The 144179-nt window shown below is 31.0% G+C and overlaps 1 protein-coding gene across 1 annotated transcript; it reads left to right on the top strand.

Annotated features, from left to right (window-relative positions):
• The first annotated feature begins 29562 nt into the window (after positions 1–29562).
• Positions 29563–138691, top strand: LOC140446105 (glutamate receptor ionotropic, kainate 2-like). Its single transcript, XM_072538640.1, has 16 exons — positions 29563–29646; positions 44435–44620; positions 62811–62972; positions 64405–64656; positions 74301–74476; positions 75648–75866; positions 94747–94899; positions 105477–105680; positions 110559–110762; positions 118209–118313; positions 118976–119233; positions 120932–121129; positions 123788–123989; positions 128429–128718; positions 131786–132028; positions 138538–138691. The coding sequence occupies exons 2-16, from the start codon at positions 44506–44508 to the stop codon at positions 138556–138558; spliced, it is 2802 nt and encodes a 933-aa protein (XP_072394741.1). The 5' UTR covers positions 29563–29646; positions 44435–44505; the 3' UTR covers positions 138559–138691.
• The last annotated feature ends 5488 nt before the right edge of the window (positions 138692–144179 follow it).

Genomic DNA, 144179 nt, shown 5'->3' with positions numbered 1-144179 from the left:
GCAATAATTAATACCAAAATGAATGAATATGTTCAACGTCAAGATGCTAATCACCCAATACAATGAATTGCTATACTACAAGCTCTTGGAAGAAGTAGGAGATGAAAAATTAAGAACACCTGGTTGCAGATGTTAATCAATTGTGAATGGAACAATATTGGTATCATCTAAAGGGATGCACCCACTCTTTAAAATTTAACAACAAAAATAATGGAAACGGAAAAACGGGACAGGTATGGAAAAATTGTTACAAATGATGATGCAAAAAAATGAATAAAAATCAGCAAGAAAATAACAGAAAAATGGATGCAAATCAGCGTCACACGAAACAGACAATAGAAGAAAATAACAGGAAAATGGAAAAGCGTCTGGACAAATATGAAAAGGAAGTAAAATTTTATTTAGAAAATGTTAGGAAAGAAATGGCAGAGCAAGATAAGAAATTAATGAAGGAATTAGAAAATTCAGAAAATAAATTAGAGACAAAATTTAAAAATTCTCTTCAAGAAGACAAGAAAGAGATAGAAGAAAAATGCCGAAATAATGAAAAACTAATTGATGGTATCAGAAAACAACGAGAGACGGGAGACAGAAGAGAAATACTCATCCAAAGTTCCGGTGATATAAAAATACAGTTTAAATATGGTACGGTTTAAATACAGTAAAAATGTTACACCCAGTAATATTCATAAACAATTTAAAAAACAAAATACAATACATCGGTAGCTTCGAAATAGCAAAAGAAACGATAAAGAACCATCTTAAAGATGAGGCGAATTTATGGTTTGACAGCAAAGAAGAAGAATTTGACAATTGGCATAAATTCGAACAAAAGTTTTTGAATTATTTCTGGGGGAAAATACAACAGCTAGAAATAAACAAAGAATTGCAAAATGGGAGATACCATGATAGAATGGGTATTTCAGAAAAAACATACGCCCTACAATTATACAACAATGCAAAACACCTACAATACAATTATTCTTCCAAACAACTAGTAGAACTGATAGCCAGACATTTTGAAGATACCCTAGAAGATCACATAACTTTACAAAACTACAAAGATATCGACAGTTTATGCCAATTCCTACAAATACGAGAAGCAAAAATGAGAGAATGAAAAAAAGAAGATCGCAAGAAAATTATAGACAACACGGAAATCAAGACAATAGAAATAGAGGACAAAACTTTAGGAGAGATTACACAAAAAGAGAATTTATTCCCAGAGGGGAAAACGAACATAGAGACAACGGAAGAGGAAATTATGAACAAAGAAATAGATATTGCGTAGTAAATTTAAAAGGTTTCTTTTTATACTATTCAGAATTTTTTTGTACAAAAACATATGAACAAAGATTCCAATATTTCAAAATTTTAATATTATTTCTTTTGATAATAAAAGATATTTGTATTATTTGTATTTTTGTTATTTCTATTTATTTCCTTTCCTATTTTATCCCGAGAAGAAACAATTAAGATATGCTGGAAGCCACGAGAAAATATAAATAGAACCTAAGCTGATTTTATTATTTTTATTATTATCTATTATGTTTTATTTTTATTATTATTTATTTATTATTATGATTATTTTTATAAAATGACACCCTGAGATTGTTTTTTTTTATGTATGATTTGCGACATTTAGATAATTAATTAAAGTAATTAAATAAATAAAAAGTTAATATAAAAGTAATAAAAAGCAGATCATAATAATACGTAACTATTAATCTGATTTAAAAAATATTGAATTCTCACAAATAAACAAATACTTATAAATAACTTGTTGCACCATTGAATTCATTTATTTCCAGTATAATAAATTAAAAACCTATCTAATATCTCCACCAGATTTATACTCTTACCTTTGCCCGTTGATAACAACCCGATAACAACGCCCGACGTGACACTGGATGCTGAAATAAAAAGAAATTTTGTTAGTAATTGATAAAATTTCCTTGTACTTGTAGTATTTAAAAAAACTAACTAAAGTTATTCTAACAAGATACGTCAAAGACAGACTACCTTAAAAAACGTAAATTCATAGTATACAATAATAAAATAAACAAGAAAAAATTTAATTACCGACGAGATAATTCGTATCTGGGATATAGATCAGGGAGGATTTCCTTTTATAGATCAGGACCATTTTCGTTGAAAATACGCCACAATTGGATTTCGACTGATAAACTTTGCAGCAGCACTAAATATGACAGTCGCTTGCACCTATTTTGAACACAAGAACATACACAAGGTAACATGGACCTCTCCAGATAGAAAAACAACGAGTCAGATTGATCAGATCTTAATAGATTCAAGGCATGGAACAGAAGTAATAAACTGCAGAAGTTATAGAGGCGCAAACATAGACTCAGATCAGTGCCTTGCCTAGTGATCTCAACATTGAGGGCTAAAATTTCAAACACCAGTAAAGAAAATGAAAAAAAAAGAGAGATGCGACAATTGCAGAACGGAACTCAGAAAACATTACCAACATACTAAGTATCCAAAATGTAAATGAAGAGGGTCAGACATATATAGACTCCTACTGGACCAAAATAAAGGAATGGAAGACATTGAATCAGCAGCGAATGATAAGATAGTAACAAAAATTTGTGCTCGTAAAAATTATTGGTTCGACGATGATGCAAGAATGCATTAACAGAAATAAATGAAGCCTACAGAAAGATGCTTACTCGCACTAAAACAACTGTAGAGAATTACCAGACAAAGAGAAGAGACGAAAAGAGGATACACAAAAGAAAAAAAGAAACCACCTAAATACGGAATGAGGAAAAAGAAGAAGAAAACCTGGAAGACGGAAGAGATGAGGCAAGGGAAACATACGAGAGGGAGGAGAAACCACAAACGATTCTTAAAGTTAAAGAATCAGTTAAAAAACTAGCCAAAAACAAATCATCCCGAATAGATAATCTCCTAGCTGAGCTATATAAAGGAAGTGGCCACAATACCATAAAGGTATTACAGCAGCTTATAAAAGATATATGTACACAGAAATCCCTTTCCAATGATAGAAATATTGAAATACTTTAAACCAATCTCACAAAAGGAGATATCTTTGCGGTAAAAGTGGTAAATCGACAATTCATCAGATTACAATCCTGAAACAAATTTTAGAAAAAAAAAACACTGGAATATGGCATTGATATTCATCACATATTTATAGACTACACAGCAGCCTACGACTCTGTGGATAGAAGAAAAATATGCAAAGCAATGAAAGAGCTAGGAATATTAAATTAGTTGGTAAATTTAACTCAACTAACTTTTGAAAAAGTTGAATGCAGAGTACGAATTCAGGGGGAACTGTCTGAACCTTTTAAAACAAATAATGGGCTGCGCCAGGGAGACCCTCTCTCCTGTAAACTGTTTAATCTGGCTCTGAAAAAAGTAATATGTATGTCACAAATTATAACCATTGGTTCAATATATAATAATTGGTGCTTGCCTATGCTGATGATATTAATATTATTGTTAGAACGGAAAACGCTGTAGAAAACGATAAAGGATAGACAATAACATTTAGCATGAAAAAGGAATATATATATATATATATATATATATATATATATATATATATATATATATATATATATATATATATATATATATATATATATATATATATATATATATATATATATATATATATATATATATATATATATATATATATATATAACACATTACCTTTCCTAGAAGTTTTAATCTCAAATAACGATACTGAATATGAGACTCAGGTGTATAGAAAACAAACACACACCAACAGATTATCTAAATTTCAAATCAAATCATAATATCAATATAAAAATGAAATCATTAAATACTTATACGAAAGAACCAAAATTACTTGTTTTAATAGAAATTTGTTCTTGACGAATAACCTAAAAAGTTTAAAAAAATCGACCGAAATAAATGGAACAACGAAATTCTACAACATACACAAGGAATAATACGAGGAAAATAACAATACCATACCTAAAAGGATTATCAGAAAAGCTTTTAGCAAAGTAATTACGACAAGTAAGAAAAAACTAAAAAATTAATAAATGCAATAAAAGAGGAAAAACAATTTGGACTATGGAAAAAAAATACAAAAATGTTCATGTTCAAAATAGTGTCAAAATTGACTTAAGTACCTGGGTGTAGTAAAATTAGATAAAAAGGAAAATAAGGAACGGAAATTAGAGGCTACAATGATAATAGGAAACAAATAGAATAAATTTAACATTGCTATCGTTAATAAAATCCAAATATGTCTAAAAAAATAAAAATTATAATTTACAAAACACTTATCACGCTTACAGCTATCTTTGGATGCGAAATATGGGTGCTTAATAAATCATAAATAGAGCTTTTAAAAGGACGGAGAAGGAAAATACAAAGAATAATATTTAATAGGTTTTAAAATAGATGATCTCTTTGTCAACCATTTTTCCATCCACTCCTAAATGTAGGTCTCTCCCAATTGCTTCCATCTTTCTCTAGCTTGCGCCAATCTAATCCAGTGTTTGCCTGCTACTGCAATTAAATGATCAATGGCGAAGAAGGAATAAGAAGGAACTTAGAGTTATATAACGAACCATACATAACGACTGCAATCAAAGCACAGAAAATACTATATTTAGAACATATTGAAAGAATGGGAAAGGAAAAAATGCTAAAAATGGTACTCTTACAATAACCAATACAAACAAATAGTATAGGTAGACCAAGAAATAAATGAAAGACAACGTATATGAAGACTTACAAAAATGTAATATTGAGAATTGAGGACAAAAAATATTGAACAGATATCAATAGAAGGAAGTGGTTAAGAAATGTATGAAAAGACTATAAGAAATATTAAATGAATTGTGTCTAATTAAAACAAAATGTTTATAGTAAAACTGTAATAAAATATGTCAATTTTTTAGCGTGCATCTTCTAGACTTGTTGAGCTGTAGAAATAATAAATAACTTAGTCTTTAGAAAAAACAATATCGGAAAAAGCAGAAGACGAACAATTTCAAATTTAATTAATTTCTTTCCGGCATTAAAAGAAAGCTATGTACCAAATTTCCACAATCTACGAATTTTAATTTAGGACATATCTTAAAAAAAAATTAACGGGATTGAAAATGGAAGAAAATATCTTGTTCATTCCAAAGAAATCAAATAGACTTCTTTTCTGCACTAAGAAAATGTTTTGTACTAAATTTGAGGACTCTTTGATATTTTCTTCAGGACTTATCTTTCAAGTAAAACAAAAGACATGAGAATAAAACATTTACAAGAAAAAGAAACCGATCTATTGACCCCAAATTCAATAAAATTTGTTTCTTGCATTAAGAAAAATCTATATATTAAATTAGATTTTAAAGACTGTATTACTTTCCCTTAAGACCCTTCCTCTAATAAAATTAAATTGTAAGATAATATAACAAGGAGAACAAGAAAAAGAAAATATCGATGTGTTCCTTATGCAATTGAGTCCCTTTCTACATTAAAAGTATATTTTGTAGAAAATTTTAAGATTTTATGGCATTCTTTAAGACTTATTTTTCAAGAAGAATAAATAACATATTAGCAGCAGAATAGCAGCGGGATATTAGCAGCAGAAGATGATACAAAGGACCTATAGAAGAACTTAAAATGTAACACAAGTATTTCCTAGAATAAAAGTCATGTACTAAATTTCAAGACCGGAATTTTTTTCGTTATGACAACCTTTAAGAAAAAGAAACTACATGAAAATATGAGAATGAAAAGACGAAGAAGAAGAGTTATTGATCCCAAATTTAATTGAGTACTTCCTTTCATTAAAATAAAGTTTTGAACCAAATCTAAAGATTCCAGAATATTTCTGTAAACGTTAACTTTCGAAGAAAAAATAAGATAAAGAAGAGAAGATTTCAAATTCAATACATTTATTTTCTAAATTAAAAGAAATGCAAAAAGACTGCAGGACTTTTATTTTAGAGCTTTAAGATACAAAAAACTGCAGAAGAATATAAGAATCATAATACTGAAAACACCACCTGTTGACCTTATAATTTATAATATAATATAGTAAAACTGACAATATTAAAAACATTACAGGTGATCCAATTTGAATATTAGCTTATAAAGATTTGTATAATATCTTATAATAAAATATATATGCAATATGTATAAATATCTATTTGTGGCACATTTTTAGTAGTAATCACTACATAATCAATAAAAACCTGCAAAATATCATAACTATAACAAGCAACTACATACTTAAATCACCAAACTAATCCAAAATGGACTCCAATGAAAATTCTATAATCAATAAAAATCTATAAATAATACAATTTCAAACATATTTACGTACTTTGATAATAAATATGATATATTAACACTAGTTAAAGACACCTAAACACCTCACTCACTTTCTTACAGCGTTATACAACCTACGCGTTTGTTCGTATACTAAAGACGAAAAACTTGCAAAAAACCTAGATGCCTTATGCATGGCATATGAGAGCCTCACAACATTTTTTTGGAAATAACGAGTGCGCGCGCATGATCTACCTTGAAGTAACTGAAGCAGACGTTAATTGTTCGATTTTAAACTGATTTTTATAATATTTAAGAACAGGGGCGTGACATAAATTATTTAATATTGATAGATACTTATTGGCGGCATTAAGTTATAGATAAAAAATAATATGAAATAAATATAATAATATATAGTGTTTAATTTTTAGCGTTACTGTCATTTGAAAATAGATTATTATTCAATATCTTTAGATGTGTATTTCGTTAATATAATATGATTTTGCATAGATTTTAGTGATAAAATTAAAAATAAGACTGATACATTACACATAATTTTAGTTTTAATTTCTAATTGACACATCAACCATAAAAGATTATGGTTAATGTTACATTAGAAAATCTCGAATTTGTTTTAAAGTTAGGTTTCAAATGTAACACCATAGTATGCGGTGATTTTAATACTGATACAAAATAATAAGTTTCTGATGTAAACAAACTAAAAAATGTCCTTCCTTCTTTTAATATAAAATTTTTAATCTGATAAGTGACCCACTATGGTCACGGATACGAGGTTTACGGCGATTTAATATTGTTTTGAAATGTTAAATTAAGTTTGATTTGGGACAGGTGAGTCAAAAGTTGTCTACAAAAAAAACTTTATTGGATACCAAAGAGGACAGGAATCAAATGTCTGGTGTTTTAGATACAAATATGACTTTTAACACTTTTTAAAATATTTTTTTTTCTTCTTACATGACGCATCAACCATGCAGGGTTATTAGCATGTGTGAATTGTGGTAAAGAGTTAGAACTTAACAATAGAATATTATCCATAGCAATACATATTTAGGAATAAACATAAATCCCTATAAAGTAAAATATTAGATTTTTGATAACAGCTTGCAGTATTTGAGAAAGGCGAAAATATTTTTAGTTTCACTGTCTTTTCCAAGAGCACTATTTAATGTTGATGATATTTTATATATTTTGCGTTGCATATCATACTCAAGGCACTGCTATAAACAATGTTTTACCGTTAAGAGACTTTTACACACGTCACACACAGGTTTATTAGCATGTTTTAGTAGGTAGTCGTGTGTCAACCGAGTATGACTAATCCGGAAGCGAGTGAAGGTTACTTGTTCTCTTCTATTGTTAAATTTTGGGAGTTTTTGATGATTAATATCAACTTCGTACAGCTTGATTAAGGAGTTCTTCCATGTATCCTGCCATACTGAAATAATGTTTTTTTAAAGAATGCTTTCATGTCGGTATGAAGAGATTTCGTATTCTCTTCTGCGTTTGGGTTAGTAGGTGCATTTTTTGCTATTTTGACTACAACCTCTTTTCCTTCTATTCCAGTATGTGACGGTACCTGTATAAAATTAACTTTAATGTTTATATTTTCTACATATTTTAGTTCCTATTTAATAAGAAAGAGTAGTGGATGATTACAGTAGAGTTGGTTTAATGCCATTATTGAGCTGAGAGAATCTGTAATAATGATATTTCTCTTTTTATTTTTGTTAACTATCAGAACTATTGCTTTTAGTATCGCATACAGTTCAGCAGAGAGCGTTGTTGTATATGAAGGTAATTTGTAAGCTTCTGTATAATATGATGAGTAGATTGCTGCCCCAGTTTCGTCTTCGTTTTTGGGAGCATCGATGTAAACTTTGAAACAGCTGCCATATTTGCTTAATATGTTAAGGAATTCTTGATTAATTTGACTTGCTAGCGTTTCTTATTTGTTTAGGTGCAATAAGCTGGTGTCAGTAGAGGGCAGCTGAATTTTCCAAGGAGAAGGGGTTTGAATTGATGAGATATCGTAGGTGTCTGGAAATTAGATACCTATTGTTAACAAGTAGGTATGTAGGCGGTAATAGAAAGGGTGACCAGTTCGATTTAAAGTTTGAAAACAACTTTTAAAGCAGTTAGCGAATATGTTGTGTATAACTGGATTATCTTGATTATACGATACTGCCGCGGCATACGAAAGACTTAGATATTGTCTTCTAAACGCGAGTGGAATCTTTCTAGTTTCCCTGTATAGGGTTTGTATTGTAGTTGTGTGTTGTGCTCCTAAGGAAATTCGAAGACCTGCACTTTGAATAACATCTATTGTTTTTAAGTACGTTTTTTTGAAGAAGTTGTAAACCATTGAGCCGCAGTCCAGTTTGGAACGTACTAAGACCTTGTAGATATGTAGTAATGTAGAAGAGTCGGCGCTCCATTTTTTGTTGGCGAGTGATCGTAACAAATTTATTCCAGACTGACATGTCTTTTTTAAATATTCTAAATGTATCTTCCAAGTTAATTTTTGGTCAAAGATCATACCAAGGAATCTAACTTCGTCTACATATTTAAGCTGTCCTCCATTTAAATATAAGTTCTTCGGTTGTATTGTATATTGTATATTGAAATTTTAAATAGGAACCCCCATTTTTTGTTACAGATTATCTTTCCTCATAAAAAAATAAGTAACTTCATACGAAAATTTTTTTCAAATCGTTGATAAACGGTGCTACAATCGGAAAAAAATGATTTATCCTGTTACCATAGGAAAAGTATGAATAGAGTTTAAAATCTGGAGAAATGCACTTCCCAATAAAAGAAAAAAAATACGTATTTAATATTGTTTAAAAGTCTATCGAATACCATTAAAAACTGTTCACCACCCCCAGCCCCTGGGTGTGAAATGGGGTGCAACTTTGAAATTTTAAATAGGAACCCCCATTTTTTGTTACAGATTATATTTCCTCATAAAAAAATAAGTAACTTCAAACGAAAATTTTTTTCAAGTCGTTGATAAATGGCGCTACAATCGGAAAAAAATGATTTATCACCTTTATGATTTATAGTTATTATATTACTGTTACATTAAAGGTTGTACTGTACCACAAAATTTAAACTTATGTAATCTATTAATTTGTAGCTAAGAGCCATTAGGTCGATGCGATTATCTAAATAAATAAAAAAATAAACATTATTACTTTTCAATATTTTGTATTACGTGTGTACACTATTTGGTAACTTAAATTTGTCTTGGAATAATTAGTAAGTAAGCTGGGATACATCCAATGATTAAAAAGAGAGAATTAAAATTTAATGGAAAAAATCCTGCAGCTGACATTTCATAGTTTTCCGCAAAGTTTATATTAATCATTAGTAACACTAACTCTTTAATTTCTGTTCTCTTCTTATCCTTAATAAAAATTAAATCGAATTGAAGCAAATCCAGAAGAACTTCCTTTATTTTTTTAATCTCTCTGTTTATGTTGTCAGCTGCTGATATAATAAGGGCACCCAAATACTGGAAAAGAGAAATAAAAAATTAATTTAATAAAATTTAAAAAATTTAATTTTTTTTTGTATTGCTTTTTTTTCAAGATTTTTTTGTAAATATTATCTTTATTGTCAAATCAATATCTATATATATAAAAGGCTATGATGGCAGGTCACACTGTAAGTCCAGTAAACTAACGGCGCCATCTAGGAAACAAATCTGAACTACCATATTTCGATCATATTTTGTTCTTGAAACGATACGTTTAATAAATATTATTGTATTAATTATATTTATTAGAAAATAATTTAAAGCTTTTTATGATTTTAAATTTAAAATCTAGCGCTATCTAAGAACGAAAAACTGAACTACTCACAACTGACATTTCATTCATATTTTGTTCTTGAAATGATGGGTTCAATTAAAAATACTAACAATAACAATTACATATATTAATCTATATATATATATATATATATATATATATATATATATATATATATTACATAAATAATTAATAATACCATTATTTTTTTTTGCAAAATTGACAATAATTGTGGTTGCTCTACTTTAAAGGTAAGATTTATTTTGCAAAATAATTTAAAGCATTATGTTGGTTTATATTTATTTGGTTTATATGCCAGAAGGTACGTAGTGGTTTTGTACCAGATGTAGATAGATTTCATAAAAGGTCATTTAATTTTTTTAAAACTTGTTTATACCAACTTGAGAAATACCGGTAATTTTCATTTTAAAATATTTATATAAATCTGACATTTCAATAATATTTTTTTTTTTTTTGAAACGATATAATTGATTTATTGCTAACGATTTTGATTAATGACGTATAATATATAATATACCTCATACGTCACTAGTTTATCAATTTATTTTATACAAAAAATTATATACAAACAATTTATTAAATATATTTATTTAATAAAGGAATAACATTTTTTTGTATTTTAACATATAATCCACATCAACCACGCAGGGTTATTAGTGGAGTAATGTACACAAGAGTTCATTTTATTTACATTAAATAAATGTATATAAACGTAAATCTTTTAAATAATTTATTACATGGTCAGTATTTATGGTTAAAGTGATGTCATCTGAGATTTCATATTTTCTTTTTGTTTCTTCGTGGTACTGGCAATCAATCAGAATATGCTTCACCGTCAATGGCAGAGAACAATTTCTGCAGGTTTGAAAATATTCTTTGTTGATTAAGAATTTATGGATCAGTGCAGTGTGTCCAATTCTTAGTCGGTTAATTATTATTTTGTCCCTTCTATTGGATGGATTATTCAAGATGGTCTTCACGAGGGGATAAATCTCATATAGTTTGGTTCCTGAATTTTTCCAGTAGTCTTGCCATATGTTCATACAGTGGTCTTTAATTAATCAATTAAAATCCTTTGTAAAAGGTATATATTTAAAAACCCAAACGAGCTGTGTTAGACAAAACGTTTTCGGAATTCATCATTCCATCATCGGTGTCTAGGAGTACATGAATGTAGCCACTAAATTTATGGGTAAAAACCCGTTAACAAATAATTAGTTACATTTGTTCGACATTATATCTCATAAATAATTACGATGTTAAAGTTACCGTTGGATTAGGTAACATGGCGACATATGACTCCACGTTGAAGTTGCAAGTCCTGAGACGGTGTGTCTACGAGGACTTTATGGAAGCAACTAAATTTAGTGGCTACATTCATGTACTCCTAGACACCGATGATGGAATGATGAATTCCGAAAACGTTTTGTCTAACACAGCCCGTTTGGGTTTTTAAATATATACCTTTTACAAAGGATTTTAATTGATTTTTTAATATATGGTATACAGCCAAATACAGGAACGTAGATTCCTTATGGGTCTTTAATTAGGTTTTTGAGATCGGAGTATGGGTAATTTCTTGACTTGATTGTGTATTGTGAGTTTATTCGACTTGTGTTTGCTAGGCTGTCCACTTTCTCATTTCCAGCGATTCCTACATGCAACGGTTCCCAGATAAATGCTACTTTAATAACATAAGAGAGATAACATTTTTTATAAAGAATCAAAGGCTTTAGAAAATTTATAAAATAATATATATTGCCTTTAATTGATTTAGAGCCTGTAATTACCTCTACATATTTCATAATGACTGCTTCGTTGTATCAAAGTGATTTGCTAATTTGCTAATAAATGAAAAAGTGCCTTCATTTGGTACTTTTTTATCCCAATTAGGTATGCGTTTACATGCATTTTCTTGTTATTTATATTATTAACCTAACGTGTTTCTTTACAAACAACTGTACGGAAAGAATAGCTGACACTATTTTCTGATAAAAAGTCGTATTGATGATTTAAATAGTTTTTTTAGTGTTTTGTGGTGGATGTATAATAGATCGTCGGATTGTGACATATGATACATAATTGGAAAATAGAGGGGGTAGCGAATATGTTAAGATAGAAAAAACACACATGGCGGCAATGCGAAAATGGTATTATATCATATCTCCGTTGTTATTGGTCTGATTGGAGCGTGTGATGTGTTAAATGAAAGATAAGGAAATATCAAATATATTAAGATATAAAAAACAAACAAGGCGACTATCAAAAGGGCGTTACACAGCATTTCGTTATTAATGATAGTAAAGCGATATACAAGATATCACATGACACTATGGATGATAATAGACATACTATAAGGTAAAATTTGCTTTATTGACCTGAAGAAGGACATGAGACATGTAGTAGATATAATGTATATAGCGTGCCATAAAAGAAATATATATACACAGTATATAGTAAAAAAATGATTAGCAGAGTCAGAAGAGTATCAGATCATACTTTAGATTTACTTGATTTACAGGAAAGAATTTTATTGTTTTAAAAATTTAACGGGTTACTGCAGATTGCCATTGATTGAACCTTTCAAACAGATATGATTTATATAGACTTAGATTTTACATTAGAAAAGCTCAAATAATGAGTGGAATATTATTATATAATAGAATGTGGCCCGATTCTAACGCATCGGGATTCTAGAACGTATAATGTTCTACTAAAATGCTTTTGTTTTGTCACACCAAAAATATTCTATGTATATTTATTTTGATATTAGGAATGAGTATAAAAAATGCAAAATAAGACTCACAAAACCGTACACTACAAATAAGCTATAGTATCGGGTTCGCCACTTAGTAACAAACACACTTCGGTCTAGTAGAAATCATCGTTTCCCCACGGGTGGTAACAACTAAAAACTGATTGATTTTTTACATTTTACAATACTCGTTTTTTCATCCCCTTTTATTTGCTATGTTGCATGTTAGGATTCCATTAGTTGTTTAGTTTGTTTTTAGTCAGAGGCCTCCTTTAGGTAGATCGGTGTCCTAGATAGGTGCCTTGTCATCAGTAACAAAATAAGTTTCAGTAGGTTTGTTTTCCAAAAGTTTATTTTTATTACGAAGAATTTTTCAAGTCTGGTGTTCAGTACTCATTATTATTTTTATCATGCGGCGATAACGTTTATTTTGATTTGGTTTACCCACTCTATAAAATATAACAGGACTTTCTTGACATCCAATAATGTCTAGGGTTAAATTTATTTTATTCTTATTATGATATGTGTTATTTTATGCGTCTCCTGTAGGTTCAGGGACGCCTCTAACCAAAAATTCTTTAAAACGAGATACGCGGTCAGCAGCTTCCTTGAAAAGGCTGTCTGTGAATTCTGTTGTTGTAATAGAGTCAAGTTGATTTAATTTATTACTGAATTCAGATGGTTTAATATCAAAGTATTTAATGTTCTTCTTAATGTCCGCTTTAAACTCCACTAGTAGACTCTTGATTTTAGTAATATTCCCAATGTTTAAACTGCATGCATTGCAAAGTATACATATCCCACGTACTTTTTCCCTCGTAATGGTCGTTACGGATCTGTCGGTCGTTCATCGACCGACATATCCGTAAAAGCGATGTGTATTGATTTCTTACAACCAACCACTGGAGCTTTTTCTCGGAGGTAAACTATGTTTTTTTTTAGAGGTATATACCTACCTGTAATTTTGTAACACTTTCTTAACTGTCGGCCATTTTGTTATTTGTCAAGTGATTTATGTTAAGTTTTATTTGGCATTTTACCATGAGATAAAATATTTTACCATAAGCTAAAAACGATGTATCAGGCATGATTGACTTGGTGCTAGTTTTAGAATGAATTATAATTATTGGATTAGTAACAAACGGTAAATTTATCATTATCACGTACTTAAATGTTTAAAAACGCAATCACAATAAATTATTTGTTGATTTTCTAAAACACATTTAAAATCAAATAAATTTTAATTTTGTCGAAGTGTAGCAAAATACGATCGCTTCGATCGAAGTCTGACTAATATGACGATTATTCAAAAAATTTTGTCTGTTTCTTACTAATTGGGTTTCCACAATTTAGCTTTTAGTCCTTTGATTGAGTTTTTAATTTTTTCCCCTCAGGATAAGAGGTACATTTATTAGATTCTCGTTTTATTTCTAGAGGCTCCGTTCATCTCGAATTCCCAAATGATCCCTTGTCTCTTGACGTGGATCCATTTTATAAAACGCTAAGATAAAATTACAAATTTCAATAGCTTCCTAACCAAATAATAATAATGTTTTAATGATACAAGTATACCTTAAGCCTACCCAAATATTAAACAAAAACATAAAAGTTTCTTTGAAATTACAACAGCGTGACTGCACACTTAGTGAGGAATACCCCTACATGAAGAGAAATGTCACTTAAAATATTACGAAACGTTATCATTTCCTTCCGACCATGCTAAACGCATTCCTTGGTGGTCAAGGTTGTCGTAGTAGCCAAAACAATATTATTGCTTATAAATATATATGATGAGGGATTCGCTTATAGCTCGTAGTATAAAGGGTGGCTTAATATTATTGACAACACAATGTATTAATTAACTTTTACTTACTAAAAACAAAGAAGCCAAACATAGACAACTGCCAATATGCCAAAAAAGTGGAGAGGCAACAGTTGAAAAACTTGTTTTTAATATTATATTAAACATATTAATGTTAACTACTATTATCTCACAGTATATAAAGAGGATATGGTATCCATATAGCTCATCTAATAATTTAAATATCTCAAAAAAATCCATGTAGACACCCAAATAAAATTGTATTTCTTCATATTTGCCTAGATCATCAGATATGATGATCCAAGTAAATGAGTGCTTTATATTCGTTTTAATATTTTTATTAAAGTGGTAAACAATTTCAGAAACTAGAATAAAATCCAAAACTACTTTGGAAGTAATTAAAGACATATACGTTGCATTGAGAACACCATAAATGCCAGGCATAACAGAGCTTATGGTTGATCCAAAAGAAAAATTGACCATCCAAAAAATGATGGTTGTCCAGTTTATTAACAAACATATGCCACACTTTAATAATAGTGAATTAGTTTTAATATTAGTTGAATATGATAAGCGGTTTTCAATATTCTTCTTTAATGTGCTTAAATGAAGAAAGCATTTCGTAAATTGTGTTCTCCTCAAAATCATAAGGTCAAAAGCCACAATAAAGTTAATAAATGACGGAGTTATAATTGTAAACTGATCTAAAATAATAACTGATATAGGTATATCGTATAACAACCATCTTTTTCTGTAATTTATAACAAAACCTCCACAGAAAGCAACCACAGTCCAAAATATTATCCATCGCAAGAAGTAGCTTCTTGGAATATTCTTTTTTCTAATTGGATATGAAACATACATGTGACTATACAGTAGTTCCATTAATAAAAGAATTTTTCTAAAACTAGCTATTGCCATTTTATTCACACGAGCACGATGGTTTTCGGTAACTCTAATGCTCAAAGAAAAAAATATTGATGAGTTAATTTATCAATTATATTAATATTTACATTCCAGACAGTTATCAAAAAAAGCCATAGCTTTAATTTGATTGTTGGAGATAATAACTGTTTATATATATACAGTGTGATTCACCACTAACAAGACGGAAGACTATAGCGAAAGAGTAAAAGATTGAAATTTTTTTTAATTAATAGCTTTTAACCCTGTATTGCCCCTTGTAACTCTTAAATTACTTATAGAATGAGAGTCATAAAATACTTTCAAAACCTGATATTTTCGTAAACGTCCATTGTTTCTATATGGTCACAGAGAGCTGTCTACCACAGAACATTTCAATCATACACAAGGTCATATTTTATGCATAGGTTCTAGTAGTTGTCGTGTGTTGTCTTTAGTAGTGAACTATTATTATAAATCTAATGTGTTATCTTTATTTATTATAAAATGTTGTAACACTTAGTTTAATTAAGTCTTTATTTAATTTATATACAAGATTACACTAATTTATTTTTCACTGACACTATTCTAATTTATATAACTTATTTACAACATTTATTTCCCGCGTTACAATTTAAACTCGAATCGATACAATTATTCTTTTCAGACTGCTGTTTACAATGAAAATTCCTCTATATATATAGATATCTGCAATGGTGGCGGCCTTCTGGTCTGGAAGTGCGTAAATCTCGACTCAGTGAAGTAATCCATTACTACCAACATGAACTTGCCTCCATTTTCACTTTCTGGAAATGGCCCAGCAATGTCCAAAGCTCTTCTTTCAAACCGGCTTCCAACATTATATTGTCTCATAGGACCTCTCCTTTTTCAGTAGGGCCCGTTACTCGTAGCACAAATAGTACATTACTTACACCAGTCCTTTACGTCATCGAAACTGTTCATCCAATAAAACCGTTCCCGAATTAGCTGAAGGGTTTTCTTTACACCGAAATGCCCTTCTGATGGACTGTCATGTAACTGACGAAGTACTTCGGCTATTCTGCTCTTTGGGATCACCAACTGTCTTCTCTTCTTTGAACCGTCATAATTTTCCAGTACTCATTTGAGCAAGCTATCTTCCATAATAAATGAGTCCCACTGGGCCCAATATGTCTTAACTACTAAGAATAGTTTTGATATTTCTTGCCAAGGTGGTCGACGGTTTTCCTCTTCCCATTTTCGAATTTTATGTATAACTGGATCTCTCTCTTCTTCCCTTATCTTAGTAGGCGTCCAATCGTCGTTGACTATCGTTGTTCTTAGCACTGCTGCTTCCTTGGATTCCGTTTTGTTACACTGGGAACACTCTGCTGGGCATGGCATTCTTTAAAGAGAATCAGCGTTTCTATGGCTAACTCCAGCCCAGTGCTCAATTTTGAAATCCTATTCTTGGAGTCGTTCGATCCATCTGGCTATCTGACCCTCTGGATTCTTAAACTGCATTAACCACTTAAGGGCGGCATGGTCGGTTCGGATTAAAAACTTCCTTCTATAGAGGTATTAATAGAAGTGCTCTACTGATTTCACTACTGCTAGAAGTTCTCTTCTCATGACACAATAACTCCGCTCAGGTTTTGAAAAAACTTTACTAAAATATATAAGGACTCATTCCTATCCTCCTTGAATCTGAGACAGCACTCCTCCAATTCCCACATTACTTGCATTTCTATCTAAGATGAACTCTCCTTCTGGCAGTGGATATCCTAAAATTAGTGCTGTGATTAAATGCTTTTTAAGGTCTCAAAGGCATTTTGGCAGTCTGGCATTAATGGCTTAGCGATATCTGCAAACTTCTTGATAAACCTACGGTAGTAAGTACATGGTCCAAGTAAAAACTTTTCACTTCATCATCATCCATCTCCTCTACGGTTATGGTCTGAAGCACATCTAAGGCATCTCCTCGAAGAGCGATAGTCAGGTTTACAGCCTTTTCTTTTTCAGACCATCCACTCGCTCTTGCAGTTGATTCGAACTGTTTCATATTGTTCGAGTTGTTCCATGACGATTTTCCGTCAAAAGTTGGGACTTTGACATTAACAGAACCTCCACTTCACTCAAATTTCGGCCGTGTTTTGAACTTACATTTCGTCTCGTCTTCTTTTGTCTCTACTGTAATTGAATTGTTTCTTCTCTCTGCTGTCCCTGTTTCCTCCATCTTCTTTTACAACTCTTTCATCTTTTCTTCGAAGGCCAACTTATCGGCAGCAACTTGGTTTTTTAACGAAGATATTCTATCGTCGAGGGCAAACATCTCAGAAGTCACTTTAGAGACGTTAGCAGAAACTTTGCTTTCCAGAGAAGAAATCCCGTTAGAAAATTTTTTTTAAAGAAGCGATGTCACCATAAACTTTCGAAATATCGCCAGAAACTTTGTTCTCTAATTTTGAAATCGACGAGATGACAGCAGCATGTTTGTCTTCAAATATATTAGTATCTGGGTCCAAACCTTTTTCTTACAAAGCGTTCTTTAGTCGTTGGACCAAATCAGCCTTTTTTTCCGGTAGAAGCTATTTCTCTGTCCTCGAAATGTCTTCTTAAATTCGTAACTGTAAGCTCATAATCGTCATCATTTTCATAATTTATTTTATATTTCACTCTGACACCAAATGTACTGTTTTTATAAGTCTAATTTATTAACTTTATTTCCCTTATTCTAATTCACTAAAACACAATAATTTATATCAATTTATTATACAACTTATTCGATAGAACAATTATTTTCGACTAACTTCTCTTTAAATGAAATGTCCCATATATATAAATAACCGTTAGTTCTGGAATCACGGCAAAGAATCGATGACCTTCCATCGAAGAAATTCCATCAAAAGCAAGTTTTTTTATCGGTGGGGGACCCATGTATCTAGAAATTTCTGTCGGCAGGTATATTTATAATTTAGAAAAGACTAAAGGGTTAGAAATAATATGTTTAAAGTTATGAGTCATAATATTTATCGTAACAATATGCTGAACGCAATACGAACGGCGTACGGCATTTATTGGCGACCACCGTCTTAATATTTGTCAGTTATAATAATTTGCTGATATTAAAATGGTACCAATATGTACATTGGTATTTAACCAATTGGTTAAAGTAGTGATTACTGCATACAACAAATATAAATTAAATGAAAAAGACAGTAAAGATTTCATTTCACGTACAAATCGTCTATGTATCTGTTTATACGTATTTCGCTTTAATAACGCCCATCAGAACAGTTACTCATAGGCGTTCTCAACGTGAAAAATAGATCTTTCCTGTCTTTAAGAAACAACAATAAAATGGCTTCGAAACGGACGCAATAGCGACATCTGATATTAAATCCGTAAAATAGTTTCGAAACACAATTCAGATAACTACCTTAATCTGAGCCTTCTAAAAATTGCAAGGCATAGCCAGACGGATTTAATATCAGATGTCGCTATTGCGTCCGTTTCGAAGACATTTTATTATTGCTTCTTAAAGACAGGAAAGATCTATTTCTCACGTTGAGAACGCCTATGAATAACTGTTCTGATGAGCTTTATTAAAGCGAAATACGTATAAACAGATTAAATATAAATTAGTTTATACCTACTAAGAACGATGAAGCCAAACATATACAACTTCCAATGTGCCAAAAAAATGGAGAAATTATAAACTCCATTTGAAAACTAAATTTCAGTGCTATATTAAACATATTAATATTAACCAGTATTATCTCACAAACCATAACTAAAATGTGATAACCATATAGTTCATTTAATAGGTTAATTATCTCAAGAAAATCCATGTAGACGCCCAAATAAAATTGTAGTTCTTCATACTTGGCTAAATCATCAGATATTATAATCCAAGTAAATGAGTGCTTTACATTATTTTTAATATTTTTATTAAAGTTGTATAGAGCACTAGAAACTAGGGTAAAATGTAAAACTATTTTTATTGCAATCAGTGACATATATGCTGCATTGAGTATTCCATACACGGCAGGAATAATAAACGATATTGTGGATCCAAAAGTAAAATTGACTACCCAAAAAATAATGGTTGAGCAATTTATTACCAAAACTATTATCCAACATAAAAAAAGTAGATTAGTTTTGATATTCGTCGAATACGATAATCGTTTTTCCATCCTTCTTTTTACAGTGGTTAAATAAAGAAAGCACTTTGTAAACTTTTTTCTTCTTAAAAACATAGCGTCAAAAGCCACAATAAAGTTAATAAATGATGGGGTTACAATTGTAAACTGATCTAAAATGATTATAGAAATGGCCGCACCAGAACCGAACATATATTTTCTCAAATATATAACATAGCCTAAGCAAGAAATAACCAAAGTCCAAAAAATTATCCATCTAAATAGATAGCTTTTAGGAATAATCTTTTTTCTAGTTGGATATGAAATATACATGCGGCTACACAGCGTTTCTATAAATAAAAACATTTGTTTAAAACCAACCGTTGCCATCATATTCATAAGCTTCTGCTCAACGATTTGTAGTAATACAAAAAGAATTATTAACATAATTACCAGATTTATCAGATATGTAAATATTTGTATTAAAGGCTGCTACAAAACAAGACATAACATAATTTGATTATTATGGGTATTGACATACATTTATAAAGCAGTGGTAGCGTATATTTGAATTTCATGTAGCAGTAAATATATTATTTTAAATAGATTACACATTTTTGTGTTCTACATCTACTACAATTTATGTCCTTCTTTTAATTATATTCTTCCCTAGCTATTCGTGAAAACAATATGAAGCCAATTTTAAAGCAAATAGAAGAAAAATGGATCTTCATGAAGCCAGTAAAAGTACCACTAAAAAAGACGTACAGTTGGTTTCTAAAAAAACTGATGACTCTTAAAGCGTATTTTGTATAAAATTGAGTAGTGTATTTTAAAGGAAAATTACTTATTATTTCCATACTGTCACTGTCACTGCCAAATCTTAAAATTTGTCAGATAACTTATTATGTTTAACCTCAAAAAATGGCTCCGCGTGATAGCAAAGAACTGAAAGCAAGAATTGTAACCAAATTAGAAGATGGTTAGTCTTCTAAAAAGGGCAAAATTGGGGAATATAGACCATATAATAATAGATTTAACCCTCTATATGTTGATAGATATCGAGCAGCTAGTCATTTTAGCACCAATGTATGGGGATGAATTTCATTTAGTGGAATGGGAATGGTATGGCGTATTGATGGCAGGTTTGTGTTGCAGACTTATCTGAATATTTTAGAAAATATCATGTTTTCCATTTTAGAACAGTTGTATCCAGAATATAATTTTATCGTCCTATTAAAAAGATAATTGTCCTGTTCACACTGCACATATAATAAACCAGTGGCTCCAGAATAAAAACATCGAAGCCTTACCATGGCAGAGCTATAGTCCAGATTTAAACGCAATCAAGAATGTGTGGGAGGTTATTATAAAACGGTTGTATTGGCATAATTTTATAATAGATTTTATATAAGACATTTTTTTATATTTTTAATTCTTAAAGCTGTTTCCCTCAATATACCCATATAGTTAGCTACTAATATTTGCATTTTTCCAGAAGCAAAAAATATTAATGTTAATATTTCAACCTTATAACTTTTAATAGTTCAAAATAACTATTGGACTAGTGTAATAACTTCTACCCTAAAAATATGTACTGATTAGTATTTTCTCTATATACATTAGAACATTAATGTTGGTTGGTTTAATTTTTTTATGACTTTTTCTCCACCAATGTTAATAAGATGACAAAATGTTATTATCTTAATGATATTACTTACTTCTTTGTTACGAAGTTTTATGAAAGGTTAGATCTGATGAAATAAAGACGTAACTGTATTTAACAATAAAACACTGAAAACTTTTGTTTTCAACACTTCCACAAAATTTATTTTAAATTGTTATTACCACAGCTGTTTCAGTGTGTCTGTATTTTTTAATTTGTGTAGATTACTCCTACTATTTACAATCTAAGTGCGTACGTAGAGTCTGTTTTTCTATTATTGAAAGCCCTTTTATGTTCTCTCATACAAATGATAAAAGTTCTACCGATCTTTGACCTATGTAAGTTTTTGGACAGTCACCACATTTAAGTTTGTAAACACCGCTAAGTAAGGAAGAGGCTAGTACAGCCTTTCTAGTAAATTCAAGATAACGTTAATATAAATCATAATATATTAATGAGTATCAACTCAAACAACGTCAAAGCCCTTGGTAAATTAAAAATGTACTCTGTAATCCCAAAAAAATACAGGTTATGCAGGAGTAACTAATTTTGTTTTGTTTAAAAATTTGGCCACTGTACCTAACTGGCCATTGTTCCAGCCTCTCCCCTAATTGCTTTTTCTTTTGGCTCTTGTTGTTACTAATATATTTGCCTAAGGTTTTGTTTGTTTTAAACGCTGGTGAAACTGGTAAGATGTAAAATTTCAGACGTAAGGATGATTCGATTTGTAATATATTATGGTCTAAAAGGTCTTTTACTAAACTCGGATGCACCAGTAGATTTCAGCGTTGGCTCTTACGGACAATGTTAATCAAATGGAAGAAAACGCTGCAGCGTTGCTAGTTCATCGTCGGCCTCGACGTGGCAGAGCCGACTTCGAACTTAACACTCCCTTATACACGGAGCACTTGCAATTTCGCACTAACATTCACTGATTTGCATTAATGACTGTTCCAGAAAATATTCGGACGTCGTCGTACTATAGTGCTTAACAATTGATAAGGATCATAATTACGATTTCCAATATTTTAAAAGTTTGTTGAGATCCTAGTATGATGACTTGAATAGAATAAATGAAAATAGACGACTTTAATATTCAACGTTTTGCTGACCCTAGTAAAAAATGGCCATAATGGCAAAATTTATTTTATTTCGTTTAAAATTGATAATTTTAAACAAAAATTTTTTCTTATAGAACATACCTCCCACAATCAAAGCTATCCTGGATGTCGTTAATTTACACGAACATTTGCCTAAATTTTCCAAAAGTGCTCTATATCGACTATTGCGAGAGATGTGGTTTGTTTATGAAAAAAGAGGAAATAAAGCAGTAATGATGGAACGTCCTGACATAATAAATTGGAGGCATAAGTTTCTTAGAAAAATACAGAATTATCGAAATCAAGGATACAATATTTTCTATTTGGATGAAATTTGGGTAGATATCGGACATACAGTAAATAAGGTACGGATGGATTCAACCATAACCAGTTATAAGGATGCGTTTTTAAAAGGCTTGACTTCTGGTGTAAATGATCCAAAACAAAGAGGTCCGACATTTGTCTTGTTACATGTTGGATCTGATGGAGGCTTTCTACCAAATTCAGAATGTGTATTTTTAGCAAAAAAAGATTTAGGCGACTACCATGACGAAATGAACGGAGAGTCTTTCGAAGACTGGTTTGAAAATAAACTAATAGCAAACCTCCCAAAAGGAGAAAAAAATGTGGTAGTAATGGATAATGCTCCATATCATTCATGCAAACAAAATTTCCCAAGAAGCTCTTGAAGCAAACAACAAATTCAAGAATGGTTACGAGAGAAGAATATATTTTATGAAGAAGATTATTTAAAGTCAGAACTATTGGATGTAGCAAACAGTTATGCAGATAATATATACGACAAGTATAACATCGAAACTTTGGTCGGGAAATATGGCGTAGAAATATTACGATTGCCTCCCTATCACTGTGAGCTTAATCCAATAGAGATGTTTTGGAGCCAAGTTAAACATTACGTTGCAGCCCGAAACACTGACTTTAAAAAAGATCGTGTGCAACAACTCATCCATGAAGCGTTTGCCAATGTCTTTGCTGAACAGTGGCAAGATTATAGCATGTCATCAGAATTGAAAAAGAAATATGGATAGCTGACAACCTACAAGAAGATACCCTACCGGTGATTATCACAGCCAACACCGGCAGTTCCAGTAAGGACGATTTTTCCGAAATGGAGTAGAGACCAGACACTGTTATTGTAAGTCTTATCTTTATTCATTAGGTAGTGAATGGTGATGTGTTGAAAACACATCACCATTCACTACCTAATGAATAGTGAACTACCTAATGAAATTTTGTGGTGAATGGTGATGTGTTGAAAACAAAAGTTTTCAGTGTTTTATTGTTAAATTAAATTAAGTGTTTTGCAAGGATAAACTGTACATGTATTGTTGGAATAAAAGGTTACTACTTTTATTGACATTTATACATGTATCTCTCAATTAGATGGGAAATTAGGTGTTGTTATTTGTATACATATATTGTGATAATTTTACGTTTCTTTATTTTAATATATTTAACTTTCAACTCTACCAATTCTACTTCTCCCATTTCGTAATAAAAATTTTTAAATAAGCTCTCCATAGTAGTTTTTTTTTTTTTTAATTTTCAAGACTCGTGTTTTACGATTTTTACTTCTCTTCGTGCATCTTTTTCACATCATTGCCAACTTGTAATCTAACGATAACTTTTATTTAATGGATACCATTTAAACTTTACCGAATTTTATTATTTTCCATTTTCCAAGTTATATTTAAGCTAATAATATATTCATTAATTTTATCCCTTGACAAAAGGTAAAAGCAAAAAATTAATTAAAATAATTTTTTGTTACGTTTCATGGCGAAAATGATAAAAACAATTTCTAGTTTAATTGCCATTTCGAAAGGACACTATATCATTTCCCAGGGCGAAATGACAATCCAATACTTGAAATATCTAAATGATTTACTATCTTAACAAAGAGAAACGGTAAAAGATATGAATTTCGATGTTTTTTTGTGTTCCTATTTTATCCAGTATAGTTGCCAAGTCGAGAATCGGACTAACGAACGCAAAGCTTTAATTCTTGTTTGCCGGAGTATTAAGCACAAGAATTCGCAGATAGTGATTTTCAATTCTTTCTTTGGTTTCATTGCAACGGTAAATGTCATGTAACCTTTTTTATCGAATACGGAATTTATTTCAGCTTGCTATCAGTTTTTAAAACTTTTTGACGTTATACTTTAGTCACATATCTAATAAAGACACGTACAAAGGTATTTAAAGCAAACGCACCGGAAAACCTTACTGCTTAAGAGCAAATACAACCATGGTATTCTCTGTAAAAACATGGAACATTTACAGGAACAATGGAACATTTAAGAGCATCGTAATATTGGTCTTGGAATTTATGACAAAAAGTTGGCAACGTATAAGTTGAGCAAAAACAGTGTTGGTAGCTTATAAACAATTTTGAATACATGCTCTTGTTTTATGATTTTAAAGCATCGCCCTTTGACTTGAGTGGAGATTTAAAATAATGTTAAAAAAGTAGCATTTGCATTTTCTTTGATATATATTTTGAAATCCCCTCAGAAACTTTAGTGTTTTTTTTTAGTGAAATTTAAGGTAACTTTTTGTGTTAAATTTTAAAGTCAAGATTGACATTTTAAAAAATAATAATTGCTTTCATTATTTAAAAAGATAATTTTTTATTTGCAATAATTTTTTATCTGCCACAGTTTATAACCCAGTAACATTTGTAAGTTTTGTAGCAACAAAGTATGTAAATGGATAGGACAATATGTAAGTTTTTGTTCTTAATTATTTTGGTATAAATCTCTGTAACTACTAATATAACATTTTTTGTGCCATCTGTATTTTTGTAACTGTTTGTGGTGTCACAAAAATAAATATTTGACTTATTTCTCTAAACCATTTTTTTATTTATTTAAAAAAAAATTATAACTCCTTTTTTTGAGTTTCCTTTAAAAAGATATATTTTTTATTTCTAATAGTTATTTTAATCGTAATAATTTGGCACCTCGAAGCGGCGTCTATTTTAAATTACTAGAGGTCCTTCCTGTTGTTTGTTTGGTTTGTCCATTTGTTCCAGGAGATTCATGTAAGCACCCCTTTGTTACATTTTTGTAGTTGCCCCAATCCAACCCCATTGTCATTCAACTTATCCACGACCCCAGCTCTCCAAACAAACCCTGAGTGCCGTTAGCACAAGTTTTGTTATTTTGCTTGCCCTATCTCCATCCCAATAGTTTCTGTCCCCAGTTTTCGAACCTCCTATAATAATACCCTATGTGGTAGGCAAAATATTTCGTTACAAAAATCTTTTTAGTCTATACTTTTTCATAAGTTTTTTGACATGAGAATTGAAAATTTAAGACTTGATCATTTCTTCTTTTATTATTTTACCACTTTTATCTATTTCTATGTAGAACACTAAATTTTCACCTCAATATACCGTAAAAAATACAATTCAACTAGTAAATAAAATAAATCATTTTCAATTACCTAACAACTCAAAATTCATTTCATTTGACGTCAAAAACCTTTTTCCTAGTATTCCTCCTACAGAAACTTTTGCTCTAGTAAAAGACCTTTAGACCATAATATTACGCATGCAATCATTGCATCTTAAATATTATATCTTTTTGAAATTTGTAGAAAACACGACTCTTTGAATTTAATAATCAAATATATACAAATAACAGTGCAGAACTCATAATGGTTAATCCTCTGAGTCCATTGCTATCAGATATTTTTATGGACTATTTAGAAACAAAAGATTTTAAAACATCCCATATTCAAACAGTTTTCATATTAGTGGAGATACGTAGACGATGTACTGGTATGTTTCACAGGAACTGACAGACAACTTCTGAACATAAGAACAACTGAACCAATTCTTATCGTATATTAATTCACTCCATAGTCATATTGAATTTATAATAGAAACAGAACAGAATCAATCCATACATTTTTTAGATTTAAAAATTTTCTTAAAATCAACCATAAGTTTTCCATATTTCATAAATCTACTAATACTGACACAACTATACACAATTCATTATCCTATCCTATATTACATAAATTGACTGCCTACCATAGCATGTTACATAGATTAATAGAAATTCCCATGTCAAAAAATAACTTCGAGATAGAATTGAATGTCCTTAAGCAAATAGTAGTAAACAAATTTTAAATCAAAAACTACATAAGAAAGCCATTACATTAGTATTTCCACCACCACAGAAAAAGTCTTAAAATACAGGGTGTCCCATAATTAATTGAACATTAGCTAATGGGTGATAGCTGACATCAAAATAAAGCGTTTGAGCTCAAATTGCTTTGGCAAAATTTTTAGGGTAATATTGAATACTATTTAACCGATTAAAGTGAAATTTTGTATCTTACTATTATTTAGTATGCTTAATATGAAAATGATATTAGTTTTACCATTGACACCAGGTGGCGCCACCTACTTTAACATTGGCTCATTAATGTGGCCATAATTTTTTGTCCGCCCTGTATAAACATTCTAGGAAAAAAAAATATGAAATAACATTCAATTCTACACAAAACAGGTATTCTTGTTTTAAAGTACACCGTTTTCGAAATAAAAGTATTTTTTAGAGACGTGCATAAAATGAAAAACTTTTACAAAATCTTTGTAAATTTAAACATTATTCAAAAGGTCTTAAATACCAGTGAATAATAAATGTATTAGTAGTAGATAATTTTTGCAAACAAAATGCATTTGATTGAAACAATTATTTTTATTAAACCTTTTACACAGTAACAAATTTAAAAAAATCAAAAATTAAATTAAATTAAACAGTGAAGTGAATATAAAACAATTAACAAAGTGAATAATTCCAAACGAAACGAAAAAAAATTACAATAGGTGTTCAAAATGTTTACCCTTAGATAAACTACATAATCTAAATTTTTTGTGTAAGTTTTGTCTTATTTTAAATAATGAGTTTCTTTGGTCCCTAATTACGTTAACTCCCTCTACAATATTGGGGGAAATGGTAATCAAACAGCAAGGGGAAAAGCTTCAAATAACAACTTTAATATTGGAAGAAGCAAAAGATGGGAACAGGAGGAAAACTTAAGAGCAAATGGTCAGGCAGAACGAGATATTCAGATAGCTAGAAATATTTTCAGGAAGTGTGAAGATTTTCAGTTAGCCTTATTAGAATATAGAAACACACCACTATTAGTATCAGACAAATCCCCAACACAACTCTTGAATAGTCGTATACTTAGAGGTAAACTTCCAGTTTTACATGAAAAATATTTACCAGAACAGGTAGACCTAAAAAATGAAAAAAATAAATTGGATAATAAAAGAAAATTGTACAAGCACTACTATGATAGAAATATAGCTACAAAAGAAGAATTAAGTGTAGGGGATAGTGTGGTTATAAGAGAATATGGGCAATGGAAACCTGCTGTGGTTAGATGAGGTTTACAAGAGCCAAGATCATATGTTGTTAAGAAAGAAAATGAGACACTTGTAAGAAGAAATAGCTATCACTTGAGACCATCTAATAATATGCCTAAACATCATATTAATCTAGCAGATGATTTTGATCAGAATGAGAATGACAGACCTTCAACATCAATGGCCTGTGAGAGTGAAATATCGAATCAGTTTCCTACCAGAAGTAAAAGATTAATTAAACCCCCATCTAGATATGTACTAGTTTTGCAATCAGTATTGTTAGTAGTTTTTATTTTAGAATGTTTTTATTCTTAGTTCATTTTTGTAATTTCTGTATTTTATAGGAAGAAAAAAATGTCATGATTTTAAAGTCCTGACAGGGCTATGACATGGAACAGGGGCACGGTTTGTAGACTTACTACGGTTACCTCTTCCTCCTCACCAATGAACATTAAGCCCGAAACTGCACTCTCGTGACGTAATTCTTCCCCTTCAACCAATCAACATTGCAGTCGAGCTGCCCTCTACATTCAGTTTCAATCGCGAATAAATGGGTTTTGTATTCTTGTGTACTCTGGTGACGTAACTCAAGCTTCCCCACGCCAGTCGGAAGAGACAACCGTAGTAAGTCTACGAACCGTGGGACAGGGGGCACGTGGTCTCATGGCTGACATAGAGGTTAAGCACTTTAGATTAGGTTATGATGACACTGTATTATTGAAAGTTATAATAATAAAGATGTACAACAGTCCGTATTAAACATTATTACAGATATTAAAATATGATGAAAAGATGATCAAAAGGCAATCTTAATATTATTTGTAGATATAATCTGTCAAATTAATTCATGTTAGTATGAATTTTACGGCCATAGCACACTGGCTTACACCAGTTGTCGCTCGAAAACAGGAGTCAAGGAACATAGGAACATGTTATTTTATTGCTGTGCTTACTTTTTTATTTTTAGCCCATTAGCTAATGTCCAATTAATTATGGGACACTCTGTATATAAAAAAAGGCCGGATTTACATCACGAATTTATATAGGCCGTTAATAGGTAGTTTTACCTTATTGCAGTTTGGTTAAATATATGATGGATTTATGTCTGTTTGCTTGGTCTTAAAATGGGATTTAGTGGGTTTTTTTAGTTTTGAAATATTCATATAGCAATATTAGATTTAAAGCACATTGCCTTAAATGAATAGTTAACAATGTAAAAAATACTTAAGTAATTTGTAGTATTTACTTAAGAAATGTTTAAAACTGGATTTACTTGCTTTTTGCTCAGTTGCTTCCCAACTGTCCCCAGTTTCCCCTATATCATACTTTAAATAGATTTGCTTATTGCTTTAGATCAATAAAATAAATTAAAAAAAAATCATATTGAGTATACCTATTAAAAATCATAAAATAATATTGTAATATTTTGTTTTTGCAAAAGTACATGCTGACCATCATGCTGTGTTCCTCCATTTATCACTACCTAATTTTTCAACGGATTTAATTCCGTTCTGGCAAATAAAAGGTACGAACACGTGCAATGAGTTGTAAGTTGAGGGCACAAAGTTTTGCGCTTATTGGTAGACGACTCGACGCCTCTTGATGATGCCTGAACGTCCGGAAAGTTTATCAGTATCGCTTTGTGCGCCTGGCATGCAACTTCTTTCGGTTATTTTGCGCGACGATCTTCCCAGCTAGTCGACGAAAAACAGGAGGTGAGTTGCACAAAGTTTGACAAGTTGAGATTTATAATTTGCAAGTTGTGTTTAATCCGATTAACGGAGTTTACTAATTCTAAAGCATGTTCGTGTGTATACGTGGGTTAATCCTTTTGATGAATATCTCATTTATATTGGATAGTTTTGCTTTATTAAACTTTACAATTTAAAATAAAAATTTTAAGTTTATTAATATTATTTTATCACATTCTTGTGTATGATTCTTGTAATTTTATCAAGTTATATAATACAATTATTATTTCACGTAAATAAAAGATTTATTCAAGTTATTTGAAAGTCAAGTGATCTAAAGAAAAATATTCATGTTACCAATAATTTAGTAGTGGAAAGATGAACAGATATAAAATTGGAGTATCAATTTCTTATTAAGAAATTTGTTTGGTTTTTAAATTTAATTGTTATGGGTGTAATAAAGTTGTTAATGAGATTAATCTGTGGAATGACCTTTTTAACGTTTCTTCAGAGTTATTTGATAATATCTTTGAAATATTTAATATATTTAATTGTTAATTTTTATTTTTATGTTAAACTTTTTTTCATACCAAAATTGAGTGACCGTAGAATGGAATGGAATTTTTTTCTATATAATTTTAGGGAGTTTTACTTAATAGGTAGAACTGCATTTTTATAGAAAATACTACATAAAAACTTTATTTATGAAAAATTTCTTCTGGCATATTATAATATGGCATGTCTCGCCACTTTCTTTCTTAGATATTAAATAAAAGTCTTTATTATAATTTTACGATACCGGTGAAAACTCCCACTTATCTCAACTAAATAAAAAATGTGTAACAATGGTGAATTATTAATGCCTGTAGCCAATAAAGTAAGTACAAAATAAACCATTTTTCGTCTCAGCTGTATAGATGGGTTTGACAGTTGAAATGTGTAGTATAATATATTATAAAAAGACTTATTTGGGATTTATCGAATTCTAGATATAGAATATAGATTATGGAAAATATTTTTAAATAAACAATTAAAAAGTCAAACTGATTATACTGCTCATAACTTAAAAGCTTGATTTAGGGATTTGACGTCCACAAAAAAATACACAAAATAATATTTGCTAAATTAACATCGGATGATAAACAAAAAACTAGTAAGATTTGATCATTTTAAGCAGTGTGTTTTATTGGTCTGACGTTATATTATATTTATTATGACAGACAAATATTAAAATAAACAAACAAACAACAAACAATAGATTACATAAATATGTTAATTCATAAATTGTAATAATTATTAAGATCTAAATTTTGATATTATTTTGAATTCCTGCATTTTATAAAGTATATAAATGATAGTTTTTACATAAAATAGGGTTGTTGTTATTATTTTTATTATTATTAAGGAATAAAACAAACGAATTAACACAACAATACATTAACGCAAGAATTATAACCAAATTCAAAGATAACTGGGCACTATCAGAGGCAGCAAAACATTTTAACAAAAGTAGAACCACAGTTTTTCTTTTAATCAAAAATGGGGGGAACAAGAAACTCTCGAAAAAAAGCGAGGGTCTGGAAAACCAAAACTTTACTAAATTTAGGTATGGAAAATTAAAATAATATTTTGTAATATCTCCATCAGCATTGATAACAACTTGTGTTATTCGGTTCATCTAGTTGAAAGGAACTATGAAAGTATCTTCTTCAGAGAACTCTTCCCAAAACTGTTGTATACTACCACAGCTCTTTAGCATTTTGAGGTATAAAATTACGCCGATACAACTGTTTTATAATAACCACCCACACATTCTCAATTGAGTTTAAATATAGACTGTAGCTGGGCCATTGTAAGGTTTCGATGTTTTTATTTTGGAGCCACTGGTTTATTATATTTGCAGTGTGAACAGGACAATTATCTTGTTGAAGCATAAAATTATTTTCTGGATACAACTGTTCTCTACTGGGAAACATGATGTTTTCTAGAATATTCAGATAAGTCTGCCCAACAAAGCTGTCATCAATACGCCAAACCATTCCCATTACTCTAGATGAAATCCATTCCCATACATTGGCGCCAAAATAAATAGTTGCTATCAATATGTAGAGGATTAAATCTATTATTATCTGGTCTATTCACCCCAATTTTGCCCTTTTTGGAAGATTTTCTCATCTGTATATATTACCCTGTCACAAAAATCTTGATTTTGTAGTTGATGGTTTAAAGCAAATATAAGTCTTGATTGCTTATGTTGTGGTGTAAGAGCTTGTTTTTTGCTGCAGTTCGGTACCTAAGGTACGCAACAAATTTTAATTCTTTATACTCAAAAGCCCCCAGTTATAAATGTTTATGTTATATGTCAACAAACATAAAAGCTTTGTACTAAGTCAGAGGCCTTCTTAAGGTTAATAAAGCAAATGGTATATTTTTTATCATCCATAGTGTCATATAATATCTCATATGTCACTATACGTTAAATATAAACAAAGATGATGTGTAGTACCCATTTGGTAATCGTCTTGTTTTATCTTAACATATTTGTTAAATTATTCGCTTTTATTTTGCCATTTTGCATGTTATTCGATTAGTAATTTATTATGTACACAACCCAGGTATTCTTTAAGTCAATAAATCAAAATTATTGATCTTATAGTTAATCTATTTTCATCCATAGTGCTCTATAATATATCTTATGTCGCTATACGTTTTTTTACCTTAATATATTAGCAACAAGAACAAAATATGATTGAGTCATAGGTTGAAATATTAGTTGGTAGTTCAGATTTCTTTCCTAGGTGGCGCTAGGAGTCTTTTCTAGGTGACGCTAAACTAACGTAAAGCTTTAAATTATTTTGCTTATTATATCTTTCCTTAAAATTACAATAACCAATATTATTAATTATAATAATATGTAATTAATATTATAAGTATTAATAATTAAACATATAGCTTCAAGAAAAATATTTTCGTCACAATTAATTATACACGCACGTTGGTTTATAATTTTTAATTATTGAAGGTAACACATCCGTTATTCATGTATTTCCGGCAGACAGACCAGCATCTTTTACTTTAACAATTTCTTTTAAGGTGAACTTGTGAACGATTTTTTCATCTGATTTTGATTTCACAAAGATTTTTGAATTAGCTCGCCAATTGTTAATAAAACTATCTTGAAATTAGCTTAATTGACCTTGTGAAATACCAAACTTTCTAGTATTTGTCATTTGAATGCACTTGGATTAATTTTCGTTATCTTTCTCTTTGAATTTAGCAATGCCATGACTCACTTGCAAACAGGTAGGTATATGGGTGAATTCTAATATAAGTAAGTGGGCAATAGAAATTTTTAGAGAAATAAAAAAGTGCTTTATGACCTGTGAAAGTTTAGGTAAAGTATTTAATTGGTACTCATGACAAAGTTATAAACTATTTATTACCTGACATCTTTCCGTCCCGACTTAACTTAATTTTTTTAAGACATTAATAGATAGAGAAGTGCCGTCAGTGAGAGACATTAGAGGGCAAGTGTTTGAATTCAAATGAAATATACAGCTTGTACCGTTCGACAAAAGCTACTTAGTAGATGGCGCTGAGTGAATAAAATCAGAATAAAATAACGTGATATATCAATGGATATTGTAAGAAACAAGAAAACAGCGAAAAATTGGTTTTAACTTCTATTTAACTTTGAGACTTTGAGTTTAGTTTTTCGTACTTTTCTTCATAATTAATCTCTTTAGTTGATAGTCATGATCTAGCTAAAAGTTTGTGTTTTAATAAATCTTAGTATAGAGTTACATTTACCAAAGTTTAGTAAAAGTTTTCTAAAAAATATTTAATAAAGATGAAGTACAGTTTTAAAATGTTAGCTCTACTTTAGGATCTAATAAAACAAACTTATTTTCCCTTACATGACGCATTAACCACGCAGGGTTATGGATTATGTTACACAGTTAGAACTTAATAATAGAACATTAACAACAACAATAGGTAATTAGAAAAAGCCCTAAATATGTACAGAGTAGAATACTAGATTTTTGATAAAAGCTTGCGTTTTATGAGGAATGCGAACATATTTTTTGTATGACTGTTTTTTCCAAAAGCACTATTCAATGTTGGTGGTATGTTTTACATTTTGCGTTGCAAGTTTATCAGCAAGTTTCAGTAGTTAATCACGTGTTAACCGAGTTTGGCTAATCTGGACGCTAGTGAAGGTTTCTTCTTCTCTTCAAATTTTTAATTATATTAATATATAGAAGTGTCGCTGTCTGCCTCGACTTGGAAGTCCGGATCAATTTGTCGAAGAATTTTATTTCTCATTCGGGTGCATCTACTTTTAATTTTTCGATCTCTTAGTTTAGGGTATATATTTTTAAGTAGATCTATGACTCTAAAGATTCTGTACTATTTTTGACGAAATCTATTAGTTGTTCATAGTTTAAAGGATAACTGGAATTTTGGTCTCAAAATAATTCTTCTGTTGGATTTAGTATTTCCTTTAGCGTCTTTTTTGGGTTCTTGTCCTGGTTTAATTTAGTATTTTTCTTTTTAGTTTTTTGATAATTTAAAAATATATTCTGATGAAGGAGTTCGGGACGATTAGAATCTGTTCTTTTTTGTAGTACTAGATCTGGTTCTTCTATTTGGTTAGTTAGGAGTTTTGTCCTTCGTGTTTCATGTTGCACAGCTTGTTCGTTTAGTTGAGTTTGCTTTATTTGGGATGTCATTAGTTATTTCTTTAGTCACCTTATTGTTACTATTTTCAATAGGGTTCTTGCCTGCTTCAGGTATTGAAGTTCTGTCTCCTGATACAAATACCTTTACTGGACAGTGTTTTGCTAAATGCTTGGTATTTTTGCATATTTGACAAGTCTGATATTCTAAAGAAAAGTATATTCTATATGATGTCTCCTCATGAGTGATAACGACAAAATAAGGTAAAAATTTCATAAATTTCGTGTTGTTTATTTGAAATTGTTGTCTTTGATTGATCGTGCAAGAGATAAAAATTTTTGTTGGTGGGTAAATATTGTCTTTATTCCTCTTGATTTGAGCATTTCGTCGAGTTTGTTAGTAACGCCTTTGATGTAAGGAAGAAACGCTTTCGTATGCTGAGAGTTTAAATATTTCAGTTTAGATTGAACGAGAAATTGATACCTGTGGATGCTCTTATTGATGTGATTTTCGCGGTAACTATTTTAGATGAGTGTTTGTTTTAATGAAAAGAACTCAGCGGGACTACTTGCATCATTGCAAAGATAAATTGATCTGAAAATAAGGTATTGATGAATGAATTTACTTTTAAAGGTATGCGAGTAAATGAGAGTAGGTATGCAAGTAGCGGTTGATATAGGTGAGTTTTAGGTAAACAGAGTTATTAAAACCTTGATATTGGTTTTTTTATGAAAATGTCGAGAAACGGTAAAGATGAAGTAGCTTTTATCTCTATCTTAAACTGGATAGTAGGATGCATACCGTATGCATTGCTGTGGATAGCGCTCGGATCTCGAAATCTTTCATAAGTATATTGGCAAATACTGGAAAGAGTGAGAAGACTATTCAAGCACCACTTATTTGTCATAAGAATTGATTTTGGAAGATGAAATAGTGTTCAATATCTAACGTTTACTGAGATATAAGTAGTCTTGTTGGTTACTATAATTTTGTTTCTATTAATGTTTCGTCTATAGGAATGTTTGTAAAATAAAATCAATAATATAAAAAGAATTTTCGACATGTGTTTTGGCATGTATTTTGCCAATGGTTGTATAGGACAATTGTATGCACTGACAATGGGACGTAAAAGAATATCGGGTTTGTGAATTTTTGGATCAACCATGTATTCAAGATGTTCTAGATGACTTTTCATAAGGAATTAAATTTTGTTTTGCGTCAACAGGCTGAAAGGTTATATTGATGAAGGTTTTTGTTGTTGTTTCACAACAGGTTGTTGGATTACTAGGAATTGGTTAGTAGTCTAAAGTATAAATGAGATTTAAGAGTTTACTAAGGTAACAACAAGTGTTTAAGATGACTGTGGCGTTTCCTTTATCGGCGGAAGGAATGACAACATTTTTATTTGATTGAAGTTCTTACAGAGCTTTTCTATAAAAGTTTTCAATGTTTAGAATAGAAGGCTTTGAGTTTCTAAGAACACTAACGATATCTTGTCTAATTATTTCAGCACCCTCGGAAGGAAATTGTAAATGGCTTCTTCTGTTTGACAGATAATTGTCTCAATTGGAATGTGACTTGGAGTATTAGAGTAATTTCAATTTTCCGTTAAAGCTTTAGTACCAATTGTAGAAATAGGGGTGTTAGAAAAGTTCTGAACCACTGTGGTGGGTTAGTTGTAGGTTTTAACATTTTAACAGTTTATTGTATATAATTCTAAAATTATAAAAAAAATAAACTCTTAATAAACAGGATTTTAAAAAGAAAATATATATATATATATATATATATATATATATATATATATATATATATATATATATATATATATATATATATATATATATATGCCCGTTTTTGGTATAAAACTTCTACAATTCTAAAGTTTTTAACAAATATTCAAACCATTGATTGTAGATATAAAAAGTTATTTAAATGACGTGCAATAAATTCACTTAAATCAAATATTTAAAAGAAAAGTAACATATACAAAAAACCAGAATAGCTAACAAACTAAAATCCTATCTTTATGAACTTTATAGTGCAAACTCTGGCTGTTAGTTTTTGCTATTGCTATACAAAACAATTTCCGTCTTTCCACGTTATCTAAAATCCCAAAGATTTATATTGGCATACTTTTTATTCAGTCATTGAACTAGAATGTTGAGGGTTGTAACATTGTGTTGGTAGTAAATATAAGTGAAACCTTAAAAATTAAAATAACGATCCAACGGATGCATTACACTTGGAACGTGTACAAGTACCAGTGGTGTCGTCCAAAATAAAAAAAATGAATTGGAAGACATTAAGCCGGGGTTAAAAATATAGTGAAACATGTTTTTTAATTATTAAAGGGTTAATTTGTAGCGGTATAATTTGCCTAACATATTGGGTATCACTCATAGGGGGTTGAAAGTAGGGACTTAGCAATTCTTAGGCTGGAGATAAGCTGGAGGGTAAGCAAACAAACCGAAACGTTTGCGAACGGCCACTCTTGGTTTGCTGGGGAGCTGGGTCGTAAGTAAGTGAATAAAGGAGAGACTGGATAGGGTAACTACAAAGAAATCAATAAAATACTTACAGAGATTTTCTGGGCAACAAACATACAAGAAGGTTCCTAAACTGTTTGAATTTGGACGCCGTTTAAACGAATCTTCTCGCTGGATGTAAAGAAAGGCTTTTCTTTTCTAAAAAAAGGTGAAAATCTTTTTAAAGGAAATAATTCTACAACTGCTGGTTTAAAGAGAAACATTACATATTTATTATTACTTCACATTAACAGTTATTACAAATAATATTAACAAAACTTACAATGGCGTTATTCGTACCGATTTACAACCAACTGGTAGGTCTGTGTCATTTTAACTGGCAACAACCACGTGATAAAAACCGAGCAGGGAGACATGTAGCCCCTCAAGTATTGAATTTTATCCAATGTCATCGACCTAGAGTCATCATATAATTTAATTTTGGAAAGATGTAAACCCATATATGGATGTCATAGCCACAAATTTATTGTTAGCTTCAACTGCATAAGGCATTGAAGATGATCTGATTAGATCGAAAACGTTATGCTACTGTATAAATTTTGACGACAGTTATAAAAGTTTTAACTATATGTTTTTATAAACCTAATTACAATGGTGAAATATATATATATATATATATATATATATATATATATATATATATATATAGTTGCGACCAGACGTCTGGTCACAACTATTGTACGGGGTAGAAACATGGACACTAAAAGCGCAAATAGTTAAAAAGATTGAAGCCTTTGAACTTTGGATATACCGGAGAATGTTAAAAATTCCATGGACTGCCAGGGTCACCAATGAGGAAGTGCTGAGAAGGATGGGTCGAGACAAAAAATTATTGAGAACGATAAAAGTACGCAAGACTGCATACCTTGGACACATACTAAGAAATAATAAATATAGTCTTCTGCAGGTCATCATGCAGGGTAGAGTCGATGGCAAAAAGGGAATAGGTAGAAAGAGGAAGTCATGGCTGCGAAATATTCGAGACTGGACAAACATGACTGTAGACGAATTATTCCACGTTGCAAAAGACAGAGAAGCTTTTAAAAATGTGGTCGCCAACCTCCGTTAATGGGGACGGCATAGGAAGAAGAAGATATATATATATATATATATATATATATATATATATATATATATATATATATATATATATATATTAGATGTTTTTGTCTAGAAATAAATTAATTTGACCCAGTTAAATCTCTTTACAATATTTTATGTAATGCAGTAAACTGATAACACCGTAAAACGATACGGAAAAATAAAATTGTATAGAGTAGTTTTACCCTTTTAAATATTATTGTATTTAACTTTGCTAGAAACTTCCCCTTGTGAAAACCAATGGGAATCGGTAAAACCAAAAACAAAGGGAAGGATAACACTTTGCTTTTAACGCGCTACACTTGAATGAATCGAATCCTATCTCGGATTAGTACGAAAAAATATTATCCTTCTACTTTTTAGAGGATTAGTTTCTAAGATATATACTGATTTATTATTCTATACACATTATAGTGCAATAAAAATAGTTTGTACAGAGTACTGGAATATTTGGTTGGGGGTTTCAGAAAAAATATAGCAAATGCTGTTTATAAAGTATATTGTAAAGACTGCATTTCAACATATATTGGACAAACACACAAATATTTATATAGAAACGTTGTTCCACACAAACATAGTATACAAACCAACAACTTAAATATTACAGCCTCATCAAGCATTCTCTAGAAAATAGCCATTATGAAAGTAAAAATATAAATTGTAAAATTCATTAATATCATGTATCTACATAAAATTAATATACCTGCTACACAAAAACATAAAATTTTCCAACAAAATAAAATCATACCATAATGATCAACACACAAATCCTATTTTACTAATGTGCTCCCCAGGTTCTTTAAATTAATGAGAAGATTACTTCTATTCAGTCACCAACACAATATTTTTTAATCTACTCTAAACTCCCTGTGAATATCTCTGGAAAATTACCCTCTCTTTGTGGTTTAGCTAGTCTTCTACTAAGTTGATCTTTGCCAAAGAGACTAGTTCTTATTAAATTTAAAATTTTCAGTCTGCTGCTACGTGTAACTCTAAGAATCTGGTGTCCTCTTAAAAGACATAGACAACCTAGCCTTAAATAATTTATATTTAAAGAACTTACAATTTTGGTCTTTGCTGCTTGTCTGCCACCACAAAACTTAAACTTTCTTTAACCGCTCACTTTATTCATTGGCAAAAAAAAATATTTTCTTTTGTATAATTTTACGAAGAAATGTTTTTTCTCTTAAACATCACAACACTTAAAAAAGCTATATATTTTGCTCCTCCTTCCTATTGTTTTCTAACTTTATTTCGTTCTATTATACAAACAAAATATCTACCGGTTCATTGTTGACACAACATTGTATATGTATTCCTAGGCCATTTGGAATATCCAACATCAAAATTATTTTGACGGTATAGAACAAACAATTTACCCATTATTCTAGAAAATTTATGCAAATATTTCTTACGAAAATTCTAATCCTTACTACTTATTTCTAGGTACAATCGCTTAAAATTAATATTTTAATATAAGGAAAAACCCAACACTATATTTTAATTTTTAATGTTCATTGTTTCATAGAACATGTTGAAGCAGAAACTAAATATTCAGGTATAAAAACGTTTGCAAACTAAAAATAATTAGAGAATTGACTAAGCTAAGTAGAAACAAAAACTAAATATTGAGCTATAAATGCTTTTGCAAACTAAAAACAACTAGAAACTTGACAAACGTCAACTTTTTTGATAAATACCCAAAGGCGGACGTTAGAATTTTTATTAATTAAATGCCAAACTAGAATTTTAGCATTAATTTAATTTATTCGTCAAAATCATCTTAAATCCAAACAAAATTGTAGTTTCGCATTTAATTACTAAATATTATTACGTTCGCATCTGGTTAATTATCAAAAAAGTTGACGTAAAAACAATTGGAGAATTAAAAAACGTCAACTTTTTGACAAGTAACTAGAGGCGGAGGTTTTAATATTTATTAATTAAATCCCAAACTACAATTTTTGTATTTATTTAATTTATTCATCAAAATGAGCTTAAACTCAAATAAAATTAGTACATTTGTCTTATTTTTAATACATTAGTAGGATTTCCTATCGCATGTTTATACAAATTAAATATTGACAATAATTTTTTAAACACCACAATAAAAGTCAAATAAAACTTTTAGTTTTATTGAAAACGGATATTTAATCAGGGGTAGATGCATTAGATCCTCTTCGTATTCTCTCCTTTTTATTGTACGTCTATCCCACATTTCAGGCTCATTCATAACGTCAATTTTTACAAGAGAATAGCCAACCAAAACAACTTAGTTATAACGGCGAAACCACCAACAGGGGCGTCTCTGAACTATTTTTAGAATTAGGAGAGCATAGATAATGAAATATTTATTTTAATTAATTTGTATTTGTTTGAATTTTTAATCGATATTGGGTTTTTAATCGGTATTGGTTTGTTTTAATTGATATTGGATATTTATTGGACAAAAATCATTAGTATTTGGTGCCTTTTTGGAGTTATGCGATATTTTTATCTTGAATAATAATTGTAAATGAATAAGTATAAAGAACAGTATGTATGTTTCTTGTTAACTATATATAAATAAAAAAATTATTTAAGGATGAAAAAAAAATATTATCATAGAAAATGGATAACAAAAAAGGTAATAGATGTACAGTTGAACCAGAACACAAATAGACGTAAACATACTATGCGCGTTAGCAGAATGCAAATTAAGGTACAGAAGGCTCAGTTGATCAGGAGCCGCTTAGCTTTTTATGTTGAGAGTTTTACTGTAGAAGCGTAATTTTTACTGTAGAGAGCGAAATTTTGTGTAAAATCTCATTTTTTAAATCATTTCTAGTAAAAGTGATTTTTAATCTTGTATGATTTTTACTCTTGTAATTGTTTATTTAATCTATAAATTGTTAGTGTAAAGTACAGTATAAAGTATATGCAAATTATGGTATAAAATTAAGCGAAAAATTTTAAAAGATCAAGCTCACTCAGTGTTAAAATTCTCCACGAGAAGTAGCTGCTGGTAAACCTATCATGGATTTTAAAGCAATTTAATTTGCCTACCACATTGGGTGTCACTTATAACAATATAAATTGCATATAGGAGATTAAAAGGGGGAACTGAACAATTACTGGGCTGGAGATAGGGTAAGCAAATAAACTGAAATGTTTGCGAACGGCTACTCTTGTTTTGGTTGGTGAACTGGGTCGTGAATAAGGTTTCTTTATTTTAGAGACTGGGAAACTATCTACACCAAAAAATTACACTGGACAACTGGGTTAATCCTGGGCAACAAACACAAGAAGATGAATAAACTATTTAATTAGGATGCCGTTGAAAAAAATTGTCATGCTGGATAGGAAGAAAGGCTTTTATTTCCTAAAAAAATTTTAAGGATGAAAATCTTTTTAAAGGAAATAATTTTAAACTTTTGATTTAAAGAGAAACATTACACATTTGTTATTATTTCACATTAACAGTTATTACAAATACAAGTATCCAAATTTATCAACAAACCTTACATTGGCGCTATTCGTAGCAATTTAAACAATTATTATAAATCAAAATATGATAATTTTAATCAACATTATTTACATTGAGCTTAACTTTTAAACAAAACAGAATTTAAAATTTTGGTTATGTATCAATTGACAAAAAAGGATAATACTGACTGTCATATTATGTCGAAATGAAATATCAAACTTTTTTGAATTATTAATTGGTATTAAGGTTAACTTTATTTAAAAGAAAACTGAAATATGACAATTAGCTAATCCATAAAACTTTTAAATTTATTTATTTAGTATTTTTTAATTTGTCATGAATGCAAATCTTTGTATATTAATGAAAAATGTTTATTTTATTTAAAAAATTTTTAACAAAAACTTGCTTCACTGGCTCTGTATTTCCTTTTGAATTATTAAGAAAGTTTATTAACTTGGAATTGGACACAAATCAAACACATTGTCCCACACAAGCTGCAAATGATCTGAATAAACCCATGAAGACACAACATGGACAAATCTTGGGGAGGTCAAACATTGAATAGGGCTTCAGATTATTCTAGATGATAACAAAATGTATTCCTCAAAAATTGGCTGCTTAATTCTCACTTAAAACCATGTGGACTTCTTAAGACCTTAGAAATGCTGTTTTGTAAATCCTTCTGATGGACTACAGCTTCCAACAAGACGGTGATTAACTATCTCCCTAAACAAAGACTGCCAAATATCATTTTTAGTTTACTTCACCTCTCTTAAATAATGAAATTAAGCAAAAAATTACCGGTTTTGAAAACTACATGGCGAGATCTTATCTGTCCCGAACCCAAACTGCTTCTACTCTAGTCATTTAACCTTTCCTTCTTAGCCCCTGTCCAGTTTCTCGCTGACAGCCAATTGGAACTCTTTTTAATTACGCGTTTCATTCGATAATGGACCTTAAGAGTACTGGGCTTTCAAAATTGTAGAAATTTATTTAATTAAAACGCAAATGTTATCTACGCAGTTAATATTTTCTTAGATGTCTCGCCAAAACATCTGGGTAAACAATACTTCAATGCCTTATTATATACCAGTCAGGGGTGTATCAAATAAATTTTTATACATTAAATAGTCGATAGTTATAAGGAAATTTTTATGCTACAACTTAAAAATAGTAAAATAGTGTATGGCTAAAATTTAAGCGGGAAAACTTAGTATATCGAGTTTTGCCACTCTGAAAAAAATCTCTGTCAAAAATAAAATTATAAACAGTTGAATAAATGTCTGTTCGTCGTAACTTATGTTTTCTTTTGCGATTAACCGTTTGATTGATTGTGGTACGGAGAAGTCTGGACATTTAAATTTATCGTTAGCAGAATGATTGCCTGTACAAAAAATATCACTAATAATAATTATGTTCATTGCCGCAAAACTTTTATCTATCCTTACCACGACAGTGCTTAGCTATATGTTTATCACGCAAACATTTTAAACATCGTATTATTTTAGGAATATATAGGTTTCGACATCATAAACAATTTTTTTTATAACTACTTTACTAGGAATTGTTTGTCCCTTAAAAGAGAAATTATTACAGTTCTGGTAGGAATTATTTATCCTCAGATTTTCTAAACATTTTCTTAACCTATACAACTGTAACCACCTGACCAAATATACCTATAATTAGACCTTTTAATTCAATTTCAAAAATATCGGTATCTACATAATATCTAATAACACCTCGATTTTGTATGTAAACAGTAGGTACATATGTATCATAGTTTTTATCCGATAAAGTAAAATTTAGCTAATTTATTTCGGCCAAAAATGTATTACATTCTACTTTCAGTTTAGTTCTACCAATTATTGGAATATTAACAGTTATTTTTAATTGCATTTTCAGCATTAATATTAACCTTACGGCTCCTATTCTATACAATTTACCTATATTTCCTGATTTATTTGCTACGAAAACATAGTACGGTCCCTGGTCTCCAAGCGAATAATAATTATTTTCAATAGATATTTCGCTTACCTTGTTATTGCCGTTCTAATTTTTATTATTTATATTTAGATTTTCATAGTGACTTTCCTTTCTTCCCCGATATGGTGGGATATTCTGATCGTCGTCAATTTCCATTTTGTGTTAAACACACACACAAACGTTATAGTTCAATAGGCCCAACTACAATTCGATGCACACTCGACGAATGTTAATCGACAATATAACAAGGTCTGTTACTTCGGCAGATTATTAAGTTTCATATAACTGAGAAAGAAATATATTCATTGACAATAAAATTCACAAAAGAAATTTGTTCAGGAATTTAAATATAAAGAAGCTTTGGATAACAAAAACATTATACAAGATACGTATGACTGTATTTAAGAAATATTAAACAATTTAAAAACGAAAAATGATTTTTATTGTATTTACTGATGAAACGTTTTACTTTGAAGCCATAGTCGGAGTAATAGTTGGAATGATAAAATGAACAGTCAGCTTAGAAATTCGTTTCCAAGGATGTTTTTAAGAGCAAACTGTGTGTTAAATGGTACGTTAGTGTGTGTGCAGTGAATAAGTAATATATATCTCTCTAACTTGCAGCTTGGTCATGTTTTATGAGAAACTTTAACAAGTCGGTTATTCGATGACTATTTGGTTGTATGTGAATAATTATTAATACAAAAGTTGATAAATGAGCTATAATTACAACCTAGCAATAGTGTTTTGTTAAAACTCAATTTATCATATTTCAGAATTTAGTGCCTAGAATATTGAAACTTTACTATAACTAACAAAGCAGTTAAATCACTTTGCTGAATAAGACAATCACGAACATTTTAGGCAGAATTAATATGAGTCAATGATTCTATACAAAACAAAAGGGTAAATGGTAGATCTTTCCTTTCTGAATCAATCGCCGTAATTTAATATTTATAATGTATTTGTGTCAAAAATATTATTTTAATAAAAATTGGCCTAAGACCTTTATTATCAGTTATTATGTTTTTAGATTCGTATGAGCCTCATGATCCGCCAGTGGTGAAATGAGAGGTGGTCCTGCCGTAGCGGCTGCTTGTCGCCATGAACCATAGATGGGGGCATTCGGGGGCAGCAGCCGTCTTGGTTTTGGGATTCGTCGCCAGCGAACTCGCTGCCGGTTCTACTGCCTCTACCCTTCCGCCCCAAGTTAAGATAGGTAAGCGTTTAAGCATTCATGATGAAGATGAGGGTTGAAAGTTGACTTTGTGAAAAATATCGAGACGGTTTTATATTTCTTCTAAAAAATATGGTTTTTGTCTGGAGAACAGCGTTTTGTGAAAACAACTTCCAAAATAAATTAGTTTAATGTAACAAAAAGTTATTTTTCGAAGGAGGAAAAAGGAAATATTTGGAAATATAGAAAATTACTAGATGAGAACCTAAATATACTTTTTTCAAATTAATGGAATATATTTATGTGTATTAAGTCCTTCATTAACATTTTTATACACTTTTAATAAAATAGTAGATGATTTATTGTTGTTTTTTGTCGATATCAAACATTAAAATATGATGTCCATTGCAATGGACTACATGTCCATGTTGATATTTTTGTTTCAGGTTTTAATCCGGATAATCCAAAAGACCAAGAGATTCTAAAGTTCTTTTTAGATGATGACGATGAATTTGAACAATTAGCTAATAATGTTTTATTTTAAATTGAAGATCAATGAGACATAGAAAATGTCAGTAATGAAGAAATTGATGCGGACATTAGTGTTTAATTCTCAACTCTATAAGAAAAATATATACTCTGTTGGAACTATAAAAATTCACAGATTTGCAGACAGATTGACAGAAAACAAATGAGAATTGTCCCCACACTCCAGAGTGGAAATTTGACCATTGAAGGAAATAAGGATGGATAAAATAGATCATTTATCCGAGTATGACAATAAAAAGAAAGCATCCAGATGCAAAAATATTGGGTGTAAAGGAAAAACGCATATTTTTATGTTTTGTAAAGAACAAAAATTGTTTCAAATAGTTTTATTTAAATTAACTCAACATTTGCTTGGTACAAATATACTATATTTAATAATATGTGAATATTTTCCTAAATTCGTATTATAGTTCCAATGTCCATTGCAATGGACATTCTGTCAAACGACTACCTGTTAAACAAAAATGTCAAAAATATGATTTTAGCCTATTACAATCTTCCATGAAGAAGATGCAATAGAAAAATAATTTTTTTTTTCTGCAGAGAAAAAGTCAGGTCTGAAATGGTTAATTTCGAATATGGTTTAACCAAGAAATTTGCTCCTTGACAATCTGTTTTTAAAATCCACAAGGAATCAAAGTTCCTGTAGTTTGGCTGTATACCATATATAACAAAAAATTTTATTAAAAATCCTTTATAAAAGGTATATAATTTAAAATACCCAATCGGGCTATATGACAAAACGTTTTCGAAATCCATGTTCCGTAATCAGTGCACCTAAAAAGCATATAACCACTTAATTAAAAAGAACGTGAAATTTAAATTTTGACCAAGGTTAATACAAAATGTAGTTAATACTTACTAGGTGGGTATACATGTATTGAGCCACTAAATATGTGGGCAAAAACCCGTTGAAATTTGTTTTTTAAATTTAGATTATATTATATTGTGATTAATTCTAAGATGTTAAAGTTACCAGTGGATTTGGTAACATGGCAACGTATAACTCCACGTGAAGTTGCTAGTCCTGAGACGATGTGTCTACGAGGACATGATATAGCTCTGTAGAGACGCAATATTTTCAGTTCTCTATCCCCAGGACTTCTTCGGCTTCTTTATTTGTACACTTCACTATTTTGTTCACAATTTTTTCGTCCACAAACAAAAAAAGGAATCAACAGGATCATAATATACACTTTGACCAGGGGCTAACATTACTTTGTGTATCTGATGTTATTAATACATTCTTCGTTAATTCGAATTCCGGCTTCAACATCTACTGCTTTTTAAAAGATTTTCTCAGAGTATATATTAAACAACAAGGGCGATAGTATACATCCCTGTCGGACCCCACGTTTGATTTTGATATCATCGGATGCTCCTGCCTATGTACGGATAGACTATGTTTGAATCCAGTAAAGACTGCTAATTATTCTTAGATCAGAAGTGAAATTTGTTAATATCTCCATCAGCTTGTCGTTTTTTACTGTATCAAATGCTCTATGGTAATCAATGAAGCATGCATAAATATCGCAATTCACATCTCTACTTCGTTGAAATAGCACTTGAATGCTAAAGACAGCCTCTCTCGTACCCACTGCATTACGAAAATCAAACTGTGTTTGGCTGATTTTTTCTTCGCATAGTCTATATATCCTTTGATGTATGATTTTTAGAAATAACTTTAAAATGTGGATTTGGTAGAGCAATAAACGTTGACTTCAGCCATGATTTTGATATTACTCCGTTTAAATATTTATTAAATATTACTCCGTCATTGTTTTGTCTTTTTTCCACTTCATCTGATGTGATTGGTAAGTGGTCATTACATATGTAAGATGGAGGTTGTTCGGACCCATTATCCTGTCGAATTATGTTTTTTACCAAACATCTTACGTCAAAGACCCTTTGATGATGGAGTTATAAAAAACTTCCAAATTGAACATGCTGCGATCATTCATTAAAAATATGAGATCCGTTAAAGAGGACTAAGATTTTTCTACAAAAAAATAAGTTTTAATTTTCCTCTGAATTTTATTTAAAGAATATAGTGCAAACCGACAAGAAACAAACTTATAGAAAAAGATAACACGTTATTAAAAAGGAACAATTTTAATTTTGTTAATTCTAATTCTTACTTTATTAATGAAACTTGTAAATTTATATTTAAAAAAACTTTTATACATTTATATAAGTGCAAGACGAGTATTCTCTCAACCACGATTCTGGATCCATGCCGAATCACTACAATATTTTATACTAACTATAATAAATTTAAGACGTGGCTACTAATAACTCCGAAGAGTGCTTGGAAATAAAAATTAAATGTCCTGTAGCAAATTACCAAAGGAACCATAAAATTTACTACCGTGAACAAGTTTATATTCAGTTTGCAAAAATTTCAAGCCCGTTGATTGCAGGAGAAGATAATTTTGCTCTTTGCCATTTTGTCAGTTTTCAAAAGAAAGAAATATCGGCAACGCATTAACGGTCATTCACTTTTTTCTTTCAACTGGCTGAGATCAATTTAGGGTTATTGCTTTCTATCCTCCAAATTATGGTATATCCGTTAAAAAATCAATAACTGTACAGAGGCCTGTACGGAAGTTGAATAACTGACTAATTAAAATTATAATATTTAAGCAAATATTCTGAGAAATACGGCAAAGTTATATTTAATCTTACAAAAATATTATTGAATACAATATTTATTAGACTTATTATTATTAGATTATACGTTTTTTGATACAGTATAATCGGAAATTGGCATCATGATGAAGCTATTCTCTTGTAGCATTTTTCCTGCTATTTATATGAGTTTTATTCTTTGTAATACAGCGTAATACTGCTTTTGTAATACAGCGTATTACAAAAGGTATCCATTATGAACAATCATTTTACTTTTTATATGGAGGTTGTGGTGTGGAGAGAGAAAGATGGCATTAGACAAATACTCTTGTTGCCACAGAAAATTGTTATAAGTATAAGTATAAGTTATAAGTATGTTTGTGATCGATTGATTAAGATAATCGAAAAATAAGTGGTTCAAATCTCCGATAGATTTATTATTACACAGATAGAAGGTAGTTTCATAGATATATAGAGGTTATTTTAAATATTCTTATTAGGGTGAAAAAAATATTGATTTTAGATGATTTTACAGTTAAACAAAAATATTCAAGAAAATTTTTGTCGACGTGTCTGTCGCATGCAAAGCCCGTGATGATTTACATAATAGATTAAAATAGTTAAATATCCAGTTTTTTCTTTTGTGCATTGACTATCAAAAAAGTGTAATGAGATCATGTTTCGGATCGTGTATTTCGATTCAAGAACGTCTCATCGGACCACCACGCATTAGTGGGCCAGATAGAACTCAAACTAAATAAACTCATCAAAAGTAAACCTAAATAGGACCTGGATTATGACACTCTAAAAGACCCCGTAGTTCGTTAGAACGTAAGAGATGTAATGAGAGAAAAACTAGAAACCGCTAAACAACAAGAACAGAGTGGATGCACGTGAAGCACTTTTCACGTTACAAGTCCTACTTCAGAGATGCCACGATGTCAGTTGTGATGTCTATATTTATTTTATTGACTAGGCCAAGGCATTTGACCGTTTTCAGCACCAGAAGATGGTTGCCGCCCTACAAAGAGTAAGATTGGATATGAATTTATATTGGAACCAGCGTGCTCAAGTCAAGGTCGAACACCAGCTGACCGACCAAGTGAAGATCATGCGAGGAGTAAGACAAGGCTGTGTGCTCTCGCCGACTCTTTTCAGTATATATTTTGAGGAAATTTTTGCTGAAGCCCTCACAAACCTAGAGATGGGAATCCGAGTGAACGTTGAATACATCAATAAAATCCGCTACACCAATGAAACTGTGTTATTAGCATCCAGCCTAAATGATCTACAAGCCTTACTAGACCGAGTGGGAACTGTAAGCGTAACACACGGACTAGACCTTAATATTAAGAAAACTAAATTCATTTTTGTCAGCCGGGCAAATTCGATCCCGGGGCACTAATGGCAGGTAGCGAAGAGATCCAAAGAGTCGACAGGTTCACTCACAATGGGACTACGCTCAAGAGAGTAGATCCAGAATTAAAATGGCACGGTCTGCATTTATCAAGTCGAGATCCTTGCTGTGCTGCAGTGATCTCTGCAGTTTGGGAACCAAGATGTGCTTAATTTGGTGAAACAACGTAGGCTTGAGTGCATCATAGGATACGTTCATAGTATTGTTTACAAATTGGGTTACAGCAAAGTTTGTACGCAATGGATTACTCGTCTTTTGTCAGAGAACTAAAAATCTTGCGAATGGTTTACAAAACCTAGAGTGCATTTCAACCCAAACTTGTACAACAAAATTTTAAACAAGCACCAAAACGTTAAAGAAATATCTCACGTGGTTTTATTCTTCTGCATGACAATGCTCGGCCTCATATTGCCAAAGTAGTGAAATAAAATTTACAATGAAGAAAATTAAAGATTTTAGAGCACCTACGCTATGGATTCGATTTATTCGAATTTTTACATCTCTTCGTCATTAAAAAAGGCGTAAAAATGTAATCGTTTTCAGTCGGACAAGCAAGAATTTTATAGCAGGGTCACATCGATTAGTGAAACGATGGGGTATGTGCCTTAATTGTATTAATTTATTGATATATTTGCCAATACATTTTTCTGCTTCAAAGATGGGTTTCAATTAGAATAGGAACATGCTTTTTTGCCACTGAAAATTGTATAATTATATTAACAAAGCTTACAAAAAGTCAGAAAATAATAATAACAATTACCTGAAATTACATAAATCGTCAATGTTACAAAATAAAAAATAATAAAATAAACAATCCATTGCAAAATTTAAAAAAATTGCAAATTGCATAATAAAATCTTACCAACTCATAGGTTGAAGTTGCTGCATATGATACCCAAATATAAATAAAAATACTTTAGTTACTTATGCATAAAGGTAAATTTGTTAGTTTTTCTTTAAGAAACTCTATATCTTAATTCCTCTAGAAACAAAAGTAATTCATCTGTTTTATATCAGATAGAACTAATATTAATCAAAACCATGCTAAAGTTGTCGTCACTAAAATGTTTTGAGGTTTTTAGTTTCACAGAACACGTCGTATTGTTTAAAAATTTCGGAATAGTAATCTCGGTGACATTTCCTTGATTTTTGTAGGTGAATAATTCTTTCCGACGTGAGAACGAACCTAAAAGCATTAAAATTAGCTGCCGCTTCAGTTGTTGGAACAATTACTAGGTATCGTTAAATTCTAGAAGAATTTTTTGTGGAATTTCAGTCTTAGTAGGAAGTCCTTCGGAAACCAAAAAAGTAAATCCTTCGTAACAATAGTTGAACAAGCCTTGTATACTATATATAATGAACCTAACCTATTATAACCGAATAATAATTGTTGGTAAAAAATCAGTCAAATACTGATCGCATTATATTTTTTCTTAAGTTCATCTTCGTATCTAAAACTCGATATCATTTGATTTGCCAGTTTCAGTCGAAAATTACCCCCGATATCGACATAAAATGTTATAGTCGACAATCCAAATATATTAATTCAAACAAACGACGAAATAAAATTGTATCAATAAAAAGTTGTTATAGAAAATAATTATATCTTGAAAATAAAAATTTTTAAAGTATTTCGTAAAAAAAATTGTAAATAATCTAACACTAGCAGAAAATCTCAAATTACGAATAATATAAGATTTATTCGAGTATCTGTAATGAAATGTTCCATTCAACGCCTAAGGATGTATGCATTCCATAAATTTAATCCAGTTTCCTCTTAAGGCTTATAAAATATTGAATTCTTGCCACATTTTATGATTTTGTACAGATAACCCCTGTATGATTTTATTTTTATGCTCCTGCGAGAATTTTTAGTAGCTGATAGCTACTTCTTTTTCCATAAAAAGTTTTATTGTAAGGTTCGAGACCTATAAATGTAAGGCGATTTAGAGGAATTGCTCTGCATGATATGATTTTATCATTCTCCCCGCAGTTCAATATTGGATATAGGATTTGTGATTTAAGTGGAGCGCATTTTTCATGTCACTCAAATCATTCAAATGTTGTCTAGATATTCCAAAATACATACATATATATATATATATATATATATATATATATATATATATATATATATATAAATATAATATTTATCGGACAGAGAGTAAATAAAGAACCGTTAAATTAAATAAGAAATGTGGTTCACTAAGATAGTGAAGGGTTCTCGTTCAACAGTTGGAGAATACGTTGGAGAAACGATATCAGCTACCATTTTATTGAAGACGTTTCTTGTATTTAATTAATACACATCATCAGTGCAACTACAAAATTATTTAACTAAGCAAACATCTATAGATACTGAGTTTATAACCTTAAAAACATGCCATATTAATATGAGATAATATATTTTTGTTTTTTAACATTTTTGGAAAAAAAACAACTTTCACCCCCACTACTTTAGCAGATGTGACGCCATCGGTATTTTTTTTAAACGAAAGGGCATATTTTTATATAAAAAATTAAAAGCCCATATTTTCTGTATACAACCTTACCAAACTCATCACATTCAAACTTCAGTATACAGAATGTAAATGAAAGCAGTGCTCGCATTTCTTAAAATTTAAATCGAAATTTATTTTACAAAGAAAATTATTAAACAAGTCATTTCATATTAAAAACAAACAAATAGCATAATTACAACAAATGTTCGAATTGAGCTGCTTGGTTTAATTAACAGTATCCAAGACGTCCCATGAATTTTTGGGTTATGTTTGACCACATCACTGGTGTAATTTGTTGCATTTCAGTACGAATTCTCTGTTTGAGGTCTACCAAATCGGTAGGTCGGTTTACATATAAATTACTTTTCAAATATCCCCAAACAGAAAAGTCCATATGAAATTCAAATCTGGTGACCTAGCAGGCAATTCAATGTGGCGCTTCGTCCAATCCAGCGATTCCATTTAGAAAATTTCTAACCACTACAGCATAATGTAGACTTGTTCCATCCTGATAAAACCAAATGGTCGGATCTATTTGACCAGGATTATTAGTATCTGGAAATGTTGCGGTTAAAAATGGAACTACGTAGGTTTGCAACATCTCTAAATACCTACACCACGACAGATCTCATTGTTAGTTGATAAAGTTGTAATTGAAGAATGGGGACTTTCTTTAATTTTAAGTAATACATTTAAATCGTAATGTTTTTTATCAATTTTCTAACATCAACTGCTTTTTCTTATTTTACTTGTAAATTATATTCTGGTATTATACCGCTCCATATTTCTATTCTTTTTTGTGACTATTTATAGTGATTCATATCGTGTCGATAAACAGGAAAACAGGCGAACCTGTTTATTTAACTAGTATTATTGTTAAAAGTAATCTTATTATTTATGAACTTGTCTGCAGGTGGATGTTTTCCAAAGTTGTCTCGTTCTAAAACGTATTGTAAAATATTGTCGTCGGAAACAGTGAGTCTGTCACTCTTGAGCTTATCTCTATTATTCTCAATATCATTAAATTAATGCAATATTTTGCTTACCGTCGCTTTACTTATTAGTACTCGATCAGAATATGTTTCATTAAAGATATCGCATACCTCCGTCATACTTCTTTTACGATCGCCGTAACCTATGATCATCAAAGCTTTCATTGGCTGTTTTTCTGACAGGACCACTGTAATTTCAAATAATTTGTATTAGGGTAATATTGCTCAAAAAGATACTAGTACAGACTTCTAAGTCAATGTGACACAACAAATCGATTTAAGGTTGACATATCCAATAAGCCATTCCATTCGAGCATTTGTTGTAATTGTTATTTGTTTGTCTTTAATATGAAACGACTTCTTTAATAATTTTTTTTGAAAAATAAATTTTGAATAAAATTTTAAGAAGTACGAGCACTGGTCTCTGTTACACTCTGTATACTGAAGTTTGAATGTAATGGATTTGGTATGGTTGTACTCAGAAAAATGAGGGCTTTTAATTTTTTAGATAAAAATTTGCCCTTTCTATTTAAAAAAATATTATCGATGACGTCTTATCTGCTAAGACAGTGGGGTTAAAAACTTATTTTCCAAAAAGGTTGAAAAACAAAAATAAAGATCGACTTGTCAGAGCTTTTACCCTGAAAATAATTAGGTCATGAGATAATATACCGTTTCCACACTTTATGAACACTCTGTATTTTGGTATATTTTATACAAAAATTTAAAATAAGAAAATATAGAAAATTTGTTACTTCATAAAGTCAAAATCATTTATTAAAATACAGACAACTCGGATAGTACAGGATAAGTCACTGAATAATAAATATTCTAAAATGCAAGCACAACGAAAAAAAAACAAAACGGAAATATTTTCTTTTTCCTCTCACGTTCACCTATTGCACCATGCATGTATATCATTTTACTGGGGCGAATAAGCAGGTATTTTTATTAGCCCAGACAATATAGAGAAAATTAGATTTATATTTGAAAAATTCTTACTAAACTACATAAATGTTTACAGAAATGTGTCAGCATTTTTCTTCTAGGACCAGAGTTTATAGTCCTATGTTTAAGAAATCTAAATTGTTAATCTGAAGTAATCTTGAGTCAATTAATATAAAGGCAAAGCATATACATTTTTTATTAAAAAACTTTTCGTTGGATTATCGATTTCGATTTATGCCAACGGGCATTTTCAGTATAACACAATAGTATTTCCGTCCTTTTGGGTTTTGGGAACTTTGATGGTTTCCTATTAGAGCAATGTTTCTTAACCCTTTCGTATAAACGGGGGCCAATTTTCAATTATAATTTTTGAAGTGCTCCCTCTCTTTATTTTTTAATTAAATCCGTGGCAATAGAAGAAAATTAAGACGTAATTCTTAAAACAGTTTTAACAGTTATTTTCAATACCGATTTGACTTGCTGCAACTTCACCCTTATATCTCCACACATTCTCCGTGGCACAAGCAACTTCCGAATATCAATACCTCTCTTTTCTCTTTCACTAAACGTGATACTCCTAAAGCTTTAATTAAACAATCGTTCCTAGGTATACTTAATCGAAATAAGTTTCATAAATTTATTTATACATATGCCTCTAAAAATGATATAGGGTGTTGTTTTTTTTTTGTCTTTCAACACTACAAAACTAATCAGATATCCAGCCATTTGTAGTTTATATACACTGGAGAACTATATGATATCGTCAAAGCTTTTCGTATGTTGGAACCAACTGACCGCAGTGTAGCGATTTGCACAGACTCCTATTATAAATACAATTAAAAACATGTTCTCACATCATCCTCTGGTAAATTTAATACATGACATATATATAAAAAAACTTACAGACCATGGAGTAATTGTTACTAATGTCTTGGTACCTTTAGATGGAGAACTTGTAGGAAGTGAGGCTGCAGATGTAACCGCAAAAGAAGCTTTTACTTTAGATATACCTATATCATATATCTAGCTGCATAATGATAATAAAGAAATTTTTAAAAAGAGTATATAGACAAATGGCAAGCTAATTGGAACACAAATCCGAGTCACTTACACGATATACAACCAGTTGTATCTTCCTTAGAGATACCACCTATGCCCAGAAGACACAAGGTTATTCTAGGAAGATTAAGAATTAGACACACTCGGCTTACACATGGCTTTCTCATGGCATCTACCGATCCACTTGCATGCGGCCATTGCAGCAGTCCCTTAACCGTTAAGCCATGTCACATATTTTTACTAAAACGAAACAACATCAGTTGGGAGATAATATACAAGAAATGTTGAATGAAACTGAGAAATATGCAAGTCTGTTTAAATATTTAAGAGACATTATCACCAGATGGGACGTAAGGGCTTGCAAAATCACTGCCACTTAACACTCCCACGATGTCTTACAGAGGGATTTTGACCAGTCAATTCGAAGTATAAATTACATCGTCGATGGATTTGTGGTTTTTCTTATACCAGGAATTAAAATAAAACAACTTTTTAAACGTAAAGACTATCCAGCCACAGAGTCTAAAAGAATCGCAAAGTGGAGCAGAGCCTCGACATCGGACTCCCAGGGTGCGAAGACCCTATTTGGGAACCGAGATCAGACTGAGGCCGAGAGCATAATTAATTTATCAGTTGCTTCTCACTGTGGGTTTTCTTTGATTCTGGAGTTTTGTTGTCATGTTATAGGTTTTCCACTTCTTCAGGACGTGGTTTGTGTTTTTATACTGGCTCTTTCTTTCTAGCTTCGTGGATCCACTGCTGTTTTGTTTTGACTTCTCGTCGGAGGGGCGCACTGGACAATCAGAGGCGAAAGGGGCATTGGTTAAACGGTCCTTTTCAGAGATTATTATTCTAAAAAATAATTAATAAATTGATAAATGTGTTGAAACGCGATCGTGTGAGGGCAGCTGTGGTTGTATCCTCTGCAATAGACAGGTATCGTTGTTCAATTGGATCGGGAAACCACAGAAAACCGATTCCCCTCTATCTAGGCAAGCTCGAAAGAAGCATTTAGAAGTTAATTGCGACGACGATAGTAGAGGAGGGGTTGCCTCCTATATGTCAATGTATTCATTAGGGAGTTCGTTGCTAGCAAGAGCCAGTAAAATTGCGGGAAGAAAAGGGATTTTGGGTTTAGGTTTTCTAAAAGTTTTTAGCAGGTAGTTTTCAGTATGCTTTGGGCTCTGAAGTTTTGTCCACGGATGGTGCTGATTGTGTAACTCCTGCTCAGAGAGGAAAACCTCTCATTAATGGGCTGAAAGTTCGACAGGTGAAGTATAAGAGCGGAGGAGTAATCGTTTCACTCTTGTTATTCACTCTACGCAGGATTCTCCTCTCCAATGCTAGCAGTTTTTGTGTGAAATGGTCGCGCACCGTAATTTAGATATTGGATCTATACTCGATGCCCGGCCTGATAAATGTATTAAATGTGTGTATGAGTGATCGTGGATGTGTTCTTTCGAATTTACCACAAAGAGCATTGAGTAGTCCGAGTCTGCTCCTAGCCTTGTTACAAGCTATGTCCAGATCGGTCTTCCAGTTCAGTGTCTGAGTAAACACTACACCGAGGTATTCGATCCGGTCACGGAGCTGTAGGCGGTCTCCCCAGAGTTTAAGGTTGTGTCGTTCGGATATTGTGAGTGTAGTGAATCTGCAACGATATGGATGTCTGAAGAGAATCGTTTGAGTTTTAAATGTGTTGGGTGTTACTTTCCATTTCCGACACTACCTGTCGACCAGGTTAAAGTGATTGCCGAGAGCAGAAAAATGTTTCATATTTATAAGTGTATGTGGCATTTTCAGATCTCTCGACCAATAGTTAAACTGAAAGCAGTTTTAAGGCTGGGCGATGCGCATCAGGGTGCGTATTAGTCCACGACTTATGCACCAGGATGACAACATTTAAGTGGTTTTTAAACTCTGAAGTATAATTATTTATAACGGTTAAATTTGTAAAAATTATTGCGTATTATGTATTGTGTTATATGTGTTGTCTAATGGAAAAGTGTATTTGTAATACTTATATTGTATTATACTGTCATTGTGTCAAGACCTCGTTGTCAAGACACGTTAATTCAAATAAAAAAAATACCGATTTGTGTCATACGAAATTTCTTATAACTTTTTTATGTAAAATAGTAAAGTAAACTAGTTTAGAATTTTCCATTGTATTATTTTTTGAGTTCGACGATTCCTCAGCCGGTGTATAAAGAATATTACAAAAGAAATTTCATAAAAAAAATAAAAATAAAATAAATAGGTAATGTTTTCTTCACTTTATATGACTAAAAGTGACATAACTTTTATTGCTTCATTAGTTTTATATATCTATTATAATACGGTAATATTTTGGAGAATTGGAATAGAACAGTATAGAAATATGCTTTAATGTCCCTGAAAATTTTACAATTTTATAGACAAAGTTAACAAAAAGTCAGAAAATAACAATAAGAATTCAAATTTACTGAAATTACATAAATCGTCAATATCACAAAATAAAAGATAATAAAATAAACAAATCATTGCAAAATTTAAATAAACTGCAAATTGCATAAAAAACCTTACAAAATAATAAGTTAAAGTTGGTGCATCCTCATCATTTTGGCTTTTCAACCCTGTGTGGGTCCTAGCCTCCCCACGAATTTTTCTCCAGTCGTCCCTATCCATCGCCTTCCTCCGCCAAGCACGTATTTCCATATTTCTATATCTTGATCTATGTTTTCTAGGAATCTTGTTCTGGGTCTTCCTCTTCTTCTTTGGCCAATAGGTCTACCAAGGAGCGTTTTTCTAGCTGAGTTGGTTTTCTCCATCCGCATTATATGGCCTACCCACCTCAGACGTCCTATCTTAATGTGTTTTACGATATCTGGTTCCTGGTATATTCTATAGAGTTCGAAGTTGTAACGTCATCTCCAGACACCATTTTTATTTACTGCTTTATAGATTCGCCTTAGTATTTTTCTTTCGAAACATGTTTTTTTTATTGCTTTTTGTTAAAGTCCAGGTTTCTGAACCATATGTTAGGACTGGGCGTAATATTGTTTTGTAGAGTTTTACTTTTGTATTTCTTGATATAACTATAGATTTTTGTTGGTACATATGATATCCAAATATGGATAAAAATACTGTATTTACTTGTACATAAAGGTACTGTAATTTCTTAGTTATTCGTTAAGAAACTCTTCCACTAAATAATATGGTATTTCAGATAGATAGGCTTTTGTCATTTTAAGGGGACAGGAGTTGCAGATTTAAGTTGTGAAAGGTGATAGTTGTATAATGCCGTAATGTATAATGTTTTTTTTTTGCTGAATTTAATATAGATTTCTACTAACTTAGTGGACGGAATCGCAAAATAAACATTAAAGGTTGAATTTTTGGTGGAGTCGTCATGACTTGCTGCAAAAATATGTCTGTGTTTACGAATTAAGCAAACCCTTTCTAAAATATATAAAAATACAAGCGTTAAATTGCCGTGATTTTTAATTAAGGATAAAGGTTAAAAAGACTCTTTTTTGTAATTTAAAAATCACATTGCTCTTTTTTGTAATTTAAAAATAACATCAGATTGAGCAGCTGTACTAGAAATACAAAAAGGAAGACCATATTGATGATGAAACTCGAACACAGAAAAATATGTTTTTTTGGAAGATGCTAAATTGATTTCTTTCGAAGCAGATCTTATTGCATAGCTAACTAAGGCTATTTCCTTACTTACTAAATCGGTATGAAGAGCCCATTTAAGGTTGCTGTCTATAAATATATAAAAAAAATTTACAAAATCAACAATATTGATCTGGCACTTATTAAGAAGTAAGGGTTAAAGAACTTCTTTATAGGATAATGCTATTGTCTTAACCACGTTAAAAAAGAGTAAATTAGAGTCAGATCAGATTTTTATTTTAAGTTTTTTTAGATGATCCTGGTATCATTAGCGAAAAGAAAAAAAATTCCATCGATTTTTAAATAGGGTTTATTGAGAATGTTAAATTTGGCTTCATGATCATATAGTCCTGCATTAATAATTGTAGTAAGTATATCAAGGGGTGAGGAATCTGAGACAACATATTCAATTATGGTAGATGTTGTTTTAGTAATTCTCTATATTAAGATTCTTATTATAAACCAAAAGAAACTCAAAGAAGGTTTTATTCAACAGAAAGTCATGTTTTGTTACTGTAGAGAAATCATTACTTGTAAAACAAATTAAATGCTACAATAAGCTGAACTTAGACGATCATACCTAGTAATTGTCGTATATTTTTCTCCAAAAAAATCTCGTTGACTTCAAGCAAAGGTATGATTTCTGGACCTAGCGTAAAGAAGGAAGAAGTTTTAAAGCAAAAGCGGAGCACTGGCTCATTTACCTTTGTCGTATACTGTACCATAGCCCCAGAAATATAAACTATCCAGCAATATTTAAGGCCCACATGGGTAAAAATGCACGAATTGATAAAGGAAAATAATAAAAATTAATTTACAGAACACCAAAACAAGAATAATAACAACTGTTAACTATTCTCTTCCGTTTATAACATGTGTATATTTTAAATAACTATATTATGAACTGGGTTATAAGCCAAATTTTGAATTGCGTTAATTTAAGAATATGATATTGACAACGCGTAGCGACGCATTGAGTAATAGAACGGGGAACATTCGCTACGAGTGCGAACTGTGAACTACAATAGAAACGACGATAATTGGATGTTTTATAATATTCTTTGAATGTAGATTTCACCCCTTATCCACATTTAAAATTTAAATTTATTCGTTCGTATTTTGAGTAAATCCAATGAAGTACATTTTTACGATCAAATTGTGGACGTTTACTTATAATGAATAATTTAATAGTAAACAGTAAGAACTTAAATTCTAGTAAAAATCACCTGTAATACTGTAATAACAACGACTACAACTAAAACGATTATTTACCATTATAAAATTCTAAAGTTTGTAGTTTTTCCATATTTATATATATGTATATGGCAAAACTACAAACTTTACAATATTTGTATAATGGTAAAAAATCGTTTTAGTTTTTAACAGGTAAAATAGCGCCACAACCCTTGTGGGCCCCTGGCTTCTAAAAACTTGGTTGTTGTACTCCAGTTTTTTTGGCCGCTCTCCTTCTGTCTTTAATTTCTTATAACACCTATCTTTGACAAGTCTTGCTTTACTGCTTTCAACCACTTCTTGTTTGGACGTCCTCTTCTTTTTTTTCCCATTTTTCTCTCCTTCAGTATTGTTTTAACATTTCGTTTCTCTGGCATTCGTATAATTTGACCAAGCCATCTATCTCTTTAAGCTCGTATTTTTGCGGTAATTGCTAGTTTTCCATACATCTTTATTATTTCTTTATTTGTTCTATATTTTCTGTCGTCTTTATTGCTCTGAAGATATTTCTGAGCACCTTTCTTTTACAGATCTCTACTTTCTTTTCTTCCTGCTAGTTCATAATCCAAGTTTAACTGGCATACATCACCGTGGGTCTGTCTCGTAGACTCGCAATTTTGCTGTTTTTGACGCATTTTTTGCTTTCAGTAATGTATTTAGTGACCCTATCGCTCTGCTTTCCTTAATTAATCTTTTGTCTATCTCTTTTTTTTTCTTTTCCCATGTTCGTTATGGCTACTCCTAAGTATTCAAATTTTGACACTTTTTCAAAACTATAGACAGTCACTGCTTTTTTCATTTCGCTATATTTGTTAGTATTTGTTATGTCTCCTCTCATTTCCATATTGGGTTTTTATTTGGTTTAATATTAATCCGTATCTTTTCGCTTCTTCAAATTGCTGGAAAACTTTGTCTATATATTTTTTTTGTTCTCGCTAGTATCATCACAGCATCCGTGTACGCTATGCACTGTTCCCTGCTATTGAAAATAGTCCTGTTTGTGTTTATATTTGATCTTCTTACGATTTGTTCTAATACTAGGTTAAATAAATTTGTTGATAGCGGATCCCCTTTTTTAAACCTCTATTTACTGTAAACTGTCTTGAAAAGCTTCCTTCCATTGTTATTATTATTTTGTATTAATTTTAACAAACTTATTTGATCAGTAGTTGTTCTTCCTGAAATAATTTTTATATAAATGGGAATAAGCCCCAATTAAAGGTTAAAGTAAGTTTATTGACGTTTCAATTTCCACTTCTAAAATTGTTCTCAAAATATAAATATTGATCTAAAATCTCCCTAGTATTTTCCAATCGCTTTGTTATCATATTTTATTGATCTTTTGCTAATAATTTTTGCAAGTATTTTATAAACTACTTCTAATAGTGATATACCTCTGTAGTTGTAGCACCCCGTTTTGTCTTCTTATTTATAGATAGGCACTAATAAGAGCACTATTCCATTGTTTCGGCATTTTTCCTTTTGCCAAATTATTAATGTCAAGTGAATATCCTTTCCTTAAATATTTTGCCCCTTATTTTAAAAATCTCAGCTGAGATACCACTTTCTCTTGCATTTTTGATATTTTTTTTAACTCTCTTATTATTTCTTCACTCAGAGTTGTTTTTTTGCACGTCCCCTCTTCATCTTCTTGCCAATTCTCATTTTCCTCCAGTTTCTATGGTTGGTCTGTATTTAATAGATCTTTGAAATATTCCGCCCATCTGTTTAATTTTTACATTGTTTCACCTAGAAGTAAGCCTTCTTTGTTTCTGCAGTTCTGCAATACTGTGGATTATTCTTTGTAGTTTCTCTGGATTTCTTAACTTCTTGGTAGAAATTATTTACGTCGTTATTTGTAGGCTTCTTCTATGTTCTTAAATTGCTTTTCTAGCTGTTCTCTTTTTCTCTAGTTTTCGATCGCATTTTGGGTATTTTCTTTATCTTTTTGTAGTTTTGCCCTGTTTCTTCTTACTAAAACATTCCTACATTCTTCATCGAACCAGTCTTACCGTCTTTTTATATGCTCTCTTCCTATATACTTTTCCGCTGCTTCCGGCATCGCTGTCTGTAAGGTCTACCATTCTTCATCTATATCCTGTTTGTCTGGATTCTCTAGTTTTTTATTTATTTCTTCCTCTAGTCTGTTTACAACCTGCTTCTCTTGAAGAGTTTGTCATATTTAATGGAAATAGTTATCTTGCGTCGTGTGTCGCTCCCGTTTTAATATTTTCTACGCAGCATGCAGATTATGTATACTCATCCACTTAATGAATGTATTTTTCTCAAAAATTTTTAATCGATGGACAGGGCCGTTCCTAGTGTATCTGCCTCTTTTAGTTTATTTTTAATAATGAAAAGAGCTGTAGGTATTATGAAACTGGGTGTGATACTAAAATGTACTTTAGTCCATAGTAAACATTAGTTAAAGTTTATTTTAGATTATTATTATCAAACAAATATGTTCATTCTATACATTTGTCATTTTAGAATTATTTCATATAAATATAATATCAGATTTTTACAATTATCATAACAAAAATTGTAATGTGTGACGAAAAGAGTTAGTAGTAAAACATATTAAGTTGAACTTTCATATTTATACTTTGAAAAAGATTTCTAAATCACCACATATGAAATATGGCTTTTTACGAAATAGCAGTCACAGTAAACAATTGGAAGCGTCCATTTAAGAGACGAGTGGTGACCGTCATATAACATTTAAACATTTTTAATCTTATTTAAGTCTATATAAATAGTAAATAAATAATAAAATTACTTTATTAAATATCAAAAATAATATTAAAAATTTAAAATTACAGAAAACATAACATACACCTTCGAGCTAGTCTACAGTACCGCCTACGGTACCACTTTTTTATTCTTCCTGGATAATTTATTAAACGTTTTAGGTATTTGACACAGTTCCACTGTTGGGATATTTCTGGATGTAGTGCTTTTTGTTCTAGATTTGTGTTATAGCTATTCCTAAGTAAAGTTATTCCTTTTTTTTTTTCTTTATTTAGTTTTCGTAGCTTTTCTAATACTTTTACTATGTTTTGGTTATATTTTTCCAAACAATTTTCAAAAACAATTAAATCATCTATGGAGAGATCATCTACGCAAAGATAAAGATTTATTTTATATCTAAATAACATTTAGTTCAATTGTTGATAAAAATGTTTAATATTACTTTGATTATTATATGACAAGTTTGATTAACGCATCATTCTCATTTTCAGGTGCAATTTTTACAGAGGACGAGAAAAATGGTCCCAACGAGTTGGCTTTCAAATATGCTGTTAACAAAATCAACAAAGACAAAACGTTGCTCCCGTATACATCACTCGTGTATGACATCCAGTATGTTCCACGAGACGACAGCTTCCATGCAAGTAAAAAGGGTGAGTTACAGTCGACACGACATATGCCGTATAATTTTTGAATTTATTTTAGACGTGTTTACGTGTGGGTAGAATGTGAGTGAGTGTCATCAATCAATTAGGCTCCAAAACTTATAGCCTAAAGAAATTATAACTTAAGTTGCGATGCTTCTAGTAACAACTTTTCTTTGTCAAGAGTTATAGAAGTTTAATTGAGGATTTTGAGGTTAAACTTTTTTTCCAATAAGTAATAAAATTATGGCTTTTATTTTTTTATATTTAGGAATAATCATTTTGGGAGAGACAATTATTTTCAAGTGACCTCTTTCGTAGCTATAAATCTAATATATTAATATTTACCACTAGTAATTTATTACATAATATTCAGACAGCATCGTAAAGAAAATGCCTTCAATAAAAAAGAGAAAACGATCTTATTAGAGGATATAAAGGCTGACATTAAGTCTATTGCCAGATAGACAGAAACTTTGACATTTAATACACTTTGTCTTACATTTTTCAAAACACGTAGAATAGGTTTTCTTTTCGAAAAAAGGAAAACTCATTAGTTAAATTTAGTTTTTTTTATTATATAAAATATTTATATATCTTAGATACTTAACTATATTATCATAAAAACGCTTTTGATTTAGAGCTTCGTCTAGAGAGTTCGCGATATTGTAACGATATCTTTCTTGATCATAGTTACCACAATTTATTAAAAAGTGTTTGACTATTAATAGACCATTATTCAGACTTTATTATGTTGTTAAATGGCAACCGTGTCAACGCTTTCAGCTTGCCTAGGTGCCATTAAAAGAGAGAGTGTGTAAAAAAATCCCAGCGTGAATGCATGTAACTAGTTGTGCATTTATTACAATTTTCAAGTAAAATACAGTCCAACCATTGTTTTTATTTTAAACCATTGAACCAATAAAAAGAACACACAACCTTTACACTACTCACAAGAAGTATGTGTTGGAAAACTGCAAGATTCCAATGTTCGAATGAAGGTGAGTGAAGACCTCAATACAAAGTTGTTAAAATGTAGAAATGCAGGAACTATAGAGGTTAGTATAACCATCATACAAGAAACAAAAGAACAACACCTGAAGAAAGATACAGAGAAACGGAAATCGTGGATTACCGATGAAATACACTTAAACTTATGGATCATAGAAAAAAAAACAATGAAAGTCTCCATGAATATAAGAGAATACATGCCATCATCAGAAGTAAGATAAGAGAAGTGAAACAAAAAACAGGACAATGTCAAGAATAGAGGAGTATCATATGTCGATATGATCACCTAGACAGGATCTTTATTGGGATCATAGAGTCCGACCTTGTAGATATTAAAAACAGCATAATACATGTATTAAAAATATTTGAATGAACAATATTTTTTGACGAACTTCGATTGTTAATGATCCAGTATGTCTTTTTTTTTCAGCTTGCCAATTGGTTCAATATGGTGTCCATGCAATCTTCGGTCCGTCAGATCCGTTACTGGGAGCTCACATCCATTCAATATGTGACGCTTTAGATATTCCACATCTAGAAGCTCGTCTCGATATTGAAAGTGATATTAAAGAATTTTCTATCAATTTACATCCCACTCAACATTTGCTCAATGCCGCTTTTCAGGATGTCATGGAGTTTTTAAATTGGACAAAAATCGCTATTATCTATGAGAAGGACTATGGTAAGTTAATATTTTTATTTTAGTCTACATTCAAATTTTTAAAGGCTCAGTTTAATTTAAAAGTTTATTAGATTATCAAGTTTTTAGAAAATTATTGTAGTATAAAAATAATGTATACCACTATTTACAATAAAATTATAGTGTAATATCAATGCATTTACACCAATGAAAAACAAAATTATACATTATAAATTGTGAATTACCAAATTTATGTGTATAAAAAAGTACAAAAGTTATAAAAGGTAACAAAGAACTTTTGTTTAAATGACATAATTAAGAATTTGTTGCACATTTGGAACAAAAATATACACAATGTTCAAGGCAAAAAAATTTCGTGGTTGTCAGCTCTGTTATTGAAATTCCAAAACATTGTTGGTATTTCCCTCTTGTTTTTACAAATAGTTCCAACAAATGTTAACCTGGTAAACCAGTTGTCGAATGTAATGTTGTGGTAAGTACCACGCACTGGATTTACAAGCCTGTTTACTATTACATCAAACGGTTGATTACTGAATTAAAAAGGTCCTTCAGGCTTCTAACGTCCTAGACAAGATTCTAATTTGTCGTCGATCATCAAGTATCGACTAGAAATAAAATATTGTTGACAATTAGAAACAACTCGATCAAAAACAGCTAGTATAGCTGTCAGTTTATCTACTCTTTTTCGTTCGTCTCTATTTTTGATATTCTCGTATTGTAAGCTCTTTAAAAGCAATATAAATCTTTGCAGGGATTTTTTATTGGTACATTGGACAATATAATCTACAATATTATTATCCATGAATAATTTTCAGCAAAAAATGGGCAACTTGCAATGTTTTGCATTATTTCGAACACCTAGAAGTAGGGTAATTAAAATTTTTTGTCGTGTTCTATATGATTTATTAGGACAGTTCTTTGCCCATTTTGTTTTCCGATCCCATCCAATAAAAATCCTAGATTGTCTTACTTTATTATCTTAAATCGTATTGTTGTCTTGAGAAGATTCTTCCGAGATGATTGACTTTCTTGATTGGAAGTTCCAGGCGAGAATTTTCCACTGATTAAAGTTGGTTTTATAAAACATCTTTACTAGAACGAAGGCTAACCTACTGACTTTCATTTTAAGATTCGCTTTCTGATCCTAAGTCTGATCCAGTTAATTCATCCTGCTAAAGCTTCAAGAGGGCTTCTTGTTCTTTCTTTCTTCCAACTACATATATTTCTATATGTCTGAAGTTGATAATATCTAATTAATTTTCAATATTCCTACCAATTTAATTATGTTTCTCTTAAAAAACTCAAAATAAATTGTGGTAGTATAAGAACTTACTTGTTAAAAATTAACTGGTGTTGTGGGGTGAAAATTACCAAATAATAATACCAAAACAATACTGAACTTCTACTATGTAGTGGGGTCAAAATCACCCACAAGTCCAAAGAACGTGACACCACTCATTCAAATCTTATTTATATACCGAAATTGATGATGCAATACAAGGTTATGTATATGGGAAGGTACTCGTGGTGCCAGAAGAACTGGCATGTTGCCACTATTTTAACCGGCGTTAATGAACGACGTGGGTGCTTTTCACCCCACAACACAGTTACCGAGTTAATAGTGTTCTGATTTCTGCGTGGAATGATTCACACGCGTTTTACTTCTTTTCATGCCGTTGCTAAGTTCAGCCCACAAAATGGGTAGAAAAACGGAATCTTTGGAAATGTAATGGGTCACTAAATAATCGGAAAAGCATTATAAACGTTCCTTTTCAGGTTATACTTCTGAAAAATCAAAAGCAAATCAGTTGTCCACTTCCGATGGATCTAAAAATCGTAAAGCAAATATGTAGTGCAACCATTTTTTAGCTTTACTGTTTTCGTTTTTTTTTTTAAATGTTCCGGAAACATGCTTGCGATACATGAAACCAGTATCTCTCCTTTGAAATTTGGTAACACCCTTCTTGTATAATTTTTAGGTGGCTTATAAGTTTCGTTGTGGGCTTAAATTTTTTAAATATCTATTTAAAGAACAAATCATGTTTTTTTAACAATCTGTGATAACATTATAAGTACAACGTAATACATAAATATATTTTATAAATATAAGGTAACCCTATATTGCTTCCTATTTATTGTTATTGTTTATTTGACCTGCTTCTAGCACAACGGAATTATTATCGTATATTTTTATGAGTGTATTTTGGATACTCTCCAAATATCAAAAATCAACTGTATTGTTTAGTCAATTACTTCCAGTTTTACAATGTGCAATTCTCTTTGTGGTACAATGATCGTGGTAATTACTATCTTTGTGTCCTTTGGCAAACAGGACTTGACATGGCCTTTTTGTCTAGTCATGCTCATCATCCTTGCTGTCTACTATTTATATGTCCTAAAATGACTGTTTTTGAATCATATGAATAAACTGTTTAATAAATCAATCACAATTATAACAATTTTTTTCAAAAAAATAATATTTTTTTATAAAATACTAAATGAAAAGCAATAGTTTAAAACGAGTGACATTTTTGAGGTGATTATTAAGGAATATTCCAATTTTACTTAAATGATGGTGTTTTAACCCTCAGTGGGTTAAGAAGTCTTTAATTTTAGCGTAAACTATACAATACAGTGTGTTCCAACGAAAATTTGATTCCCCCAGAAACTGAGAAACCAAGAGTTTTTTTTAAATTTAAAAAAACACGTCAATTTTTATTGAGAGAGGAACAAATTTTCATGCAAAATTCATGCCCCTAAATGTAACCCCCTACTGCCCCACATTAACTACCAGTTTTTTTTACCAATAGTAAGTGTGGTCGAGTGGCAAAACGTATTTTTTTTTTCTGTACGACATTCTATTTTTTTCTTAATTTACGGAATAACTACGAAATGTAATTCTTCTTCTTCTTATTGCGCCGTATTCTTTCGAAGGTTGTCGATCCAAATGGCAATTGTAGCTTTGAAAACTGCTGCATAAAAGAATTCTGTGGATGAGCGGTCAAATCATCATCAAGGACATCTCCTCAAGTCTTTCAGCCACGAGTTCTGGCGTCGTTTGCCCTGCACTTTACGTTCCAATATGATTTGGAGTAATTCATATTTTTGATCTCTCAACAGATGAGACAAGTATTGTATTTTTCTCTCTTTGATTATGCTAAGTAATTATTTTTGTTTACTCATGCGTCGAAGTCTGTATATATACATTTCATAGGCATCTATTCTTATTTATTTTCTTATTGGTTGAATATGAGTTATACCAAAACACATAAAATATTCAAAATGACCTCCTGTGACCTCCGTACAATAATACAGTCTATTTTCAAAGCCTCTTTTTACATTTTCCTCCGGTGTCAACAATCGGCATTCTGTTACAATTCTTTGTCGTAAATCTGCAAGCTTTGCTGGTGAAGTGGCGTATATTTTTGATTTTATGTCTCCCCACAAAACAGATCCAAAGGTGATTGAGATCACAGACACTCAATGTGTCTGAGATCAGCGGATCAATAACGTCTTCTAACAAATTTAAAGACAATGTTCCATTGAGATTTCCTTCAATAAATAATGGTCCAATAACGTGATTTCCTAAAATGACAACCCATACATTTAATTTGTGAGGTATTTATGTGTATGTCTCTATGGATAAATGAGGATTACTGTTACTTCAATAACGACAATTATATCTATTAACTTCACCATTTATTTAACACAAAAGTACACTCGTCGGAAAAACACGTATTGTACAATCGATGTTGGTTGTTATTTATGATTTCACTAAATTCTTCACAAAATTGAAGCTGACGATAAGGATCATCTTCGTTGAACGTAGGAATACTCTGCCATCGATCTGTCGGTCTTGTACTGCTAGTTGTTCTTCTAAGCTATCTCTTCTCTTTTTAAAGATAACCGCCTAAGTCTTTTTTGGAATCATGGCTTTTTTTAGTTTATACTCCATTCTTTTACAGTATTCAGTACCGTCTGTAGATTTGTAGCTATATCCATAGCTAGAAATATATAGTTATTTCTAGCTATATCCAAGTTCTTATGTATTGCAGCGATTGCAGTGTTATTTGGATGATAAAGGCTGAATAGTGCTCTTGGAATGTCTGGTGTATATATGCTATACATATGGAGTGATAAGACCACCTGTACGGATAAGGAGTTCGCCGTAGCGAACTTTGCTGGTTCGATGTAAGTTTAGTTGCATCTATTTAGTAGCACTAAATAGATGCAACCGCCGTAGGCCTTCTGGCTTGCGTCACAAAACCCGTGGAGGGAGCAGGATGATACAACTTTGGGCTGAGTCAATTGCTTAGGTATGCGAAGTTGACTAACTTCAGCTAATAAAGAAAGAAATTTCTCAAACTGAGTAATTATAGATATATCCGAAATAGGAACATCCCATCCTATTTGAGACTTTCACACAGATTGCATTATTAACTTACCGAAGACGGTCAGAGTATTCACAATTCCAAGAGGATCGAAAGTTGAAGCTATAACGCTTAATATTTTTCGTTTTGTTAGAGGAGATGCATTAGTCAAAATGCCAGTTTTAATATGCAGACGATCACAAGTGCGGTTTCACTGAAGCCCCAGAATTTTGTTTGAAGAATCATTGAATGTACGTTCCATCTGAACATTGGTAGACTCATTGACGGATCTTAAGAATTGTTGCGAGTTAGATTGCCATTTATGAAATTGGAATTCATGCTTTGCTAACATGGTATTTAATTCGTAATAAAAAATCTCTAAGTCATTTTTATCATTAGTTTCTGTCAGAATGTCATCCATATAAGTTTGATGGAGGATAGCATGCTGTGCTTTGGGAAACTCAGGATTATTTAAAGCAATGTCTTTTAAGACACGAGTGGCTAGAAATGGGACACAATTTTGCCCGAAACTTAAAGAGGATAATTGAATACACTTAAAATGTTCATCGGGAGTATCTCTCCAGAGTATGTTTTGATAATGTCTATGTTTTGAAATGTCAAAAAGATTGTCCTCAACTTGATAACCCTTTAAAGTTAAGTCGTTAAGGGACACACCAGAGTCAGTTTTAGCTGAAAAATCGAACACGACCCGTAGTTTGGTGGACACACTTTCTTCTCGTATTACCGACCTATGAGGTATGAAATATTTGAACTCGTTTGATAAACTATGATAAAAAGATAAAGGAATGATCTTAGCGTGTCCCAGTGTCAGATATTCTGAAATCACACTCTGATACTCTGCGAAAAGCTTTGTATCATTTTTAAATTTTTTCTCAAGAGCAAATTTGTGAGTCTCCATACCATACGACCGTCCTAATTTTTTATTTTGATTCGACAGGAAAGGCATATCTACTTGATATCGCCTGGAAGGAAGGATAACAGTTGTATCTTGAAACAAGTTTTTCACATATTCTTCATTTGAATATTTTGGGTTACAGGGCTAAAGGGATTTCTTCCAGTTCCCAAAATCTTTCCATAGTACGGAAGAACTCCAACTGTTGATCAGATTGATCATCATAATATACCGTTAAAAGGGTAGAAGCCAAACTATTGGCAGTAGAAAAATTAGCATTTTTCCGAGGTACAGGACCTGCTATGACGTATCCGAGATGAGTGTCTACAAAAGACGGCAAATTAGGACCCGTATATAAATCGCAGCCAATAAGAATATCTATTTGGCTGGATTCAAAAAAGAAAGGATCGGCAAGCTCAACTTTCACGTGAGCCGGAATTTTAAAGTTAGAAGGAGATATAGAGAATTGTGGTAAATTATTGGTTATTTCGTCTATAACCGTACAAGATATATTAAATATAAGATGAGGAGCTATTTGAGAATTAAAGGTAATGTCTACCACTTCTCCGCTATAGGTACAATTATTACTGACTAAGCCGGAAATATTTACATTTTGCTTTTGAAAACGTAAATTTAATCGTTGCGCAAAAGAACGATTAACAATGCTCATTTGACTTGCTGAGTCTAGAAGAGCTCGTCCAATTATGGACCGACCATTAGAATCATGGACATTCACCAATGCCGTAGGTAGCAGTATAACGTTATTTTTGACTGACGTTGCAGTTAATGAAGTTTGTAACATCACAGACTCTGGAGGCTCTAGTAACTGATCCGCTCCAGAAGCACCAGTATTTACAAACTTAGATCGATTACATGGGTTTTGGGAACCAATATTTATATTAGACGAAGATCTATGTGAACTATCAAAGAAGGAAGATCTAGGATCATTTAGATTACTTGAGCTGCTGGGCAATCGAACTTGAAAATCAAAATGAAGATAACTATGATGAGATTTATCACAAGTAACACACCTTCGCAGTGATTTGAAATCTGCTGTATTATGATTTCTGTTTAGACAGCGACAGAAATTTGGAACAACCATAAATTAAATGAGAAGAGTTAGAACAGTGAATACAGCTCGGTTTGTTAACCCCAAGACTAAAATGTTTTGAATTAAAATTATTTGAAGGATGTACAGTAGATGTAAGTGTGACTCTATTTCTACTAGAATCATTTTGTTTTTGATTTATTTTAAATGTATTATTTGGTTCAAAGAGATTTAGATTTTCTAACATGGAACATGGACGTGGACGCTTCTGCAAGAAATTGAAAAAATATTCTGTAGTTGGAATAACTTCCGCTTCGCTTTCAAAGGCCCGTCGTGAATTGAAATCAAGTTTCTGTTCCATTAAAAATATTATTAAAGACTCAAAATTTACTGTTGGATCTAGCTTTAAAGTATTAATCGAATCAAAAGTTTTGCGAGTAGATATGTGAAATTCGCCCAATTCTACCGGAGTGCTTTTCGAAACGGGTTTCTGATCCATCAATGTTTGGTACAGAGAATAGAGTAATTTATACTTGCCATCATATGCATTTTTAAGAATATTTAAAGCAATATGTAAATTTTGATTAGTTACGCTTAAGAAATCAATCATTTCCAATGGAGGTCCACGTAATAAACTTTTAAGATAGTAGAACTTTTCGCCGTCCGATTGTAACTTATTGTTGTTAAGAACTAATGCTGAAAAAAGATCGATAAAACCAGAAAATGGCTTGATATTAATTTTAGGTAATATGACATTAGATACAGCGTCTGATGAAGTAGTATTAGAAGTAAAACATTTGATATTTTTATTTTGGATAAGCAGTTCAAGATTTGCAATACATGTTTCAAAACGGTCAGCGACTATATTTTCGGCTGGTCCGCCCGAGGAAACATTGTCTTCCTCAGTGTTAGATAAAGAAACAATTTCTAATTGAATTTGTTGATAAGTATCATAATGACTTGAAATACTTTTAAGTTTTACGTTTAGTAGGCTAATTTCTTCAGAACCATTCAGTTCTTTCAAGAAATTTTCAATTCGAGTTAACTGAGACTTGCAACCGCGTCGCTTATTTTGAAGTTGATTAAGGACATGATTGATCCCAAGCAGAAGTATATAGGTATATATTATATTAGTATAGAAATAAACAGTAATAAATAAACATAGAACAGTACAAGAAATAAGCAAAATATTATAAACAAATGTAAGCAGTCGAGTATAAAGAAAGTAACAAATATGTATTTTAAACCAAAAACGCAGGTAGTTAATAGACACATAAAAACTAAACCCCAATATAATTTCTTATAATAACAGATAGAGGCTTCTTTTAAAAAACACTAAATTATAATAATATACCTGTATGGTATTGAAAAACAAGTTAATATCCTAAAGTGAGTTATTTTTTAAAACCTGAATATTATGAAAGCCATAACAATATGTAATAACACGAAAAATAGTTGTTCCAATAAACACACTAAACCGGTCTCCTAGGTACGGCGAGGGTGAGCTATCTCGTATTGTAGAAACAGGAACCGGCTTAGAAGGGACAGCAGCAAACGCATCCAAACTTCACGCCATGTTGCCAATGTTTTCTTTTTGTCGGATATTATCGGATTGTTTTTTCGCGATAAAGTCTTTCAAACAATAAAAAATAGAAAAGTTTATTGATAACGACACCTGTCAAAGTGACAAATCTAGCTCGAAGGGCCAACAAAAACTATGTACTAATAAGGAGTTCGCCGTAGCGAACTTTGCTGGTTCGATGTAAGTTCTTTCTTATCGCACAAAGCTTCTGAGGTATTCTTTTGTTACGAAGGACCAGCTGGGGTATCCAGCACCTGAAAGGTTATTCCCTTGATAAGGGATAGGGGTAAACAATAAATTGGTAAAGCCTTGAATAAGATTTTTCAAATGTATCTTTATTAAAAGGAAAAACAAATAGCCTTTAAAACTATAAAAAATAGCATGTATCAATGTAGAAATTATCTATATAAGTTTATTGTTTATACATAACAGTAAGTGTTTATGCGATATTAAAACCGTTGTTGGATCGGAAAATCGTTTATACTCTCGCGGCACGTTCTGGCAACACCGCGACTTAAAACAATTGAAAAGTTGAAAGTATATATAAGTTTGTTACTTACAATAAGAACAGCAATAACAGCATCTAATTCTTTTTATCACATGCACTTATTGCCAACAATACTGGCCACAAAACTAGATAATAAAGAAATAATGTATTAAGAAATGGAATGGCTGGTCGCAAGCTATTGCTTGTCCGACCTAATCTTAAGGAGGTTGCTTGGCGACTGTGGATTTTTAAATAACTTGTTAGTTGTCTTTTGTCTTTCTTGTCAATAGTTTATGGCCGAGAATGGACTGGTTTGAAGGGACTAGTCCAAGTTTAGAAATAAGGGGAGTCTTCTTTAAATAAAAATAAAAAGTTTTTCAATGTACGTTTCATTAGATACGGTTTGGTGTTTAGTTGATAGATTAGCTATCCAGATATCTAGATCTCATAATTTTATATTCCTTTTTCTGGGGAGATAAAAGACGTAGGCTCCCAACCTTAAAAAAGAATTGGAAATATTCGTAAGCAAGACAAAAATATATCCAATTAACTTGTGGATTGATAGTGATATTTACATAGTTAAAATAACATTTAAAATAAAATCTTGTTTCTGTGACAGTCAGTTGACACAGGGTGTTCTTTTTTGAGACAGCTTTAAAACCTTGCCATTACTTTTTTATTGATAAATATATTTCAATAATAATCATAACTAATTAAAGCCATTTTAAATTCAGTGGTGTGGCCTTTTTTAATCAAAAAGTCTCTTATATTAACTCTTCATTTTCGACTAAGGAAAATTACCGTAATATTCCCTGGAAATGTGAATAAACATTTTAAATTATGTCCCGAAGTAAACCTTTACAAGACATTTATTATGTATAGATTGTTTTAAATCTAAATAAACCACATTGTATACAGAACGTTGTTTATTTTATCTCCGTAAAAGGCTAATAAGTTTTTATCAAAAATGAACACATAATTTGAAATATATTCAAAAAAAGGTGCAGTGTTTTACAAAATCAGAATCAGAATTATTATTAAAGTAAAACTTTCTTAAAGAGCATTTTCTTTATTAAATTTAAAAATGAAGATACTAGCATTTTTCGCCCATTTATAAATTAGCGAGAGCTCTCTGGAGAAAAGCGTTGTCAGTCGAATATAAAAACATAATAACAAATCATAGTTATGCGGTAAATTGATATTTTAATAAACGATTTAAAATTTACTTTAAAAGCACAATATCAAACTACGAAAAAATATTTCAGGTCTATTGAAGCTCCGGGAGTTGGTGAGAGCTCCTCAAAATGGGGGGCTTGAGATTCACCTACGGCAGGCGAGTCCGGAGTCATATCAAGATGTTCTCAAAGAAATTAAAAATAAGGAGATACATAATATTGTTGTCGATACCAAGCCTTCAAATTTACAACATTTTTTAAAAGGAGTAAGTCAATATTTTTCTATAGTAATATAGCAATTTATATTCAGTGGTGTTCATGTTAAACTAAATAATATATTATATAACTAATACCCCAGTCTATCCGTAAAAGTCTTTTATGAAAAAAAATGCCATTTTGGATCCTATTTGCCATAGAAGGTTATTTTTTAGATTGTGTTTTTTTACCATCTTTTAAATGAGCTTACCAGCGCATGGCAAAAACAATATTAAAGTTAATATAAATGTTTACAAGCTGAAAAGTCACCACTTTTTAGAAACTTACAAAGTAAAAAACTTTTAAGATCTACAACTCTTATTTAAACCATTTTTCTCTTAAATGTATAAAACGTTTTTAAGTTAAAATATGATTTTGTTTACTTTTTACGATTGTTTAAAAAACAAAGCAAAACCAGATGTACATCTTCAAGGATATGTCATCAGCTATACCTCAGCTTTTTGTTTCTAGAGGAATTAGGGTTTCCGCCGATAGTTTCGGTTATAGAGGCAACGAGCCTATTGTATTGTAAAAAAAATGCACCACGATTGCTAGAAATGATCGTCCAAGTTAAGCTCACTATGATATTTTGAACAGGTTCATTGCTATCGATATCTTAATTGTAATTTTTTTACTGTGGTTGTATCTTAAAAAGCAATGTATATCTTGATCTTGCGATAACTTGCAGGTACATTTTTAAACTTAAAAAAAAGGTACATAGATATTTAATAAAATAAAATGGATTATGAATGCTTATATATAAGAAGTAAGCAGTATCAGTGAAACATCCAAAATGTCCTTCGATATTTCAATAAATCGTCATGCAGCCATTTGTCTACTACTGGACGTAAGAATCTTTAAAAGAAGAATAATCGAAAATAGCTAGTTAAATAGAATAGCAGAACTGGAGGAAAAGTCATTTATTCGAAATTGTTGAAAGCATATGCAAATAAAATGAGTAGTATTTTCGCTTTTTTGTTTTTAACAGCTACTAACCGAAAATCAATCATTTTTAGTTGGTGTAAAGATTGTCAAAATTTGTTCGTTTAAGTCAATAAATTGCACTCTATGGCGATCGCTAATTACATTTAGAATTTATGTTTATATTTAGTTAATTTGAGCAACCACTGAGTAATTTAGATTATTTTATAGTCATCCACATTTCTATGTGTTTATTTTTAGATTTTACAACTACAAATGAATGATTATAAATACCATTACCTCTTTACCACTTTCGATATGGAGACATTTGATCTAGAAGATTATAAGTACAACTTTGTAAATATGACTGCCTTTAGAATTGTGGATACTGAGGATGTATCGGCGAAAGAGATTATTAGGAGTATGTTTAAAAGTCAATTTAATAGAGAAATGCGGCTACTAAATTCTACTTTTATCCAGGTAAGAAGATAATTATGTTTTTAAAATATTATCGACATATACTCATGAACAAAAATATTGAATATTTTAAAATTTTATAATGTTTTTAGTTACTATTATTTCAAAATAATTTTAGATTACTAATGTTACTCATATAGTATAATGATGTACTCAATTGGTTTGGAATATTTTGATGTTTATTATGCCATTAATTCAGCCTTAAGAGTCATTTGTGAATTTTATCATAAAAAACATTATTTACATCTTCATGTAAAGGATAAACCATTTCAATTAGATTATTTTTAGTTTAATTTATTAGCTTAATTAAACATTGTTTTGATTTAACTAAGTTTAAAACAAGTATGCTGCCAATTAGACACTGCAATGAATCCCAAGCGGTATAGATTGTAATTTTGTACGAGGAAGGATATACACAAAAAGATATCACACGACGTCTCAGGAGAATTCAATCTACAGTTTAGAATACTATAAAATGGTAGCACGAGACAGGAAATTTTGTGGAAAGGCCTGGTCATGGTCGCCCTAGGTACACAACCGCAATTGATGACCGTTTTTTGGTTCTTAATTTTACACGAAATCGCTCATTGATAACGATGCACCTCGGAAATGTGCTACTAAATATTAAACAAGTTAATGTGAGTTTAAAAATAGTTAGTTTAATCAAAAGAAGTAAACTTGAAGCCTAGACGTCCTACCAAAGCTCTACGTCTTCTTCAAAATCATAAATCTCGTCGTTTAGAATTTGCAAGAAGACGTATTCAGTGGGATATCAATAACTGGACAAATGTTCTTTTTCTTATGTGATCGATATCCTATTATAAAAGATGAATAATCGAAACCACGTCTACAGATGAGTTGGAGAACAATAATTCGCGACCTGCATCTCGCCCAGACCGTTAGTTTTGGAGGTGGTGACATAACGCTTTGGGTAGGTATTACTTAGGAGAAAATGCACCTGTGTAAGTGATTGGATGATCGGACGAATAATTAGTGACTTACATTTGAAACATCGTTCAAGATCATATTTTGCCATATGTTGCCATTGATGAGATAAAAATTTGAAGATTGGATTGGCCACCATTTAGTCCGAATTTAAATCCAATAGAGCACATGTGGAATCAGCTAGAACGCTGTATACGACAAAAAAATTCTATTCCAAATACGATAGAGCAGCTCGGCTATTTGCAGAGGATGAATATGAAATGCAATTTTTCAAGGATATGTCCAACATTTACTTACAAGCATGACGAGAACAATTCAAACAGCAATAAGTTATTTTAGTTAAAAGGACTTGATTAAGCAAATTAAATTAGCATTTAAATTTAGAGTTAAATAACCTTATTTACCGTACATTAAGCATTATTTTAGTAAAATTTTCTAGGCATCTTCTTCTTCAAGTGCCCTCTACGCTACGGAGTTTGGCAATCATCATTGCTATTCGTATCTTTGAAGCTGTTGCTCTAAATAATTGGTTAATTGTGACCTGAAACCAATCTCTTAAGTTGCGCAGCCAAAATATACATCGTTTCCTCACGCTTCTTTTGCCCTGAATCTTTCCTTGGATAATTAACTAGAGCAATCGGTACTTTTTCCCTCTCATCACATAACTAAGATATTCCAACTTCCTTCTCTTGATGGTGATCAACAGCTCCCGTTCTTTGTCCATTCTTCGAAGAACTACACTATTTGTTATTTTGTCTGTCCAAGGTATTTTCAAAATTCTTCTGTATATCCACATTTCGAAGGTTTTATCGGTATTGCTCTTGTTTAAAGTCCAAGTCTCTACTCCGTATAGCAGTATCGAAAAGATGTAGCATCTAACCAATCTCATTTTCAGGTTTAAGTTAATGTCATGACTTCCCAGAATGTCCTTCATATTAACAAAAGCAGCTCGAGCCTTTCCAATTCTAGTTTTATTTCTTCTGTGATGTCATTGTTGTTATTAACGCTTGTTCCCAAATATTTATATTTACGCACTCGTTTGATTTCGTTATTGTGAATGTACAGGTTTGCATTCAATCTTTGTTTTTTTGAAATAATCATGAATTTTGTCTTCTTGACGTTCATTGTTAACCCTTTCTCTTCACTAGCTGTGACTACCTTGTTTAAAATGGCTTGCAGGTCTTCTACTGTCTCCGCCATTAAAACCGTATCATCTGCGTATCTAATATTATTAATTGGTTGGCCGTTAGCTTTTAATCCCAATCTCTTCTTCCTCCAATGCTTTTTACATAATTTCTTCCGAATAGAGATTAAATAGCATTGGTGACAGCACACATCCTTGTCTAACTCCTTTTTTAATTTGAATTTCATTTGTTGTGCTATTTTCGATGCGTGCGACTGCCTTCTGATTATAATACAGAGTAGATATTATTCTTATATCGCGAGTGTCTAACTGTTTAGCTTTCAAGATCTCTAAAAGTTGGTCATGCTTGACGTTATCAAACGCCTTGTTGTAATCAATGAAACAAGCAAATACATCTTGATTCACATCCAAACACCTCTGTGTCAAGATGTTAAAGGCAAATAATGCTTCGCGAGTTCCATATCCCTCCCGGAATCCAAACTGAGTTTCTCTGATATCTTCTTCCAATTTTCTGTTAATTCTGTTGTGAATTATTTTGAAGAATATTTTTAAGTTATGGCTCATCAGACTGATCGTGCGATGATCACTGCACTGCTTAGCATGTGCCTTCTTGGAAAGAGGGACAAAGGTTGATCTTAGCCATTCTTCAGGAATTATACTGTTTTCATAAATCTTGTTAAATAAGTCTACTAACAAATGGATTCGATCTTCGTCTATCAACTTTAGTATATCCGCTGGTAGCTCGTCTAGTCCTGGAGCTTTGCTATTCTGTGATGACTTCACCGCTTGCATTATTTCTTCTTTGCTTATTTCTGGACCCTCTGAAAAATTATCACAAGGAGGCTGCTATTGATCGTCAAACAGTTCTTCTATATATGTCTGCCAATGTTTAAGTTTCTCCTCTGTTTCCATTATTGTTACGGTTCTGTAACGATAAAATTTTTAAATAAAATATAATATTAATAAAAAAAATAAAGCACGCCGCTGTTAAAATGTTAATAAAGGAATTATTTCTGTGGTCATATCAAGGGGTCTTTTTCTAAAGTGTAAGAATAGTTATCTATTGCGTATGATACGAATTAAAGCGAGATGGACATGTCTCGCCCAAAATATCAGAACTAGTTTTGCAGCGTATACAAAAAAAATATGGATGGGTTCGTCCAAGGTTACTTAATAGCAAAGCAATGAAAAACAAAAAGGACATTCGAGAGAAGACTGGGGAAGTGAAATGTTGTCATGTTGATGAAATGGATTATGCCGCAATTCCGGCAGTTAAAAATTACTTCTAATAATCGTTAATATTAGTGCTAGTGTAACGAACTTAGTATGCACGTTCTGTGTAAAAAGTTAAAGTGCTGAAGGTGAAATGGTAGATGGTTTTTCAACAACTTTTGGAAAAGCAAGGTAAATTTTACCCAATATAAAATGCAGCATAGAGCTAGCTGAAATCTAGGCCAACGAATAATTCGACACTTAATAAGAGTCCGAAGAACATCCATAAGTAGACTATTGTGCTTTCTTTTTCTTTAAAAAACCTAGGTTTCGGCAACGCGCTAAGGCCTTTAAGAAAATAAAAAATATACAATATGACTGACCAAATTTCTCATTAATCCGCAGTTTTTTAGTAGTTTTATTCAATCATTTTTGCAATAAATCGTTTATACGGATTGGATTTTACTAAGTTCTAATATTGCATTTAAAAATAGTATTCAGTAAATAAGTTAGTATTAACATTAAAATTCAACTATAACTAACCTAACTAAAACCTTTAGGGTTTAAGGATAGGATAGAATTGTCCAGTCCTATCGTATAAATAGGTTGGTACCAATCCTTAGGGTATATAAATGTTTATTTCTTTATGTAGGTATTTAATGATTGAAATACATTATGTCATTTTACCTAATCTACACAAGAATTTGTTATATTATTTTATATTAAACCGACTTTCATAACTTATTGGATTTTGTTTCTAGACATAGTTTGTTGTTGGATTTACAGGTTGTCCTATTAGAATATAAAAATTTATATTCAATAATACAGGGTTTCTCAGGGTACCTAGTGATCCGTTAACATTATCAGTTGGTCGTAATTACTGAAACTCTGGGTGGTCCACTAAATCGAAGGGTCTTCAAGCGAAGAAGTAAAAATCGCAAGGAACTGTGGGACAGTGAAGTTTTCTCTGGGTTTAGAATTATACTAATCACCGGGGTTGGCTTGGTATCACTGTTCTCCCACAATTATCATGTTCCCTTGTACGTATAAAAACTTAAAATTGTTGATTAAACCTTCTAAATATGTATAAACTCTATTTCACAATAAACGACTTTATTGACCAGAATTTATTTTCAAAAAAAAAATGGAAAATTACAAAATATTCAATATTTTTTTCCATGAGTGTACTATTTTTATTAGTAGATGCATGAAATGTGACAAATTTCGGATATATCAGTTTTTATTTTTAAATCGTCATTTGTAAACTATAGTTGGGCTGAGTACATATTATATTTTAATGGATATTTAAATATAATTAAATAATAAATATAATAAAATGTGTTCCCTTATTCCCAATGAATATAGTAAATGGAAAGGACTACAAAAGTAAATAAAGTTTCAAAAGACAAGTGTAAAAATGAAATATGAAATACAACATTTTTTTTTAATAATCATCAGTGCCTAAATGACAAACGAGCAATTGCAATTTAACCTCAATAACTATTGTTCCTAAAATATTTAGAACTTACCATATAGCGACTCTTATCTAAACTAACAAGATAGTACAATTTAGTTTAAAGGCTTTGACTCTTCAATCTTCTAGGAGTTACAGCTGTAAAGAAGAATTACTTAAATAATTCTTTAGTTGTAGGATAGTCCTTTTGAGTGGTTGAATTAGTTTTGTCTTCTTTTGAGGAGTCCTTGTTCGTTGCCAAATTCTTCCCAGCTTTTTTTCTCAATTTTCATGTTCCTTACTTTTTTGAATAATTGTTTTCTGTTAACCTAGGTTTCAGTGTAAAAGGGTTTTCCCATGCTGCTTGCTAAATATTGTTCATCAACAATTCTGTTTTTTTATTTATCCATTATCCATCGGTAGGCGAATAGGTCGGTCTATCAGTTGATATTAACTTCTCCTTACGTATGTAATATGGTTTTTATAGCTCTCTAGAATTGGAAAAGTTAAGAGTAGATATTTAAAACCCAAATTTAGTTGCTCTAAACATAACAAAGATTTATTACTTGCTACAAAATTTGCAAACTTTTTAATAAAATATTAGGTATCATACCTGAAAATAACAAATAAGAAGAAAATAACAATTAAAGTTATTAATAAGGTTAAATAATTTTTCGTTCATAATTTTCATAATGAATTTGTAATGTTTATTTTCCCTTGTCACTGTCACTCATCTCAATCTCCTTGGAAATCTTGCGTTCCGTCGATAAGGCGATAAAATTCAAATATATAATTATATAAATTTAAATTTGTAAACTTATGGTTTTGTATAACCAACTTATATACATAAATAAAAAGTTCTATTACAAATAATACCAATTTACATTTGGCTTTGTCACAATTTCCAATTTTTGTCAACACATCGCTTTTGTATCCTACACAAATCAGGATTTTGACTGCAGGAAATATAAATTTATATTGAATTTCTTAAGACGTTTTCATTCACAGCTACTAGATAAAGTTTTGGTATGCAAGAAGCGAAGGGAACATTCTCATGAGCGTAGATACATTAATGAAAAAAAATTGGTAACATTAATCATAATTAGAATTGAGCAAAGAAATAAATGATGCTTCGTAATACCGTTGCTAAACTTTATGTTAATATTTATCGTAAATTTTTAAATTGTTTGTTTAGATTTGTACAAAACGTTGTATTACATTCAGATTGTATATATATATATATATATATAAGTAAAACAACGAATTTGTCCTCCCAGGCCATATATTTGGCCATTTAAATCAACAAAGCAATAGCAGCTTTTGCTAGAAGATTTATTCTTTTACATATTTCGCATAGCTCAGAGGACAGAAAACGATATTATTATATCGTTTTCGTTCATGGCCGCCAAAGCAGGTGGCGCCTCTGCATGCTAACCACTACTGTGGTGAAATTATGGGAGACATTCGTTGGACTTTCCGAGTTTGCATTTGTATGAGCCCAAGTGTCTGATGAGGCTGGGATAGGCCGAAATGAGTCATAACACTTTATTTATACCGATTCGTGCACGGGAAGTTTAACGAATTTGTCCTCCCAGGCCATATATTTGGCCATTTAATTTACTCTTGTTCGAATACAGTATAAAGCTCTTAAAATATGTTTGAAAGCCATGGTATCTTTACCAAATCAAGCCATTCTGGCAGAGTCTCTATTAAAATATGGATGTTATAACAGTAATTTGATCGCTAAAATTCTTGAAATTGAAAATTTTACAAACCATTATTGAAACAGAAAAATTCATCTCCTTTGGTAGATGCGTTTATTGGTACGAACTTATTTTAAACCGAATTTCGATCCTATGTATAATTGAAAAATCTACCACCTTATATTCTCTCAGTATTCAGTTTGCAGTCTCGTAGTATTTCGGGCTAAAGCATGGAACAATTGAGCAAGTCCACAGAATAGTAAAAAATCTCCTAGGCGCTGAAAAGTAAATCCTATCTCTCAGCAGCCTTTCTAGACGTCAGTGAAGCCTTCGATAAGGTTTCACATGAACGCCAACTTTATAAGATAAAGAAACAATTGCCATATTCTTTTTTTCCACTCCCAAAATCCTACCTATCAGATAGACACTTCCTGGTAAAGCAGCACGATGAATACACACAGCTCCACCCTATCAAAGCAGGTATTTCACAAGAAAGCGTACTAGGACCTATTTTATTTCTGATGTTCACTGCATACCTCCCATTCAGCAGTAACACAGAAGTTGCTACTTTTGCAGACGACATGCCACACCGCAATACTGGCCATGAACTCTAATCCCACAAAAGCATCAGAAAATGTACAAGAAGATCTAAATAAAATAAAAACTTAACTAAAAAAATGGCGAATTAGATTAAATGAAACTAAGTCAACATTATGTAACCTTCACAATGTAACGAAGTGAATGTCCTTCAGTCACACTCAATTGCAACCAATTGAGTAAGGCGAACGAAACAAAATACTTAGATATCCATCTTGACAAACGATTAGCCTGGCAGAAGTGCATCTTTACCAGAAGAAAACAACTGGGCATTAAATTTAGACATATGTATTGGTTGATTGGCCAAAATTCTAAATTAACATTGGATAACAAACCGCACATACGTTACATCCTTTTTAGAAAAAGATCTGCCTTCGGTAAAAGAAGTTGTAACAAGGAGCAGTGTCAAATATGGTGAAACGATAAAAGAGCAACAATTTACTCGTGAAGAGGTTATTCGATAACAATAATAAAGTGCGTAAGCTGAAACGTTTTAAACCAAATAATCTACCAAACAGATTTAATGTTTAAGCAAAACCAACTGTATTTTAAATTCTACCTTAATTATGTGATATGTAGTTGTGATTGTGTTTTATTATTTTATTGGAACTCTGGAACTCTCTGGAAGAGGCTCCTACAGGCTATGTAAACAAACAAATTACTTATTGTTCTTTATTTTTGGATAGATTGTAATTTTAAGTGGAGTTAATAAAAAAATATCGCTAATATTCAAAACCAATAGGTACCAAAAGAAAAAAAACTAGTAATTTTGTCCAGGGCCTGTAATGAATTAAAAATAAAAATGTAGTTTATTGAACCATTATTTTTTGTTAAAATTAGAATAATAAAAGATATTTCTCGAGTCATATCGATCAGGCTTATAAAACAAAAACCCCGTCTTCCCAAGTTCATTGGATTTTAAGTGTCCAGACTTATCGAAACTGAAATATAGCTCCGAGCCAGCAATTCCTTCAATTTTCGAGATTATTTTCATTTCTCTAACAACTCCAATTTCTCAAAAACAACTTCAACTTGTCATCGTTTTCTACCTTCTCTCACTAAAGCTTGTAATTAACCAACCAAGGCAACAATATTAAATTAAAACTTGGTAGAAAGTTTTATCATAAATCTCGAGTCAAATGTTCCATAAAGACGCAACGTCGCGTCCAAGTCGAAGTAGCAAAGCGGAAAACAGAAGGGACGTCAATTACATCTTATGTGCCAAAATGTTTGACCGAATCGATTTGTACTGAAGTGAATGTATTTATCTACTTAGTTGATTAAGAGTAACGGTTCTTGTTGCGTGCACTAACTACAATTTAATGGAAATAGCTTAAAATAAATTAACGTTGGTACTTCGTAAAGTTTAGGTAATTATAATTAGATTATTTGGTATAAGAATTTAAATGATACCAATATAAATTTTGCAGTCAATAATTAGTCCAGTCGTCAGAGAGTTGACCCCTAAAAATCATACTAACAAGCTGAATTCTCCAGCAAATATTAATTTTGGGACCCCAACAACAATACAAATAAGTTTAGCACTTTTACCTCTGGGTTTCCCCCTAAAGCCCCCATCGTAGGAAGATAAAAACGCGAAAAAATCGTTTTAGGAAGAATCTGTACGTTGTAAAAAAAATGTTTCAAATAAAAAATGTAGCTTAGATAATTTTAAACAAAATGTTTATGTTTAAAGCACTTTTTGTGTAGAATGAACTGTTCTCTTAGAAAAAACGCTTGAAGCGACCGTCGATGACAGTTACGAGCGCGAAATCAATGTTCAGTTTTTTTATTTTGCCGAGAATAAACTTAGTTTTTATAAAAGTGTTAAATAAATACACATGCTGCGATATTTGCCATTTTTTACAATTATCGTATGATCAATAAAATAGATCACTTTAATTGACCAGTCGTAGTAAAATTTTCACTACGACAACAAATTTGTGGCATTTGAAATATGAATAAAAAACACATAATGTCATGTTTTACATCACAAACAATCGCATGTCACGGAAAATGTATCCAAGAAGCCGGTTATAGGTTTAGTTTATAGCAGAAGTTTGGTTCCTTTGGTGGCCAGTCAATGAAAGACATAGATTGTATTGATATCATGAGAATCAAAAAATTTCAAAAATAGCGCCACATTTATTTATTTAACACCTTTATAAAATCTGAGTTTATTTGAGGCAAAATACAAAAATTACATACGAAACCTGAACTCCTTACCTTTAGAACGCATTTTGTTTTTTGTCGTTAGGTCACTTGAATCAAAAGATATCAAATTTTTACTGTCCAGCTGATAGTCCAGGATAGAAAAGTCCAGAAAAGATACTAATAGTCCAGGAAACGAAGCTCAAAATAGGACAAACGCTCGCAAATTTTTCGGAAAAGACCAATTTGCATATAATTTGGGATTAAGTTTAACTTACCGTCTACTTTAAAATCTTCATTGTATCGACAGGCGCCTTTAATTTTTTAAGGGTAAAAACTTCAACTTTCAAATTATTTTCAAATGTTTGATCATTAGACATTGTAAGCAGTTTATTAATGGTTAAATCAGAAGCCAAATACTGTTGGTTACTTTTTTGTCTACAATACTGGACAACAAAACATTGCAATTTTTCAAGAAACACTTTGACTGCCCGTTTCTTTTGAGCATAAAGGGATTTTTGTCTTAAACCACCTCGATTCTGTTATGGGATAGAGCCGGGTTGTTAAAAAAATGCGACCAATTCTTTGAATACGGTCCTTGAAAACTTAATATTTTTAAATGTCTTTTTATCATACCTGTATTATGAAGTCATTCGTTTCTCTTATATTTACAAAGTATCTGATAGCTACCAAACTTTTAGGTAAACATGCTTTTTTTGCTCTAGATCTTGAAGAGACACTGACAGACATTATATTTCAAGTTAAAGTTGTTTTGTTTAGTCTTCGTTTTCAGATAACAAAGTAGGGCATGAATATCTTTAATAGTATGGCATTTTGGAAAAACAGGTAGTTGTTAAAGCTCCTATCTATGAAAAAAGAAACAAAAACATAACCTAAAAAATGTTCAAATTAGAAACGTGTATTCTTTATCTTTTCAATATGGCTATGTTTTTCGTCCATTTTGTAGGATCTCTGGCACTTTGCCTTGCTCCACGGGTAAACAAAATGATTCATTATTATTCATACTGTTATTAAATATTTAATATTTTTATCTAAGGAGTGTTGAAATGACAACAGCACAAAACGTTTTTAAGTCGTTCGTGTAATGGATATTATAATAATTGTTGAGTGATGCATACGACCTACTGAGTTTTTGAGTTTCTAATGGTCCCGGACAAGATAAGTTTTGGAATGATAGACGCGATGGATAAGGCAAGTTATAGAATGATGCTTGAAATTTCTTATTCTCTTAATGCAGAATAAAGGGAGTTTTGACCAGTTTCAAGTAACTTAACATGTAGGTGGTTATTAATAGATGCCATAATCACCCGTGTCTTATTATTTTTTTTAATTGGCTAAGAAAATAAAACTGAAACAGTTCTCATACCAAACAATATGTAAAAAAGAATCGTTTATAAAATAATATAAATAATTGTAATTTATTGGGCTATTTACTAAGATTAATTAAAATTACAATTTTCCTGTTTTCCGATTACTTAAAGATTACTTGCATCGTTGGTATTTAATAGGTATTAAATTTATGCTTACATGTATAGACTATTAATTAACCTAACGGTGTAATCTAAAATCGTTTATAAATTCACTACCTCCGGCAACTGATTTAAAATTAGGTCAATTTTATCAACCATCAGTAAGGTCGCTGAATTAAGAAAAAAGAAAAGTTCCGTTTCGCCGGCAGTCAGTCAGGAAGGGTTTAAATGAGCAATCGCAGGAAGGAATCGTCCTTTCCTAGAATGTCATCGAGGACGACGATGCTTATTAGCAACTTCATTCCAATATCGCATAATTAATTTCCTGCCTACTGAAACTTTGCCGTCGAGTGTTCCAGCCTTGGCGCCTTCTCGTTTCGTGAAAGTTCAGTCCATCGGAAGCGCATCCGCCACTAGCGACATATCCGGATTTGAAAAAGGGATGTGTAAGACACTTTTGGGACTTTGAAAATAATTGTTGGAAACAAGTTCGTGTCTTTTAAATAGTTAGGTAAGAATTTTTTGTATACTAAAGCTCTCCATTGGCCTTTACAGCGTCGTACAAAGTTTTATTATTGGGAGTTTGTTTAAATATGGCAAAGATAAGGTTTTCAGTATTCCTGCTTAACTTACACGGGGAAAAAATTTTTAACTCTTGAGTAATAGGGTAATTGCAAATTACATGAACAGTTTGGTGAGGTCTGTGAGGCCCAGTTTTTATTTTACACAATACATTAGAAAAGATTGAAATAAAACTATTTAATATATGTACAATCTTTTTTATTTCATTTTTAATACATATTAACCATTTTAAACCCAATGATAAAATAAACAATAACTTTAAAAAAATGCAAAAAAAGTTAACAACAATGTTCTTCTTACATTTAAGAAACAAAATTCTAATCCTAATTTTAATTTTCATTGCAGTCGTCGCAACTCGGTATAACATGCTCTAAGCATAGCCATTTTTGACATTTGACAGAAAAATATCATGTTTTACGATTTGGACAATAGGCGCTACGACCTCGTGTATTTGGACACGGAGGCACTGGATCTGCATGTGCTCCACTTAATTTTTGGGTAATATTTCTGATATTCTTTTGTAAATAATGGTCTCTTGCTCTGGTTAGCATGTTCTTATCAAAGCTAAGCAAATTGATTTTAGAAACAATCTTCGTTCCCGAAATAGATTGTTTTCATTTGCATTACATTTATATATGACGTGAGAGTTTATGCCTGCAATGTTAAATTAATTATAAAATATGACCATTGGCCGTCTTCGGTTTTCTGCCTACGTTATAAGCCGTACATTTCTGATCCACTGAATCAACGCCCGATTTTGTTATGTTACAAAAAGTAATAATATTGAGGTTACAGGCATCTCCAGAATCTTCATCAATCGAGTCATTATAGTGAAAAGATGATAACAGCGTCACGACTTTTTTTTCTATGAGATATACGACACTAAAGTAATGGATTTGGAAAATACAAACATAGACGAGTACTGTGGTCTGTTGGGATCAAGAATTTCTTTTGGAATCTCCCCTTTATTTTTTCGAATTTTTCGAACAATTGTAATGTTGTGCTGCTCTAGCATGCGTTTTACAATTTCGTAACTTCGTAAACCAATTATTCATGGTGATTTTTCTAGACGATCCAAACACAGGCTCACTTTCCACTAATTTAATGGTTTTAGCACTAACGCGTTATGGCCCTGGTAGCTGAGCTCCAACGTATACGTCCATATTTACCGTGTAAAAACATTTGGCTAGTAAAAAAATAATATATAAGGAAAATACTTTTATGCCATATTTGGCTGACTTATTCGGAATGTTCATGCGGAATCCGCAACGTCCACGGAATGTAAAAAGCATCTCATCTAATGTTAAGTAAGATGCAGAAACGTAATTAAGTTTGAATTTCTGATTAAATTGGGTAAAAACGTTTCATATTGGTGCAAGTTGGTCTATGGTTCTTCTTTCTTCTCTAGTATTGACGCCATCAAAACGCAAGCAATGTAGCAATAATTCAGATCGCCTATAAGCCATGAGCAACCCAAAATTCTTTGCAATTTCGGTGACTAGCTTTAAAAACCCTAGCTAGGTATAATAGACCAATTAGCGCCTTTATTGCCACAGTATCTGTAGTTCTGGCTACATTCGGATCTGCGTAATTTTTTTAGTGTAGAAATAAAGATGTTTGTATTCTGTACCATGGTTTTAAAAATATTATCATCAATAAAACATTTCGAACAACTGCTTGACTAACATTTCCTTTTGAACCTACTAAGTATAAAATTAATATAGAACTTTTTGTCCGAACATTTTTTGGAGCGTATGTTTTCTCCAGGATACCCCATCTTTTGCATAATAAAAAAGCCGCCAGTTTTCTGTATTTTTTCAAAATATTTTAAAGTTGCATGTTTCTTTCCCAATCCTTTCTCCAATTCTGTTTCCAATTCTTCCTCCCATTCGTTTTCTGTGTCTGTGATGTGGTCACTTTCTTCACACTATTCTATGTAGGTTATACTTCACAAAAAAATGGGAAAATAAATTTACTTGTGTAACCCACAAAAGTTACTCGAATAGTCGGGTAGAGTCTGACAGACCAAAAGTGCAAATCCCTAGGGAACTATTATACACTAATGCAAATCCCGTTGTTGACTGTTGTTTGGCATTTGGATGGAAATGTACTAACGAACGCAGCGCACTCCGACATAAAATAAGCAGTGATGCATTAGAAATAAATTGTCGCTGTTCTCACAGACCCCACCCGGCTACTCAAGGGTTACCACTATAATAACAGCTAAGTGTGCTTGCAAATTTTTATCCCAGAAAGTTTTTGTCTACAATGTTACTACGCGTAAACTATTAGGTCAACATGAATTCTGAAATCGCCAAATTACATAGAAAGACTTATTTTATAAAATTAAATAATTTAACAATCTAAATATTATTTTAAATATTAAAAATCTTTAACATAAAAATATAAATAAATAAAATATTTAAAAAAAAATTACTGCGACTTTATAGACTTATAGGACTGTCAAAATATTTTATAGAGAGAACTGTCAAAACTAGCAGTCTCGAGTACAGAAACTGTAAAACCAGAAGCTTTCCACGTCCTTAATAATCAAGAACTTAGTAATCAATGCTTAGCAGACCAAGTGGAATCGATCAACATTCAAACAACAAGAAGTAAAACGTTCGATATATTCCCTTGGACATCAACTCCAAATAAGCGTTTACATCAAAACATCATATCTCGTCTAAGAAGAGATCACACCGCTATCACCCATAAACATCTGCTGAAGAGTAAACTAAAACCCCAATGCTACGTATGAGTACTCAGTGTGCGCAATATTTTACTAGAGTATCCTTTATATTGCATGAAAAGACTACAATATAAATTACAAGATACCTTACAAGCAATATTAAGTGACGGAACTGATAGGAAAACTTTGACATCATACTTCCATGAATATACTAAATGAATTGTAAAACTTTTAATTGCTCTACAATAATGACCCATTGAGGTTTAGGCATATATAAATAAAAAAAATTAATACTCGAAGTGTGCTAATTTAAATTACGTGTTTAAATAAATTTATAACTCAATTAAATTAAGTTTCTACACAAATTTTAGAATAAATCTTTTTGTAATTTACAAGAAGAATTAATAATTAATATTATATATTTATATAAATAATAAACATTAATCAATAAATTTTAAATATTTCTTACGAAATAATAGTAAAATTCAAATTTTTGATGGAAAAATTTAACTAACCGATTTTTTCGGGATTTTCCGATTTTATCGGAAGGTGGAAATAGCATGGTTCATATTATTGTATCGAGCTACTGCAATTTAAAAAAAATCAAGCTTCTGCGTGCTATATAAACTAAGAAATTGCAAATTCTTTCCCGCGTTCCAACTTGACGTTTAATTCTAAAAGAACGCAGCTCGATAGGCTGTATATTACGAGTACCATGATTCCAATGCATTTTACCGTTTTATTCTGTCTAGGTATATGACAGAAATAAACTGGATCATAAAATTCAGATCTTTTTTATAATTAGTTTAATTTTCAGCTCTTACTGTTAATAAACAAAGGAAATATGATTTTAAGAAAATAAAATTGCTATCTTAGTCCATTTTTGCAATCGAAAAATATTTTTAATCGTGATGTAAAAAATATCGGTTTTTTTTTAATATATCTTAAAATTGAAGCCTCAAAAAATCGATTGCGATCTGCTAAATGCCTCAGTCACTGTTTGGGAAGTAGAAATGTTTAAATAATCGCTCTTTGGAATAAACAACTTGAATAACTTTAATAATAGGACACTTTAATAATTTATTAAATGCCATAATTTCAAGTAGTCATATTATATGTCAAATTACTGCAAAATAAGGGTTTTTAGCAATTATTTGGGACAATTGTTTATGTATTTTAATTTAGAAACTTACAAATTAACGAACTTTTTAAGGTCTACAACTTTTATATTTTTTTTTTTTAATTGATAAAAGAATATTTTTGGAGGCAAAAAATGATTTTTTCACTTTGATTGTTTAAAAAAAAGCCAAATCAGTCTGTATGTCTTAAAATAAGTGTCATCACCTATTCCTCTTATACTTTTAAAGTCTTCAAAAACCTGTATAAGATTTGTTTAGCTGTTTTTTTTTCTATTCCTGACCTAATATACCAGTTTACAATGCAATGAAAAAGAACGCAGTCAGCCAACCTATAAATAATTTACAAAACATTCACCTCCTTTAATCCGTCGTAAAAAAGTGTCACAATAATTTAGAAAACAAAACAAAAGAAAACACCGACAAATTTAAATGAAGTAAAGTAAATTCCTATTTTTTTTATAATTGTTTTGCCTTGCAACGAATTTAAACACAATATCTTAAAAGGAATCGTTAGATGTTAATTCCGCTTTTTCGTTGTAAGCCCTACGCTTTTTTGAAGCTGTTCAAAAATAAAAGTCAACAACAGCAATTTTGTAAAAGCTCAGCAATATACTCGTATTTGGATATTGTTTTAACTCCTTTGCTTTAACTGTTGAAATAATTAAGGTTACAAGGATAATTTTTTTAATAATATTTTGTGCATACTCTCATATTTTAAATTAATTATTGTGAGTTGTTTGAGGTGCTTTTATTTTAATTAAAATTTTAATAACAATGGCACTGATCAAACAGAACAGTACACAACGATCTCTAGTAAATTGCTCTAGTAATGAAAATATAAAAAAATCTTTTCTTACAGTAGGGTAACGGGTACATTGATTGACCACTTAGGAATTGCCAATTGAATTAAAATTGTAGTTTGGAATCTTTTAAAGTGAAATATTTTGTAAAGGTTTTTTTGATAGCAATGAAACATCAAATTTTATAAAAACTCAGGTTATTTTATTTAGAAGTAATAATGTGTATCAAAAATTAACACAAATTTGAAATATTTGACATATTTACGATACAGTGCTTGGCCACTCAAATTTACCGCCAAAAATACATAACCTTACTATTAAAACCACTGATAATGTAAGATGTATGCCACTAAATCGCCATAAAAAATAATATACCCAGATACATGATACTATTAGCCAAGATAACTTCCTTCCTTAACAAATTCTTTAAAAAACTTTAAAACTGGAAGCACCTGTTAAGCCTCGAACAACACACACTGTAACAACTAGATAATATTAACTGAGACTGAGAGAGATGATAGCTAGACGAAATATACAGCAATGTTGCCAAATTTCAATGCAAATAACTTTATTTTCTTAAGTATCTGAAAATCTTATTATTTCGGATTTTTATGAAAGTGGCCAATCACTAGTGACCGGCCAACAACTGTACCCGTTACCCTATGATCAAGAAAATATTTACAGTAAATCCTTTTGGTAAAGTTCATGTGCACTGCAAATTTTACACAGAAATGTTAATTTTCCAGCAGTTTAACATTTTTTGTTCAACAATAAAGACAGTTCCATGTTAATTAAAAATGTTATAAAATGATTTAGATTTTTGAAAAATATTTTTATTTTATATTTACCTGAAAAATATTTGTTACAACCAGATTACCAGATTACCTAGAATGGTACCTATTTATAGTGATTAACATAAAGGTATATATTGATTTATGATAGTTTTGATGACTCCCAAACAGGGTCAGTTTTGAAAAACATAAAAATTAAATAGTGAAGTACAGATCCCAAAACAAAGAACTTGTTTCTATAGAGACCGTGTTAAAAAAATTAAAAGCCATGTTATGTCCATACCATATTGATATTTCCCAGCTCAGTATCTGGAGAGTGTTTAACAGATTGGGTTTAGGTTCAACATGGAAGATAATAGAAAAGTCTTGTGTGAAGGAGCTAGTGTCGGTCACAAAAGAATCTGGAATAAAAAGGATAAAGCAGGACGAGAGTATCCATAAAACTCACCGATAATGAAGTAAAGAGACGTATTATATTGCCTGTAAATGAAAATGGTTTTATTGATAGAGCGCAACTTTTGCTTTCGTCAAAATAAAAATCGGCTGATTACACAGTGCTACAATTTAAAAAATTAATCGATGACTTAGAAGTGTAAAGAGGTGTTTTAAAACTTGATTGCCGTCTTTATTTTTAATCTGCCATAGGATTTTTCTTATCACGTACAGATTTTTTACAAATTGTTATCTAACTTTTTCAGAAAAAGACAGGTTTGCTACAGTGGCTGTTCTATTCCATCAACTTATGTCGATAGCTCTCTGTTCGAAACACACACCTTTTTTTAGGGATCCAAGTCCCGCAGTCATGTTAGAGTAACTTCTATAAAGCCATTAAAGTAAATAGGGAGAAAAGCTCAGCTAAGAGTGTACTACCCCTACAGATAGGGGCTTAACCACAGTCAAGAAAAACAGAGGGCACCCAAAGTTACGTTAAGATCATAAGCCTCCTCACGCAAGGCACACGTTGAAGAGGGGTGGAGGAAAAGCCTGGGGGTCAGGTAGGTATCACTTCAATATCGAAGTGTGACCGGTTTAATCTTCGGACATGTGGATGCCACAGTACAATGATATACACACGTTCCTTGGAGCAGGGTAATCACTGTGTGTGTGTGTAGAGGGGGGGCTTTTCACGCATAAAATTCATGTGCCTTGCATATTCATGGAATATGGAATTTTTGCCTAATGAAACTACACAAGTTTGACTTAATTAATCAAGTGAAATGCTTACTTTATGTTTTTGTTAAAAACCTGAATTATTTTTTTTTGTTAATGTATATTCCTTTTAACTAAAAATTACCACCTGTTTTATCAAAACTTTTTAAGAACTTTTGTTTATTTGTAAATTAATAACAATATTATATTGCTGTTCTAAAGTTTTGCATTTTGTATCTTTTGTTATTCAGTCATTCCTAAACACAATAAAAAATATTTATATAAATTTTATAACAACAATCATTATATTTTTTTATGGGTCTCTGATATCGTTTTTTGTAGCGACTAATGGAGGATTAAATTGAAGTTTTGTCCATTTATGTACATTTAACTTGCGTTTGCTTAAATTATAAAATAACACAAAACTAAATATTAATATACTTCAACAGTTGCCGATTTTGTTTATATTATTTCTATGTCTCATAATTGCATAGTTGACTTAAAAACCAGTTTATAACCAAGTTGTTCTAGTTCATGTTCACGAATCTCATGTGGTATAGACAGGTACACATTAGATGATAATAGATATTGACAAGTTATGATTACTAGTCTAGTTTGAACTGGTTTTCCATTTAATGTGATTATCCCTCGTTTTTATGAACTCATCTATAAAAATTTAACTAGATAAGAATCAGCAGATCCGGTCATTGGAAATTCTTGAGCAGAGTTAGAGGTTTTTTGGATTTATATTATTTCCAAATAATAACTGATTTTCTTTTGGCTTAATTCCATTTAAAGAACAGCTGCCTTAAGGCGATAATAAAATTGGGTAGAAATTTTAGAGCAAACTTTCAAAACATACATATTATACTGTATTTTTACAATTTGTGTAAAGCATTTGTAAAGTTTAATCCCTGTCGTTTTATGTGGCTCATATAACAATAATTTTATCTGCTTATACATATATACACCCTCTCAAAAACTTTTCGTTCAGCCTGTGATTTAGATCTCTGCCAATTTTGTTTTTTATTGCAGGCAGAACCCGCTTTGATATACGATTCTGTTTTCGTGTTCGCTGTCGGACTGCAGACGCTTGAACAGTCGCATACCCTTAGACTGTCGAACTTATCGTGTGACAAAGAACAACCCTGGGACGGTGGACTGAGTCTCATCAACTACATTAATTCGGTAAGTTGTAAAAAAGTTTAAAAAACGTTAAACGGGAGTTGGAGATCTTTGCTTAAAATTTCATTATTCTTTTGGGTAGTATGGAAATGTGGAACTTTTTATTATATAAAAAGTATATATTTCACTACATGCATTTTGTCCGTCTAGCTCGAGTCTTTTAAAATTGCATACCATAAAAATACGTTTTTATTAAAAAACTTTCTAAATTAAGATTTTTAATAGGATTTGTATTTGGATGAACAAATTCACTTAATACCAATGTATTTTTTAAGTAAAATAACCTGTATTTAAGCTAGGAGGAGTAAACTTAAAATACAGATTTAAAGCTAATAAAGTCAATAGAAAAATCCCCAGATTCATCTTCTTTATTGGTTGTCTATTTCGGACTTTAACGGTAATCCAGTAATCAGTATCGGACAAATTCACAGATAAAAAACCTAATTCATTGAAATGAATGGTACTTAATCTTTCAGTAGACGCAGTTTAATTTTGTGTATCAGTAGTAGACACGGTCTACTACACTGGTCATAAAAATAGTCCTTTGGAAGCATTTTGTTCAAATTTCAATAAAATAATGTATTGTTTGTAGTTATTTATTATTAGATTTCTTTGAACTGGCACGACATCTTCATCCAAATGACAGATCTTCTTTAGTCGAATCTTTGTTGTCTTGGGTATATATACGTTTTGGCTTCTATTCTCCTGGTCGTTGTACATAAGGCTAAATGCTAAATTTGCCAAAACTTCTCGTTGGGTCTTTATGGAATCCCCATGGTGCATAGTGGAATATCACAGAACGTTTTTGTTAATTTTTGGTTTATATAAGACACTACTGTTCCTCTTCAACCAAACCCAACTGTACTAGAGCCAATAGACCATCCTTGCTTGTTAGAGAAATATGCAGGAATTTTTCTTGTATTTACTTTTATTGTTCCCAAGAAGAGATGTGAGGAACAAAATGTGTGCATTGCTAAATTAATAATACCTTTCAAGGGTCTGCTATCCAAGGTAATACATTAGAGGTAAACCAAATTCATCAGAAATAAAGATTTTTATGATGCGTGAAGTATCTGGAATTATGTGGTTATTACTAGGAATCAAAAATTATGGCTTTCGAGATCGACAAAATAACTTTGCTTAGATATAAGAAAAGACTTAGACAGATTTTCTTGGATCAACCAGAATCTAGAATAGAAGGGTACATAATACAGTTATCAAAAATTTATTATGGACTCCACAAAAAAAATATTAGCTTTTGAACTTGCTCTGGCAAATAAGGATTTTATTGTTATACCTGATACATGGCTTAACCATAAAATGATTACAAACGACTGCCAATGTTGCCCTATTTTTTAAAAATTTAAAATGCGTTTTGTAAAAGTACAAATTTTGAAGGATATATGGAATGGAAAATTTTAACAGAAAAAGAAGTACGCCAAGTAGGGAAAGCACGTCAGCGAGATACGGCAAACGGTTACTATCGTCTTTAGCTGTCAGCGCCACAGAAAATTCGGTTCCTCCGATGTTAGTTTTTTTAAGTGTGTAAAAAAGTGTTTTCCAAAAACTATTTTATCAACAATGGACCACCAGGCTACATCGAAACTTCCTACCCATCAGGTATAAAAATTTTTTACACAATTTGTTTTTTTCTCTAATCTTGGGAACTAATGGGTTAAGAATTTGGATAAACTGTGTTAACCAAATTTTAAATTACTATAACGTATCGTGAATACGTCTGTTATTAAAGTCGCATGTCTGGCTTATTGTAAAGGATCGCATATGATCCAGTAAAATGTGTGGAGAGATATCGAAATGTTGTGAACCAATATTATTTTAATTTTCTTATTAGTAAAAGGCTTATTTGATTTAAGCCTCATACAATTAGTAGATCATGTTATATTTATAAGTCACTATTCCCAATGTCTTGTCAAATTATAGTAGAACATCGAAAATAAATGCACAGACATTTCAGTGTAACCGAAGCACAAATATTTAGACTGAAAAAGCAGTACATTCCTGGGTTCAAATTATATATTATTATGCTACCATTTATATGCAGAATAGATTGCTTATCCCATTTTATTCGGAAATATTCATGCCTGACTTTAGTTTTTATATTGCTTCTAAGTTATATAAATATTAACAAAAAAATGAGTCCTATAAAACATTCTTGATGAAATATCATACAATATTAAAAATCTAGAAATGATTAACCAAAAAACGTAAACGTTTTTAGTACGAAAATATTTGTCATTAAAATATTGCTTAAAAATATTTTTTTTCTTTTACCTTTTCTCAAATAATGAAGGGATTAGATATCAGTGTTTACGATACAGATAGTGGAATGGGGGAAAATACGATAATACCGCCACACTGTGAACATTGTAATATATAACAAATGTTCCGATTTCGTATGCTACGGCATACTTGAGGAGTTTTGGCCGAAAGGCGATAACAAAGGATGAAAAAGATAACAAGGGATATAGTTTACCGGACTCGTTCTTTAAAAGAAAAATCTCTTTTATTTTCTTTTTAAAAAATGTTTCTTGCCTGGGGCGGTATCTAATCTAATGGAACGTTAGGAAGGGTGAAGTGCATCCGTTAGTTCATAAAATCCATAATGTTTCTGGTAGTTCAAAAGTATGTGTAGGCGAGTGTGGGATTATGGCATTTTACAAAATCTATTTGCCACAAAACATAAAAATTACTTATATTTGAAATGTTTACATGTTATCTATTTCTGTAACTATACCAATATTTTTGTACTTTTGATAAAATTAATGATGGAATCAAGTACCGATTTTTCTGAGGAAGACAGGAGAACTTTTAAAATTCTGCGCACAATAGAAACTTATTATATAGTTTTTAATACAGAATTAAGGAGAACCGAGAGTTCAGAGAACATAAGAGGAACATATGATTTACATCACCAATGGATAGGTTGACTCAGATACATAGATATGAGGGTTAGTTTTAAAGCACTGAATGAAAATTATTTGTTCATAGAAGTGTTGTACTGTATAGCATTTTTTATTTGTAAGTAATAAAAATGTAAAAGCATTTTTATTTTGCGGTTCTACCTGACTTGACAGTGGCAAGTGCGACCTTGCCGAAACGTCGTCAAATTTCATGAAATTTATGAAAATTTTAGTCGAGATAAATAAATGTCAGCAGAATTGTTTAGCTAAGATGTAATTTCGTATATACTAATTCGAATTTAAAGTTCAAAGTAAAATGAATAATGAAAGAGCGTACACGCATGGACAAAACTTGGCTGGCAAAAATATATGTTTGGAACACAAGGGTTAAAAAAAATGTTGACTGTTATATTTCTAAATTGCAGGTAATGTTATGTATTTCTACTCGCTTTTATGTTGAGAAAACCAAATGAGAGCATTAATATATTTTTTGGTTTTCTGACAATTTCCACCACTCTATACATTAAACAAAAGTTTATGCCATTGTTAATATACAATAAAAGACGACACTTAAGTAATAAAACTGAAAAAAAATTTAAATTAAAAATGAAAATCAATACAAAAATTTACATTAATTTCCTGTAACTATCGTAGAATCTGTAAGCTCCAATTTATTTTCAAATAACCTTTGCTTGAGTAACTCCTTATATTGAGGGATTTGAATGCACATTTTACAATAAATGATAGCTTGCAGCTTGTCAAAGCTAATTGATTACACGAATTTTGTACGTCCAAAATGATGGGCCATTTAAGTGCGAACTTAAGTACTCTTCAGCAAAAACCGGTTCACAGTAAACCATTAAAGTAATGCTTTTATTTATTTGGGAAAGCAAAAAGATTAAAGTGTATTTTATTTTCACAATTTAAAATACTTAGAGTATTAACCAAATCCAGGAAAATTAAAATATATGAAACTGTTAATAAAATGTAATGTTAATGAATGAATGGTTCCATTAAAGAAACTTTTATAAATATTATTAAATATTAATACTTTTTTACTTTACTCATTTATAAACAAACTAATAAATACGATTTTCTGAAAAAAAAAAATATTTCTATCTTGATTAAATCTGTCGTTTAAGCCCTGTTTTATTGTATTGGCAGTCGTAGTATTGACGTTTTAAATACCTACGTGTGTGTATGAATGTGTGTATCTGTGTACATAAATAATCCTAATTTAAGGTAATAACTTTAGTTAATTATATTTACATTTATATTTTAACTGTGGTAAAAAATTTAAACTAGCAAACTGATTAATTTTTCAGTTGTTAAAAGTGAAGATATTAAACATGGGAGCATGATGCATCGAGCATTAATCAATTGATCTTCGTAAAGTTTTACTGTTACTCAATGCTTCTTGAAGTCCTTTACATATGGTATTATTGTCATGTGTGAATCCCTTCTTGTAAGTATTTCTGGATTGTTTGTGGTGTTTTATTGTTTCCTTTCCTTAGTATTGTTTGGAAATGACAATGCGTAGTCATTTTTGTCAAAACCTTTGTTAGCATTGTTTTCCTTCCTAAAATGTATTTTCTTAGAGCAGATCTTTCGGGTTTTATCATAAAATGCTTTATTGATTGCTTTTTTTTAGGTTTACGTTGTGGTTTTAGATATTTGTTCGTGTCGGTTAGTTTTTTGTAAACTTTGGTCGCATATCCTGTGTCTTCTTTAGTGATAAACATGTCCAGAAAAGGAAGTGATTTGTTGTTTTCTTCTTCCATGATAAATTTGATTGATTCTTCCTGATTCCTGATGGTTGATGTCCATCAGAATTGTATCCAATACTTCTGGTCCGTAGGGCCAAATGTAGAACACTGTCAATGAACAATGTAAAATCCTTTATGAATATATCTGCTAATAATTGACATTATAATAAATAACTGCGAAAGTTCAAAAAAGACTAAAATTACTTAAACACGTAGCTAGATTGCAAGAACGAAAAGTCCCAAAAAAAAACAAAAATTACAAAATACTGAAACTGACACAAAATGGAAAAGAGGACGACCTTGAAGAAAATATTTGGAATCGGTAAAAGAAGACTTGGGATTGCTAGGAGTACAAAACTGAAAAAACCTAGCACAAGATAGGAAAAAAATATAGAAAACCATTGAAGCCTTGGGCTTTTAGGACCTGTTTGAGCTGATGTATATAATAATTAAGATAAGATTGAGTAAGAATAAATAAATAAAGATAAGAATAAATTGATGATAACACTACTGACTAGCATATTGTTAGAACTCTAATCTATTTCTGCTAGTTTGGGAAAAAATTGCTAGTTTTCGCAAAAAGTTTTTAATAAAAGATTTTGTGTTGTGTTTTAAAGGCTGCATTATATCTAGGAAAATCCATTTTTCTGCAAATTGGTCTGAATGCTACATTTTTTTGTGAGTTTTTAATACTCCGTTTAGGTGTGTCTTACTGCAGTGTGGTGTTAGTGTTCTTCTTTAGTAGTCTGTCAGGTATTCCTTATCAGTGTTTTATATATTTTGTTTTTCAGTGATTTTTTATTTTAGTTTGATGTAAGGTTTATTTTTGTCCAATTCTTAAATTTTTTTCTGATATTGACTTTCGTCCATATTTAAAGTTGCGCTATCCTTGTTGCCTGATAAGAATACTATGAATTCATCTTCTTTTAAAGCTTTGTTAGCGTTGAGTTCCTCTTTACTGATATTTGATTTGGTCCTTTGCTTCTCTTTAATTTCTGTTCGCATAGTGGTCTATGTTCTTCTTTTTCGTGTACTGATAGTACTTGACAGACATTTGTTAAGAAACTCTTGGTCGTATTGTATCATATGCTGTAAGTCCGTGTTTTTTTTTTTGAAAAATCACTTAAATATGCATTAAAATGTTTACAGTTATTTGACGTATGGTTTAAGTATGTCAGCAGATAAAAATTGTTTATCTTCAACAAAAAAATAAGTTTTGATAGTTAATTTAAGACAATTCTTAAGTTTTATTTGTTATAGCTAACACATATATACCATAATAATGGAAGTATTTGTTAAGTAGGATAGTATAGTTTCCCTTCATTTCAATGTATGTCTGTTTGTTCATTCAAACAATAAAATGCATTAATTTCTTTGAGTAAATTTCAAATATCGACATATATAAACTCAAGATGGTTTTACATTCATTCGCGCTGTTAATAAACTCCATTATAACATTCACGCAGCCAAGCTTTGTTCACACGTGTACGCTTTCATTATTCATTTTACTTTGAACTTTATTCGTATTAGTATATATGAAGTTAAATCTTAGCTAAACAATTTTACTGAAATTTATTTATCTCGACTAAAATTATTATAAATTTATTGAAATTAAATGGATTGTCAATTATCCCATATACATATATACATATATATATATATATATATATATATATATATATATATATATATATATATATATATATATATATATATATATATACAAGAATTATGCTAAAAACTATCATAATGAACCTTTTATTAGAAACTGCATAAGTTTTAAAATATTTCCTTGCTATTCAATGATTGAAAATAAATAAAACATTACTAGAAAATAGCAAATGGGCAAGGATAAAATAAATATAAGTATTATTAGATGAATTGGTTAGATTATATAAAGATACTAAATAAAAAGAAACACTTGCGAAGTAGGTTATGTATGAATAAAAAATGAAATTATAGAAAAACAGATATAGAAAAAAATGATTAACTAGAAATGTAACTATGTAAAAGTACTTACCCCAGAGATGATTTAACAATCAAAATAAATAAAAACAAAATGAATTTTGAATCGAGAAATTCCTTTTTATAAATGAACAGCAACTTCTTCTATTTTGATTCACAACTGATATTAAAATTAAAAGTAGATTACTAATATAATATACTTTGTCGACTGAAGTGAGGCATTGAAATTTATACGTTCTATGTCTAAGGCATAGAACAGACTGGAGTCAAATACAAGAGATATCACTAAAAGAAATACACATTAAAAATAAAAAATAAAAATTAAATAGAATATTTATTTGATTGAAAAGTTGAATAAAGAGTAGAGCTCCACCTACTTTTAAACATAAAAATGGTAATATGAAGATAAAGTTGATAGGTAAATAAAATCAACAAACATTTTATATAAATTAATTATTAAAAAAAAGGAAGACGTTTATAACGTTACAACATATTTATGTAAACTGTTTGTCTACTTTAACAATACATACCCTGCATCTGATAGAACGAGTTAAATTTTATCGGTTAATGTAATTTCAGAAATAAAAATCTATGAGAGCTTTAATATAAATCGTGCAATAGTCGCATTGTTAGTATTGTTAGTTTAGCTGTTTACAAACAATCGAAGAGGATTTACTGGCAGGGAATTATTTGAACCACCAATCAGCATATTTTCAGTATATTGTTCGAATAAATCACTGAAATCAATCAAACCATATTGTATAAAAACTACTTTTATTTAACATTTTGTCTTTTTTGGGAGAGTTTCCTAAACACAAACCTCTATAAAACTTGGTCTTACAATAATTGTACTTTAAGGCTAAGCGTGCATTTCTTAGCATACGCATTTTTGTATTTGATTTGTTGTAAGGGTAATTATAAACTTTAATTTAAGTTTGTGTGGTTGTCACTCGTGTAACTCGGTCGCCGTCTTGGAAAAAGTGTATTCACGCTGTATCTGGTAAACTAGCAATGCTAAAAAAAATGTATTTGATATTATTTGTAGAAAATTGAATTTTGTACAAGTTTGATTTTATTACTTTAAATCGTAAAATAAATAATAAAAAAGGTATAAACAAAAATAACTAAAAATTTTAGAACAATTTTTTTTGCACCTTATAACTTTTTTTCTTGTAATATGGAGGTTAACGCTTAGGTGGCGGTTGCTTAAGAGCTTTCTCATTTTGATGAATTTGGATCTTGCTATTTCGATTCGGATTTTAATCTCTACGTCTGGGTCCCACTTATCATTTACTGTATATTCCACATATTTAAATCGGTGTACTCTTCCAATACGTTCGGCTTCTCATATTCAGGTCGATATGTTGAATGTTCTTTTTACTGATCACCATAAATTTAGTTTTTTTTCTATTGATCTTCAGTCCCTATTGGTTGCCAGTTGTATTTACTTTATTTAGCATCATCTGTAAATCTTCGATGTTATCGGCCAGAACAACAGTATCATCTGCATATCGAAAATTACTTGTTGGTGCGCCACTAATTTACAAGATTGACAAACTTAAATTTATGAAAATTTTCGTAGTAGTAAAAAGTAGGCCTCGAATTCTCTGCAGTGTGCTTCAATTGTTCTGCAGTGATATTATGGAAATATTTAAATTATTCGAAAAATTCGAAGAGTTCGAGGATGAATTACCCACAATGGCGCCAATTTTAACTGCAACCAGGTCCATCAAATAAAATAAAAAACAATAGCTGGAAAACAATTTTTTTAATATATAATTATGCTCAATATTATCTTGCCTGAAAATTGTCTGTGAATTAGTCTTAATGGGGATAATACTGAAAAAAAAACACCTCTCCAAACTCTTCCTCATATGTGCTCGGGAAAAAGGTCGATGAAGAACTAACAATACAACAGGAATTTTAACAAATTAATAAAATATATGAATAAAAACATAGGTAATAAAAAACGATGCCTAATGGTTCGTTTTTATCGTATGCTTATGATGTGAGTATTCAAGAACTCGGTCAACTTCGGAGTGGTGTACAAGAAATTAATGAAATTAACTACATTTTAGTAAAAATGTTTCATTGAAAACCCTCTAATATTGCTCTGATAACTTTTTATTGTAAAATGTATCTGTTATTTTTGTTAATAACTTTTTTATTTTTCATTTAACGATAAAAAGTTATAGAAATAAAGTTGTAGACAATTTAATCTTAATAATGTTTAATACAATGTTCTGTAGGAATAAATCTGTTTACAAGATACAGCGCGAAAACTCTTTGCCCCCCTTTTTTAAAGGTAACAGACGGAGTACAAGGATGGCGACCCATAAACTTAAAATTAAGCTTATGGTTACCATCCTTACATATCAAAAAATAAAATTTCGTACTATTAAAAATGTAATTTCTATGTAACTTTCCAATGGAATAATACACAATACCATATTGATTTTACGGAAAAATAGTTTAGAAAAACTATATTTAATGATTAATTGGTTTATCACCTGTCGGTATTTAAAAATTAATCAAAGTAATTTAATTTTAAAATAAATGGTTACTATATTTATTTTTTTTAATTAATGTGTAACTTTTATCTCAACATTTTTTACGTATGGTTGTTAACTGTCACTGCACTCTCGTATAAATTTTGATACTACAGTAATTAAATTATGACATTAAAATACAACTTAATATCAGCAAAATTATTTAATTTAGAATTTATTTTAAAATATGCCTGCGGCATCACGCACTATGACAACCAGTCATTTTTGTGATAGGATAGTTATACCGACAGCAATATTTATATTTTTGAAATTTTTGAATTTCTACATTATCAATATAAACATTGGGAAATAATAAAGTAATTAATTGGCGTGATTTATTGAAATATGGTTTTCTAAGCTGGATAAGAATGCTGGTTAGTTAGTTGGATTCCTTCAGACTTCTTATCTCACGTGCCTCACAAGAATTCTAGCGCAAAGTTGGAAGTGTGCGGCGAGTGCCATAGACCAAAAAATCATATACAACAAAAAATCGTATAATAAGATTTATAGTTACTGGTCGAAATACAATCCAAGTGATGATACCGCCTTTCAATACCTGCTGACGGTATCCTAAAGACGTGAGCGTAAATCGATGTAATCAGTTGAGATTGAACCGGCGAATCCGCCAAAAAGTTTAAAGTACTCGGCAAATTGTTACCGTCTTCGCAAAATATCGAATCTTCATTTAAAACGGAGAAAAGATAATGGCACAAAATCAAGAAACGTACCGAGTGACACAAGAGCTTTCAGGGCTACGCCCTCTGACCATTGACAATAAGCCTCTGGTCATTGTCGATCACTTCTTCAGGACAGGTAATTACACAGGTGAGACAGGTAAGGTGACAAAGAGATAGGTGTGGCAGGTAAGGTGACAATTCTTCGGTAAAGAAGAAGAGATCTAGAGATAAGCGACCAGTTTTTATGGCCTTCTGGTCATTGTCAATCACTTCTTCGGGAAAGAAAAAGACATCTAAAGTTAAGCGACCTCTTTTTACAACCCTCTGGTCATTGTAGATCACGTCTTGTACCTCTTGTATACCCCCAAAGTCAAACTAGGCTGTGGTACCCCTCGTTGACCATTAAAATCACAAACCCTGATGGACAGGTTACCAAAGTGGTCCAATGATCCGAATAATTTTTTTTATCAATCGAAAGAAATTGAAGTGAAATAATTATTAAATCTTATTATTTACTACTGTTCGCAATCCATTCAACTCTTTTACATTTTCCTAAATATTTATTCAAACCCATATATAGTTTTTTCTTCGCAAAACAATTAACGATTTCGTTAAATATTTAGTACTTTAATCGAACAATTCTCCTAATTTTGTCGTACAATTTATATTTTAAGATGTATAGAAGTAGTTATTTTGTTACAGGTTGAGATGAAGGGCTTAAGTGGTCCTATTGAATTCAAAGAAGGCCGTCGCATCCAGTTTAAACTCGATTTGCTCAAATTAAAACAACCCGCTTTAGTCAAAGTTGGAGAATGGCATCCTGGAACCGGCGTGAATATTACCGATAGAGCAGCTTTATTTGAACCCGGGACAATGAATTTTACCCTTGTAGTTACTACCATCCTGGTAAGTTATAACTAATGCGTTTATACGATTTGCTCTATTCAATTTATTTTACGTTAACTAACTTTTTTAATATGTTTTTATTGTCATTAATATTACGACGAAGAGGCTGATTATAATATAAAAATTAAACAAAAACCAATTTTACGGTAAAACAACAATTTCGGATGGGAATTATTAAGTTTATTATCTTTAGCAGATTGGAAATAGTGCCACTACTTTTTTTTAATGGCTTTGGCATAAACCAATTAGCCAGACTTTTTTTTTAAATTTATAAATTATAAAAAGAGCATTTTATAATCCAATAAAGATACATTGACTTTTCAAATTCTCGCACACTGGGATAAAAATGTTAATGTGTCAGTATAATAATTTTTTTTACATATATATTTTTTAAATCATTTTTTGTTTGTTTTTTTTCTTACTTATAATATTTATGTAGTCTATTGTTTAGTTTTAAATTTTTTTTTTTTTCGTTTTTGGTTTTTTTTTAATTTGATTCTCTTTATTATAATTTTTAACATATTTGTTGTAACCTTCTTTTTTGTATTTACTTTTATTTTTTTTATATCAATTTTTTCGTGGACACACTTACAATAATATTTTGTTTCGCAGAATTGCTTCCAATGGTTAGTTTTTACAATTTCATTTTGCATTGAAGTAACTGATTATGCAAACATTGGTATAAGTTAATATTATTACTAAAAATTATATAATTCAGATTGGTTGGAAAACAGAAATCGAGTTTTACCATATCTTAGAATTTTAATTTAATCCTCTTTTTATTTCTTGAACATTCTAGGATTACATGGCTCAAATCACCAACGTCTCCGCATACACAATATGGGTATTCATCCAGTCCTATTTTGCATTTGTAAAAAGAAGTCATAGTATGATTAGATCTTATTCTGTTTATAGTAACAATGAAGTTTCGGTTTGTTTATCCATGAAACTAGCTTTTTAATGACTATATATTCTAAGATATCGACAAACGGCGCTACTGAATTTTAGAGCTACTTGTTCGGATTTTTTTAAAATGTCAAATGGGTTTGTTTTCACCGATTTGAGTAGCTTACTTAAATCCAGATACGTGAAGTTTGGGTAGTAAAGCAAATTTATTACATCCTGTCAATTTATTTTTCAAAATTGCTTATCCTCTCGAAAAATATTTGAAATATAATAATAATTTATTTGTTTCGATAAGCGCACAGAATATAGCTTCTAAAGGGTTGAAAAATATGTAGATTTTACTACAGGGTTAAACTATAGACAGGAAATATATATAAGTTCATAAAATATATAAAGACAATATAAAATTTTCTATGTTTCTTAGATTTTGCAATACTTTCTACTACGTTTACTACGTAAACTGCAAGATTTACTTTTTCCAGAAGGAATTTGATGTTATGCGAGAATTTATGGGCCGAATTGAATACAACAGCATTTTTTCCAAAAAAAATCAAGGCAGTTCTAAAAGTTTGGTAAGCAGCAAATGGCTGGTAAATAATGGAAAAAAGGGGATCAAAGATTTTATCAGACAGACTCTTTCTTACCGTTTACCCTATTTGGAAGGATGAGTCTTGATTTAAAAACCGTACACTTGAAATTAACACCGTATATAAGTGGACAAAAATGTCAGCTAAAAAAATTGGAATAGTCAGAAAAAAACATAAAATAACAAACCATTCTCGTCGATCTTTAGCTGTGTCAGCCTTGTTTAAGCAAGGTTTTTCTGAACAGAAGTTAAGTGCATTAACGGGTCACTCAAATGCAAGCTCTCTAAAACCATAACTGCAGCTGGATTCCAGTCACCACCAGAAGTTGATCGAAAATTTCAGAACAACAAATGAAGCTGAACCTTCGAGTTCCCAAATACTACAGATCAATAATACACAAAATCATGCTTTGGTAGAAATGAATGGGCAAACTACATAGCTTATAATAATTGTACATTTAATATTGTTAAGAAATAAATAAAGATTATGTTTCGTTGATATGGTGCATTAATTATCTCGTGAAATAAACTTCTCGAATATCATTTGAAAGAAAATTATTAACCGGCGAAATTTTCTTTTTATTTTATTCAAGTTTGTTACCTTTTGGCAATTTTTGCTTATGCAATTTTGACAAAATCACTCGACTGACGTCTCGTGATTTAACTGTCAAAATTTAATTCGCGAAAATTGCCAGGCAACAAACTTTCATACCAGTTGAAAATATTGCCGGCAAAATTTTTTCTCTTATGATATTATATACGAATTAAATTGTAATAAAATAACATTTTGCAGAACTAGGCTTTTATTTACATAAAACTTGATCTTTAAATGACAAAACAATTATTTGCGTCATAATCGAATGAACTATCTTATAAGTAAAGTCGTCCCAGGAACGCAACTCAACAATATTGGCAATATCATTTTAAAGCCGTCTACTTTAAAATGTATAAGGTATGTCTAAATTGTCAATATAGATGAGTCAGATAAAATTAAATTATTAGAAGAATTTTTCACTAAGTAACAAAAAACAAAATTAGTTTAATTTACTAATGTTTGTATTTTGAGAACGATTTCCGAAGTGGAAATTGAAACGTCAATAAACGTATTTTAACCTTTAAATGTGGCTTATTCCCATTTAAATAGTAATTAATTTAAAATGCCACAAGAAAATAGCTTCAGAACAATAAATCACTATTAGTCTTCTGAAATAGCATAAACTATTTTTCAGGTTTTAAATATACAATACTTAAATACCAATAAATATTTAGTTATTTTATGTATGATTTTGATGTTACAGCTAAAATGATGCAAACTTTAAAACAAGAAAATTAATAAAGAAAACAAACTCGACTCTTTGAAAAATAATTGCTAATATTTTATAAATTCTTCTTCATTATCAATTACAGCTTTTAGTCGTCTAGGCGTTAGTTCTACCAACTTTCCAGTGTACTCTGGGGAAATCGTGTCCCAAGTTTGAGTAATTTTTACTTTCAATTCATTTCTATTTGATATTGGGATACTGTTTACTTTATTTTTTAATGCCAACCACAAATTTTTAATACCATTCAAATCTGGTGACTGGGCTGGTGTTTAAATGACATTTCGGCAATTATAAAACAACCAAGTACAAACCCGATATGAAGTGTTTTGGATCGTTATCCTGATAAAACCGGTAATTGTTGCTGATACCTATTTTTGAGCACTAGCGGCGAGATGCTACCTTAGTATATCCAAATACATGTACTGGTTTATATTTCCTTTTATAAAATACATGTTGTTTACTCCTGCGAACGACATACACCCCCACATCATAACCCCACCTTTACTGTGAGTAACCGTAGCTTTCATATTTTTTAATTTTATTTCTTCATTTGGCTTTCCCCACACAGATATATTTCCGTCGAGCCCAAACAAGTTTATTTTGGTTTTATCAGGAAATTTTACTGAATTCTAAAAGCTCAAATCTTTGTTAGTATGCTCCCTGGCGAACTACAATCTAATACGCCTGTTTCTTTGGCTAATAAAGGTTATTTCTCGCAGTTCAACCATCTAGATTATTCTTTCGTAATATCCGTCTAATTGTTTTAGGTTCACATCTTTTTCCAAACTGTCTACTTTATCTCACAATTTTGGTGCACTTTTTAAGGATTATTTGCTATTTTTCTGACAATTCAGTTTTCTTCACGTTCGGTAAAAATCTTATTTGGAGCTAACCTTGATTTATTGTCAACTTTAATTTCATTTCGGTAACGTTGAAGAATCTGCTAAACTGTTGATGAACATTTATTTACCATTTTGGATATGTCTCTTTGGCTATATCCATTTCTATGATGAGTAATAAATAAATTTCTTTCACGCTAATCGTAGTTTGGCGACTCCTTCTTAAATAATTTTGTTATTTGCCGATTAAACACTTGTAAATGTTAAATTAAACATAAAATAAACTGCAATATAAATTTAAAGCAACGCCTACTTCGCAAATTTTAAATTGGTGAGTTGTGTAATGCTTCATCTTATCTGCATCATTTTAGTTATGACAATAAAATCATACATAAAATAAATTATATATTTATTGTTATTTAAGTATGGTTTATTTGAAACCCAAAAAGTAGCTTATGCTATTGTAAAAGACTTATAGTAATTTAACTGCATCATTTAAGCTGTGAGCCACTGTATATTTTTGCTATAAAGTTTTTTTCATTAATTATTTTAATCTAATATAGAAAATTAAATATTGCTAATAAATTGCAATTGGTTGATTTGTAATTCAATCTTGCTGTTTCCGCTTTGGTTCGCTGGTGGCATTATTAGTCGGTGATTTGTATTGGCGGTCTCGACTATGCACGCAATATAATTTAAAACCGGGGAACGCAATGAGTAGAACATCATATTTTACGCAAATCTATTTCAGTTATAAATTCATTATTTCATCCCAAAACCAATATTTGTAGCCTACCTTTTGAATATTAGCTATCAGCTCTATTACCTGTATTTAAAATATATATGAAAAATATTTATTAAAAATTTATATTGTTTTGTTCATCTAAAACCAAAATTGAGTAAAAAAATTTTGGTTTGCGGTAATTATTTTTTTATAAATAAATAATTGATATGCATATAAAAATTTATTTGAAAGTTTATATATGTTCATAATTTTTTAATACGTATTTAAATAATCATACTATGATCATACTATCATAATCATATTATGATAGATTATTCATTTTTATTAGGAATAATATTCTATAACAATGTAAAAAAACTAATATTTCGTCCATCATATCAGAAGTTGACAGTGTTTTTAAAATTAAAATAAAATATTCAAACGACTTTTTTATTTGTTGTTTATATGCAAAAATTTTTATTGCGTTGAATGTTATTGCAGGAAACACCATACGTGATGATGCATACAGCAAATAATTTTACTGGAAACATCAGATTCTATGGTTTTTGTATCGATATTCTGGACAGAATATCTCAGGAGGTCGGTTTCGATTATTTACTTGATTTAGTACCAGACCGAAAATATGGAGCTCGCGATCCCCATAGTGGAATGTGGAATGGCATGGTATCACAGCTAATGCAACATGTAAGTATATTGCCTAAAGTGCTTTCTTTTAGTGGAATTTATGACTCTATCTTCTAGAGATTCTTAACAATGTTATGTGGTGGTTAAAAGTTTAATTTTCTTACTAGTATTATATTGACTCATATGTAAACAAATGTTTAACACAATGTATCTAACGATAAGAAAATTAAAAAGTAAAAAAAGGCAAATTCTGAAAATATATACTAATTTACTAATTAACCTGATAATTATTACAAAATAAAAAAAAACAAAATGGGCGCATTGAGAATATATTCGATTAACATAAAATTATCAGTATGTATTGCATATCATATGTACATACGGCTAGTTTGCTGTGAGATATAATTGCAAATACTATTAATTTCATCATCATCATCATTATCCGGCCTTCATTTATCACGTCCACTGGTGGACATGGGCCTTTCTTAAACTCCTCCATTAATTACGAATTTGTGCTCTTTGTTGTTAATTTTTGATGTCGTCAGCCCAACGTGGGGGTGGTCTTCTTCTACTACGTTAGTCTGCTCTTGGCCTCGTTTTTTTGCTCGTCCATCGTGAGTCATGCATTCTCGCTACATGGTCTGCTTAGTTCCATTTCAGTATCGCTATACTTTCCACAACATCAGCAGTACTCATCTTTCTTCGCAGATCTTCGTTTCTTATTCGGTTCCGCAACGTCACTCTTAGCATAGACCGTTCCATTCGTCTGTGTACCACTCTCAATTTCGAAGACGTAGTCTTGAGTAGAGTTATAGTTTCCGCCTCATTAGTCATGACCGGTAATCCGCATTGGTCAAATACTTTTCTTTTGAGGCTAATTGGTATCTTGGCCGTAAGTGTGTCTCGCAGTTTTTCAAACGCTGCCACGCTAAAGTAATTCGTCTTTGGATTTCACTAGTTTGGTTATCCCTGCTGATTCTTATTTCATGACCCAAATACGTATATTTGTCCACCAGTTCTATCACTTTGTCTTAAATAGTTAAATGGTTGTTGGGGACCATATTTGTCATAAACTTAGTTTTGGTCGAGTTTATTTTGAGACCCACCTTTGAACATGCAAAATTCAATTCATTTAATATATTTAGGCTTCATTTAACATAACATGTTAGGCTTCTCCTAAATTATCTGTGAAAAGGTCAATGTCATCTGCGAAACAGAGATGGTTAAGCCTTTCGCCGTCTGCTGTTACTCCTCTTTGGTCCCAATTAACCATCTTAAAGGCATGCTCTAATGCCTTCTTCTTTATGTGCCGTCTTCTACCGAAGGTTAGCGACCATCAAACGATGGGTTTCTCTGTTTATGCCGCATGTATTATGTTCACAGCTTCTGGTATATGAAACCATTCTCTCAAGTTTCTCAGCCAGGATTTCTTTTTTCTGCCCAAACCTCTTCTATCTTCAATCTTGCCTTCCACGATAAGCTGTAGCAGACTGTACTTATTATTACGGAACACATGGCCCAGGTATGACGCTTTCCTCTTTTTAACAGTTGTTAACAATTCCACCTCTTTACCCATTCGTCTTAATACCTCTGTGTTGGTCACTCTGGCTGTCCAAGGTATTCTCAGTATGCGTCGATGCCGTTATGAATAATTTTGGTAACAATGTATCTCCTTGCCGTATTTCACGTTTTATTTTTATTGGTCTGGTTTTATCGTATATCTTAACAGTCATAGTGGCATTTTTGTAAATATTGTAAATAAGTTCATTATACCTATAGCCGATCCTGCTGTTTATTCATTGCTCTATAAGGCTGTTTATTTTGATCGTGTGGAATGCTTTAGTGAGGACAAGAGGTTTGTTTTATGTTATAAATTTTTCAGTGAGTGTCTTTACTGTGTGGAGGTGATCATTGTAACCATAATTTGAATAGAATCCTTCCTAGTCTCTCGGTTCTATCTCTACGTTCTATCTCCTTTTTTATGCAAAAGGTTATAGCATTGTTCCATTCTTTGGACAGCTATCTTTTCTGCAAACATAGATTAAACAGTTTTCTTAATTTATTTAATAGAATCTCTCCCCCATTTACGATAGCTTCTGTTACAATTCCATCCTCTCCCGGTGCTTTATTATTTTTCATTTTACTTAATGCTTGTCGAATCTCATCTATCTTTATCTCTGGCATTTCTGGCTCTCGCTATTACTTTATTAATTTAAAATAATCTACAACGATAGCAGAATAAAATGTTTATTGTATGTAATAACACATTCTATTCTATGAATAAATGTCTATCCTTCAGATAACTTTCTGTCAGATAGGACAAAATTTATATGGAGGTGAGAAGACCGGTCCCTTGATGCTAAAAATTTATTATTTTAGAAATTTAATTTTTAATTCTTTTGACTTGGTTCTCCTGGTTGATCCTAAAATATTGGCTGCGAATCTGGTGATCGGTAAAAAAATGCATAATACAAAGCTATCATTTTTATACCTTATATAGGAACCTAGGATAGAAAATTTTTATACCTTATCATATACATATACCTTAAATAGGAAGAAGCCAGAATAAATTAAGTAGAATGATTGTAGATGGCAATTGATTAGATCTTCCGTTGCATGGTGACTGGCAAAATCTCTAGTCAAATAATATTTATTTATATTTTAATAATAAATTAGTATTTAGTGTGACTTTGGCCGGTCGGTCAGAAGTAAACAACTTATGCTTTGTTGATACATTAGTGGTTAGTTGCACTACTAGCAAACAAAATAATTTATTGAATTATTTTATTGTAATTAAATTTTCAAAATATAAATAATAAATAAATAATAAAATTACTTCATTCAATTTTAAAAATATTATTTAAATTTTAAAAATACAGAAAATTGCTTCGCGCTAGTAATGGCTCCATCTATTAGTTATATTGCGATTTAAAATTACGACAAAGAGGAAAATTGCTTTTTACTGTGATTTACTAAACTAACATTAATAAAAGCACATCATTTCATGCGATAACACATTTTTTGAAGGTCCTTCAAACGTCTTTTGTCCTTCATACGTGTTTTGTGCATGTCCCCAACCTATTAAATCTTTCTCGTTGTATTACTTTTATGTTGGATAAAGATTCAAAAAGTTATAAACATAAAGTTTTGTCGAGTAAAGGAACACAAGTATTTTTGCAGAATTTATTGATGCAGAAGCGATTTGTTATATGAGATGTATATTGCGGCATAAAGTTTGGGTTTCTGAAAATTTGGTTAATCTAGCATTTTAGTTTGTAAAATTCATATACGTACCTTGAATACCTACCTACTTTTTATGATTTATTTTTACGTACCTACCTAATATTGAATGCGATTATATATTTATATAAATAATATACATTCATCAATTAAATTTAAATATTTCTTATGAACTAATAGTAAAATTCAACTTTTTCGTTCAAAAATTTAACTAATTCATTGTTCCTGGGTTTCCTGATTTTTCGGAAGGTAAAAATAGCACAGTTTTTATTATGTTATCAAACTGCCGCAAATAAAAAAAATCAAACCTGCATAGAGACCGAAATATTGCAATTTTTCAGCGCGTTTTAATTTCAAGTTCCATTCTAAAAAAAACGAAGCTCGTACAGACGATATTTTACGAGTACTTTAAAGGATTTTAACGGTTCACTCTTTACTCCTTCTGTATACGCCCTACATAAAATGGATTATATTATCATAATTTAGATCTATGTTTATAATCTGTTAATTTTTTAGCTGTTTCAATGTTAATAAACAATGGAAATATATAGAAAAACATTGCCAGCTTGGTTCCTATTTCTTTAAAATTGTGTTTTTTCGCCTACGTTTTTAGTGAGCCTACTTACAAGGGCGTGACATAAAATCAAAGTTATAAATGTTTATAAGCTAAAAATTCAGCCCATTTTCAAACAAGTTTTGAATAAAAATTTTAATAAAAATTTGAATTAATTTATGTATTTTCAAATTGAAGCCTCAACGAATCAATTTCGATCTGCGAAATATTCTTATAGTCACTATTTTAGAAAAAACGTTTTATAGGCAAAAAATATAATCTTTTAATTGTTTAAAAAATGCAAAATCACCTCTACGTGTTTAAGGATTTATTATGAACTATCTCTTATATATCTGTTAGAATCTGCATAAGATTTTTTCAGCTTTTTTTCCTTTACTGGCTCAATATTCTCATATTTCTCTTCTAAATTTTGGATATTCTCTCATGTATTTAAATAAATATATTGCTTCTTTTAGTTCATAATGATTTTTTTTTTGATCAACCCTATCTTTATAATTTTAAGATAAAAGTAATTTAATTTCGAGGAGAAATAGATAACATCTTATAATATGTGGCTACATTAACCATACGGGCCATTTAGTAGTTAACAAATCTCTGGGAACAATCAAATTGAACACATTCCGATCGGCAAAAAAGAAAGAAACCATTTGTGAAATCTCTGTAATTTTGTTTTTCGTATCAGCATGTCGATTTGCCTGCATTACATAAATGGTTTCGCTCACAAAAAATCCCGATAAACGCCAATGGGAAAAAGTCTGTATGATACCGATTGTCTCGTTTATTTTTTTTCCTAAAAAACGCAATAACAAAAGATATTCCTGAAAATTGTTTGCCAGATATTGTCTCAAAAGGTATTAGAAAGTATTTATAAATATTTATAGTTTTAATATATAGTTGGAGCCATTAAAAAAATTGTAATTTAAGAAGCCATGGAATCACTTATAGCTGTGGTTCGGTAGTAGGAGAGTCACTAGTAATTAATGATTGGATATCGTTAATGTATCATTTATTGTTACGCAGATTTTGTCTTACTTAGCAATATTTCTATATATTAAATCAGTACTTCCCATTATTAGTATTATACTGCTGAATTGTTTAGGGAATATTTACCATATGTTGAAGGCGATAACAATTTGAAGCCACGTAAAAGCTTAGCATTATTTTTTTACTGCATAACGATTATATCTTCATCAGAATTTGTATATAAAACAACGGATCCTCTAACTGTTTTTTTTACTGCGGTATTCTCTCCCAGTAAAGTTGCTTTCCTTTAGTATGGTGTGGCACCTACAAGATAACCATTTAATACATTCTGAGCCAAAATTTAAACCCATGTGTAATAGGCTTCCCTTAAAATCGCTGTTAACAGCAATGGTGGCTGTAGTACGGTACCATGGATTCATCAACAGATACTAATATGGTTTCACCTGCTGGCACATAGTTGCTTATAAATAAATTGTTTAAATGTTCTATAAGTGGTTGTGACTTAGCAAACTCATAATTTTTTGTAGCTGAGATCTTTATTTCTGAGATTTAAAACCACACTCCAGCACATATCTTTTCTGGATCTTTGAGAATATCCAGAAATCAGTAGGATTGGAGAGAGTTCTTCAATCGAAACCTCAAATAATGTGTTTGCGTTTTTGTGTCGGGCATAGTTTATAGTCACGTATTTTATGCATTCAAAGAAACCATCAGACCAAAAAAGTGTGAACATTATTTAGATGGAAAAGTGATATATTTTTTTGATATTTACCTTGGGACACAAGTCACTTCTTTGCCAGTCATTTTGTCTATTTGATTTATTCGCTCCTTATTAGATTCAGCCACATTTATTAGAAGTTCATAATCGCTGGTTGAGAGCATATCTTCAACCTCTTGTGTCTTATATTGTGAAATAAGAACTGCCTCAGCTGGGGCGTACAGTAACTTTATTAAAGACTTATCAGAAGAATCATTGAAATTCACATTATCCGATGATTTAGAATCTCCATCAAAATCTTCCGCTGGAGGATAAATGTATATGACTGCAGAATCAAACTGCTTCTCGTTTAGATCATCGATTAGATTATTCAAAGTATCAATTGAACAACTCGTTTTCTTGCCATAAAATGTTTTCACATCCATAATTCCAAACTGAAAAGAAAAACCTCAATTAGCAATTAAGTACAATTATAGCTAATGCGATATATTCAATTTGACGTTAAGCATTTAAACGATACAAATATATTGTATAGGCTTACGATATTACTCATACTTACCCCAATCGCAATATTTCACAACAAAAAGATAGCTATTATTTAACTAGAAGATCTACAGACCTTACAGAACTTAAATAAGATAAAAATTTAATTATAAAACAGTTACTCCTGTGCATTTCTCATATTGTTGAAACAGCTAAACTCTACACACAGCACAGCACTTAAAACATCTAACATTTCGAACATCACCTGTTTAGTTTATATTGTGAAAGTGGGAAGCTTTTATTATATCATAGCCGAATTATCTTAACACTGTCACATGTAACGTCAATAGCTTCAAATATAAACAAACCTATTTAATAATGCATTTACTAATAAATATATAAATATCTTTACCAATAGTATCAAACACAAACCTTACTACGGACGGGTACGGTGTTGCCTGAGATCTCACACTCCCACTTTGATATACTTTTCGAAACAATATTAAAAACCGCTCAAGACGGATAATTATTACTCCAAAAATAAACACTAGACTAACCCAATTTGACAAACGTATTAATAGTCATGTAAATATTAAGTATAATATAGATTTAGTTCTCAGTCAGCATTACGAGCATTTTTATAAAATCTTTACAGATACATTCAAGTCTGATAAAGAAGTGGGCACTCCATTTGCTACCCCAAGCGGTACATATCAATTTCGTCTCTTAAACTACTTAAAGATTTATTTCGTAAAGCTCTATGAAGTGCTTAAGGCAATAATCTATGACAAATCAATTCTAATGACATTCGTATTCAGTTATCTTAAGTGACTTATTAAGCACCCTTCAAACCCTTTAAACAGATCTATTCTTATTGTCTTTTTGAGAAACATAAAACACAAACTCTGCAGGCTTAAGAAAATTCTTAACGTATTACATTTATATGGATACCATCCCATATTGGCATTGTAGAAAAAATTACGTTACAGTTTGGGAAAAAGTGATCCACCTATATGTGAAACATGTAATATACATGTAAACATGTAAGTTACTGTTAACCATCTTTTAATTGTATGCATATATTTTTAATTTCTCTTACCTTTTTATGCACGTTGAAGTCGTCGTATTTATTTTGTAGAATTTCGATTTCTTGAAATTTTTTTTTCAGTTCTTTCTGTTTGGCTTCTCTGATACCCAACAGTATAAGAAATTTATTGAGAACTAATTTTTATAATATTTTATAAAATTTAATTTTATATTTTGTAGCCGCCGCTAATAACCATTATCGCGGATGTTAATAGATTTTCTTAATAAAAAAAATATATTTTAGACAGTAGTATATTGTCAAAATAAACATTTAAAGTTGATTTTATAATTTTGTTTAGAAGTATAAATTCGTCTTATTTTATAACCGATCTTTTATAAAAAAAATTAATATTTTAACAAAACACTTAAATATATAACATTTTCATTCAGTGTCCTTTTTTCATTTGTCGCTATCAACCAGAAAGCAGATTTGGCCGTAGGATCGATGACAATCAACTATGCCCGGGAGAGCGTCATAGACTTCACGAAACCCTTCATGAATCTTGGGATCAGCATTCTTTTCAAGGTAAGTGCGAATAAAAGAGTTCTAGGTCAGTATGTTAATGGAATAGGCTAAAGAGAAAGACAGACAGTAGTTTTCACATTTTATGAGTCAGAAAAGTTTGCGTGTGTTATTTTAAAATTAACTCAAGATATTTTTGATTGTAATTTGTTCTTGAATTTAGAAAAAAAATTTAGAACAAAAAGTTTTTGATAATTTGTTTCCATTTATTATATATGTTCCTAGTCTGTTCTATTCGCGTTTTATTTCTATATCTGGATCCCACTTATCGTTTAGTAATACTCTTTGGTATCTTAATTTGTAAACGTGTTCCAATTGAGGGTTATTTAGGTCAATGCGACAATTTTTGTCTGTTTTTAATCACCATTATTTTAGTTCTTTAAAGATTTATTGTCATTCACATTGCTTCACTTGCATATTAATTTAAAAATATTTTTAAGGTGTCTAAAAATTAAAATATCAACCTACTGAGCTTGTTAAATATGCCAAAAGGTAGTTTATGTTAAAATAATACATCCTTAACGAATGTTTATCACCTAATTTGAAACTTAGTTTATCCCCTGTATCTCAAAAACTAATCCCCTGTATCTTAACTAACTCTTTAGGGTGTCTGAGTGAAAGCCGTGTCGAACTCGAGTAGATAAATATTGATAAAATGTTTCTAGGTTCCAAAAAGTCAACAAGCCAAGCTGTTTTCTTTCATGAATCCATTAGCTACGCATATATGGCTCTACGTTCTTTCTGCTTACATCTTGGTGTCAATAACGATGTTCGTAGTAGCCAGATTTTCACCGTGCGAATGGCAAAATCCACATCCGTGTGAAATTGATAATGAGTTGGTAAAAAATCAATTTTCTCTGGCCAACTCCTTTTGGTTTACAATTGGGACTTTGATGCAACAAGGATCAGATTTAAATCCAAAGGTAAGTTAAATGTCATGCCTTTTATGTAACTACACTGAAATAATAAGTAGAAAATATAGTGGAATTTTTATAACTTTTATAACAAACTAACGTAGAGTATTTTAAAGATTCTGACGGAAAAGTATCCTGATATATACATTGAAATTTAAGTTTTTTTGCGGTGTCACGGTGTATGAAAATACAAATAGACTGAGTTAAAAGTGTAGTCAAAAAAGTTAAATGAAGAACCAGTTATTGCGTCAACCAATGATGTTAGTAAGAGAAGAAGAAATGGAGATAAAGTTTATGTGCAAAAAAAGTAAGATATCTAAAAAATAATAGGTTGTCCAAAACGCCAACAAAACTAAAAAATCCGGACAATTTTGATAAGTTACTACTATTTGCCAAAAATTCGAAAAAGATGATATAAATTAAAAAGAGATCTACAGAGATTAAAAGTAAGCACAAAGAATTTAAATAAACAGGAAATTTAGAAACCAGAAATAATTTCCAACTTCATGACAAACTTTATCTTCAGGCTAGAACAATGAAACGGTTTTCGAAATATTGAATTTAATTCGTTCTAAAAAGGTCGACTTGCAATATATACTGAATTTATTTCGGGCTGCAAATTTGTGGATGACAATGCCAGTGAGAGTACACTTCTAGTATGGTGCATAAAATAATGTAAAAATTTTTATTTCCAATTGATAGTTTTACCAGGTTAAAATTATTCTGTTGTTGTTACAGACAAACCAATTAAATGGAATTTTAAATATTCGGTATACAAAATTTAGACTCTCAAAACCAGAAATAGTTTTCATCTTCATGACTTGTTTTAACGTCACGCAGGAACACTTTTAAAAATTGGAGTTGCGCATCCGCCAAAATTTAGACTGTCAAAACCAGAAAGACTTTCCAACTTCATGACCTGCTTTATCTCCAGGCGGGAATACTGAAATTTTTTATAAAGTAAAACGGTTTTCAAAATATTGAATTTATTCCGTCCTAAAATGATCGTCGCTTTCGATGTACTGAATTTATTCCGGGCTGCCAGTTGCCGGATAACAGTGCCAAGGGAAGTACTACCAGTATGGTATATAAAATTATTTTAAAAACTCCATTATTCGAACTACTATTAAAAACTATTATTTGCAAACCGAAAGCCTTAGGAAAAAAACCTGAAAATGTTGGATAAGTTAAAGATATATCAGGTTAAAATTATTGTGTTGCTCCTACAGATAAACCAATTATATGGAGTTTTAAAAATTCGCTTTTCGCATCCGCCAAAATTTAAACTGTTAAAACCAGAAAAACTTCATGAACTGCTTTATCTGCAGGTTGAAACACTGAAATTGTTTCTAAAGTTTTTAAAATATGACTTTAATCTGTTCTAAAAAGATCAGATTTCGATATACTAAATTCATTCCGAGTCACCAATTGCCGAATGACAGTGTCAGTAACAGTATACTACGAGTATGGTCTACATAATTATTTTAAAAAATCCCTTACCTGAAAACCGATCGATTTAGGGAAAAATTCTGAAACTGGTAAATGTTTATTTTCACTTGGGCGTTTCCCTATGTATCTTTTTTATTTTGAAGTCATCGTCATCATAAACTTCGTCAAAATAATGGTCTTTATAAAAACCAAAATTATTCAGTATATAAAAAATAATTATTTAATATAACAATTACAATTTAATCTATTTTTCATTAGGCTACTTCGACCAGAATAGTTGGAGGAATTTGGTGGTTTTTTACGCTTATTATCATATCGTCATATACAGCAAATTTAGCTGCCTTTTTAACAGTAGAACGAATGATAACGCCGATAGAAAATGCAGAGGATTTGGCGGGGCAGACCGAAATTCCTTATGGTACCTTAGAAAGTGGTTCTACGATGACGTTTTTCAGGGTATGTAAAAATTTTATATTTGATAAATATTTTTCTATTTATTTTAAAAAAGAAATCTTGTTTACATATGTAATACTCATACTTCATTTCGAAAGAAAATGTAAAAATGGTACAAAAATAGTTTTTGTAATAAATGACTGCTTTTGTGTTCTTTATTCAAGACTTTCAATTTCTCTTTTTCTCTTTTTCTCTATGGTTCAATCTCATGGATAAAATAATAAAAAAAAATTAAGAACTTAAAAAGGATACCAAATGGGACAAAAACAACTGTTAATAATCTGCTATGCAGACGACGCAATACTACTCTCTCAAAATGAAGACGATTTACAACATATGCTGTACCAATTTGATACAAATGTTAAAAAATGTAACATATGAATTTTCCCAAAAAGACAAAATGCAAGTTTATAACAGCAAATTTACTAAGATGTAATTTGTAGCTGGAATGTCAGATACTAGAACAAGTGATGAAGTTTAAATATAAAGGCATCACACTATCTAGCTAAGGAAAGCTCGAAACAGAAGTGTAAAATCAAGTAGAGATAGCAAACAGTAAATATTTCTGATAGTAAAATTATGACCAATATTTCTGGCTTTGTTGTCAAATAATGATGCTTTAGGTTTGCCATATCTATTTGCAGGCCCATGTTTTCCGAATCAGTAAAATTAGTAAAATTTATTTATATAAATTAGTAAAATTTATTTATATAAATTTTAGTCTATACTATAAATATCGAAGATCTTTTAAAAATTATTCACATATCATCTAATTCGTAGTCCAACACTTATTTTAAAAAATTTTGAACATTCAATTTGTAACAGATAATAATTATTCTGAAAAGAAAAATATTGTCTTGTACTTGACAGATCATAATTGTTAATGCAAAATGTTGTTGCTGAAGTCTTTTTTAATAGGTATACAAACTGTTGCATAGAGAAGAGATTAGTTTAAAATTACTTTTCTTGTGAAGAAGTTGATGTTTCAGCGTAACATGTCAACTTGACTATATTTTGTAAAAATTATAAACACTGTTCTATATTATATTTAATTTTTTAGACAGTATTTCCATCAATTTCAGACATAGTAAAAACGATTAAGTTTACATCAAGCTCCGAATATACAGTCTTTTACAATATTTTAAGCGATTTATTTCGTTACTCTTTTCCCTGAAGCATATAAAAGAACTTTGACACAATAATGGCTCTTTAATGTAAAGGAAAACTATGTCTTTAAAAATACTAACTACTATTTGCTCATGGGAACATTAATAAATTTAATTTTTAAACTCTGGTGGTCTTTAATACTATAAAACGAAACGAATATGAATTATTTATTAACACAGAATAGCTTTCGAGCATATACTTTTAAAGCTTTTTAGGGGCATTTAAGAAAGTTTCTACTGTTAAAAAAGCTAAGTAGAGGATAAATAATTCAGTTATCTTATAATAAAGAAATGACCCTATACCCCAGTCAATCTATAAAACATCATTAATTTTAAGTTAAAATCTTGTACAGGTTTTAAAGGTTCTAAAAGATTTATTAGTGATAGCTAATGACAAATTCTTAAAAACGTATAGCTAATTTTGCCGTAAATTTTTTCCTAAACAATCATAAAACGTCAAGAAATCATTGTTTGCACATAAAACCTTTCTCATACATTTTGGACAAAACAAGAAAATTTACGATCATTAAATTAATTAAATACAAGGTTGTTCTAAAAAATAAAAGGTAAAACTCCAAATTCACTAATGAGTAAGATAATTTACCGAATTAATTGTAGTCAATGTCACAGTTGTTATATTGGTCAAAGTCAACAGTGACTTAAACAACGTTTCACTCAATACAAAAGTGACTGCAATATAAGAAAAAACCCTTGTGCCTTAGTGGACTACCACTTGAAAACAGGACATAACTTTGACTTTAATAATGTAAAAATCTTGGAACAAGTTAATAATTATAAAAATCGACTTTTCCTACAAATGGTACCTACACATTAACAAAACTTCTGAATCTATCAATTATACGACTGACACCAACCATTTAAGTAATACCTACTGCAAGATACTAAACAATATATGATAGATCTTAACCTTTAAAAAACAAACTCAATAATCTTCTCTACCTACAATTTTATTTCATTTCATAATATCAGTATTACAATAACTGACTACGTATCATCAATTACATTTTATAGATCAATTTAACATGTTCCTGATTCTTCCTCATTCCTCTATTATTAATTGCATCTTTCAACCTTATAATATCAATAATACTGAATTCACTCTATAAAATATACTGTATTGCAGCTACCATACTTCTAAATAAATTAAAATCAAACAAATGCCATTTAGATATGTTAACAAAATTTAATTTTTGACTCTTTTAGTTGAACTATTGAAATATTCATTTTGTTTACATCCAAATAATATTTTATTTTGGCTTAATTTAGTATATAAAAATTTTGTTATCGGTAGAACAAATTTCGCAACATTCCATTTTTTAACTTATAAATCGCATAAAGTTCAATGCTTAATATTCTTATATTCATTTTTACAATTTTGTCATACTACATAATCTAATAAACTGTACTTTGTTGAATATTCTCACGTAGCCAAATACATTTTCGGCTCTTTCCTTACAAGTTCGAATATTTCCAGGATTCGATGATAGAGACATATAAAAAAATGTGGCGTTTTATGGAAAATCGAAAGCCCTCCGTATTCGTCCCCACATACGAAGAAGGAATTCAGAAAGTCCTCGATGGGAATTATGCCTTCCTAATGGAATCTACTATGTTGGATTATATAGTGCAACGTGATTGCAATTTAACGCAGATCGGGGGACTTCTAGATTCTAAAGGTAAATATTTATATTTTTGTTAAACTGAGTTGGTCTAACAGACTATTCTATGACTTGAACTACTCTTACAATTATTATTTTTTATATTGTATAGTCTTTATGTATTACGAGAATACATCGATATTAAACTAGCCTTTGATAGATGGCGCTACTTGATACCGAATTAGTTTCGGTGTTGACATTTGCCATTCATGACATGACATCTGTCAAAATTTTAAGTTTTAAAAACAATTAGTTTGGTTTTTACAGGTGTCAAAAGCAAGCAAATTTTGTGTTTTCGGAGAAATGGAAAAAGTCGAGTATCTGACGGTAATTAAGTTTATCCACAAAAAAACTAAAACGAATGTGCAAATCAAAGCCGACCTGGACGAAGTTTATGGTGAGATTGCACCTTCGTTAGCAACAGTAAAATTTTGGAAAGCTGAATTTGTTCGTGGTCGTACGAGTGTTTTTGATGATGAGCGTCTCGGGAGGCCAAATGAAGTTACCACGCCGAAAATTATCAACAAAGTCCATGATATGATTATGGCAGATCGTCGAAGAATTAAGCTTCGCGAGTTAATAGAGGTCCTAAAAATTTCCTACGAATGCGTACACAACATCATTCACCATCATTTGGACATGAAAAAGCTATCCGCGCGATGAGTGCCGCGTTTGCTGACAATCGATCAAATGCAAAAATATGGGACCACTTCGGAGACGCTTTTGGCGATAATAAGGCGCGATCCGAAGGATTTTTTTCGCTGATTTATCAGCGTTGATGAAACCTGGGTGCATTATTACACACCGGAAAGCAAAGAACAGTCGAAACAGTAGATAAAATAGATCTCAAGTGTAATTTACCACCATATCAGAAAAGCTAGATCCACCTTACATCGGATGGAGGCCTTCTTCAAGAGTCACAACCTCTCTCTTGATACAAAAGTAAGAATGCTGTGATGCTACGTCTTCTCTGTTTTTTTTATGGTGTTGAATCGTTGACCTTGAACAAAGATATGTGCAGAAAACTGGAAGCATTTGAGATGTGGCTATATCGGAGAATGCTTAAGATCCCGTGGACTGCCCGAGTCACAAATGAGGAGGTCCTCAGAAGAATGAATAGGAATCGAGAGGTACTGACCACCATCAGATCTCGAAAGTTACAGTTCTTCGGATATATTATGCGAAATAAATCCAGATATGCTCTCCTTCAAGCCATCCTGCAAGGAAAAATATTTGGAAAACGAGCTCCAGGAAGAAGAAAAACATCTTGGTTAAAGAACCTCAGAATCTGATTCAATACAACATCTGTGCAGCTTTTCCGCGCTGCTGCAGATGAGATAAAGATTGCCATGATGATCGCCAACATTCGTAACGGATAGGCACATCAAGAAGAAGAAGAAGAAACTACCATAATATTTTGAAAAAAAAAAAAAAAAGTTTACACTTAAGAGTGCTGCTATATTTTTCCGATGGTAATGACTGACTCCTTCATACTCCAATCCTCTACATCAAGTCCTAAAACTAACTTTCGCTGTGTAACAATATTGTAAACATTTTTAAATTTGGCTGGCTACAAACTTTAGATGATTTATCCATTTTAAATTTCAATTCTTAATTAAAGCCGTCCTTCTTGTCGATATTAGGTAAGCTTTTAATTACAAATGATCTTGTTTTCATTAATTTATTAAGTATTATCTTCATTATACAAAATCGTGAAATACGTAAAAGGGACGGTTAATTTAATTCAACAACACAACCGTGTCGGTCAGATGGAATATAGAGCAATTTATTACGAATAATTGACATGGGTGTACCCATGTCACAATATTATCTGTGGCATTGTTTATTTAATCACTCAAATATACAGATTATGCAGATTATTGGTAGAACGTTTTCTGAGCATTTTACCTATTTGAATTATTATTATTATTTACCTTTTAAGTGCATTTTAGATATTGGGCATAAAATAAAATATCTATTTTCTATTTTTTAATTACAAATGTCAGTGAATCTTAATTTTCTAAAGAAACAAAGATGCCAAACTTTTCCATGAACACATAGAGTTATCTTAGTCCAATGCAAAATACAACTTAAAAATCATTTCGCAAAATTACTGTTATTTGTTATTTATAAACAATTAGAAAAACTTTTAAAACAATTACTTGTAGACGAATTACTTTTTTAAATTTTAAAAGCTTTTTATTTTTACACGAATTTGAACCAAAAAACAAGTTATGCTAGGACGATTGGGTAAAAAGCAGGAATTTTTTTTAATTTTCAGCTAATTTTTTTATAAAAATTAAGAAACCTTATTAGTCCCATTTTAAGGATAAAGATAAAGTTGTATTATGCAGCAGAAAATCGGGATGGATCGACCTGAAAGTTTAAGAATTTATTACGCACGACAACCAAAAAACATTGGTTTTATATTCTCTGGCGAGAAGAATCGTTTTTTAATTTTTGGTAACAGAAAAAAATTACCCTTATTTTCAATTAACATTAAACGAATTTATCCCGGAACAGGAAGAAAAAATTAATTTCTTAGGACTTTCTTTTGAACGTTACTTAAAATGAGAGAGCCATATGATTAATTTACAACGTTCTTGCCGATCCTGAATTAACTTACTAAAAATGCTGTCAAATACCTCTTGGTGGTTTGATACAACAACATTACTTACTTTATACAGATCATCAATATGAAGTAAATTAGACTACGCCTGTTTATGCTCCGATACTGCTAATAAAACATCTTTAAAAAAATTTGACTATATTCAAAATACATGCTTGAGATTAGTTTTAGGAGCCATAAGAACCAGTTCAGTAAGTAGCTTACAAGATCTGGCTAATAAACCTCACCTAAGCCAATGAAGGCAACTCCTGTCACTAAATTACGTTGCCAGAATTTCAGCAAACAAAAGCAAGGTAGCCTGCTCAACAATGTTTTGCAGTACAAATGTATTTTCGGATCACTACAGGAGTATTGAAAGCAATATGCTTCATTCCCTATGCGAATAAAACTTATTGATCTTAATTAAGAACAATTCAGTCTTACTTATTCTTCTTAGTGCGCCGGCCCGTTCCGAACGTTGGTGATTATTTTGGCTATGATGACTTTGTTGGTTGCTATACGGAATAGCTGTGTTGAGGTCGTTCTATACCATGCTCTAAGGTTAGCCAGCCAGGATATTCTGCTTTGTCCTGGGGCCCATTTTCCTTCAATTTTACCTTGCAAAATACATTCGAGTAGCTTATATTCACCTTGATTTCTTATTATATATCCCAAATACTGCTGCTTACGGCCATTCACGATGTTGACCAAATCCGTGTAAATTTTCCTCCTTGGAGTATCTAACCTCCAAAAATAGATACGTCTTTAAAAGACTCCACAAGATTCCCAAAGATTTCACACATCCTTTCCATATCCAGCAAGCTTTTAAAAATTTACACAAAAATAAACTAGGTTATGGCTGGTAGAGGTACGGAATTGGTGGTTATTGACGGGACTCTAACGGGATAAGGGTACGTCATACGGATTTTAGAAACTTGTGTGAGATTATGGCGAGGAGTTGTGGGTGAAAATATTGTATTTATGGATGATAACGCCCGCCCACATGGAATGCAAGCAGATTTTGTACTAAAATAAGTTTCTATAAGCTTTTTTATTACTTTTCATACGACAATTTTAGATCAATGTGTTAGTAAAATATATATTACGGGAACGTGTTGGATAGCTGCAACATGTACCCAAGACAAAAAGGATTCGACTAAAGGAGATCTGTCATTTGGATGAAGATGTCGTGTCAGTTCAAAGAACTCCGGTAGCAATTGGGAGGCGTGGTGACTGTGCATAGAAAAAGAATCGAAAAATGAAATATTTTTGTTCGATTTGTAAAAATTATCTTTGTTTGGAATATGTAAATCCAATTTGCAATGACAACATTCCGGCTTAATTTCATTGTTTTTTGCTATCTCTTATATTTTTTAATGATTTTAGTGAAATAATGTTTTATTTTTGTTTAAGATAGTTCTTGAAGGCTGATATGTCATGTTCTAATTTTAAATTAATTGTAATTGGTTCAGTAAAAAAGTAAATTTATCAAACTATTACAAAAATTAGGGACTTCGTTTTGTGCTACGTAAATAAACATTCAAAATCAACAAAACATGTCAATAGTAATAAATAATATTAAAAAGACTACAAACAATAGATTATTTTATTGAAATTTAAACAAAATGCATCCAGAGGACTATTTTTATGAACGGTGCGGTGTAGTGGACTGTTTGCGACTACTGATACACAAAATTAAACTGCGTCTACTAAAAGGTTAAAACTCTTTTTCTTTGTTATTATATAAGGTAAACAAAGTAATTCATGAGTCTCTAATACAGATAAAATTGGTAAAACCGTTACTAGATTGTTACTAATATATAAAATCATTAATTTATATCTTCTTCAGGATACGGAATTGCAACACCTAAGGGCAGTCCTTGGAGAGACAAAATTTCTCTGGCTATTTTGGAACTGCAAGAGAAAGGCGAGATTCAGATGCTGTATGATAAATGGTGGAAAAACAAGGGTGACACCTGCCACAGGAATGATAAAGGAAAGGAATCCAAGGCCAATGCCTTGGGGGTCGATAACATTGGAGGTGTGTTCGTAGTTCTACTATGTGGACTCGCATTTGCAGTTATTATTGCCATCGCTGAATTTTGTTACAATTCTAAGAAAAGTGCAATAAATGACAAAGTAAGTTATATATTTGATTGGATAGAATATATATATATATATATATATATATATATATATATATATATATATATATATATATATATATATATATATATATATATGTATATATACAGGGTGTCCGAGACTAATTTACAAAAGCTATATCTTTTAAACGAATAGAGATTTTCGAATGGGACAAAAACTGATCTCTACTTGAAATACACTTTAATATAGCGAAGAAAAAATCACCCTTTAAATATTCATCCCTAAGTTACAACCTCTAACTTAAATTTTTTATTAGCACCCTGTACATTTTTTGCTAGTTTTGGATGTGGTTTTCTATCGTCTATTTACCAGATTTTTTTAAATAAAATGGGTTTGTAAGGTATCAAGACAATATCAGTTTATTTTTTATTTTTGTTAAATTAGTCAAGATACCCTTAAAAAATAGAATAGAAAAGAAATATGCTTTATTTTCACTGAAATTAGATTAATCGTCAATATTACAAAATAAAAAAAAATAAAGTAAAACAAAAACAATTTATTGCAAACTTTAAATAAATTGCAAATTGAACATACTACTCGTACAAATAAAATACAACCTTAGGAACAATAAAACTTAAAGGAACAATAAAAATAAATGCAATAAAAATTACATGAAAAAATAAATCAAAACACCAACTAACTAACTAATATTATTTACATTAAATGTTCGAATTGTAACCCACCTGCTGCAACACAGATTTCGAATCGTTCCAGAAGATTTCTGGTACATGTGGCTCGAATCATTTCGGGAGTAATTTGGCGACATGCTTGTCTTATTTTTCTTTTAATTCATCTAAATTTTGCGGTTTTGATTGATAAACAATATCTTTTATCGTTCCACAAAAGAAAGAATCAAGAGGTGACAAATCACATGAACGTACGGCCCACATTATTTCTGGGGAGCTGTTTGCTATCCAGTGGTTATCAACACGGTTTTGTAGGTGGTCGCTAACGATTCTCGCATTATGTGATGGAGCTCCGTCTTGTTGCCACCACATTTCTTGACACTCATGAAGAGAAATATCTTCTAGCAAATCGGGTATAATGTTTTCTAAAAATTCTAAATATTGAACACCTGTTAGAATGCAGTTAAAAAGTAAGGACCTATAACACGGCCATTAAATAAACCGCAACACACATTTATACCCCAAATATTCTGAAATCTTGTTTCCATCATCCACTGTGGGTTCACGGGAGACTAATAATTGGAATTGTGACGGTTGACAACACCATTATTGTGAAATGTAGCCTCATCATTCCACAATATTTTTGATAAAAAAAAGTGGATTATCACTGATTTTTAACATCATTTTTGCAATAAACTCAAGACGTCTTTGGTCATCACCAGGCTGTAATCCTTGAACTAGGTGCACTTTAAAAAGATAATACTTGAAATCTTTGAGAATTCTATGCACAGAACTTTTTGGAATGCCACATTCACTGGCGAGGTTTCTAACAGACACCTTGGGATTAAAACTATCATATGCTAGTACTTTAATAAGGTTTTGGTTACATCTTACTGTGCGTTCAATTGTACCTCTTTTATTTTTAGGAAAATGTCCCTGTCTAAATGAGCGTTCCAAATTCTTAAAGGTTTTTTCGCTTGGAATGTTTCGATTTGGAAACCTTTCTTGATATAATTGTCGTGAAATTCTCCTATTTTTTATGCATTCTCCATAAATTAAAATGATATCAACGTAGTCGTCAGGCGAAAATAAATAAGGCATATTGAAATGATACACAATTACAACAAATATAATTATTACTGGTCTAATACCAAACGTCAAAAATAATAATTGTTGATTTGACAGATCAAATCATGGCAACCTGAATTAAGGGTAATATCCAAGAAGTAAAATAACCGTAAAAGTTTTTCAAATATTGTGACTTTATTATAAGAGATTTTTTTGTTAATTTTTGCACACTTAATTTTGCACACTGGAAGATAACGTATGCACCTACAAAGACCAAATTTTAAAAAATTTTAAATAATTTTTAAATAAAAGAGTGTGTACTTCGTACGCACGTAAGAAGTTATACTACGTAGTTAAAATAGTAAAATTTTCAGTGATAATGAAGTATAATATTTCTTTTCTATTCTATTTTTTAAGGCTATCTTGATTAATTTAACAAAAATAAAAAACAAACTGATATTTTCTTTATAGTTTATTCGTCTTCCGGGTTTGGACCGTGTCATTTGTAAGTGACCCAAAAGTGGGTTCATCTCGACGTTTCGCTACAATTGTATGTAGCTTCTTCAGGAGAACAAAAAAAAGGAAAAGAAAACAAAAGACAGGAAGATGGGTAGTTAGCAACGGTAACTTAGTTACTCAACGCAATCCCCGAGTGGGATTCACTCCCCGCCTCTCGACGCGTTAGTGTTCTGAGCTGTTGGACGTGAATCCCTGTCCTGGCATTTGGTTTTCACCTCTGGCTGCGTTAAGTAGTTGAGTTACTGTGACTAAATGCCCATCTTGGTAGTTAGTATTCGCCTCTGGTTGCGTTGAGTAACTGAGTTACCGTTGCTAACTACCCATCTTCCTGTCTTTTGTTTTCTTTTCCTTTTTTTTTTTTTGTTCTCCTGAAGAAGCTACATACAATTGTAGCGAAACATCTAGATGAACCCACTTTTGGGTCACTCACAAATTACACGGTATAAACCCGGAAGACGAATAAACTATAATTCTGACTCTGGCCGTGGAAGCCTACGATTTCATTTGATATTTTCTTGATACCTTACAAACCCATTTTATTTTTAAAAAATCGATTGAATAGACGATAGAAGACCACATCCAAAACTATAAAAAATGTAAAGGGTGCCATTAAAAAATTTAAGTTAGGGGTTGTAATTAAGAGATAAATATTTAGGGGATGATTTTTTCTACGCCATGTTAAAGTGTATTACAAGTAAAATATGTAGATCACTTTTTGTCTTATTCGAAAATCTCTGTTTGTGTAATAGATATAGCGTAGGTAAATTAGTCTGGTACACCCTGTATAGATATCGTTATAATTTTATAATTTACTTACTGATTTTTAGAGATCTGCCAGTGTGCCTCATCAATCTCTTTGCTCAGAAATGAAGGGTGAATTCTGTTTTGCTCTTAAATGTGGAGGTTCTCGACAAAGACCTGCTCTTCGAAGAAAATGTTCAAAGTGCATGTCCGGAGTGTCATATGTTCCTTCCATGCTGGATATTCCTCCACATCCTCCATTACCTCCATTGAGGGCTCCGCCAAGAAATGTAATATCACCACAATTAAGCCTCTCGCCCATAACAAGGGTAATTATTTAAAACTATTAAATATAACATATTTAAGCAAGGCCAACAGAAAAACTTGTTCTTTTAATAAAAATAACTGATGTATCCAGAAAGTGTTGTAGTATTTTGGCATAAGTGTAGTATAACGTTTTTATATAAATTTATTTAAGTAAAAAGTAAAGTTTAATTAAAAGTATTTCATAAAAATGAAAATCCTAGTTCTTAGAAGTTATCTAAGAAAAAGGAAATTAGTAAAGACAATGTCGTAGTTACTTGATGAATGTGATGGCGGAGTATCTGTCCGTCAGAAAGAATATGGTGGAGAAGGGCACGATCGTCGACGTAAAGGCTGAAGTTCCTCATGGATCTGTTTTTGGACCGATGCTATGCAACCTGGCATACGATATGGTTATAAACTGTTAATACGAAGATCATAAAACTTTCTTTGCATTTGCGGTTAAGCATTGCGGGCGTCGTCGTGAAGAAATGGATGAAACAGCGTAGATTGGAACTTGCGGCAGTAAAGGCCGAAGCCATCATTCTGAAGGGGAAAAGAAATAGGCAAAAGGTGAGACTACAAAATGACGGAACCCAAGAAACGCGTAAAGTACTTGGGTGTGACGCTGCACCAGAACGGTGTACGAGGCAAACACGTACAGAGAGTTGTCTGGAAGGAAAATGAGGCTTCGTTGGAAAGGTAATACCTAACATTGAAAGATCCAAAACCGAAAGGAGGATGGTCGTACATTATGTACAGTCCATCATCCTTTACACGTCAGTAGTCAGACGTGGGGCGGTAGAGGTGGTAGATAGTTTGTGCTATCACTGGACGTGTTTCTCTGCATGTATTGGTAGTCAAAAGTAAACAGCTATATAAGACGAAATACCAAGAATTTACTACGGTCAAAAGAAGATAATAAAAAGAAAAGTAGATTTAAAAATGGCAAAAAGAATGGAATAATATCAAAGACGTGGACCAGTAGATAAAGATGCTAATCCCGAACCTTAGAGAATAAATGAACTGTGGCCACAGGCAACTGGATTGTTTTCTAACGCAAGTACTCACAGGGGTGTTTTAGACATTTTGTGGATATCTAGACACTTAAAAATATATGTATATGCAGTTGAAGTGTAATAAATGAAGAGTAGAAAGAAGTAGAAAGCAAAGAGAAACAACTTTAAACTTTGTGACAGTGAAAGAAATGATTAAAAGGATGATTGAAAGTCAAGCAGATTAGAATAGCAGATAAAGACTAAGGAAGAGAAAGAGAAGTAATCAAATCAACAGAAAAGGTTGGCGATAAACGACTGTGCGAAAAAAGAAAATGTCTGGCTAAGATAGATAACGCCGTTCTAGGAGCGATGAATGTCTTCCACGCGCTATCTGGAATGGCGTTCCTCTCAAATGACAGAGAGCCTTCTTGTCTGTAGTCTGTGGATAAGTGAAGCATGTTTTTGGGAAGTGTTGTCCAGACTTAAAGTTCAGCGGCCATTTAGTTTTCGGAGTACTATGTAATAGAGAAGGGTTTGTTTTAGCAGGTAGGAATTCGGCGTAAATTCAGCGACGATATGACGTTTAAAGTACGTTAGGAACTATCGCTGGTACTACAAAGAATGAATCCTGTACAAAGGTCAGTCAGGCAGAGTCATAGACAAAGACGTCCTTTAAAGATTGCAGGCTCCCTTTACAAAGACGAGAAAAAAAGACAACTTAGACATCTCAGAACTTATTTAAAAAAAATCCAAATATCAGAATTATTAGCGAAAATAAATCACATAAACCAATAACTAATAAGTACACTAAAAAAGTAATGACATCATACTTTTTAGGAATAAAAAACAGAAAAATATATAAAAATGTAGAAAATAATCCTTGAAAAATATCGAATCAAAAAGATAAACTCTACAAAGAAATAAAGAAAATGAAAGGAACCAATGAAGATAATATCACACTTAATAATCCTCCAATGGATGGGTGGGAAATTACACGAGTACACGAGTGAGTCCTGTCAGGACCATTTTTTTTTTGGCAATTTTTTTCGTGTTAAATATTTTTTTTGCAAAAATTATTCTTTAATAAAATAGAGCAGACTTTTATACATACATTTAATAAAAAATATGTTATTGTTTATATAACGTTTGAAATACTTAAAAAAATCTGTTACTTTTTGACATGTTTATATTTAAAAATTCATAACGCCGTTTTCTACAAAAACAAAAATTTTAAATCTATTTAGTCTAATAAAGATATAGTCTAGATTAGTCTAATAAACTAAAAACGAATAAAACATAAATTTTATAAGTATTTAGCGGTAATAACGACTGTGACCTAAACTTAAACTTTTTTTCCCAATTTTGGTTTAGACACTATCGGCTTTTATACAATTCGTAAAAAAATCAAGTTTTACGCCTTTATAAATGCATTTTGAAAGTACGAAGAACCACAGGATTCAGTTTTAGTTAGTTGTGGAATTACCCGCGTTGTATTTCATTGCTTAGACGCTACAGGGAACTACATTATGTATATTGGCAACAGTTACATAAACGCACGGGCGAGGCCTGTCAGTCCATTTAGCAGTAAATTTTAAATGTATATTATTATTTTATTCAATAAAAAATTTATATATATGCAGATTCTTAATCTTAAAAGGTACCTAAAACATCATACAATTTTAGCAAATAGTTGTAAATTTAAGGCAAAAAAAAGAGGTTTAATAGGCCTCACTCATTTAACGGAGGGTTAAATGGTAGATGAAATAAAAATAATTAAAACCGAGTTGTAAGAATAAAAAACAAGCCACCATTTAAATTTAATGTCAAAAGTATTATGGGAAATGGATCAAAACAAAAAAATCTTACAAGAACAAAGAGTTGTAATAAAAAATATAAAAAAACCTAGTGTCCTGAAGCTATTTTCTTGTGGCATGTTAAAGTAATTACTATTTAAATGGGAATAAGCCACAATTAAAGGTTAAAGTACGTTTATTGACGTTTCAATTTCCACTTCGGAAATCGTTCTCAAAATACAAACATTAGTAAATTAAACAAATTTTGTTTTTTTTGTTACTTGGTAAAAAATTCTTCTAATAATTTAATTTTATCTGACTCATTTATATTGACAATTCAGACATACATTATACATTTTAAAGTAGACGACTTTAAAATGATATTGCCAATATTGTTGAGTTGCGTTCCTAGGACGACTTTACTTGTAAGATAGTTCATTCGATTACATGAAATCAACTTTAACTTAAGAATATCCGTCAGAAAAAATTATAGCATGTAATTCGTCTTTAAAAAGACAAACACATGCCGTGATGACAGTAAATATCTCTTGTTAGTGATTCCATAGTAAATTATGAGGAAAAAACCAGGAAAAAAACCTCATAATACTATCCTGACATGGTAAGTATTTGGTCGTACATTTAGTTTACTTTCAATAAACACCAAATTCTGATTTTATTTGTTTGTTATTTAAAAAACATAAATGATCCTCTATATGTTAATATATATGTATATTTGGAAATTGAAACGTCAATAAACTTACTTTAACCTTTAATTGTGGCTTATTCCCATTTAAATAGTAATTACTTAAATATAAACATGTTAAAAAAGAGAAAAAATAATTTAAAACAAAGATATTTCAAGAAAGTTAGAATGGTAATTTAGTAGAATTTTAATAGAAATATTACTGCTTTGGTACCTGTAATATAGAAAATTATGTTTAAATAATGAGTTATTAATTTTACTTGCAGATTTTACAGTGCAAAATATTAATGTTTTACAAAATAGCTGATGTTGAAATATTATCTTATACCATACATATTAATACTGTACGATACATATTGTTAGTAATAAATTCAATTAAATAACATTTTTCTACTCTGAAACATAAAAAGTAAAATTAAAAAAAGTGGTTTTCATAGTACATGTTCTACATGACCACCGCCCAGTCCAATACAACTTTGTTATTATGAAATGATTTTATTACAGAAAAAAATTACTGTTGATTAGTAAAATATTTACGTAATGACATATTTACACCTTTATTACAACACGTTTACTTACTTTAAACAATCTTTGGAATAAAAAATAGGTCATAAATTATTCAAAATATTCTGGAGTCAAAAAACACTTGATTAAACTTAACGTTGCTTGTTATTAAAAATGTGCACACTGGGTCAGCTAACATAATTAATTTACGTAAACATGATAAAATGCAATTTGAAGCTTTAAAAATTGTGTTAGGGTTCATGAAAATCACTCTAAATAAAGCCTTACTGGTTCTAGCATCTGAAAACACATTATTGTTACTTAGAAAATATCTGGCCAACAAATACCTCCTGCTCCAAGATTATAACTGTACTTTTAATGCAAAAATATTCAATCTATTAAATATGGCTGATATAACATCTATGTACTTTTTAAAAAAGAATCCTTTACCACTCTCAAAAGCATTTGTAACTTGCAATGAACTTAAGCTAATAAATTCTCCATGTAATGGTATTTGGGAATCATTGGATATATCACACCTAACAAGTGATTTATCTACTAACATTATGATTGCTAAATCATCATGATGTTAGAGTCCGGATCTCTGAACCATATGTTAGGACTGGGCGTATTATTGTTTTGCAGAGTTTTACTTTTGTATTTCTCGATATAATTGTGGATTTAAGGAGGAAATTGAGCCCAAAGCAGTATCTGGTTACCGTGCAAAGTCTGCGGTTTATCTCTGCCGTAGTATTATTTTCAGTGTTAAGAAGCGCTTCCAGGTATACAAATTCACTGCTTCGATGACGTCGTTTTCTATAACAAGCGGTCGTAGTATTTGTGGTCGCGTGCTTATTTTCATATACTTCGTTTTGTTTGTTGTTTATTAATAAACCCATGTTTGTAGCTGATTCTTTTAGTGCTACATAAGCCTCTCGTACAGCGTTTTCCGTTCTCCCAACAATATTGATATCATCAGCATAGGCTAGAATTTGCACTGATTTATTATGTATTGAACCAATGGTTGATTTGTGACATACGTATTACTTTTTCCCTAGCCAGATTGAATAGTATACAGGAGAGAGGGTCTCCCAGTTATTTATTTTAAAAGGTTCAGACAGTTTCCCCTAAATTTTTACTCTATATTTAACTTTTTGAAGAGTCAGTTTTGTTCAATTTACCAACTAATTTGGTGTTCCTAGCTCTTTTATTGCTTTGAACATTTCTCTTATATTCACAAAGTCGTAGGCTCCTTTGTAGTTTATAAACATGTAATGAGTATCAATGCTATATTCTAGTGTTTTTTTCTAAAATTTATTTCAGGGTTGCAATCTAATAAATTGTCGATTTACCACCTCTGAAACCAGCCTGGTATTTTCCTACTATCCGTTCTGCACATAGTGCCATACGGTGACAAGGTACTGTAGAAAATATTTTATAGATAGTGATTTTTATATAAATATAAATAAATATTTTATAGATAGATATTAAAAGCGTATTTACTTTGTGGTTAAAACATTCGAAGATATCTCCTCTTATGTGTATGGTGCAAAGTATTCCAATATTCCAATTATTGGGGAGGGATTTCTATGTCCGTATTTCTTTTACAAGCTGCTGCAATGCCATTATGGTATCGTGGCCACCTTTTTTATATAGTTGAGCTGGGAGACTATCTATTCCGAGTGATTTGTTTCTGGTTAGTTTTTTAACTGCATCTTTTACTTAAAGAATCGTTGGTGGTTCCACTTTTCCCTCGTCGGTTTTCCTTATCTAACCTCTATCATCTTCCAGGTTTTCTTTTTTCCTATATATTAAGTGTCTAGTTAAAGTATTTTACCCATTCTGACTTCTGCATTGTCTTGTGGTTGCCTTTAATTCTTTTCTGTTAATGTTAACTTTTTATGGAATGCTCTGAATTCTTTCTCTCTGTTGAGGTTTTCTATATATAGAATAATTAATAAAAAAGCATCTTAAGCACATTAAGCACATTAAGCACATTTTTAAAATTCCGTACTATGATTTTAATAATAAGGAATTGAGTCCCACACAACAAAACGTTATGTCTTTGGTTGGAAAAACTCATCACTAGTGAGTTGGTTAAATCTGCCTGTCCTATATTATTTCATATAATGCAATAAAATCAGCAAATCTAGCTGTTCGGATAAGAATCATAACTAGGGTAAGGGAACCTGGTAGTGCCAGTTATAATGTGTTCGGTTGTTTACGGTCGCTGACAAGATTAGATATTCTAATGTACCCATTTTTCCAAGTATCTGCCACATTTTATCCAATTTTACATTATCGAAAGTTTTGGAGTAGTCAACAAAGCACAAAAATATTTCTATATTAAATTCTCGGGATATTTCTATAATTTGACGAATATAAATCTAATATACTCTCTACTCTCCCCATATAAAGATGATTTGTTGTTACATATTTGCTACATGGGTGCAAAGAACTTAACGTTTTTGCATTTCTACATCATATTTTTGAACTTTGAAATGGAAATTATATATCGTAAATGTTTTCTGTTTTAGCGGGATCCATTTGATAGTTAGTTACTACACAGAGTTATCAAGGAATTTAAAAGCCATTTAAATCAGATACCCATCATGGAAGTGATACGACGGATGTGTTATAAATAACTTTGTAAAAAGGCACATTTGCACATTTATAGTGACAATCTAGATGTTTTAGGTATAAAATGTGTAAAAATAAAATATTTAGTAGTTTTTAAAAGTGTATTTCATTTTTTAAGCTTAGTGTGGATATGTGTGTAATATGAATAAGGACGTCAAAGAATTTCTGAATAGAAAACTGTCATATGCGTTTTTAAAATCAATGGACGCTACATGGATATTATAATTATTTGCAATTAATTTGCCTAAGAGATAAGCTCTAGTCTAAGTTATGTGAAAGTGAAAGTGAAAGAAAGTGGCTATTGCTTTAGTTTCATGTGTGGAAGACAATGATGCTAGATAAAAAGTATGCGTTTTATCTCGCCAGGTATTAATGACGCTCGGGTAAAAAACCATTGACTCAACTCTAGATACAGTCGCTGAAGTAAAAACTCTCAAAATCGAGAGAAGTAAACACTAAAATGAAACTAATAAAACTACAATACTTTGAGCCCCCATTGAAAAGGACAAAATTTTATTTTGTGCAATTTTTCTGTGGGGAATGATTTTACGAAAACAAAACTTTGGAGGAAGGTAAATGTCATGGCTAGGCAATCTCAATGATGAGTTTAATAGCTTTTAGGTACCTTAGAAAGAAAAATAAATTTTCTGTTTCATTGCTTTTGTCCCTTGTTTGAAATGGTAATGTTGCTACATTTAGTCTTCAGGCATCTTCTTTTGCCAAAAATTATTCCTAGTACTCGCGAATTATCATTTTTATTGTAATATTTTATAAAACTATGAAATTGTATATTCTAAATAATAAGATGAATGTTACAAGTTTAAAGTTTGGTCAGATATTCATATCACTTAAATTTCTATTTAAAACAATCTCCTAGAGCGATTAAAAATGTATACTAGACACGCTAATATTTACAACTAATCTGGACTAAGTCAATGTTACTTAACAATCTTGATCAACGTAGTAAATAATATAAGAATTGGTTCTTATACAACAACCATCAATCTATCATCGACATAATGGACCGTAAGCAATTTTATCTAATATAGATATCTCTGTCTCTAAACTTTTTCAACAAATATATTATACGCAATGACGCAAGCGATCGATTTAGGGAGATGCATTTTTACAGAGTGTGTTCTCTATTAAACTGATGAATTTTAATAGCAAGTATACACGTAATGTAATTTTGATTGAGCTTCTCTCCATTTATGTTGATACCATGCTCGTTCAGATGTGCCTTCTTACAAGTATGTTCTAAAAGCGTCGTAAATAGCTTTGGAGAGACGGTGTCTCCTTTCCGTACTCCTCGCTATATACAGAATTTATTTGTTAGTTGTTCAGATAGTCTTACGCTAGCTGTGGCGTTTTGGTAGATATATCTGATTATGTTAGTGTAGCGATGGTCTATTCGGCATTCTGTCAATGCTTTTTCAACATTTTCTGATGGCTTATGGTATCGAACGCTTTCTCGTAGTCGACAAATATCAGTGGTTTGTTGTATTCTGCAGACTTTTCTATCATGTTCTTAATCACTAGTAAGTGGTCGTTAGTGCTGTATCCCGATCCAAATCCAGCTTGTTTTCTAGACTGATAGAAGTCTAATTTCGCGTCCAGTCTTTTTTTTGATATTTTTTTATTTATATATGTGAGAAATTAAACTTATAGGACGGTAATTTTTTAGATCTGATATGTCTCTTTACTTGTGTAATAAAATAATGACTGCATTATTTCATTGAGGAGTTTTTCCTTTGTAGGTACATTTGGTAAAAGCCTTGACCGAAGCCTGGATAATTTTATTTCCACCTAGTTTGATCGCTTTGCTCACCACTCTGTTATCGCCAGGGGAGTTGTTATTTTTCATTTCTAAAAGTGCCGTTTTGATTTCGTATGGAGTTATTTCTGGCAATATTCTGATCACTGGTTTGTGATTTTGGGCAGGGGCTGATCTTGCCTTTCGTCGGTGCTCTCATACATTCCGCGATAAAAGGATTTGACAAGCTTTAGGATTTTGGTTCATCAATAGTAATGTTTTCATCTTTGGATTTTATTTTTTACATATTTTTGTTGCCTTTGTTGTTCGCATTTCGCCTCAAAACGTTTAAACTTTTTTTTCTTGAATTATTTTAGTTATTTCTCTTGTATTGTTTTCTATTACGCCTTTTCGGATTGATCGGTAGATATCTTTATTTAATTTCTTCATTGTTGTGTAGTTGGAGCCGTATTTTTCCGTCAGCTGTCTTCTTTTACCTATTAGCGCTTTGGTATTTTGGCTTAGTTTTTCTTTATGATTCAGAACGGTCGGGCAGCACTGCCTTTCCGTTTCTTTTAAAGCCTTCGTTATGCCATCGTTTGCTTGATCTACATATTCTATTTCATCTTGCCTTCTATATGTCTGGTTAGTGTATCTTCATACAGGTCGTTGTTTTCTGGGGGAATTCATTTTTTTTTCTTGTTTTGGGCATCTGTTCTTTTTAATTTGACATTTATTATTATCTTGGCTCGGATTAATCTATGGTCTCTTCCTATTGAAAATTTGTTGAGTACTTCGATGTCTTTAATTATTTCTTTTCTGTTTGTTATAATATAATCTATTTCATTTTTGACACTATATTATTACGTTCACTTAAATATTGTTATATTTTATTAGAATATTTTTGTGCAATACTACTATCTATATGTATCCATTTAATACTAGCACACTCTGTACATTTCGTACATAATTACTACATTCAAAACTGATTGTTTAAATCTTGATCTGGTTTTATAAATGGAAATAAATCACGTTTGATTTAGCTATACAAAATGTAAACTGGTAAGTATTTGGTAACAACTCTCTTGAAGAAGGAGTAGGTAGATGAACTTGATTTATTAAAAATTTACATGATAAAATATATCAGAAAAAAGATTTAATATGACTTTTATGTGGCGGTAACCTAATAAATTATTATAAATGACTACAATTTGGAATAAACGAAGCTGAGTGTATTCGCAACTAGCATCATGTTCGAATTATTCACAAAAATAATAATATCACGTATTTTGATTAGTAAGTTTGTGATTTAAAATATTTTTTTCTTGGATCGTTCAGAAACTACGTGGCATAGCACAGAGATTGCTCGAATTTGAAGGAATCTTCTTTGCCAAGCTACATAATGAAATTTTTATTCGCAAATATTTCACAAAAATATATTTAGTGAGAAAACTCTAAAGAACAAAAGTTGCTCAGAATCAGTCAATTTATATATTAATGGAATTATCTTAAACGTGATTTTTCACCCCCGAGAAGGAGTGGCTTTCACCACCCAAGTAAAAGCAACTCTGGGCTCAAGTAGAAAAGTGAAGTAAATGGTAAGAGGAACCTAAATCCAAATTTTTAAGCAAATCTGTCTTGACGAAAAAAATTATACATTAAAACGGTCATTTACTGGAGTAGAAAGACATTTGAGGAGATTAAATAAAATATTGAATGTCCCAATATTTATATATTTTTTTTTTGTTAATTAATAAAACAGTTTCAAACAGACCAGAATATTTTTTGGAAACTCATCACGTTTTAAATTCTGCATAAAAACACAATTTAAAATTAGATGAATTTAGAAAGTAAGGCTGTAGATATTACAATATTATTGTTGATGACGAAGTAACGAGAACATCTTGAGAATTCAACCAGTGGCATTCACTTCAGTGGCTCGCAAACAACTGCCGGTCCATATGACGCAATATTCGACCTTTAGAAAGTGAAAGTTGTACGAACAAACTGATGCAACCGAAGTATAAATTTAATTATTGTTAATATGTACTCTTAAAATAATAATGTAAGGATTTTTCAGGTAAGAAGACAAAAAAGTTAGGTCAGTAGAGAATGGTGTCTTTGAGAAATACCCAAAATATATTTCACGAATTTGTCCACTGTGCTGATAACCGTAATAGCAAATTCTGTCAATATTTAAAGCATTGTCGAAGACAAGCAAAAATACGGCTTTAACTAATAATGTATTTTACATTCATTTAGAGAAATATCTAATTATTAGTGCAAAAATAGAAAAAATTACAAATTAGATTATTTTTAAATTGCAGCAGTAAGTATTTATTAATAAAATAATAACAATACACTCAAAATTTTTATTCATGAGAAAATCCAAACATATATTATCTTACAATGTAATCAGAATTGGATCCATACTCATAATCAGTGTCATTGATATCGTCATTTGGATTTTAAATGATGACTGGGTTAATTATTGCGATGAGAATTGCAGGAATGGTAGTATTCAAATCTTCTTGACATGTTTCTAAAACTTCTGTTTCACTGTAACCACTACGTCCAATACAGTTATCGTAGAAAGTTTTGCATATTCACCAAATATGTTCAATGGGTGAATTCACAATGGTAAGAGGGCATTCTCAACACATTATATCCAAAAGTATCTATAATCTTGTCTACTATAAATATTTTGGTTTTTTATTCCTTTGATGAATAATTTACATTCAAATGTACTGACCAGGAATTTTTTGGTTGCTTATTTAAAATTTCCGAATAATATGGGGAACTGTAGCAGATGGTTCATGTAAACATTGAAGCAGTTTTCCTTTTAGCTATTCCACAGACATCTCCATATTTATGTTATAGTGATAATCAACCTATTTTAATTTTTACAAAAACACAAGATCCATCAATAAAACTTAGTTTTCAACCCTCATATAAAATAATATGTCTCTTTTCCTCAGTATCGGTGTATTTTATGGATTTTATACTCCTGTCGTACCAAATCCATTTTATTCCATCTTTACCTATTAAAAATACACGTTTCTACAGCTGACATAAAACATGCTTTGTTTGGGATTTTTTTTTGATGGCAGCCCTCAAAAGTAGTTCATTTAGCCAAGAGGTAGCAGCACCTGCTGGGAGTGAGTTTTTAGTTCATTCATTCAAAAATGGCGGACCGTCCCTTTCGGTCAATTCCATGTTCAAGTTACTGTATGTTATTTGTCTGCTTTTTACTTTCATTTTCATTCAATGATTGCGTACTTATTTTAAAGACTTGTTGTTTTGATCTGTAAATAGATAATTATAGACTTGTTAGACTAAGTAGACTTGGATCCAACATGACTACCACAGCAGGAGACCAATGATGTTGAAGTAATTGACGAAGAAGGGGTAGAAACGATATCGGATGATACCTCAACTACTTCAATCAGGACGGCTTCTAATAGCTTTGCTAACGAAGACAACACTCCGGTTGCACAAGCGGTACGTAGCAGTAACAGATACTTCTGGAAAAAAAACTCAGATTTTAAACCATGCTTTTCAGCACCAGATAATACTCCTTTAGAAGTAAATTATGTAAATGTTCCACCTCATGTATTTTCAGACTTATTTTATATCAGTCAAACAGAACGTATGTGGAAAAAACTGGGAAAAGTCCTTTAGATTGAATGATAAGTTATTCCAGGCCCTCTACGCAAACATAGAAAATGGACAGTCAGAGTTATCATGGATATGTTTGACTTCGCAAATTCAGCATCATGGATTGAA

Source organism: Diabrotica undecimpunctata, chromosome 7 (assembly GCF_040954645.1).
Source record: "Diabrotica undecimpunctata isolate CICGRU chromosome 7, icDiaUnde3, whole genome shotgun sequence".
NCBI classification, from domain to species: domain Eukaryota; kingdom Metazoa; phylum Arthropoda; class Insecta; order Coleoptera; family Chrysomelidae; genus Diabrotica; species Diabrotica undecimpunctata.
Note: the sequence above shows the minus strand (reverse complement) of the source record. Positions and strands in the feature narration are given on the sequence as shown.

Coding starts and splice junctions, on each gene's coding strand:
- LOC140446105 (XM_072538640.1), top strand. CDS start 44,506: ATGAACCATAGATGGGGGCATTCGGGGGCAGCAGCCGTCTTGGTTTTG. Junction 75,867..94,746: donor TAAATTCTACTTTTATCCAG/GTAAGAAGATAA, acceptor TTTTTATTGCAG/GCAGAACCCGCTTTGATATA. Junction 121,130..123,787: donor CTACGATGACGTTTTTCAGG/GTATGTAAAAAT, acceptor GAATATTTCCAG/GATTCGATGATAGAGACATA.